This window comes from Taudactylus pleione, unplaced genomic scaffold (genome assembly GCF_031769625.1).
Source record: "Taudactylus pleione unplaced genomic scaffold, aTauple2 ptg000114l, whole genome shotgun sequence".
Lineage (NCBI taxonomy): Eukaryota > Metazoa > Chordata > Amphibia > Anura > Myobatrachidae > Taudactylus > Taudactylus pleione.
This window is the reverse complement of record NW_028284516.1, coordinates 20,935,924-21,080,102: the sequence shown is the minus strand read 5'-3', so window position 1 is coordinate 21,080,102 and position 144,179 is coordinate 20,935,924. Positions and strand designations below refer to the sequence as shown.

General features: G+C 45.8%; 1 protein-coding gene across 2 annotated transcripts; it reads right to left on the bottom strand.

Moving 5' to 3' along the window:
* Positions 1-53,854: 53,854 nt before the first annotated feature.
* On the bottom strand, positions 53,855-116,292 carry PKIA (cAMP-dependent protein kinase inhibitor alpha). Of its 2 annotated transcripts, none has more exons than XM_088471564.1 (3): positions 116,123-116,292; positions 65,230-65,407; positions 53,855-54,963 (listed from the first exon to the last, which is right to left on the bottom strand). In XM_088471564.1, exons 2-3 carry the CDS (start codon positions 65,378-65,380, stop codon positions 54,884-54,886), a joined length of 231 nt encoding a protein of 76 aa, XP_088327690.1. In that variant the 5' UTR covers positions 65,381-65,407; positions 116,123-116,292; the 3' UTR covers positions 53,855-54,883. The 2 variants fall into 2 exon arrangements, with proteins under 2 accessions (XP_088327690.1, XP_088327689.1); XM_088471563.1 differs by lacking the exon at positions 116,123-116,292 and adding an exon at positions 78,849-78,935.
* Between the last annotated feature and the right edge of the window lie 27,887 nt (positions 116,293-144,179).

The following is a 144,179-nucleotide window of genomic DNA, read 5'->3' as shown; positions in this document are numbered from 1 at the left end:
AGGGCTGGGACACTCATTGGGGGTTACAGGGGGGGTGGGGGCTGGGACACTGATTGGGGGTTACAGGGAGGGTGGTGGCTGGGACACTGAGGGGGTTACAGGGAGGGTGAGGGCTGGGACACTGAGGGGGGTTACAGGGAAGGTGGGGGCAGGGACACTGAGGGAGAGATACAGGGAGGGTGGGGGCTGGGACACTGAAGGGGGGTTACAGGGAGCGTGAGGGTTGGGACACTGAGGGTGTTACAGTGAGGGTGGGGGCTGGGACACTGAGGGGGGTTACAGGGAGGGTGGGGGCTGGGACACTGTGGGGGGTTACAGGGAGGGTGGGGGTTGGGACACTGATTGGGGTTACAGGAAGGGTTGGGGCTGGGACACTGATTGGGGTTACAGGGAGGGTGGGGGCTGGGACACTGATTGGGGGTTACAGGGAGGGTGGGGGCTGGGACACTGACGGGGAGATACAGGGAAGGTGGGGGCTGGGACACTGATTGGGGTTACATGAAGGGTGGAGGCTGGGACACTGAGGGGGGGTTACAGGGAGAGTGGGGGCTGGGACACTAATTGGGGGTTACAGGGAGGATGAGGCCTGGGATACTGAGGGGGAGATACAGTGATTATACATATAAAGTTGTCTGTCAAAGAGCAACAGATTTAAAAAGTAAATAAGGTGCACACATTTATCTGATAGTGTTTGGTAGTGCTCCGTCTCCTCTCCACTTCAGGGTCCAGGAGATGCAGCTGTCACATTGGGTCTCCTTCTGCGCTGCTGCTCCTCTTCCGCACTTCCAGTCCTTCACACAGCAGACAGGGGGGGGGGGTGTCAGACAGTACCTGTTACTAGAGGTCCCGCTGGTCCTCTAGTGTCCTGGCAGACATGTCCAGTGGACACTAGAGGACTAGCAGGACCTCTAGTATAATTACAGTTCTTTATGTGAAATGTCTTCTTTTAGGCGGCGGACATTTTGGGAAAGACATTTTGTATAGCATCCAAACGGATGGCCAGACCGGCCCACTTGACCATCGGCCCTTCTGGCATTTGCCAGAAGTGCCCAATGTCCAGTCCGGCCCTGCACTTACCTGTCCACAAGGAGGATCTGTCTCTTTGAGTGACGGGCCTGGCTCCAGGGGCAAACACAGGATTTGGCGGTGGGCAGAGCCGTAACTAGACTTTTTGGTGCCCTGTGCCAGAAAGAGCATTGGCGCCCACCCACGCATCCAAAAAAGGGCCATGGCCTCATGGGGAAGGGCCATGGAAGAGATAGGAGAGGCCAGGAAATGCTGGGGATAAAAGAAGAGGAAGCTACAAGTGAGACTGATAATAACAGAAAATTGACAGGCCCAAACAGTACCCCCTGCCCTACTATGCCCTGTGTCATGGCACTGGTCACACTACCCTAGTTACGGCCCTGGCGGTGGGTGTATAGGTATATCATGATGAAGTCTTCTGAATAAGACGAAACGTGTTGGGACTACTGGTATACCTGGACTTTCCTCCGTAGACAGATAAGCTCTATTTTATATACTTTCTTGTATGTGTGCTACTTATTATTGGCTTTTGTGTTATTTACTGTATAGTAAAACGTTTTATGAAAATAATTTTAGTGGAGCCTGATCCACTATATTTGGGACTATTGATTCCTAATTTATTAGCAAATTAATATTGCTTTATGCTCCTTGTGCAATATATATATATATATATATATATATATATATATATATATAGTAAACACTATGCCATATTTGTATTTATCTATTTTATATATCCTGGTTCTTATAGTGGTCATGTGAAGGCACACATCCACTAGACGACAGGCAAAAGACTGCACGATTACGACATTGTAATCGCGCAGTCGTTTGTCTGTCTGTGATGAGCCTACACTGAACGAGTAGTTGTTCAGTGAAGGCACATCAATCATCTGCAAACATGTTGAACCTGGCGTTATCGTCAGGTTGTACAACATATTTGTACGATGATAGATGTCTAAACGACCAATGATTTTCAAACGATTATCGCATGATCGAGCGATAACGATATCGTTCAATCGCTCAGTTTAATCGTCTAGTGGATGTATGCCTGGTCTGAAGAAATATCTACCAAGATAAGTTGTGTATCCATTTATTCATCATTCTATTGCAGTTCACATGGTGTGTTTATTAATTTATATAAACTATTAGTTAATCCTTCATTGTATATATATCAATTTCTTTCTGATGCAGCTGCTGCAGGCTGCTGACAGGAGCTGCCGCTCGCTGAATAAACCTGCGATTTTTGTGGAAACGAGAAAGGGGCGAAGCTAGCCATATTTTCCCTGTGTGGGTAGGACTCACTTGGTCATGAGTCACTTTGGGTTACCCTTACAAGTATGTATTTCAAAGAAGCGAGGCAGAAGTGGAATGAAACAGTAGTTGGTTTATAATTAGGGGTGTGCACCGGCCACTTTTCGTGTTTTGTGTTTTGGTTTTGTATCTAGATCTTTCTTCGTGTTTTGGATCTGGATTGGTTTTGCCAAAACCACCCTTCCGTGTTTTGGGTTCTGGGTTTTGTGTTTTGGATCTGTATTTTTTTGAAAAAAAGCATAAAAACAGCTAAAATCACAGAATTTGTAGGTTTTTCTGCTCCTATGCTATTATTAACCTTAATAAAATTAATTTCCACTAATTTCCAGTCTATTCTGAACACCTCACACCTCACAATAGTGTTTTTATGTCCAAAAGGTTGCACCGAGGTAGCTGGATGACTATGCTAAGCGACACGAGTGGGCGGCACAAACACGTGACCCATCTAGGCGTGATACTGCAGTGGCAGACAGGATGGCAGTTTGAAAAACTAGGCCCCAAACTGTACATAATGCAAAGAAAAAAAAGAGGTGCAAGATGGAATTGTCCTTGGGCCCTCCCACCCACCCTTATGTTGTATAAACAGGACATGCACACTTTAACAAACCAATCATTTCAGCGCCAGGGTCTGCCACACAACTGTGGCTGAAATGATTGGTTCGTTTGGGCCCCCACAAAACAAGCTGGCAATTAATGTGTCCCTGCACAAACTGGCTCTACGGAGGCAAGATGTCATCCTCATCCTCCTCATCCACCGATTCCTCACCCTCTTCAGTGTGTACATCCTCATCCTCACAGAGTATCAACTCGTCCCCACTGGAATCCACCACCACAGGTCCCTCTGTACGTTCTGGAGGCTGGTCTCCCTGGAAGAGCTGATAATTAATTTTGATGAACATCATCTTCTCCACATTCTGTGGAAGCAACCTCCTATGCCTTTCGCTGACAAGGTTCCCGGCTGCACTAAACACTGTTTCGGAGTACACACTGGAGGGGGGGCAACTCAGGTAAAATAGAGCCAGTTTGTACAGGGGCCTCCAAATTGCCTCTTTTTCCTGCCAGTACAGGTATGGACTGTCTGACATGCCTACTTGGATGCTGTCACCGATGTAATCCTCCACCATTCTGTCAATGGTGACAGTATCATATGCAGTGATAGTAGACATGTCAGAAATTGTTGCCAGGTCCTTCAGTCCGGACCAGATGTCCAAACTTGGTCCTGCCTGCCCTGCATCACCGCCAGCGGGTTGCTTAGGATACCTAAGTTTTTTCCTGGCAGCCCCAGTTGTGGGAGAAAATGAAGAAGGAGCTGTTGACGTGTCACGTTCCGCTTCAGCTGACAGTGTGTTCACCAGCAGGTCTTTGCACCTCTGCAGGCTTGTGTCAGCCGGAAAGAGAGACACCACATAGGCCTTAAACCTAGGATCGAGCACGGTGGCCAAAATGTAGTGGTCTGATTTAAACAGATTGACCACCCTGGAATCCTGGCAAAGCGAATGAAGGGCTTCATCCACAAGTCCCACATGCCGAGCGGAATCGCTCCGTCTTAGCTCCTCCTTCACTTTCTCCAGCTGCTTCTGCAAAAGCCTGATGAGGGGAATGACCTGACTCAAGCTGGCAGTGTCTGAACTGACTTCACGTGTGGCATGTTCGAAGGGCTGGAGAACCTTGCACAACACGGAAATCATTCTCCACTGCGCTTGAGTCAGGTGCATACCCCCTCCTTTGCCTATGTCATAGGTGGATGTATAGGCTTGTATAGCCTTTTGCTGCTCCTCCATCCTCTGAAGCATATAGAGGGTTGAGTTCCACCGCGTCACAACCTCTTGCTTCAGGTGATGGTGGGGCAGGTTCAAGAGTGTTTGCTGGCGCTCCAGTCTTCGGCACGCAGTCGCTGAATGGCGAAAGTGGGCAGAAATTTTTCGGGCCACCCAAAGCGTCTCCTGCACGCCCCTGTCGCTTTTCAGAAAATTCTGCACCACCAAGTTTATTGTGTGAGCAAAACATGGGACGTGCTGGAATTTGCCCAGATGTAATGCCCGCACAATATTGGTGGCGTCAGATATCACAAATCCCCAGGAGAGTCTAAGTGGGGTAAGCCACTGGGCGATGATTTCCCTCAGTTTCTCTAAGAGGTTGTCGGCGGTGTGCTTCTTACTGAAACCGGTGATACACAGCGTAGCCTGCCTTGGAACGAGCTGGCGTTTCTGAGATGCTGCTACTGGTGACGCTGCTGCTGTTGCTGCGTAAGGTGATACATCTACCCAGTGGGCTGTCACAGTCATATAGTCCTTAGTCTGCCCTGTTCCACTTGTCCACATATCCGTGGTTAAGTGGATATTGGGTACAACGGCATTTTTCAGGACACTGAGGACACTTTTTCTGACGTTTCTGTACAGTCTCGGTATCGCCTGCCTAGTGAAGTGGAATCTAGACGGGATTTGGAACCGGGGACACACTATCTCCATCAATTGTCTAAATCCCACTGCACTAATGGCGGATACCGGACGCACGTCTAACACCAACATAGCAGTCAAGGCCTCAGTTATACGTTTTGCTTCAGGATGACTGCTGTCGTACTTCATCCTCCTCGCTAAGGACTGTTGGAGGGTCAATTGTTTAGTAAAAGTAGTGGTGTTCCTACTTCCTCTCTGGGATGATGAACGACTCCCAGCAGCAGCAGGAGGCGTAGCAATGCAGGATCCTCCGGAGGAATCCCGGATAGGAGAGTCAGTCATGCCAGTGACATGGCCTGCAGGACTACTTCCGATCCTGACTAAGGAGGAAATTGACGAGGAGGGAGTTGACGATGTGGTTTGCAGGCGCTTGGATACAACAGGACAACGGGATTTAGGTGTCCCTGGACTGCTTACGGTCTTAGCCAAAGGTTCTGAACTTGACAGTAACTTATTATGAACACGCTGCAGGTGCCGTATAAGGGAGGATGTTCCTAGGTGGTTAACGTCCCTACCCCTACTTATTCCACCTTTACATATGGTACATATGGCAAGACAGTTGTTGTCCGGATTTGGATAGAAATATTGCCAGACCAAAGAGGTGGAATGTTTGGTCTTCTGCCCAGGCATGACCGTGATGGGCTTTTTCATCCCACGGACAACAACTGTCTCCCCCTGGAGCCTGATTTAAACAAACCACATCACCATCAGAATCCTCCTCGCCAACTTCCTCCTCAGCGCCAGCTACACCAGTATCCTCATCCTGTTGTACTTCAACAGTGACATCTTCAATTTGCATATCAGCAAGTGGACTGTGGGTGCTCCTTTCAGCAGTTGCAGGGGGTGTGCAAATGGTGGAAAGAGCCACCTCTTCCCGTCCAGTGCTGGGAAGGTCAGGCATCGCAACCACCACCACACTTGGACTCTCCTTGGGGATTTGTGATATCTTCTTAGAAAGCACAGTTCTTCGCTGTGCTTTTGCCAGCTTAACTCTTTTGATTTTTTTAGTGGGAGGAGGGCTTCCATCGTCATGTGAAGCTGAACCACTAGTCATGAACATACTAGGGATCGACCTTAGCCGTTCCTTGCCACTCCGTGTCGTAAATGGCATATTGGCAAGTTTACGTTTCTCTTCAGATGATTTAAATGTTTTTTTCAAGGTCATTTTCCTGAACTTTGTCATTTGGGATTGTATGTGCCCTCTACTATGACATTGGGCATCGGCCTTGGCAGACGACGTTGATGGCATGTTATCGTCTATGTCATGACTAGTGGCAGCAGCTTCAGCACCAGGAGGAAGTGGTTCTTGATCTTTCTCTATTTTATTTTTATCGCAGAAAGTTTGGTCCTCCATTTATGTTATATCGATTTGATATATACGTGCGGCTAAACACAGAAAATATTTTTTTATTTTTGCTGGAGAGTAGTGCACTTTGTGGGTTACACCACCCTTTAAGAAATGAGCCAGCCGGCTCTTTACTTATGGGACACAGGCGCACGCTTGGTGCTGCTCCTTTGTTGATGCACGTGCGGCTACTGCGCACACAATTCACATACACAGAAAAAATATTTTGTTATTTGGTTTGGAGTGTACTTTGGGGGTTACAGCACCCTTTGACGGTCAAGCCAGTCGGCCCTTTACTTATGACACAGGCGCACGCTTGGCACTACTTTGTTGATGCACGTGCGTCTACTGCGCACACAATTCACAAACACAGAAAATATATTTTTTTTGGTTTGGACTGGAGTGTTCTTTGGGGGTTACAGCACCCTTTAACGGTCAAGCCAGCCGGCCCTTTACTTATGACACAGGCGCACGCTTGGCACTACTTTGTTGATGCACGTGCGGCTACTGCGCACACAATTCACAAACACAGAAAATATTTTTTTTTGGTTTGGACTGGAGTGTACTTTGGGGGTTACAGCACCCTTTAACGGTCAAGCCAGCCGGCCCTTTACTTATGACACAGGCGCACGCTTGGCACTACTTTGTTGATGCACGTGCGTCTACTGCGCACACAATTCACAAACACAGAAAAAATATTTTGTTATTTGGTTTGGAGTGTACTTTGGGGGTTACAGCACCCTTTGACGGTCAAGCCAGCCGGCCCTTTACTTATGACACAGGCGCACGCTTGGCACTACTTTGTTGATGCACTTGCGGCTACTGCGCACACAATTCACAAACACAGAAAATCTTTTTTTTTTGGGTTTGGACTGGAGTGTACTTTGGGGGTTACAGCAACCTTTAACGGTCAAGCCAGCCGGCCCTTTACTTATGACACAGGCGCACGCTTGGCACTACTTTGTTGATGCACGTGCGTCTACTGCGCACACAATTCACAAACACAGAAAAAATATTTTGTTATTTGGTTTGGAGTGTACTTTGGGGGTTACAGCAACCTTTAACGGTCAAGCCAGCCGGCCCTTTACTTATGACACAGGCGCACGCTTGGCACTACTTTGTTGATGCACTTGCGGCTACTGCGCACACAATTCACAAACACAGAAAATCTTTTTTTTTTGGGTTTGGACTGGAGTGTACTTTGGGGGTTACAGCAACCTTTAACGGTCAAGCCAGCCGGCCCTTTACTTATGACACAGGCGCACGCTTGGCACTACTTTGTTGATGCACGTGCGGCTACTGCGCACACAATTCACAAACACAGAAAAAATATTATTTTTTTAGCACTTGGGGGGAGCACCCCTGATGGACAGAGCACCCCCTGGACAACACTACAGCACCCCTTTAGGACTGGGACACTGCACAGGACTTTGGAGTGGACACAGCCCCTATGGAGAACTGACTGCACAACACAGTCCAGCCAGCCCCTATGGACTTTGAAGTAGTGGACACAGCCCCAATTAACAACAGCAGCACAGCACAACACAGCCAGCCCCTATGGACTTTGAAGTAGTGGACAACAGCAGCACAGCGCAGCACAGCACAACACAACACTACTCTGCACTACACTACACTACACTACACAGCCCAGCCAGCCCTAACTCCCACCCTCCCTCTTCACTGTCCACAGCCGAGTGAGAAAATGGCGCCGACGCGGGTACCTTATATAGGATCCAAAACCCGCGAGACCCGGAAGGCGGGATGATGACGTTTTGCCTCAATTTCAGATCCGAGTCAGGCGGGAAAAGTCGAGCCTGACTCGGATCTGACTCGGATCGGGGGGGCTCGGGGGGGTTCGGATTTCAGAAATCCGAACCCGCTCACCCCTATTTATAATACACTTGTGGGTAAGACAGAGACCAGGGTTTACACAAGATAATGATAACACAAGACTGCATGCAGGGGTTAATAGCTGAGCAGGAATAACTTGTAATGCAGGATAACAGGTTAGCAGACTTGCAATATAATATAACAGGATAGCTTGCAATATAATAAACCAGGCAGCAGATTGGACTCACAACGTAGTAGACAGGATAAAGGCATGCCGACATTCGGGCAGGCCCCTCCGGCAGAGGGAAGCCAAGGATGACAAGCAGGGGGGCATGGTGTGGTAGAGGGGCATGGCTGGGAATACTACCCAGCAATGGGGGTGGATCGGGGGCTTGGACACAAAATTGCATCATTTTGACCCCTCCCCCGATACACAATGCCAAGATTTTCAGCATTGTGAAGCAGGGGGCTGGGCCATGATGATGCGATTCAGCGGGGGCAGGGAGCGGCACCCATTTTTCAGGAGGCTCCAGGCCGAATCAGGAGGGTAGGCAAGTATGACGATAGCAGACATGAATTTCAAAACAGTGGAAATAAGGCAAAGTCCTGAAATATGAAAAGCACTTGAGGTGCTAGTGAAAATAGCCACAGTTACTCACTTCTGGGAGTATGGATTTTAAGGGTGCAGACTGGTTTGAGAGATAGCGTGGATCTGTAATGGACTGCAGGCTTTTAGCAGGAAGGAAGCTGTATAGGAGCTTGATACTGAGCAGCCTAGGAGCTGAACTGGACACCAGGAACATGACAGACACAACTAGGAGCTTAACTGCAGAGAGCCTCCACTAGCAGCATGAGCTAGATCAATTGTCTCCAACCCATATCTTGCAAGCTACCCGTAGCTCGCAGCCGTAATTTGGGTAGCTCGCCTAGCTGCAGTCAACTAGGAGGAAGTGACCTCTGACAAAGCCGTGGGTGGAGCAACAGGGAAGCGCGTCAAGTGGTTGCCATAGAGCTACACGTGACGGACACCATCTGAACATTACAGGAGTCTACTGCATTTGGGGCGAGTAACTCCTGTCCAGCCCTGCCGAAAAAATCACACAGCTGCCCTGCCTATATCTTTTGCTCCTCTACTGCACTTACCTCCTTGGAGCCGGTAATTAAAAGTGAAATGTGCAACAATATCACTGTATTAATTAAATGTATTGTTGTTTTCTATTAAGCATTTTTTCATTTTCATTAAATGATCTTACATTTTTGTGTTATAGCCAGATTTTTTTACATGTTAGTAGCTCTTCAGGAGGTTTCATGTTTCTTGAATAGCTCACATCCCAATTAAGGTTGGCGAACTCTGAGCTAGATAGTCTCAGGTAACATGAACTGATGGTCTGGCACACAGTGCTTAGAGTAGCTCGGTATCAAGCAGAAGAAACAGGTGCAGCTCATAAGCCAATTGCGTCCAGCTGCAGAGAGACAAACCATGGAGTGCTAGCAGCAGTAGCAAAAGTGCAGCACCACTGGGGAGAAATTATACTGCAAGAATCAACGCAAGGAGGGCACCACCACTGAAGGAAGAGTGGTACTGCCATGGATCATAACAGTGCCCCCTTTTAAAGAGCGGACTCCAGACGCTCACAAGAATACAAACTCTGGAGACTCATATGGCAGTAGCACCAGGCATATCTCAAAGATCACCTCCATCCAGATTTTTTTCTTTTGTGTTTCTTTTTTTTGGAGGAAGAAGATCTAGAGGTACTGGGACTATATCTTGGGAAGGGACATCGGGAGTAAACATGGGACCCTCTATATAATAGTTTGATTCATTTACAATTTTGCTTTCGGAATCTGAGTCTTAGTCCAGTCTTAAAATTGGGCACTTGATCTCTGAGAAAGCCTCGTGACCAAGTAGAACCACCCAATAATTCAAAGTAAGAGCCTAAGGAGTTCCCTACTGGGATGGCACGACTTGAGTCCCCCACTGAGATGGCATGACTGGAGTCCTCCACTGGGACTGGCGCACTAGAGACCCCTCCTGGGGCTATGGCTCTAGCAACCCCTACTGTGACTGTGGCACACTTGTGAGGCCACTTGGGTTGGGCAGCACTGTGAGGCATCTCAGGCTGGGCAGAACTGTGAGGCATCTCAGGCTGGGCAGCACTGTGAGACCTCTTGGCAGGGTTGCACTGTGAATCCTCTCGGGCTGGGCAGCACTGTGAGGCCTCTTGAGCTTTGCAGCACCTTGAGGCATCTAGGGCTGGGCAGCAGTGTGAGACATCTCAGGCTTGGCAGCACTCAGAACCTGGAGTGGCAGACTCAGAACCCCTTCCTGGGGTAAAACTTAAGAGTCCACTCTTGGGGCTGAAAACTCTGTGCCCCCTCCTGTAATAAGCAGGGGAAACAGGTGCAGTTCATGAGCCAATTGCGTCCAGCTGCAGAGAGATAAATCATGGAGTGCTAAGCGCACCAGCAGAAGTTCAGCACTACTGGGGAGAAATGATACTGCAAGAATCAACACTAGGATAGCACCACCACTGGAGGAAGAATGGTACTGCAGTGGATTTTAACACATCTCCTGCATGCGGGCAGCGTAGAGGGGAAAAAAACGTGTGTCAGGGAGACGTTCTTCTTTGGCTGCAGGGAGCCCTGAGCACCTGAAGAAACTTGCCTCCTCCTCCAATGATGTCAACGCTGATTCCAGAAAATGGAATCAGTGTTGCTTTTGATGGATACACACAGATGGAGTTTGCCACCTACACCTGCCATCGCTGGGTCAGTCAACAGCTGACTGCCCGGCAAGCAGCTGCACTGTTCCTGGCAAGCCAGGGGCAAAGTGCGGGGGTAGTGGCAGCTGCAGGCACTTATTGTTAGGGGCAGAGGAAGCTGAATGGGACAATGGAGGAGAGGTGCCCCCTTCAGGGCTGGCAGCTGGAGGGAAAACATCGCCATTGTCTCCAGTAGTTTCGCTCCTGCACCCTACTGTAAATGAAGAATGTTAGAATTCTGTTTGGAATTCTGAGATCTGTGTAAAAGCTCTCAGCTTAAAACTTTGTGCTTTTATATGGGCACATAGGTAACTAGAGCTGTACAATAAGGTCAGGAGCTCTGGGTTGACTGAAATTATTTTTTATTTAATTAAAATACAATTGAAGGCTTGGGGGCGTCAAACTTCCTTCCTGCCTCAGGCAGTAGAATTTCTTGTTAACGGCTCTAGTCACATGACTCTACTGTAACACCTAATAGCCAAATAATTTACAGTAGGGATTAATTATTTTATATATTTAAATAAAATCACTTGATATTTGGAGGTGGAATAGAACATCTTTTTTTGTTGATCGTGTTATCGGCAACGCTGACTCCTGCATGTCACCAGGATGTCATTATTATTATTATGTAGATAGCAATAGTTAACAAAACTTGTGATTTTAGGATTTTTAACTAAATGCCTGGCCTGTATTTGTATATATTATGTGAAAAAGGGATGCCTTTCAAATTTTCTGATTTCAGTTTATATAAATAAATCATTTAAAACCAATTTACATTTACAAACATCACATTTAATGTGTCCATTCAAGTAGCTTTTTTTGGCAACATGTTTTAATTATGACATTGCATTCAAAACTGAATTTTGGGTGTTTTATGGATATACAGTATGTACTGTATTAACTGAATTCTGTACATTTTATATCCTCCAAACTCAACTCGCATAGTTATATGCCTTATTTTGCTTTATTGTAGGCACACCCAAGTGTCATATAGTGTGGTCTAAGTGACAGTAAGTTCATTTTATTTCACAAATAGATAAAAACATTGCAATGTTGATTTTCTTGTATTTCAACTGATTGTTTATAGCCCTGTAGGATTAGAATGTTAGTGTTGTAATGTTTTGAATGGTTGGCAAGTGTCTGATCATACACATACACAGTACATTTCTCTTGTGTGCATTGGTACATTAGCCTGCATACATAACATTCAATTAGCCACAGTAATTTACCATGGGCTAAATCAGTGGTTCCCAAACTGGGTGCCGTGGCGCCCTGGGGTGCCTCGTTTTGGTGGTCCAGTACCAAAAGAAATTATTTATAGTCAGTGTGATAGGCAAAACCGTGGCTAATGGCTACCAATCGAAAAATATGTGAACAAAAGAAGCCCAGCCCTGTCAGCCACCACATAACTGAACGTAAGGGAGACATAGAAGCACAATTTACTTCATTTCATTTTTTTGCTGAATTTCTCAATAAGAAACTTTTAGCCCAGGGTTGCCGTGGAACAAATGCTGATACTTTAGGGCGCCGCGATTTTAAAAAGTTTGGGAACCACTGCGCTAATAGATCACCGTGGGCTATTCAGTTAACCCCACTTAAGGGGGATTTTTTTGGGTCTCATGAGACGCAAAAAGAAGTCCCCAGTAACTGTGCTGTTATTGGGTGATAACCAGTTAACGCACAAATCCGTGATCTTTTCACGGATTAAGGTGTCTACTTACTAAGCAGTGTTAGGAGAAGTGAAGAGTGAAAAGTGATAAGGTGCTAGCCAATCAGCTCCCAACTGTCATTTTTCAAACACAGCCTGTGAGATGACAGTTGGGAGCTGATTGGCTGGCACCTTATCACTCTTCAATTTTCACTTCGCCTAACACTGCTTAGTAAATAGACCCCTCAGTGTGTTAACTCCTGATAAACAGTGTTAATGGCCGTTAACACGTTCATTTAACGGGCGTTAACACAGGTATCAGGAGAAAAAAGGAGCCCTATTGAATAGCCTCAGGCAATAAAGCCAGAGTCTACCTCCCTTTTTCACCCCCTAATTTATTGGAGCTAACTGAATCTCCCCCAAATTCAAAATGGCTCCACAGTGAACCACCAGATAGCAACGTAATTTATTGGAGCTAACTGAATCTCCCCCAAACTTCAAAATGGCTCCACAGTGAACCACCAGATAGCAACGTAAAACCGTCTCTTTTCCACAAATGTAAAAATAAATATAATATAAAGATGATGCTGTGTGCTCATGACCTGATTCAGAGTTAGGACAAATAAAAGAGAAAAATTGCAAAAGGTTTGCAGTTGGGAACAGGTTTTCTAGCTTAAATGTAAATTTCAGTGTAAAAACAAAGCTGCCCAGTATATGTTTGCTACATGCAAAGCAGCCAGTGTTTTTCTTGAAGGAGGAGTTCCCTGTGCAGGCTCAGGAGTTGGGAGTTAGGCAACAGAATGACAAAATTGGGGAGGTCGAATATAAGGTCTTCTCATAGAACGTATACACACAGGGTATAAAATACCCCGGATCCTGGCGCTAGTTTATTTTTATATTATAAATATATACTCTGTAGTTCTAATCAGTCGCATCATAAGGGGGTCTGGGCCACATCCAGGTGTCACCTGCCGAGCGTGCTGTACTTTAGCATTACGTGCAGCATTCATCTCCTGACACAGAGAGTGAGCCGGCGCTGCACACAGAGTGGTCCCCGGGGGCAGTCCGCACCTTCGGGACCCCCGAAGTGATTACAACGGGGGTTCGAGGTCACACCCCTACCGGCAAGGCCACACCCCCTCCCCCCAATGCCACGCCCTTTTCTTGCTGATGCTTAGCTACACCTTGGGTGTTGGAGCTCAACACCGCTTTGCTGCATAAAGTTGTTCCTGCAAGGGGAGAACAGCGTGTCGGACCCGGACCACCGCTGTTGCTCCCGCAACTGTCAAGTCCGTTGGTAGCCTTGCCGTGTAACTCAGCGTGAGGGTGCACACCCTTCCCTGGATTGAGGGCCACTGTATATTAAATCCCCACTGTCCTTTCTGTATGCACACAGGACGGGTGCAGCGGTCGGTGAGTATTGGATAAAAAAAAACAGTTTACTACTAACAGGATAAAGTCAGCGTCCTAAGTAAATTAGGATACAGATTACATCTGTAACAATACACCACAAGTACCTCTGGATTATATTTAAAAGTAATAATTGAGATACAAAAGAGACTCAATTCTGAAACATCGATACTTTAAAGTGATTGCTATCATCTGGACACTGCTATTGATAATTATAGAAGTTCACGGTTTTTATACATATGTACACATTCATTGTCGTTGAACCCTTCTTTTTATTGTTTTTATTACCTTATTATACTGTGAGTTATATGTGAGTGTATATGTTTTTAGAAAATTGGTATCTGTGTGTAGCCATTTCTCCATTAATGATTTTTGATAGAATATATATTTCTACGATATTACCCCCCACTGGCGCATTCTTAGTTAAATTTTAGCTTCTCATAGATAGATGCTAGAACTGAGCAAACTCAATAAGTAGAATTAACTTGAGATACTGATTTGTTGAGCTTGCGATGACAGGTACGGCTGGTTCTGGAAATAGTAACTCACCTGGACTTGGCGTTGGCTGAACCGGCTGATACAGGAGATATTGGCCTAGCTGGACTTCGCAATGGCAGAACCAGCTGGCCCCGGAGGTAGCACTGGACTTGGCAAATGACTGAACCGGCTGATATTGCAAATATTAGCCAAGCTGGACTTGGCGATGGTAGAAACGGCAGATACCGGAGATATTGGCTGAGCTGGACTTGCTGTGGATTGAACCGGCTGGTACCAGGGATAATAGCCAAGCTGGACTTGGCTGCCCATGGTGCCATTTGGTCGCAGGTCGTGCCTCGTGTACAGCAGAGCAGACTGTACCAAAGCGCGGCACTACTGCAAACTACACCAGCAACCAGCAGCAAGCAGATACTCATATAACAGTTATTACTGTCGCTTAGTAAGATATTGGCGGAGCTTGTGATTACACAAACACACTTAAGAAAAGCAACTGATAACATGTTGGAGTGATTGTGTATGTGCAATATAAACGTGCATAGACTATCTTTCGTAAATAAAACATGCTGCTTAAACTATAGTATATTGTTGCTAGAGAGGCAAAGTGGATAAAACTATTGTATGAGAAGCACTCATTCATAATTATTGTTTAGGTAATACGCAATCTTTACAAACGTCCCAGAGATCGGTTTTGGACTGGTCTCATCTATGGTTACTGTAGCTAGTAAATGGGACATAAAACAATACAAATGATGATGTAATGTATGAGCTCATTGCAGTTGGACATTATTTGTCACGCACACAGTCACAAGATAATACCATTACTCACAGTTAGTGAATTTTAGAAAATTTCTATATTGTAAAAACCAGATTAAAGTTTCAGATATAGGGGGAGATTTATCAAGCATCCTAAAGAAGACAAGTCATACTTACTGACTTTGTAGAAGTGCCTTCCCGGAGCAGCCCAGAGAGCTGATGCAGCAGGCCGGTTTGGGGAGCGGGACCAGACTTTTGCCGTAATTAGGCCCTGCACCTTTCCTGGAAAAGTCCGTGATACGCATGTTCGCAATGACGTCTAAATGACGTAAATCGCCCTCCTTGCGGACCCGCAAATTCCCCTTTAAAACTTCCCATCCTGCCCGCTTCACATTTGTAGAATATACATTTTTTTAAGATAAGGGAAACAATACTTTATTTTAGTAATAAAGACCTTTTTTCCTTTTCATACTCACTGTCACCATCCTGAGATGACGATTAAAGGACAGCGGCAGTACTTGTAGCACTGTTGGCCTTCTTAAATAGTCAATAGCTTCCTCATACAAAACAGCCATTTTCGCTGGAGATAGCGCTTTTTGAGGCTTCATAAATACCCATACTCACATGTTTGAGATGGTCAAAGAAGTTTGCCATCCCCTGCTGACTTTCATTTATTGGCTACTATGCATAAGGTTACAAACCAAAGCAGGGCAATCCCAGACGGGCAGTGTCTGGGAATCACAGCCCTCCCTGCTGCTCAGCCCCCTATGACAATAATAATGCTAGGGATGGCCATCAACCATTGATGGTTTATGGCAAGTGTTGTTACCATTGATGACATGACACCGTTGCCGCACCATCGATGTTGCCCACCCTAGGTTTTTTGGGAAAACAACAGAGTTAGTGCAGCAAACAACAACAGAACTGCACCTGCAGGATAGCAATATGACTGTAAACAGAGCACGGTTGCGCTTCACTCAGTAAGGACTGAGATTGACATTGTACTGGCAATGACTGAAAGCCAGCAGCTGGAATGTATACCAGCCAGGTGTGCAGTCAGGAAGCCGGCGGACCTAATCCCGACAGCCGGCTTCCCGACTGTCATATCCCGGCAAGGGTCTGAAGACAGGCGTCGATATGCCGACGTCTGTCATTAGACATACACCGAGAGACCGACGTGGATAGCCGCGAGGGGAGAGGGTTAGGTTTAGGGTTCCCGGGGGGATTTAGGGTTAGGCGGCGGGGAAGGGGGGGTTAGGTTTAGGCACTTAGAGGGGGGATTAGGGTTAGGCACTGGGGGAAAGGTTAGGGTTAGGCACCCCTAAGGGAGGGTTAGGGGGTAGAAATAGGTTAGTATATACTTACCTGGAGACGATCGGGATTTCCTCCTCTGCTGGGATGCCGTTGTCGGGATTCCAACCGCCGGGCATGGGTCCGGTGGTAAATCATACCGATTCCACCAGCCAGGATTGGATGAGCAGAGTCAGATGGTCCCAGCGGATTCAGACAGGAAATTGGCCGGTTTGATCAGGTGATCGGCACATCAGTACTCCGGGGCTGGCTGGATGTGAGCTGTGGCCTAGCAGACCAGAAACAATGAAGCCTGCGTCTCACTGGGATGACAGTGGACGCATGAACTGAGTTCAGGGAGCGAGCCGGCTGGCCACAGGAGCGGTAAGAGACCCAGCGGCAGGGGTAACAAGCACGGGTTGCGACAGTCTCGTCCCAGGTGCACACAGAAGGCCATTTTCCTGGTGTTTTCCCTACTGCTCATGCGCAAAACACCAGGAAAATGGCCGCGGCTGACATTTTCCAGTCGATTTTGACAGCACTGATACCGGCGTCGATGTAGGACTCCGGCGGTGGAGTGGTAAGTATTAAAAAATATGGGTGTAGGGTGTGCACCCATTATAGAAACACCCCTAGTAATGTGGAACCTTTTATAAATTGAGGCGTGGAGCTGTATTCCCATCCACCCCATTGTTAATCTGGCCTCGATCACCAGAACTTTGTACCTCAGCCAGGACAAGCCCCAGGTCTACTAGCACCCTGTGCAAGAAATTTTAGAGCGCCCCCTACCCAACTATAACCATAATTAATACTTTAATTATTATTATTTTTATTGGCCCCCACAGTAAAAAAAAAAAAACACAATGGCTTTTCAACAGAAAAAAACAAACACATTGGTCCCAACAGGAAAAAAATAAAACACACATTAGCTGCTCTAGCCCCACACAGAAGACTGATCTGTCAGTAGCACTATAGGGGAGCAGAGATCCCAGTCTCTCCCTCACCTGTGGGCGGCACCGGCAGCTGCTGCAGTAGTACAGAAGTAAGTCACTGCATGCAGAGCACTGTGCGGGTAGGACAGCATCTGGTTGTGTGACCTATGATGTCAAGACACCGCGTCACAGCCCTCGAGGCAGCCCTTGAGCTCAGCTAATTGGCCTGTTTTGCTACAAAGATCAATTTGTGTGACATTTCTACAATTTTTTTATAGTACCTTTATAGTAGAGCTGTTGGTAAGTAAATATAGAGGGTATAATAGTTTCAAAGTGCAGTGCAAATGCTGTTTTGTGATGTCGTACAACGACATTTGTATAACTGTAATGGGTAGGTGCATGAATTTGTGGCCCAAGAAAGTAGCAGGCACTTAACATTTATGGTTCCTGTCTGGGGTCTGGTATCACATGTCGGTGTTCAGAATGTCAACATTATTTATGTCGACACCATAATGTACACACTTCTATTTTAGCCTAACCCTAATTAATGTGTCGACATCAACATTTTCAATGTGTCTACATTATGTCAGTGTTAAATGTCTACATTATGAACATGTCAATATTGCAGTGCCCATATTTTGAATGTTGCAGTTCTGATTATTGACATTCTGACTACATCCTCCTGTTAGATAGGTCTAAAACTATTGCCATTTCACAGTGTGATGTAGTTATACTTTGCTTTACAGTGTTTTATATGTGATTTGTGCACTGCATCAGTCAGCTCTAGGTCATTTAGGAAGTGCAGCTGACAGGCACCACACACGCCTAGTGTTTACAACAGGACACGTGTGCGACGTCTAGGTATGCAGAAAGGTGATCATTTTGAAGAGGTTCACTGTGTAAAACTTTATAATACACACCAAAGTCCACTCTCCTGCAACTTTATTAACTCTTCATAATAAAATAAGCTCTTCGATTTACTAATAGATGAAGGTATTTGTTTAAATGACTTTACATTGTATTAGCACCATTAATATTCTTCAATATTGCAGATGACTACTTGATGAGGGGGGAGATGCACTAAAGCATACACACTAGATATGGACAATAACGGTATTGTTCAGCGATATATCGTTCATATTGTTCAGTGTGTATGCAGCTCCTGCATTGAACAGCTGACCGGGTCACAGTGCAGGATGGGAGACCAGCTGACCGGGGCCCTGGAGGGAGGACATCACCGGAGCAGCGATGACCTGGCCGGAGGTAAGTAAAAGTAAGGGGGGGTTGCGGAAGGGGGAGGGGGGCGGCCGCGAGGGGGGGTCACGGGGAAGAATGGGGGGGTATAGCGCAAGCTCTGTCCCTGCAATGGATTTTCAATAAATCCTTGTGATATTGCCGGAAAATATCACACTACAATCTGCATTTTAATACGGATTGTAGTAAAAAGAGCTCTAAGGCTTAGTACATCTACCCCTTGGTCTTTTATTTGCCATTCTGCATTGAGCAGGACCACTGTGAACTGTTATTTTATGTACTATCAACAATGGTTAGTATTTTTATTTTAATTATAACATGATTCAGTCTATTCAGATTTATTTTCATATCCACCACTAGAATGCAGTGCTGAGTTAGTTTGGACTTAGACACGTTTCTATTTACAAGCCATATAGTTTTTGATGAATTTGCAATAGAGGGCAGATATATGGGTTAGAGCCACGGTCAACAGAAATGTAGGCCTGAAGTGTATTGGCAATGTGGGGACTGGAGTTTAGAGTTTATCTAGAGCAGGGGTTGCAGGGGCGTATCTATAATGGGTGCAGGGTGCGCGGGGAACACGGGCCCCTGGGTCCAGGGGGGCCCCGCACCGCACACTCTACACCCATAGAATTACTTACCTCTCAGGAGTACCACGTCGGTGCGGGTGTCCGGCGCTGTAAAAACGACTGGAAAATGTCCGCCACGGCTATTTTCCCATTGTTTGCGCATGCGCAGTACAGGGGAAATGGCCGAGGTGGCCATTTTTTTGGTGACCAGCGCATCCTCTATAGACCCTGGGCGCACTCTAGTGCCCAGAGTCTATAACTCCGGCGCCTGAGGATGCTCCGGGGAGCTGAAGGGCAGCATCGTGACCGTCTGAAGCATCCTAAGGACACTCCTGGCGGCACTGCTGCATAGATTCTGGCTGCAGGGTGCCATTCTAGCCAGATGAGGCTAGCAGAGAAAAGCTCTCAGGGCCAGACTCCACAGCCTCATACGGCCCCCTGACCTGAGGTTCCCATCCCTGATCTAGAGTTTATCTGTTTCTCATGACATCATTAGATTCCAGGGGCACTAAAAGCTGCGCCGGGCCCGGATAGAAGAGGGTGTGACCTAATCGCAGGAGGTGTGGCCAAGCCCCCTTAGGATAAAAAAAAGAAAAAACATTTTATAGCGCCGCCTAGGGAGGGGGGCACGTGAGCCCGTCAGCCCGGCGCAAAGCTAGGAGGGGCACGTTCAGTGTGATTGCTCCCCACCACTGGCATAGGAGACTGCTGCGGCTGCTGTGAAGGGAGGGGGGGGGGGCGGTGCCACTCCCAGGCCCCTACAGCAAGCCCGGGCCCGAGTAATTGATATGCGCTCCCCCCCTCTCGGCACCCCTGCTTGATTCTGATCCGGATGCAGCACCGGCTGTGGACCTTTTTTTGCTATTACTAGTAAACTGCGCATGTGCCACAAAATTGCAGGCTGTGCATACGCTGCACCATGCATACACACCTTGGTGGAGGATATGAGAGCAGCTGGTTCATGTCCGTGCAGGGCCGGCCCGAGCCTAATTTTTTGGGTAAGCGGATATAGATTTCGGCGCCCCCTGTTGAAAGAATCCCGATTTTCCGGCGCGAGAAAAAGGATATTTTTGATGGTGATTAGTCACGGGGGAAACCCTGCGGCTAATTGAATACCCCCCCCCCATAGGCTACCCATAAAGAAATAAAAAAAAAACACATTAGCCCCCACGTGAAAATAATTATGTTTCTATGCTCGCAAAAAAACCAGGCCCCACATGAAAATAATTAAACACACACATAGGACCCACATGAATATGTATGAAGTCCTTATACAGCAGGACCACCCTGGGTGCTAAGATACAGTTATACCCAAAGATATATATTCAGGGAGATGGTACCGGCACTGGGTGACGGGGAGAGGGTAACAGCACTGGGTGACGACAGGGAAAGGGTGACAGCAATAGGTGACAGGGAGAGGGTGACAGCTGGGAGAGAGTGGGTGACGGGGAGGGGGTGACATCAGTGGGTGACAGGGAGAGGGTGATGACGGAGAGGGTGACGACAGGGAGAGGGTCTCGAGGAAAGAGGTGATGACAGGGAAAGGGTGATAGCACTGAGTAACACGGAGAGGGTGATAGCACTGGGTGAGGGTGACAGCAATGATTGACTAAAGGAAGAGGATGACAGCAATTGGTGACAGGGAGAGGGTGAGTGACAGCAGTGGGTGACAGGGAGAGGGTGACAGCAGTGGGTGACAGGGAGAGGGTGAGTGACAGCAGTGGGTGACAGGGAGAGGGTGACAGCAGTGAGTGACAGGGAGAGGGTGACAATAGGGAGACGTTGAGAGCGACAGCAGTTGGTAACAGAAAGAGGGTGACAGCAATGGATGACAGGGAGAGGGTGACAGGGAGAGGGTCTCGAGGAAAGAGGTGATGACAGGGAAAGGGTGATAGCACTGAGTAACACGGAGAGGGTGATAGCACTGGGTGAGGGTGACAGCAATGATTGACTAAAGGAAGAGGATGACAGCAATTGGTGACAGGGAGAGGGTGAGTGACAGCAGTGGGTGACAGGGAGAGGGTGACAGCAGTGGGTGACAGGGAGAGGGTGAGGATAGGGAGACGTTGAGAGGGACAGCAGTTGGTAACAGGAAGAGGGTGACAGCAATGGATGACAGGGAGAGGGTGACAGGGAGAGGGTGACAGCAGTGGATGACAGGGAGAGGGTGACAGCAGTGGGTGACAGGGAGAGGGTGACGATAGGGAGACGTTGAGAGGGACAGCAGTTGGTAACAGGAAGAGGGTGACAGCAATGGATGACAGGGAGAGGGTGACAGGGAGAGGGTGACAGCAGTGGATGACAGGGAGAGGGTGACAGCAGTGGGTGACAGGGAGAGGGTGACGATAGGGAGACGTTGAGAGCGACAGCAGTTGGTAACAGGAAGAGGGTGACAGCAATGGATGGCAGGGAGAGGGTGACAGGGAGAGGGTGACAGCAGTGGATGACAGGGAGAGGGTGACAGCAGTGGGTGACAGGGAGAGGGTGACGATAGGGAGACGTTGAGAGCGACAGCAGTTGGTAACAGGGAGAGGGTGACAGCAATGGATGACAGGGAGAGGGTGACAGGGAAAGGGTGACAGGGAGAGGATGACAGCAGTCGGTGTCAGGGAGAGGATGGGCACAGCGCTCACATGACACATGTATGTCATTACACATGCAATACAGCACCAGGCAGCAGCACAAGGCGGGCTCTCTGCGTGGCTCTGACTCTGACACTGGCATCTAATGCCCGACATACAAAAAATAGTTTCCCTGTTCTTCCACAGACAGCCCTGCACTTAGTCAGGTGGTACATGGGCTGTCTGTGGGAGGGTGGGGTTGGGACAAAATGATAAAAAAAAGTTGCCGGCCGACAGACGTGACGGCCCCAAGAGCATATCGGCCCACAGGTAATCTTCCCGGTGGCTTAAACGTAAAATCACCCCCTGCCTAGGGGTAATGATGGGAGGGGACTGCCTCCTCCCCCTTTGTTATTGCCTGTGACTCCACATGGCCCCATGAAAATACCGCAAAGGGGCTCCATAAATAATGTATATATAAATACATACAGCATAAAAATTCTCACATAGCGCTCCCCCCTGACATAGCTCTCCTCCCCTCAAACACACAATCCTCCCCCCTCACGCAGTACTCCTTCCCCCCAGCTTTCCCCCTCAGCTAGGCCCGGCGACAGGGGGGGACAAAGGGGACACATGTACCAGGCTCCGAGATTGCAAAGGGCCCTGGCTCCACAGGATTCTCAGGAGCCCAGTTCATGTGTCCCCCTAGCTCTGATGTATTCAGCAGGGCACAGAGACAAAGGAGAGGGAGGCCATCTGCCGGCTGCCTGGAAAAATAAAGTTTTGTTTTGACCCGGAGCAGCGCACATGACGTTACGCTGCTGGGTAACTCAGAGAAGAGCCGGGTCCGAGCCAACAGGGAACAGGAGCAGGTTGCAGGTGAGTGGTGCTCGGGCGGTGGTTGTAGGGGCTAGGGAGACACAGTTCAGGTGGTGGTTGGGGAAGTGGGAGATGAATTGGCAGGCGGGATGGAGATGAAAGCATAGGGCTGGAGAGGCACTGGGGCTGTGAGACACAGGCTGGAGTTGTGAGACACTGACACTGGGGCTGTAAGACTGGTGCAGGGGCTGGGAGGCTGGATCTGTGAGACACTGGGGCTGTGAGACACACAGGCTGGGTGGCCAACCTGCATGTACTGTACTTACTGGAAGGTGATGAGGGGGGCCCAAAAACATGAGAGGACCGGGCCCTGAGATTTCTGTTGTTGGCCCTGCCCTCAGCTCATCTGCCCTTTAAACTACTCTCCCCTCTTACACATACACAGATCTCACTCTCACCCATAGCTCTCCCCTTCCCCACTCAGCCACCCCCTCACACACAACTTTCCACACTCAGCCACCCCCACACACACAGCTTTCCACACTCAGCCACCCCCACACACACAGCTTTCCGCACTCAGCCACCCCCACACACACAGCTTTCCACACTCAGCCACCCCCACACACAGCTTTCCTCACTCAGCCACCCCCTCACACACAGCTTTCCTCACTCAGCCACCCCCTCACACACACACAGCTTTCCTCACTCAGCCACCCCCTCACACACACACAGCTTTCCTCACTCAGCCACCCCCTCACACACAGGTTTCCTCACTCAACCACCCCCTCACACACACACACAACCTTTCCTCACTCAGCCACCCCCTCACACACAGCTTTCCTCACTCAGCCACCCCCTCACACACACACACACACACACACACACACACACACACACACACACACACACACACACACACAACCATTCCTCACTCAGCCACCCCCTCACACACACAGCTTTCCTCACTCAGCCACCCCCTCACACACAGCTTTCCTCACTCAGCCACCCCCTCACACACAGCTTTCCTCACTCAGCCACCCCCTCACACACACAGCTTTCCTCACTCAGCCACCCCCTCACACACACAGCTTTCCTCACTCAGCCACCCCCTCACACACAGCTTTCCTCACTCAGCCACCCCCACACACACAGCTTTCCTCACTCACTAAAATTTCCCCAACACAACTTTCTCCCCCCTTACTCAGATCCCCCACTTCACACACACAGATCTCCCCTCCTTATACATACCCATCCCCACACACACAGCTCCTTCCCTAAACAGAGCTCCCCTCCCTTCACACACATAGATCACCCCCCTTACTCAGATCCCCACCACCTCACCTTACCTTAGCAGGGTGCAGTGCTGCTGAGCTGAGAAAAGGGTTGCTGCTATTTCCAAGTTGGAGAAAGAACCTCTGTGACGTAGACACCAGACCGCTGCAGGAGGCTGGACCGCTCCTGCGTTACCATCCACTAGGGCATAGAGGGGGAATAAATATCTGTGGCGAGCGCAGCGAGCCACCGTGCCCGAAGCGTGGCGAGCGTAGCGAGCCCACGAGGGAACACTTTTGGCCCCCCGTTAGCATCCCCGCCCCTCCACCTTTCAGGCCAAGTCACGTGGGTGTGACGTCACAGGGCCATCAGCCCTGTACAGTCTAGACATAACCCTGAGAAAAGATCAGAGTGCTTCCATACTGGGGGTGTGTTGTGGGTGGAGCCACAAGCACCACTCTGCTTGCACCTTCAGGCTTAGCTCAGTAGAATACGCTCTGCTTCCCTAGTCGGATGTCTGTATTCATGCAGAGCTGACTGCTGTGCATGAAAGCTGTCTGTGGGGACTGGAGGAGGCAGGAACTCGTAGCTCAGTGCTCCTCTCCGGACGGGCCGCTGACCGGCAGGCGGCTTCTCTTATGAGGATGACACGCTACTGGGGGCGGGGCCATGTACATCAGACGGCCGCTCTGCCTGACCCTGCCTCTGCCCATCATTCAATATGACAGGTCAGGTGGTGCAACACTGTGGGGAGGGGGGAGGAAGCGGGGACCCAGTGGCAAGAGCTTCCCTGCAGTATGCGGCTGCCTGTCGTACAGCCGGCAGCAGCAACAATTGTCTCAGCAGTAGGTGCGGGGAGAGCGCCTCTCCAGTCTGGTGCCTCCCTGCAATGCTGAGTGGGTTGGCCGGCCCTGACGGCGCCCTTAGAGCTTGGCGCCGTACGCGGCTGCGCACTTCGCGTAACGGGCCGGCCCGCCCTGTGTCCGTGACATGGTAGTTTCTGGGTGGCTTCCTTGCGAGTGCATTGCAAAGTTTTGTGGAAGTGTCATGGGAGTGTACTGGGTGTGTAGCCAGACTTTCCGTGCAGATTTGAGGCGTGCATACGAAGAAGGAACTCCTGTTTCTGACGGATCTTATCCACCGAGTATCGGACTGGGTCATTAAGAGCCCACCAGGAAAATGCAGCAGCAGGTTCCCGCTGAAGGGGTGTGACCATCCACTGAAAAGGTGTGGCTATTAATAGGATGTGCGTGACCATCCTGCAGAGGACATGGCATAATATTACACATTCTGCAATTCCCAGATACAGCATAGTGTCCAATTTAGTCTAATACATTTTATCTGTGCCTCCTTAAGGGGTCTATTTACTAAGCATTGTTAGAAGACAGAGTGAAAAGTGATAAGAAAGTGATAAGGTGCCAGCCAATCAGCTCCCAACTGTCATCTCACAGGCTGTGTTTGAAATATGACAGTTGGGAGCTGATTGGCTGGCACCTTATCACTTTCTTATCACTTTTCACTCTGTCTCCTAACACTGCTTAGTAAATAGACCCCTAACTCTAATAATAACAATCAGTGGCAGCATTAGTAGAATAATAATATTAACAATAATAATATGCACCACCTTAAACATAATTGGTGTCCCTTTAGTCTAATAATAATCTGTGGCCCCTTTAGTCTAATAATAACCTGTGCCCACTCTAGTTTAATGATATGTACCCTCCGCGCATCTCACAGTTACTGACGCACACTCTGTGCCTCTCTCACACACGTTGATTCTTACACACCGCCGCGGGCTGTAACAACAGACGATGCCTTTATGGTAAGAATAAACAAAAGCTTAACTTCAGGCTTTATTGTCTTCAGACCTCTCATAGGTCCACAAGATGATATTAGATCGGCAGAAGATGGGAATAAAAGAAAAATCATCATGACATTATGAGTATTTCTTAAAACCATGTACAGGTATATTGATTAAAACATGAGTTCAACATATCGTGGTATTGATACCAAGGGTTTGTATAGGGACTGTGTCCCAATATATTATACCCACTACAAAGATACTTTAGGTTTAAAGATAAAATGCATTTAATACACAAGGAATTAAAAAAACAGACTTCCAGTAAGTAGCAATAAGCACAACAAATAGCGCTTATCTGTCCATTTATTGGTGTCCAGGTAATAGGATAGTCCCAATGCGTGTCGTCCATGTAGCAGACTTTATCAAGGGGTCCGGATCCACAGACGGCAGAAAGAAGACAAGAAGCCTACCCCACTTTACCACCTACGCTGGACATTCCCTATCATTCACCCACACTGAACGTGCATCCCCCTGTGTACCCATTCCCCCCTCCTACTCTCCCTCCATTCACATATTACTGTAACCTTTCCCAGAGCGTTGTGACTCAATAAAGAGTTTGTATTTCTACGCCATTTTGTCTTCTCTCTTCTCCACACAAGTTAGTCACACCAGAACCTAATAGATCTCACGACACCCATTATGCATTTACTAGGTCTAGCATCGACCATAATCCTGAGGCGCAGACCACTTTATATATATATATATATATATATAATTATATATATATATATATATATATATATACAGTATAATTGCATGTAGACGGGCACTCCAGATACACAATTAAATGCCGAGGTGCCTTCCTATGTGCAGAATGCAACAGACCAGTCTTCCAAGTACAGAAGGAGGTGGCACTCATCCGGACTTATTCAAGAAATAAGGTGCATGTTTTAATCAGCCGACGTTTCAAAGCCGGAACGGCTTTGTCATCAGGGTGCAGAAGTGTAACCCGTCATTTCTTGAATAAGACCGGATGAGTGCCGCCTCCTTCTGTACTTGGAAGACTGGTCTGTTTTATTTATATATATATATATATATATATATATATATATATATATATTAGGGATGTGCAGGCTCGGATAGGTTCGAGTTTGCACGTGGAGTTCGGATTTTTCCCTCCAAAAAAACGGAACTCAGAACGAGGCAAAACGTCATCTTAAATGGACGAACATCATCATTCCTGGTCTTTTGTCCAGGAATGATGATGTTCGTCCATGTAAGATGACGTTTTGCCTCGTTCTGAGTTCCGTTTTTTTGGAGGGAAAAATCCGAACTCCACGTGCAAACTCGAACCTATCCGAGCCTGCACATCCCTAATATATATATATATATATATACATATATATAATTATATATAGCCATGGCCAAAAGTTATGAGATGACACAAGTATTGGTTTTTACAAAGTTTGTTGCTTCTGTGTTTTTAGACCTTTTCATCAGATGTTACTATGGTATACTGAAGTAAAATTACAAACATTTCAGAAGTGTCAGAGGCTTTTATTGACAATTACATTAAGTTTATGCAGAGAGTCAATATTTGCAGTGTTGACCTTTCTTTTTCAAGACCTCTGCAATTCGCCCTGGCATACTGTCAATCAACATCTGGGCCACTTACTGACTGATGGCCGCCCATTCTTGCCTAATCAATGCTTGGAGTATGTCAGAATGTGTGGGTTTTTGTTTGCCCACCCGCCTCTTGAGGATTGACCACAAGTTCTAAATGGGATTAAGGTCCGGGGAGTTTCCTGACCATGGACCCAAAATTTTGATGTTTTGTTCCCCGAGCCATTTAGTTATCACTTTTGCCTAATGGCAAGATGCTCCATCATGCTGGAAAAGGCATTGTTCGTCACCAAACTGTTCTTGGATGGTTGGGAAAAATTGCTCTTGGAGGATGTTTTGGTACCATTCTTTATATATGGCTGTGTTCTTAGGAAAAATTGTCAGTGATCCCACTCCCTTGTCTGAGAAGCAACCCCACACATGAATGGTCTCAGGATGCTTTACTGTTGTAGAACATTTCCCTTCTGGATAGTAGGTTAGCTATATCAACTCCTCTTTATCCCGTTGCTACATTTTCTAATGCTTTAAACGTTAGGTGTCCCATGGCAGGGCCAAAACTAGGATATTGTTCACCCGGGGCAAGGCAGTAATTTTGCGCCCCCTCCCTTCCCGTACCTGGATTTAGTCCTTGCTCCTCCATAAGGCAGTGCACTAGTCAGACGTCCCTGGTATAATGACTTATATTATTCCACATTTCTGTGCATGCACAGTAGACTCTGGGCACTAGAGTCTGCCTGGAGTCTACTGCGCATGTGGAGAATGCAAGAAAAATGGCCGCAGTGGCCATTTTCCAGCGTTCTGCGCATGCGCAATAAACTCCGGGCACACTCTATTGCCCGGAGTCTACTAAGGCTCCGGTGGCTGACTAGCCGCATCAGTCGGCTGCCGGCCACTGGGGAGAGAGGAAGGGGCCCCGCACAGGGAGTGCACACGGGCCCCCTCCTCTCTTAAGACACCCCTGCACACACCATAATGCCCATTACACATTATGCCACACACTGTAATGTCTATTACCAAAGTGCCACTTACATATTGCCCCTGACTCTTTTATGCCCCACAGGAAGGTTTCTAATTACTTTTAAATTACCTGCTCGTTGTCAGGGGTTTTATGCTCATTACCAGGGGTTTTATGTTAGTTGCCCGGGGTTTCAAGCTCATTGCCAGGGGTCTCATGCTTGTTGCCAGGGGTCTCATGCTCTAGGTTTCATGCTCGTTGCCAGTAGGACCTCTAGCATCTGTCTCCTCCTAGGCGGTGGCCATGTTTGGAGGGCCGTCTTCAGCAGATTCCATGCGGACGGCTAGTCCGCATGGAATCTGCAGCCACCGCGCCCCACAAGATCCAGTGCACGTGCACCTCTAGCCCCCCCATAGTTGCGGCATTGCCGAGGGTTAGAGTTATGGTGATCTAAAAATATGTCTAGAGACAGTGTGGCTTACAATTTTATTTTTAATATTCCTCCTAATATGTTCCTGAATAGAAATTCTCGTCAGCACTAGTCCATGTCACGCTTTGGAAAGGGGCTGCCATGTAAACAGCAGTGGTTTATTTAGGAACGTAACTAAATTATCTGTATACATGAAGTACCTATCGATCTTTTAAGTCAGAAGTTTATTAATGTCACTAAACGCAGACTTAATATACAGGGAATGGTCTCATTGGTGGATATGCACCAGTACAGACAGGAATTCTTTTTCTACAGGTGGTATAAAGGTTCTTCACAGCAGGATCATAGCATCAAGCAATTGTCTGTGAGACTTGGCAGAGTAAGGAGGCATCTTGTGAGTGGATATTGGCCAGTTATGTGATATGTGATGCGCTCATGTGTCTCATTCTTCTGTGGGTACACCCCAATGCTGCCCAGCTTTATGGATGATGCCATTAAATAATACAACTTGGATGTGATAGCCTTTAAAACCTTAAAAACCAGCTTAAATATTTTCCTTTTAAAGGGACTGTAACATTTCCAATTTTCCTCACTTAATTTTGTCCAGCACGGGAGCCAACAGGATGGTCCTTAGAACACCACCTATTACCAGCGGGCAGCACAAGCTCTGGTATTAGGCCAGCACAAGGCGGAATTTTGCCAAGCTATGACCCTGACACAGACTGTAAGAAAACGTAAGGTGCTGTGTCTGCTAGTCCTTACCTGCTCTCTGTCAAATTTTTGTGTCTTTTTTTGGACTTGACCACACCCATCAGTGACATAATTTCTTCCTCTATATCCCACACATTGCCATTAGCCCACACCCATAGACTTCTGTATAGTGAGATTATCAATACTTAGTTATACTGACAGGAGAGTACTGGGAGGCGTTACAGATTCTGGGGTAGAGAAAGCAGAACAATGGAAGTGTAGTAATAGTGAGCTCGGCAAGCAGCCTTAGTAGCACCGTCATAGGAATTGCATAAAGTAATGTAACAATAATCTACGAATGCATTTATCCCATAATAGTTATATTAGATAAATACAAAAGGAAAAAAATACATTGTTGAAGTCCGTTTAAAATCTTGACCCTAGATACAAGATTGGAACCCTTACCACGGCCCAAAGTTATCAGTAAAGGTGTCAGTAATCTTTGTGGGCACATACAAATATTATATGCAAAACAGCATTCAATGAGTGTAACATCTTCTGAAATTCACAGAAGTAATATATATTTTTTTATTTATGGTTTATTCTTATTTAATCGGTCAGATTTTTTAAAGTAAATTTTTCTGAAATGTGACTGGATCCTCTTTTGATATTTTCCCCTCAACTCACTTTAAAATTGTTGTAAAGGAGAAAAGTGGATAAAAGCAATTACAGAGTAAAGTGCCCCATACATCAGGTGGCTATTCCACCGATTCTCCAATCTGACCAGAACTGCTGATCTGCTGGTCAGAAATGCCAATCGGCGGCCATCGATCATCGCCGATCTGAGGGAATCTGTGAAGTTCTTCATGTTAAAAATCCCCGATTTTCTGATCACGATCATATTTTGATCATGATTGGCAAATCAGGGAAATTCAACATGTTGGATTTCACTGATGCCCTGACCCCTGCGTCTGAGGATCAGGGTATTGGCCCAAATCATCGCTGATATACACTATGGGGCCCTTTAGACCATATTCCTGATTCTGTAAGCATCAGATCTACTTCAGGACTTTTCATCTACTCTCAAAATTTCTCCATAAACCCTCCTCATTTGTCTCGTCATCTCCATCTCTAGGTTCTCGTATTACAGAACTCTCAACTTTACTTATGCTTTATCTAAGCTAAACTTTCATCCTCTTCACCTTTTGAGGGAATTAATTAAAAAATAAAGACAATGACAAAATATATTTAAAAACCCCCCATTTATTTATAGTTTTTATCACAAGTAAAATGTAACTTTTTTTCTCTGTATTATAAAATAGGGAATTCTTACAAACTTGTCCTATAAGAGAAACAAGATGGTGGAGGCCTCATGACTCACAAAGAATCATCCTTCAGCACTCAGGAGAGGAAAAACCCCCTGTGGAGGAAACCTCTGGGGACCCATGGCTGAAGGACTGCCCGTCCCTCTGGGCATTAGGAGGATATGCAGAGTTTGCCCAGGCCCCCGTGTAGTGCTCTTCCGTATCGTGGGGTAACATTGTCTGGTGCTCATTAATGATTCCCAGTGTGATCACCAGACAATAGCTTTTAGGTGGGTAACTCCATCTGTCTACGTTATATAGTGGGGGAGATAAAGTTCCTCCCTTCACCATTTTCATTCATGTTTTTCCCAATAGAGCTGCTGGTGCGCATGTATGTGCCTCCGTAATTCCAGATCCAGCAGTGGCAGGGGGTGTTCTACCGTCCACTGAAGAGGAGTGGGGCTCATCCTCTGCAATGTGGCTGTATATGATAAGATGAGCCCCACTCCTCCGTAGTGAAGGGGTTAAATGAAGCCCAAAGTATGAGATATAGGGCCCGATTCAGACCCGGATGCTAAGCCGTGTTCACTTGCTATGGGCAATTGTCGCCCGTCTGCGCATGCAGCAAAATATGCATGCGCGAAGGCCGCGAACCAGTCTGTGCAATGGAGAAGTGCTCGCTCGAAACACGCAGACGGGCCGCTCCTTTGAGTGACAGATAGTGCCGTTTGTGGGTGGTAACAGGGGAAGGTCCAGGAGAACAGGGGGAGTGGATGTGCGAACGCAGGCATGTCTGAGCATCAAAACGGCATTCTTTGGGGGTGCATAATTAGCGTGTCAGCGTCATTGCACATGTCACCTGGTTGTATTTCAGCCTGCAGTGATCGCAGTACTTGCAGCGGGGTAGGGTCTACCTTAAGGGCTGCGAGCAGCTCCGATGGCTCTCGATGTTACTGAATAATCATACACTTCCAGGAGATGACGTGTGCTAAGAAAGAAAAGTGGGCGTCATTACACCGGCGAGCGTTCACTCTGCTGTCGCTCTCTAAGACATAGATGGCGTCCTTTAGTCTGGCTCTGCGATCACCTCATTTGCGTATCCTCCCCCTGATGGCTGCGAGAGAGCGCAGATTAGCGTTCGGGTCTGAATCGCCCCCCATAGTTATTAAAATTATTAATGATAGTGGGAGGGGTGTACTAAAGGGAAAATGTGTCTAAAAATATAAAAACTAATTTTCTGAGTTTTGCCTGCATTTCTCAGCTCTGGAATGTATTACTTTTGGGAGCATGAACCCGGTAGGCAATGCCATCTATACATGGCATTGCCCAGTAGAAGCCTATGAGCTTTTCGCATTGTGCACCAAGATGGATCCAATCATGTCCCTCCCAGTGTCCCCCGTGGCACGTGCGCAATACGATGCATGCGCAGAAGGACTCCCTGGTCATAAACTGGGAAGTCCAATCATCACAAAGAAAAGATCTTTTCAAAAAAGCTGTTCTTTGCTATTTCTATTGCTATTTCGCAATTCTAGGTACAAACCAGCATTATTACCGCCGGTATGTACCCGATAAGTAGCGGGACGCAGCTGCTGTGTTGGAATATGCTAATGCTGCAGAAGGCGCCTTGTGTAAATAGAGGTTTCCTGCAAGCTTGTGATCTGCTGCTGTGTCTGAGAACGCAGCATTGGATCATCTACAAAAGCATCTGAATAATCCTCAGGTTACACAGGATGGTCGGTGTTTTCACTATGAAGGGGCCAGTGAAGCTGCGTTGGAAGATGCAGCCACTAAACTCAACACTTAACGCACCTTGAAAATGGGGCCAACACGTCCTCATTTTCAAGAAAGCTGGTCATTAGCACCCCTTTCCCCTTCCCCAAGGTCATTAGATCATGGGCAGGATGCATCCACACTAAAAATGAGGTCAAACCTCCAAAAATGCAGTTTTCAGTGGTTTGACAGCGCTCCTGTATGCATCATGCTCCAGAATGCGAAGATGGTGTTGCCTAATAGAAGCCTATGGGCTTTTCATTCGAGTCTTCCCCGGCTTGTGCATGCACTGCCAGACAGCCTTGCATGCGCAGAAGGACTCCTAGGTTAACCCTGAAGCCCTCACAACGCAAAGGACAGCTCTTATTGGGAGAGCTGCCCATTGCTCAAATCTTCATGCATACAATGTTATTAAACGCTGGTATACATGTTATCAGTGGTGATATACATCACATCCAAAATGCAATGTTTGATGCATCCCACCCCATGTATTATAGTAGTCATGCTCCAAACCTGCAGACACATGAACTGAGCTGCCCTTGGGGCATATTTATTATTATCAGGTTTTAGACCCCATAATTATAAAATCTTATTGCTGCTATTTGTTTCAATAAGAAATGATGTTCCGCCCGGATGTATTAAGAAACCCATGTGCAGGTGTACACCAAACAAATCTGCCTTTGAAAATTATTATGGGGCATATTTATCAACAATATTTTTACTAATATAATGTGAAAACGGGGGTTTTCATACCCTTTTCACATTATTTTAGTATCACATAAGTGTATTAAGGGGCAGTTGGAGCAGTTTTCGTTAAAAAAAACTACTCCAATCCCTCCAATTCACATATTTGTAGTAAGCAGATCGCATTTCCCATAAATCTTGTAATGGGAAATGTGATCTGCTTGAAATCTACTAAAAATACATTGATAATAATAATAACACCATCTTCAAATGACGTTATTATGGCTTCCCCCCCCGTTCCCAGACTCCTGCTCCACTCTGACAGACAGCCCCTGTGATCAGCATACATAGCTAAAAAATAACAAAAAACACTTACATGCACTGGGACCGGCAATCGGTGACCGTCAGATCAGCTGATGACTTCAGCTAAGGTGCAGTAAGGTGCCGACCAGTCAGAAGAGACCACCGCTCAGCCCCTGGTTTAGGTAAGTGTTATCTTCTTTATTCACACCAGGGGCTAGGACAGCAGCAGGGGGTAAGGCAGTGGTGGCAGGGGGGGCCACACAGTGTCAGTGGCGGTGGGGTACAGTTTCGGCTGCAGTGGGGGATGAGAGCAGCAAAGCCAGGCAGCAGCAGGGGGGCCAGGGCAGGTACTAGTAGAGACAGGAGAGGAGGCAGCCGGGAAGACAGGCAGCAGCTGCTGGAGACGCATCTGCAGACACCTTCTCACTGTATTTTTTCTGAAAACTACAGGGAGATGTGTGCGGAGGGGATTCGCCGGGGCAGAGATTTATCGTAAGCACTGTCCTGCCGCAGAGTCAGAGCTTTATCACAAGCTCTGTAATAATGTAAATTATCACTATGTGATAATGATCATTGTTTTCACTTGAAATCCTCAGTTAAATTGCAGATTTTAATAAATAGGGCCCTATATATTTTTATTTATTTTTTTAAAATGTTTCCTTTCTCAATTTAAACTCGTAGGAATAATATGGTAGCTCAACAAGGCCTACCATTTTATCAAAATACACAATCTACTGCATTAAATGAGGGCAGCCTGTTTTTATTTGGCACATGATGGGGGGGGGGGGGATCTGGCTTAAGAGCCCTCTATCTGTGGAAAATTAGATTTTGTGTGTACTTTTTTAGTTATTGTCTGGTACCACCAGACAATAACTACTGAGAGGGCGCATTGATTGATAGAGGAGACTCCCCTCTATCAAAGCAGTTTACCCCCATGTGTGTGTGTGGTCATTATGGGGGAGATAGGGCACAATGTGCTCTTCACCCATCTAAGGAAAACTTTTTTTTTTTTTTGTCGTAGCGTTGAGTGATATTGTCTGGTGATTACAGGTGATTACCAGACAATGGGGTCTATGTACTAAGCAGTGTTAGGAGACAGAGTGAAAAGTGATGTCAGTGATAAGGTGCCAGCCAGTCAGCTCCCAACTGTCATCTCATAGGCTGTGTTTGAAAAATGACAGTTGGGAGCTGATTGGCTGGCACCTTATCACTGACTTATCACTTTTCACTCTGTCTCCTAACCCTGCTTAGTAACTAGACCCCAATAGCTGCTAAGGGGGCCACATAATTTGATAGAGTAACTCCCCTCTTTCATAAGTGGGTGGCTCCACAATTACAAAAAACGGAAAATGTACTGCTGGCTGGTGATCACCATCCAATAGCTACTAGAGCCACATAATTTGAAAGCGGGGACTCATCTCTTTCAAATATGTGGGCCCCACACAGTAGCAGCTGTTATTATGTAAATGTTAGGACACATTGTACCCTTCTCCCATATATGGAAAATTATTGTTTTCAATATTGTAGGGTAATATTATTGGGTGGATCCCTAGACAAAAAGTAATAAGGGGCACAAATATTTGAAAAATGGGTGCCCCTTAATTATTTATAGCCAGGTTGTTGGAGATATTCACCCAGGTCTGGACTATATTATTTTTCTGTAGTACAAGAGATTGATGTATGGTGATCGTCAGACATCAGCTTTGATGTGAGCATACTGTTTTAAAGAGGGGACACCCCTCTTTCAAATGAGGATTACCCCCCAGCTGGCTACATTATATGGCGGTGGAAATAATGGGACTTAAATTCCCTCCCCCCATTTTACTTCATTTTAATTTTTTTTCCAATAGTACTGCTGGGGTGCATGCTAGTGCCGCTGGCACTTTTAGATGTTACAGCAGTAGGGGGCGCTATACCTGCCGCTGCAGAGGAGTGGTGCTCGTCTTTCACTCTGCGGGTGCATATGACAAGACAAGAAGGGGTTCAATGGATTCCAAAGAAATATAGATATAGTTTTAACATTTATTAATGATAGTATCGAATAAAAATTGCTAACGCACAATATAATTCTCTCACAACTACGCACATGAGTCAAAGTGGAACATTCCACAATATCAGTATACTGGGATTTAGGAGATGGAGTCTAATGTATTTAATTAGGAACACAGGGCCTGATTCAGACCCGCTCACAAGCGCTATGCACTCGCAAGCAGGTCGATGGCCAGGCAGCCTCGGAGCAAGCGAGAAATCACTCGCTCCAGGGCTCGTAACAAAACGGGGCGGCTGTCGATGTTGATCAACAGCTCGGCCCGTTTTGTAGGCGGGGAGGTGGGGTTGCTGGCCAAACTGAGGCGTTCCCGAAGGAACACCTGCAGTTTGAGGGTGGCCCTACTGACATCACGAGTGATGTCTGTAGTTGAGCTTCCTGCTCTATTAGAACAGGAATCTCACTGGGGCTTGCGGGAACGAGACCCTACCACAAGGGTCTCGTCGCAAGCCCAATGGTCATAAGGTCATACATTATAGTTGTTATAGTTGTCATGCTCCAAGCCTGGAGAGGCGTCTAACAGCGCTGTCCTTAGGGCATATTTATTAATTATCAGGCTTTTAGACCCAATGAGTATAATTTCTTATTGCAGCTTTTTGCATCAATAAGAAATGATGTTCTGCCCGGATGTATTAAGAAGCACATCCAGGGACAGGGGGTCTGACAGGAGCCCATCCTGGCATTGTACAAAGTACAGTGATTGCTGATGTGATCACTTTACTTTCTGCTAAGAACCCCCAGAACGCTCTACTGCACATGTGCGGTCATCAGACTGCGTTTGTGCGAGTGGCTATTACCGGGGACAGACCCTATGGATCCCTCTCCTTGTAAATCATGGGATATATAGCTACAATGGCCACCTAAAGATGGCGTAAGCTACCGTGGCTAAGCAATTCTGGAGCCTGGTCAATTTCACAATATAGCAGCCCTCATAGAGGGGGGCTCCTACTGCGATCAGAAACTGTTAAACGACCGCAGAATTTTCTGATATCTGCTGCAGAACTCCTGTCATATTTTCTGATGATGCTCTTACATTTTGTGGGTATCCTCCAAAAATGGCCATTGTTGTGGGGATTTCCAGCAACATGTGTTTAAAAAATATGCCCCCATGTCTTTGTGGAGTTTCTAACTTTATGCCAGTAACTCTGTCAGTGAGCTGTGCATTGTCAGTGTCCTGGGTGTGTATGAGAGAGGCAGCAACAGCAAAGCTCTGAAACAGGCAGTTACCATTATGACATCACAATACTGCCTCACTCACCTCACCAGACTGACCAAGACTGGTTATATCTGGTCTGGGGTTGGTCTTCTGCATGACTGACATAAGGGAAATATTGGGGCAATTTCAAGAAATTTTGTTCCACCCAGATGCATTAAGAAGCACATTTAGGGACAGGGGCTCTGATAAGTGCCCTTTCCTACAATGTGCAAAGTAAAGTGATCGCTGATACAGTCATTTTCCTTTCTGCTACAGGACTCTCTGGCGAACTACTAAGCATGATCGGTCATCAGACTGCGCTTCTGTAAGCGGCTATTACTGGGGAGGGACCCTATGGATCCCTCTCCCTGTCAATCGTGGGATATGTAGCTACAATGGCCATGTACAGATGGCGTAAGCTCCCCGGGACAAGCAATTCTGGAGCTTGCTAAATGTTACTATATAACAGCCCTCATAGTGGGGGGCTCCTACTGCGATCAGAAACGATTAAACGACCGCAGAATTTTCTGATATCTGCTGCAGAACTCCTGTTATATATTCTGATGATACTCTTATATTTTGTGGGTATCCTCCAAAAATGGCCATTTTTGTAGGGATTTGCAGCAAAATGTGTTTAAAAAATATACCCCCATGTCTTTGTGGAGTTACTAACCTTATGCCAGTATCTCTGTCAGTGAGCTGTGCATTGTCAGTGTCCTGGATGTGTATGAGAGAGGCAGCAACAGCAAAGCTCTGATACAGGCAGTTACCATTATGACATCACAGTACGGCCTCACTCACCTCACCAGAATGACCAAGACTGGTTATTTCTGGTCTGAGGTTGGTCATCTGCATGACTGACATAAGGGAAATGTTGGGGCAATTTCAATAAATTTTGTTCCACCCAGATGTATTAAGAAGCACATTTAGGGACAAGGGCTCTGATAAGTGCCTTAAAGTGATCACTGATACAGTCATTTTACTTTCTGCTACAGGACCCTCCAGCGAACGACTAAGCATGAGCTGTTATCAGACTGCGCTTGTGTGAGTGGCTATTACCGGTGAAGGACCCTACAGATCCCTCAGGGCCATAGCTAGGGTAGTGCGGCCAGTGCCATCGCACAGGGCACCACAGGTTAGGGGGCGCTGTTTGGGCCTGTCAAATTTCTGTTTGTTATCATTCTTGATTGTAGATTCCTCTTATTTCATCCCCAGCATCTCCTGCCCTCTCCTATCTCTTCCTTGGCACTTCCTCATGAAGCCATGGCCATTTTTTGGGTGCATTATGTCCCTTTCAAAAATGAAGGGGGCGCCAATGCTCTTTCTGGCACAGGGCACCAAAAAGTCTAGTTACGGCTCTGAGATCCGTCTCCTGATAAATTGTGGAATATGTAGCCTATGACCATTTAAAGATAGCGTTAGCTACCAGGGTCAAACTATTCTGGAGCTTGATCCATTTCACAATACAGCAGTCCCGATAGAGCCTTATGGGAGCTCCTATTGCGTTTGGAAATGGAGAAACCACTGCAGATAGCTCTGATTCAGGGGCCTATTCATCAACACTAAAATAACGTTTTTAAGGACATTTTCCTTAATTACCATTATTTTAATATTCATGAAGACACTTAACACAGGAGATATCACTGATATCTCCTGGTTAAGTCCGCCTGCGTTAATTTCCACACTCCCCATACATTAGTACATTAGTATGGGGATATGGAATTAGGCTATTCCTCAAATTCCGAAAATTATGTATTTTCGGAAATTGATGGTGTTACTATATGCCACTGTCAGGTGGCTTACAGCGGGTTACCCTTACTTGCTGTCAGCTGGGCAAGTCCTCCGCCGGCTCCCTCCTTCACTCTAGTCACTTCTCAGGCTCCGTTTGCTGCTCTGACAATATGTTCTCACGGAACATATTGCCAGAATCTTTTTTTTTTTCTTTCTGAACTTCACTGTGTTCTGCCGGGAGAACATATTGTCAGAGCAGCAGCCAGGGCTGTAGGTGACTGCAGCGGTCAGGTAAGTAGGGCACAGGGAGGTCAGCGGAGGGGTGGAGGGGGGTTGGGGGGACAGACAATTACCGCAGCTGTAGGCAGTGCTGCCCATGCACTGCTTTTACGGATGTAGCGGCACATGCGCAGCACTGATTACAGCTGTGGTAAGGTAGATTAGGTAGGAAAAAGTATCTATTTCCCGAAAAGCTGTCATCGCAAAAATGATGTTGTAAGACAACTTGTGACAGAAGGGAAGTATTTATTTATTATTTTTATTTTGCACATATTATTTGTTCACATTATTCCCTAAGCGCTAGAGGTTTTGTTCACTAATCATATTTCTTATCAATCATCTTTCACGGCCTTTAGAGTGGCCAAGGTTTACATTACCTCAGGCAGCTGCTCCCCATTTGTGCCAGTGTCTATTTGCAATATCTTTTGTTCCTATATTCATGTACAATTACCTGTCGAGGCGTCTTCGGGCGGTGTCCGGCCCCTCCGCGATCACTGTACACAGTGAGAAGACAGACATATTGGGAACCTGATATGCCTGCTCCTGACTGCGCATGCACCCACATCTGAGAGCAGCAGGTCAGGTCAGATCTGCTGCAATGGACGCTGGGATAAAGGGGCGGAGCCAGTGCCGGGCAGACAGCAGGGAAGTATGCAGATACCCTGCTCTGTTTGGCTTGCGGTACAGATAACGCCATCCTCAGATGGCAAATCTGTACCGCAGGATGGTGATGTGATACAGGCATGGAGCGGGGGTGCTACTGGAGAAGTAATACACTTCTCCACAGTAAACTTGCTCCACGAATAGCACAAAGCTTCATGAACCCATAGTTTGTTAATATTACAGTGTATCAGTTATCACCTCAATTATGATCAAAACACTGTTTTTGGCACTGACCTCCCTCAGAAGTATTGGCATACTTGTAACTACACATCATATTCAGGGCTGACCCGATAAGCTCAGCTGGCCCTGCACCATACCTCCCAACTTTTGGAGATGGGAAGGAGGGACAGGGCGCGCGCCGAAGGCGCGTGCGTCCGAAAAGGGGTGGGGCTTCCAGAAAAGGGGCGTAGCCACATGAAAACGGGGCGGCGCCTCGCGGCTTCCCCCCGTTTTCGTCACTATAGGGGGTGTGCCCGGCACTCTCTGAGATGCTGGGCAGCCCCCCAGGCTCTCCCTACGCTAGTGAACAGATGCCATGCGATGCGCACGGCATTTGTTCATCTTCTGCACACCCGCTGCTAGGCAGAGCAGTGGGTGTGCTCTCCCCAACTTCCCCCCCCACCGCGGGACACTGCGGCCCGCGGGCGGGACAGCGGGACAGTCCCAGAAAAACGGGACTGTCCCGCTGAAAGCGGGACAGTTGGGAGGTATGCTGCACTGCAGGGAGGCGCCGGACGACATTGTGCTTAATCGTTTAAGTTGGAGTCCATACTCTGATGGAAATTCTGCACTTAGCATGGGGCAGGTGCAAGTTTTGATGGTGTGTCTCATGGTAGTGCCTAAAATGCACCAAGCAGGATTGTTGCATCTAAAGGCACAAAGTAGGCATCCTAGTACTCGCACATTCAACCGTGTACACTCTTGTACACCAGGTGAAGGGCTTTTACTTAGCATAAAGTCACAGAATCATGCTTAACTACTCTCCCAGAAGGCGCGGGAGACTCAAGATTATTTGGGAAGTACCCTGCACCCCCAGAAGAGTGGGTGAATGGGGAGATTTATCCCAGAATCACAATTTTTTATGGAGGCCGTACTAAAATGATGAATTGCAACATTTTAACCCTTCCCTATGGACCCACAAATCGCAGCATTTCGCCTAATGATGTGATAGTCCGGCCCCCTACCCCCAGAGCAGTCAGCGCATCTCCTTTCCGGTTTTCTCCTAGAGAAGATCACTTCATGTCAGGAAGTATGCACAATATGTGACTATGCAGGGGCGTGACTAGAAATTTGTGGGCCCCATACCAACATTTTGAAGGTCACCTCCCCCCGGCACAATGCTTCAATAGAGACACCTCTCTTCCCAGCGGTTATTCATTTTATGCCCCATAGTAGTGCCCTAGTTCATTTTATGCCCCATAGTAGTGTCCTAGTTCATTTTATTCCCCATAATAGTGTCCTAGTTCATTTCATGCCCCATAGTAGTGACCTAGTTCATTTTATGTCCCATAGTAGTGCCCTAGTTCATTTTATGTCCCATAGTAGTGCCCTAATTCATTTTATGCCCCATAGTAGTGACTTAGTTAATTTTATGCCCCATAGTAGTGCCCTAGTTCATTTTATGCCCCATAGTAGTGCCCTAGTTCATTTTATGCCCCATAGTAGTGACCTAGTTCATTTTATGTCCCACAGTAGTGCCTTAGTGCATTTTATGTCCCACAGTAGTGACCTAATTCATTTTATGCCCCATAGTGGTGACCTAGTTCATTTTATGGCCTTAGTACATTTTATGTCCCACAGTAGTGACCTAGTTCATTTTATGCCCCATAGTAGTGACCTAGTTAATTTTATGCCTCATAGTAGTGACCTAGTTCAGTTTATTCCCCATAGTAGTGCCCTAGTAAATTGTATGCCCCATAGTAGTTCCCTAGTTCATTGTATGTCCCATAGTAGTGCCCTAGTTCATTGTATGCCTCATAGTAGTGACCTAGTTCATTTTATGCCCCATAGTAGTGACTTAGTTCAGTTTATTCCCCATAGTAGTGCCCTAGTTCATTTTATGTCCCATAGTAGTGCCCTAGTTCATTTTATGCCCCATAGTAGTGACCTAGTTCATTTTATGCCCCACAGTAGTGACTTAGTTCATTTTATGCCCCATAGTAGTGACCTAGTTCATTTTATGCCCCATAGTAGTGACCTAGTTCATTTTATCTCCCATAGTAGCACCCTAGTTCATTTTATGTCCCATAGTAGTGCCCTAGTTCATTGTACGCCTCATAGTAGTGACCTAGTTAATTTTATGCCCCATAGTAGTGACCTAGTTCAGTTTATTCCCCATAGTATTGCCCTAGTTCATTTTATGTCCCATAGTAGTGCCCTAGTTCATTTTATGCCTCATAGTAGTGACCTAGTTCATTTTATGCCTCATAATAGTGACCTAGTTCATTGTATGCCCAATAGTAGTGACCTAGTTCATTTTATGTCCCATAGTAGTGACCTAGTTCATTTTATGCCCCATAGTAGTACCCTAGTTCATTGTATGCCTCATAGTAGTGATATAGTTCATTTTATGCCCCATAGTAGTGACCAGGTTCATTTTATGCCCCATTGTAGTGACCTAGTTCATTGTATGCCCCATAGTAGTGCCCTAGTTCATTTTATGACCCATAGTAGTGCCCTAGTTAATTGTATGCCTCATCATAGTGACATAGTTCATTTTATGCCCCATAGTAGTGACCTAGTTCAGTTTATGTCCCATAGTAGTGCCCTAGTTCATTTTATGTCCCACAGTATTGCCCTAGTTCATTTTATGCCCCATAGTAGTGCCCTAGTTCATTTTATACCTCATAGTAGTGACCTAGTTCATTGTATGCCCCATTGTAGTGACCTAGTTCATTTTATGCCCCATAGTAGTGACCTAGTTCATTTTATGCCCCATAGTAGTGACCTAGTTCATTTTATGCCCCATAGTAGTGACCTAGTTCATTTTATGCCCCATAGTAGTGACCTAGTTCATATGCAGCCTACTAGTTTGGTGTCCCTGTGTGTGTATGCATAGGGTGTGTGTATAAACAGCGTGCTCCATCTCACCTCAAACTTCCAGGGTGTTGCCTTGCAGTAGCTTCTTGGCCTTATCAGCACTCTGCTTTTGCAGCTATAATGATGAAACTACTGTATGCCAGAGAACATTTGCCCTAAGAGCTGATATTCAGGACATAGGGCCTGATTCAGATAATGATGCAGTGCTGATATTTACACAGGTGAGTGATTATTGGCTGACTACGCATACACCGCGATCGCACTGCGCATGCACCAAGGTACCTTAGCAATGGATTTCTTTGCAAAGTGATTGACATTCATGGACCGTTTGGGGGCGGTTACAGGGAATATCGCAGATGCAGGTTTGGGTCTACCTGCATCTGCGATCCCCTACGCAGAAAATATGGACCCAGCATCTCAGTTCACCATTCTGTGCGATCAAAGGGTTACCCAGTTGGTCGATAATCGTAGGGTGTGCGACCACCACTGCGTATTTGTACACAGTTGCTTGGATCTTCAAGTCGCCAGTGGGCATCTCAATATATTAATGGATGCTGTGAAAATGTATTAACAATAGTAATAATACATTCCTGTGGCTTCCCCAGTTGTTATAAGGTTTGTCCCTGGATACAGTATGTCCATATTTCCTTTATGTAATGGCTGCATTGTAATATGATTACTCCAGAAAAGGAGGTTCTGTTACACACTAATAAAGTCTTATTTGAAATGCTCTTATTCCCATAATTGGAAGTAGTTCTAAACTAATAGCACCATGAGTTGTTGGTGTTACTAAAACAGGTCTAACTTTCAAACACATTGCTACCTCCAGAGCAGTTTGTTGATTGTTATTGAAGAGGCACATTTTTACAGAGAGATATGGGAGTGTGCAATGAGCAATCTCTGGATAATTTTCTTAATCATGGCTTTTCTAATATTAATGGTTACCCTCTGCCTCCCCTTTCTCTATCGGATACCAAGTATGCAGGGACGTAACTAGGGGTGTGCGACCAGTACAGCCACACGGAGCACAGGGCTCTGTGGGTGGAACCATTGCCACCCCACTGCCCTTGCTTCTGGCTAGCAGGGCACCTGGAACGGCACCCTGCAGCCAGTACCATTGCGGCAGTGCCGCTTCTATTGTCCTTTGGACGCTACAGACAGGCACCCTGCCGTAATTACAGCTGCCCGGGGGCATCTTCAAGACTCTCCGGGCACTGCTGCAGTTTCGGGCACCGGCAGATCTGCCCCTATACGCAATATCATGTGCAAAGGGAGGCCGGGCCGGCACAGGGCACTCAGAGCCCTTTTTACGGCTCTGCAGGTATGCACCGGTTAAACACACAATCACAACGGCTGTAATCTACACAGGTCTCCCCACCAGCCAGAGAGTCCACTGTATGCACACAAGCTCTATGAGCCATGCTCTCCCTCACTTTCTGCCCAATGAACCTGAACCTGACCAGATCCACAAAGTAAGTCCACTCTGACTTCCGCCAGGTATTGTACTTGATGGGAAGCACATCAGGGTCCTCCCTGTGGATACTGCCCCTGGAGTATAACACTAGCTTGTGTGACGCAGTAGTCTTGGCAATGGGGGCAGCATTACAGTAACCAAATGGGACAGTATCCAGTGATGAGTCCCTTGCCACCATGATATTGCACTTAAGGGCAATCACTGCCTGTTATGTTCCTTCTCTCGTTTTTCTTCTGTTCAGCGGCATGAAGGGATGGTGGGCCCCAGTGGCAGTCCGGGCCCCATAGCAGTGGCATACTGTAACCACAGCCCTATGACCACGGAAAAAGACGCTAAGCGGACGCAGCAGCCTGCAATTCACAAACAGGCTCATAGTACATACTGGGCCTGATACAGCAAGGATCACAGTTGCTAATACACACGCAATCTGCTGATTGTTGCGTTCTGTGCATGCGTATGCATCACAGTGCATATGCGCGAGCCGGCCACTGCGATCGGGACTGTGATCGCAGTGACTACGCAGACCCTTCGCAGAGTGAATGACAGGAAGTGCCGTTTGTGGGTGGTGACAATCATTATTTTTTACAAGAATGTGGGCGGGATGCATGACGCAGCGCATTTTGAATGCTATGCGTCCTGCCACTCATCTCAAGCAAAAAGGTGATCACTAATGCCGTATGCTTGAAAAAAAGTTCTCGCGGTAAGAGCTGTACTTTGCGATAGAAGGATCTCTGGGTTTATTACCCAGGAGTCCTTCTGCACATGTGTCGAGTGCCGCACATGCCGCATGGTATGCTGGGAGGGATCTGATTTAATCGATCTGATTGTATGTAAATAGAAGCCCATATGCTTCTATCAGGCAATGCCATCTAAAGATGGCGTTGCCCACTGCATCTAAGCCCCGAAATCTATCACATTCCAGGGCTTGGTGCATATGCGGTAAGCGGCCAAACCTTTTTGATCGCAAAATCTGCTTTGATGCATCCCGCCCTGTATCATCTTGTGCCGGGACAGAACATCAGAGAAAGCCCTATCCTGGCGAATAATACAGCCTGCTTTTCCATACTTGTGTGTCTCTCAGGGACCCAGAGCTGCTGGAGATCTGCTGAACTGTCCTGAGGGCACCAGGAGGGGAGCATGCGGCTACTGTCGGGGATTCGAGGGGCTGTCCTGGGGCCGCAGGAGGGAAGCCTGTGGCTGTTCTGGTCCATGGGGCTATCAGGGGCTGCAGGAGGGGTGCCTGTGGCTGTTCTGGGGGCAGCAGGCGTGGAGCCAGGGGATGCTGCCAGAGATCTGTGGGGCTGTCCTGGCACTGCAGTGGAGGAGACAGCAGCTGCTGACAAAGACCTTCAGGGCTGTACTGGGGCAGTTGTAAGGGAGCCAGCGGCTGCTGCCAGCGACCTGCAGGACTATCTTGGGGGCAGCAGGAAGGGAGCCAGATGTTGCTGCCAGTTTGTTGCTGCCAGTTTGTTAACAGTTGCTATTCAAATGCAAAATAGCAACACTAATGAGAATGATGCTGACATGTGCCATGGAAATGTGAATTATGCTGACGCCTGTATTTTGAATGCTAATACTGCCTGCATGCAACTTTGCAATTGCGATCCTAACTGAATAACCACCTATATCCTGATATTTATACCAATTGTATATAGGTCTACTTATGTTTGATATGTCGCTTATAAGATCCAGCAGATCACCCTGTGGGCCTAATTCAGACCCGGTCACTCCGACAGAGCGCTCGCTCTGAATCAGGGCCGGGGTTTTTTTTTAGAACGGCCTCCTGGCCGCTCACATAGCTGTGGGTGACCACCCACAGCTACAGCGAGCGGCCATGATGATGGTTGCGATGGTCAAGACCATCGTGACCATCGGACTTGCGACGAGACCTTTGTGGTAGGGTCTCGTGGCCGCAAGACGCAGAGAGATTTTGGCTCTAACAGAGCCGGAATCTCTCCAATGACATCACTTGCGATGTCAGTGGGCCGCCCCCAAACGACAGGCGTTCTCATGGGAACGCCTCCAATTGTGCAGCCACCCCCCACAGCCTGCCCACCAAAGGGGGCGAGCTGTCACTCAACATCGACAGCTCGCCCCCTTTGTTGCGAGACCCGGAGCGACATAGTGCCTGTCACTAGCCGGCTCTCGCGCATGCGCATGACGGAGCCGGCTGCTGTGCGCATGTGCTGTGGGCCACTATCGACCTGGTTGCGAGCGCTCAGCGCTTGCGACCAGGTCTGAATCAGGCCTAGTGTCTGCTGAGGTCCAGCTATGTTCTCCTAGCTTATGCAGAGGCAGCTTTTTCTATCAGGGGCAGAACTATGGGAGACAATGGAGGCGCCTGCCGCCGGGCTCCAGCTCTGAAGGGGCACCTCCTCAATTGTCCACAACATATTCATCCCACTTAGGGCTGTATTTATATAACCGGAGTGTACCATCACGGCCGTCCAATACATGGCACTCCTTCCTGGCACCTGAGAAGCCACCATACACTAGTGGAGAGCTCCATGTCAGACCATCAGCTGCCGTCTTCTTCTTTCTGTAGCCTGTCTGCATGCAAATTGCTACATTACAGTGTCAACGGCTGCCTCAGGGCATCTTGGATGAACTTACGCCACTGTTTTCTACAGATGTGTCCTCATACACCTAGCCTCAATAAGCCATGCAGCGCGAGACGCCTGCCAGGTCCTTTGCAACTTGTCTTGTGCTCAGCATCTTTTTCACCCAAAACTGGTGTTAGTTGCAATTGGATGTGACAAACAGCTTCACGAAAACTGATTAATTTGATACGCAACACTTATATATCTGTGTGCGTCTGAGTCTGGATACAAAACTCAACGGTACTTGGCATGAAAAAAAGCTTCAGCTGCTGTATGGTAGCGCATCGTATACAGATTCAGGGGCCTATTCATCAACACTGAAATAATGTTTTTAAGGACATTTTCCTTAATTACCGTTATTTTAGTATTCATGAAGAGGCTTAACACAGCATATATCACAGATATCTCCTGGTTAAGTCCCCCTGTGTTAATTTCAACACTCCCCATACATTAGTACATTAGTATGGGGATATGGAAATTATGGTATTCATCAAATTCCGAAAATTATGTATTTTCGGAATTTAATGGAGTTACTATCCACCACTGTGAGGTGGCGAATAGCAGGTGACACTTGCCTGCTGTCAGCTGGGCAGGTCCCCCGGCGTCTTCCTCCGTCACTCTGGTCCCTCCTCTGGCTCTGGTGTCTGCCCAGACACTGTGTTCTCCCAGCAGAACACAATAAAGTTTAGGGAAAAAAAAAGTTTTTTTTTTTTCTAAACTGTACTGTGATATGCTGGGAGAACACGGGTCAGAACAGCCACCGGAGCCAGAGGCGTTGCAGCAGGCAGGTAAGTTGGGGACGGGGGGGGGGTATGCGGAGGGGGACACACAGAAAATGACTGCAGCTGTAGGCAGTGCTGCGCATGCGCTGGTTTTACGAATGTAACAGCGCACACGCAGCACAGATTCCAGCTTCGGTAAGTTAGTGTAGAGAGGGAAAACTATATCCCAGAAAGCTGTCATCGCAAAAATTACAGCTTTTCTAAATAGATAGTTATGAAGAGGAGGAATGATGAATTCCTCCGGTAATTAGGTAGAACTCCATGCGAGTTCTAAACCTAATTACCTCCACTGAATTTTAAGTTATGATGAATAGGCCCCATAGACTCAGTCGCACACAGATATACAATTGTTGCATGTCAAATGAATCAGTGCAGTCTCATGAATGGGGTTGTCGCATCTAATTGCTTCTAGAAAAAAAAGAGGACTGTTTGGTGTGACTGCAGCAATTGTGTATGAGGATCACCCCACCCACACGGAACACAAGCTCCTCCTCAGCTGTGGTCTGATTGACAGCTGTCAAACTCACGGCTGCTTCCCCTGAATTTGACACCTCCCGTGGACAGTAGTGATCAGAACAGGTGCTTGTACCATTAAGAAATGGGTAGCCGGTAGGCTGTACCCCTCAACCCCCTGGCCGCCACCATTAGCTGCATGTCTGTGCTGCCAAGGGTGTCACAGTGGTCGACGGCGAGATGGACCCCAGGCCAGCCCATGAGTAACCAGGGACAGTGTCAGGTTACGGCCTAGGATTGGCCGTTACTCATCCCGGCGCCAACTTCCCCTGACTTCTCGAGTGGTCAGACATCAGGAGCAGCGGCGAGTGACGCGCTGAGGATTATTCCTTGGGACCGCTTGGACATCCATGTGCTGCCCCGTGACTTGGTTACTGCGGTTGCCGTCATGGGTGCAGCCATGACAGTCTTCATCACTTGACTGACCCTTTACCCAATGGTAGCGTGGTTGCTGTCAGCTGATGCTGTCCTCCAATGGACTGCTAACTTAGGGCCTGATTCAGAGCCGCTCGTAAGTGGCCGCTCGTTCGCACTGAGCGATGTTCGCACAACTGCGCATGCGTACGGATTGTAATACGAATGCGCAAACCAGTCAGTGCGGCCGAAAATCGTTTGTTCGCTATATAGCGAATGCCTGCTACTTTGAGTGACAGGAGGAGGCGTATGTGGGTGGTAACAGGGGAAGGTGCTTGAAAACGGGAGTGGAATTCAGAACGCAGGCGTGCTTAAAGGTCAAAACGGGCGTTTTAAGGGTGTGCATAATTAAAACAGCAGCGTCATTGACCACGTCACTTGGTTGTTTTATAGTCAGAACTGCTCGCAATATAGTGGTAGGAAAAACCAATCACAAGAATAGCGAGCAGTTCATACGCTGTTCGATGTACTCGATTAATCTAATAAATAGCGGACATGACGTATGGTGCGAGCGGCCAGGGGGCGTATTTTTCAAAATTACGACCGCAAGTTTTGCTCGCTCGTTCAGACTTAGAGGCGTGAACAGACCGCAATGAGCGAACGGTTCATTTGAATAGCCACCCCTTGTTTTTGAACAAACGACCGCAAATAGCGAGTGGCTCTGAATGAGGTGCTTAGGGTACATAACTGGGCTCTGGACAGCAGGAAGTTGCCTGTGCAACGTCGTTTCTTCTGGTGTATGCTTGCCATTACTACATTCTAGGTTCAATGCTCCTCTCTTGTCAGAGATACTTCTAGTGTTTATTCGCAGCTAGTGTACTATGCTCTCGCAAGCGGGTCGATGTTGAGGCCGCGTGCGCAAGCCCCGTAGCGAGAGAGAAATTCTCTCGCTCCGGGACTCACTACAAAAGGGGCGGCTGTCGATGGTGATTGACAGCTCTATTAGAGCCGAAAGCTCACTTGGGCTTGCGGCAGACGAGACCCTACCACAAGGGTCTCGTCGCAAGCCCCAATGGTCGCGATGATCTCGACCATCATGACCATCAACCTGGTCGCTCGCTAAAGCTGTGGGTGGTCACCCACAGCTTAGCGAGCGGCCAGGAGGCCGGATTTTAAATGTGAAGCGGCCGCCCTCATTTAGAGCGAGCGCTTGCATTTTGCGAGCGGCTCTGAATGAGGTCCTCTATACGCAGCTGAGTTCTACTAGTGCTATTCCACTGTGTCTGTCCTGTGATCACGTCCTCTATTCCCACTGGTACCGGATACCTGACCAAAGGGCCGCGACCTGCCTGCTGGGTGCAGCTAAAACTCAAATCCCAATTGGAGGGGTCACTGGTGAACACCTCCCGGCAGGTTAGACCGCGTCTTTGGTCAGGTCTAGCCAACATCCGGTACTTGTGGATGAGGAGGACGTATATCCAGGCCCTCATCTCCGATTCATTTCCCAACCCAGGACCTTGACTTCCAGCTCCTCAGTAGGAGATCTCCTTAACACGAACGTGACAGACAGCTCATCGGCTCCCACAACACTGTGTATTCCCCAGAGATTTATTGCATTTGTACCACTGGTCCTATTGGATCTCCTGGACTTCTTGGTAAATACAGGTACTGTACTTACCCTTCTTGCTGCTTCCCTTGCAGCCCGTGTCTCCTGTTAAGTGCTACTCTCTGAACTTTTGCTTCATAGCTGGACTATGGTTCTCTTGGATTATTCTGTGCCTATTTGGATTGCAATGTACTGTGCCTCTCCCTGGTCTCCTGTGAAGTGCTACCCTCCTGGACTTTTATTTTATTGCTGATATATACTGTACCTCCTGTTACTGCTCCTTCCTGTTATGGACGAACCTTCTCTGGACATCATGGAATGACTCTTTCAAGCCTTTATTGCTTCGGGGCGGAGGGTGGCGGATGAGGTGGAGGCACTGCATGCTGACTCCTATACGCCAGGCTATGTGATTTACATAAGATTGGTTTGCTGAAACCTACAGTAGATTTATATTTCCTCCCTTGCGGCTTGTGTAATGCTTTACCAGTGCTCAGATGACCCTCTTGGAATCTCAGAGAGGAACAAGAGCAGAAATGTCTGCATGATTGCCAGCTCTCCTCCACCATGTTGTTTCTTATTCACCTATGAGTGGTTTCTGTGACCTTTCCCTGGAAGTTGCGGCCTCACTTGGACTGTGGCCGGGCCTCAGACTGGGAGGTTCCTCCTTAACGATTTCAATTCGCCTCAGTTACTACCCGTTGGTTCTGTCTGCTTGTTTCATTAATACTTATTTAATGATTCATTATCCCTGTCTGTTTTTAAATTCTGTTTGAATTTTTAGCTACGAATATCCTTGTATTTTTCTTTTCTTTATCCGCTAGTATTTAATTACCTCCAGGGTTTAATCTGTGATTCCATTCTCCTGTTTTCTCTTTATTTTCTATTTGGTCGTGCTTCTTTTGATTGTTACATTTGGGAGTCTCCTTGTTGGCCCTTTAATCCTGGACTGGATGTTTCATGACCTTAGAGTGCACGGGTTTAGTTCCCTCATTTTCTTTGAGGGGATAGGCAGTGTAGAGTAGTTGGGGAGTTGTTCTATTTGGGGATCCAAGTGTGCCGTATGTTGGGGATATGGTATACAGGGTGGTGGGAATTGGGGGTGGTGGTTTTTATATTTTATTGTCCATGATTTGGTCATAATGACTAGTGTATGTTTATTCATATTGATCTAATCTTTGTTACATGCGTGCCTTTTGTAGACAGGCCGACATCAGTGCGACTATTGTTAGGTGCAGGGGTATAAATGCATTACACCTTTGGGTCACGACCATTTCAGAATGGGGTCGCGACTCGCATGGGGTCAGGATGATGACTCCTCGGATCTCTCAGCCAGTCATCTGAGGAGTTTGAAATAAATTGAACTGTCTGTTACTTCAGACTCCTCAGATCATTGGCCTAAAGCTGGGTACCCACTGTCAGACATATTGCCTGTTCAATTGAATCTGTAGTGCATCGGTAGGTGTGTCCACATGATATGTCTGTTAACTACTTCATTTACAGACATTTTGAATCTACCCTGCAATGCAGCCGATATATCGGCATGTCTGGCTCTGTGTACCCAGCTTTAGAGTTCTGACGAGTCATCAGGCAGCCCACCCCCACACCAGTGCTCAGCCTCTCCGGTCCCGCCCAGCAGCAGTCATACACAGATGCAGGGCCGGCTCCAGGGTTAGACGCTTCCTGTGCAGGATGGGTATTATTCACCCCCGCGAACCTGAAAATGGGTGCATGGCCTAATTACCGCAGGCCATGCCCCCTAAATGATGTTATTTGGGGGCGTGGCATGCCCCCCGTGTAATGTCAGGCTGGGGGTGAGCCAAGCACTCCGTCACTAGCTGGGCTTCCCCCAGCCCTCTCCTGCACTGAATGGATGCTGCGCGCATGCGCGTGACATCCATTCAGCTACTCCGGGGTCTGGCATCGCCGCACAGTTGCGGCGGGGGGGGGTGCCCAACCTACCGACCACCCGCGGGACACTTCAGCCCACTGATGGAACAGCGGGACAGTGACCGAAAAGTGGGACAGTCGGGCATGATGGGAGGGGTGCGCCCACTATGTTGTGGCGCCCCTGTTCGACCACACTGCTCAAACATGCCTCGAGCCAACTCTGCACAGTTGAGCCAGATGACAGTGAGCAGGACTATCTCTCAGTCTGTGAAGCTGCACCCTGGGCGAATGAGTGGCGGGGAACATAAAATGTGGGATGATTGATGTGCAGGAGGGGGAAGAAGCAGCAAGGGAGCATGAGGGGAGTACTGAGCACAGACACTACGAGATGTGTATATGGGAACAGGGGAGCACACAGTATGGGAAGTGGTGTGGAGGAGGAACAGAGGAGCACAGTGTAGGATGTGGAGGGGGAACACACACTAATTAAACACCCACTGCCTATCCCTGGCACCTTCTGCATCCCCATCATCTGCTGCCTCCCACTGCCTCTCCCAGCCACTCTCTGCCTCACCCCTGCAACCCTATGCTCTCATCACCCTTTGCTTATCTCTGCCACCCTCTGCCTCTCCCTACCACTCTTTGCCTCTCCCTGTCACCCTCTGCCCCCAGCCACCCTCTGCTTTCCCCAGGTCACCCACTGCCTCCCACTGTAACCCTCTGCCTTTCACTGCCTCTCCATTCCCTCTGGTCACTCCCTGCCACCCTCTGCCTCCCCGCTTCCACCTTCTGCCTCGCCCCTGCCACTCTCTGCCTCCCCCTGCCCTAATCTGCATCCTCCTGTCAGCCTCTGTTCATATTATCCACTGCCTCTCCCTTGTCACCCACTGCCTCTCCCTGTAACCCTCTGTCTCCCACTGCCTCTCCAGTCCCCCTCTAGTCTCCCCTTGCCAACCTCTGCCTCCCCTGTCACCATCTGCCTGCCCCCTGCCACCCTCTTCCTCCCCTGCCTCCTCCTGTCACCTTCTGCCTCTCCCTACCACCTTCTGCCTCCCCTTGTCACTCTCTTCCCCATCACTCACTGACTGCCCAGCCACCCTCTGCCTCCCCCAGGTTACCAACTGCCTCCCCCTGTAATCCTCTGCCTCCCCAGTCACCCTCTGCCTCTCCCTGCCACCTTCCTGTAACCCTCTGCCTCCCCTTGTCACCATCTGCCCCCTGTCACCCACTGCCTCACCAGCCACCCCCTGCTGCCCCCGTCACTCGCTGTCTCCACCAAGTCACCCACTGCATCCCCTGTAACCATCTTTGTCCCAAGTCACAAACTGCCTCCCCTTGAAACCTATTGCCTCCCCAATCTACAACTTTCTCTCCCTGCCACCATCTGCCTCCCTTCTGTCACCCTTTGCCTCCCTGTCACCCACTGCCTTCTCCTGTCATCCACTGCCTCACCAGCCACCAACTGTCTCCCCTGACACCCTCTGCCCCCGTCACCTACTGCCACCCTCTACCTCCCCGTCACACTCTGCCCTCCTGTCTCCCTCTGCCTCCCCGTATCACCTTCTGCCTCCCTCGGCCATCCACTGCCTCCCTCTGTCATCCTATTGCCTCTCCAGTCTCCCACTGCCTCCCCCTTTCATCCTCTGCCTCCCCCAGTCACTCGCTCTGCCTTCACGTCATCCACTGCCTCTCCAGTCACCCTCTGCCTCCCTGTCATCAACAGCCTTCCCCTGTCACCCTCTGGCTCCCCCTTTCATCCACTGCCTTCGCCTGTCATTTACTGCCTCCCCCTGTCAATCACTGCCTCCCCAGTCTCTCACTGCCTCGCCTGTTACCCTCTGCTTCCCCTTGTCACCAACTGCCTCTGCCTGCCACTCACTATTTCTCCCCATCTCCAACGGCCTCTCCCTTGTCACTCTCTGCCTCCGCAATCACCCACTATCTCCCCAGATATCCTCTGCCTCTCCCTGCTACCCCCAAAGCTTTCACAGGGGTATTAATTTAACATTTGCATGAATGTATTAAAAAGACACATGCAGGGACAAGGGTTCCGAAAGGAGGTGGTCCCTGCGATGTTTAAGACATGAAGTGATAGCATTAGCAGTCAATTCACTTCTGTTTTGTGCAGTGATACTACGCATGCACGGTCTGTTGACAACGCATGTGTGGCAGCCATTCTGCAGTAACTTGCTGGGAACCTGTAATAATTTTTATTTTCAGATGGGGTCGCAGAGCAAATAGTTTGAGAACCCCAGATCCATTTTCTAGAGCCGTATTTTCATTCATCACACTGATACCCAGTAGGGTGAAAGCTTTCAACTTCATAAATTAACACAATTAAAAAGAAAGTGATAACCTAGAGTCTGTAAAGTTAAGATATTTGGTTAACTTTATTGGTTATTATAAATGATAAACAACCACACTATTAATTTGTAAAATGTACAAACATTAAAAAGTGCACTATTACATTTGTAAGAAGTACAGTGTTAGAAATCGATACTAATTTTGGAAGGAATTGCTGTGCGCAGATAATGACACCCTCCTCCTAAGTGCATTCCAAGCCTCCAACTGTAATGGTAGTGAATCACTATTTAGTATTATATCTACTATTCAAGTGAAAACAAACAAGAAAACATTTCACATGGATTCATGGAATATAAAAAAAAGTAACAAAAAAGTGAACGAAACCTGTATTTTTCACTGTAGTGACTATAATAACATCCAAGCCAGTGTGAATTTAACCTGACAAATATCACATAACACAGTGAATTTAATTGCTACAAAATACAGTGCCTCGTTATATACTAACCTCTTATTAATAGAGCTAATGTACTGATTGAATATTTTTTTTCTCTGTGATTAAATGATCAGTTTGCAAGCAAACGCTCCCAAAAATAAAAATACCAGCCCTTTATTTGTGTGATAACCAGTTATACATGTGCATATTTGTAATAGGTTAAGTGTAGAATATTAAAACATACCGTACAAAACATTTGTAAACAACAAAGCTATTAAAATACGGATACAATGTTCTTGATTCATTATTTTTTTTTTGTTCAACTACGATTGTGATGTCTTTCTGGATAATTAGTAGAACTGTAGAAATTATGGAAGCCAACAGCAAAGAATTAAATCCTTTGAGGGTTTCAAAACCACAATAATGATTTCTGTGGCTACCCACTGGTGTTTCATTAACATCTCATGTGATTAAATGACACCTGTCCTGTACATCTCAGCCATTGCTTATGATACAATTGAGAGAGAATCCTTCAGACATCTTCACGGATTGAAATGTCTTAGATATGATCCAGTCATTTCTAATTTCCCAGATGCCTATTTTCTTTTCCACACTAGTAATCTTCATATTGCTTTGTACACTTCAAATGCAAGCCCCCAAATGTGTATTACACAGAGTTGTTAGCTTTCCTGTTTTGCTGCTTGATTTTGTTCATCTGTAGTTTTCTCACTAGGATTTGTTTGTTCATTTTCATCACCCTCTATAATGAAACAGAATGGAATCGTTACAATCATTAATTTAGGCCACATACAGTATTGACGCACAATCTTGAAAACACACACTACAAGCATGATGTACACTATTGTAGGCAAGACAATTTTTGCATATGTGCAATATATATGGCACAATTATACTGTAAATCGCTGAGGATTTCTGTGACCATGTAAAGGTACAAGGTATCAGACTATTATTTTATGCAGTCACTGAACTTTGAGATGTCTTTAGATGCCTGTAACATAATATGGTAGTGGCTGCCTAATTCATTATAATACACATGTTTTAATGGATTATAAATGATGGCATTGCACAGTGCTTAATCAACCATTATGCAGACTGCAGTCTTGGATGCCTGGACTTGGGGCGGGGGGGGGCTTTGGCTGTCGGGCAATAAAATTAGACCTGTGGTAAGCAGCAGGGCTGTAACTAGGGTGGTGCGAGATGTATCACTGCACAGAGCGCAGCTGTTCGCCGGCGACTGTCAATTTTCTGTTTTAATCATTGACACTTGCGGTGCTTCTGGTAGTTTCCTCCTCTTTGAGTCTGATCACACCCAACTGTAAGGGGGATGTAGTAATAATCGCCACAGTTGGAATGCTGTTGCCGACATCCCGACGGTAAGTACTGGGGTTAGGCACTAGGGGGAGGGTTAGGCACTAAGGGGGAAGGGTTACGGTTAGGCACTAGGGGGGAGGTTAAGTATAGGCACTAGGGGGGAGGGCTAGGTTTAGGCAGCGGGGAGGGAGGGTTAGGAGTATGGAGAGTGGGAGGGATAGTATACTGACCGGCAGGTGTCAGTATTCTAACCCTGTCGGGATGCCAGCGTTGGAATTCTGACCATCTGGATCGAGAGTGCTGGCATCCCGTACACAACCCCTGTAAGGCATCTTACTGCAGTGTGAGGGTTGATGGGTTAGAGTCCCGGGTATGACAGTATTGGGAAGTGTGCGTATTAAATAAAGGAGTTTGTAGCTGAAGGTGCACATATTCTCCTGTACTTACAAGGGGAAACAGTCGGGAAGCCGGCGGACGCAATGCCGACTGCTGGCTTCCCAACTGCTTAATCCCGGCAAGGGTTAAATGACAGGCGTCGAAATCTCGACATCTGTCATTTTACCTACGCAGGGAGACCGGCGCCCGGCATCCCGATCTAAAGGATACTGGGCGTGGACAGCCGCGGTGATGGGGGGGTGGGCTTTTGGTTAGGTTTAGGGCTCCTGGGGGGACTTTGGGTTAGGCACTCCTCGGGAGATTAGGGTCAGGCTAGGGGAAGGGGGGGGTTAGGGTTAGGCACCCCCGGGGGGAGGTTAGGGTTTGGCACCCCCCCGGGGGACTTAGATTTAGGTGGCGGGGAAGGGGGGGGTTAGGTTTTAGGTTTAGGCACTTAGAGGGGGGATTAGGGTTAGGCACTTGAGAAGGGAAGTTAGGGTTAGGCACCCCTAAGGGAGGGTTAGGGGGTAGAACAGGTTACTTTATACTTACCTTCCGACGTTCGGGATTTCCACCTGTGTCGGGTTGCCGCTGCCAGGATTTGAACCGGCCATGATTCCCTTACAAGAACCTCCCTGTCTGCCAATGTGAGAGGTGCTGGGTCCAGAAAAGTTCTGGGTATGACTGCTCTAAATGTGTGATTTAAAATAAAGGACAAATGTAACTACAAAAATCTCTCAAGTTAAGTGCATGAATGTGGTATAAGAGGATAGGTGTCCAAACTCATCTTGGAGCGTTCTGAATGACAGTATAGGTGTTCTATATATGTATATACAGTCAGGTGCATAAATATTGGGACATTGACAACATTTTCATATTTTGGCCTCTATTCACAACCACAATGGCTTTGAAATGAAACAAACAAGATGTGCTTTAACTGCAGACTTTCAGATTTAATTTGAGGGTAATTACATCCAAATCAGGTGAACGGTGTAGGAATTACAACGGTTTCTATATGTGCCTCCCACTTTTTAAGGGGTCAAAAGTAATGGGACAAACTAAACAATCCTAAATCTAACTTTCACTTTTTAATACTTTGTTGCAAATCCTTTGCAGGCAATTACAGCTTGAAGTCTGGAATGCATAGACATCACCAGACGCTGGGTTTCATCCCTGGTGATGTTCTGCCAGGCCTCTACTGCAAATGTCTTCAGTTCCTGCTTGTTCTTGGGGCATTTTCCCTTCAGTTTTGTCTTCATCAAGTGAAATGCATGCTCAATCGGATTCAGGTCAGGGGATTGACTTGGCCATTGCATAACATTCCACTTTTTAGCCTTAAAAAACTCTTTGGTTGCTTTTGCAGTATGCTTCGGGTCACTGTCCATCTGCACTGTGAAGCGCCGTCCAATGAGTTCTGAAGCATTTGACTGAATATGAGCATATAATATTGCCCGAAACACTTCAGAATTCATTCTGCTGCTTTTGTCAGCAGTCACATCATCAATAAAAACAAGGGAACCAGTTCCATTGGCAGCCATACATGCCCACGCCATGACACTACCACCACCATGCTTCACTGATGAGGTGGTATGTTTTGGATCATGAGCAGTTCCTTTCCTTCTCCATACTCTTCTCTTCCCATCACTCTGGTACAAGTTGATCTTTGTCTCATCTGTCCATAGGATGTTGTTCCAGAACTGTAATGGCTTTTTTAGATGTTGTTTGGCAAACTCTAATCTGGTCTTTTTAAGGCTCACCAATGGTTTACATCTTGTGGTGAACCCTCTATATTCACTCTTGTGAAGTCTTCTCTTGATTGTTGACTTTGACACATATACACCTACCTCCTGGAGAGTGTTCTTGATTTGGCCAACTGTTGTGAAGGGGTTTTTCTTCACCAGGGAAATAATTCTTCTGTCATCCACCACAGTTGTTTTCCATGGTCTTTCGAGTCTTTTGGTGTTGCTGAGCTCTCCGGTGCGTTCTTTCTTTTTAAGAATGTTCCAAACAGTTGATTTGGCCACACCTAATGTTTTTGCTATCTATCTGATGGGTTTGTTTTGATTTTTCAGCCTAATGATGGCTTGCTTCACTGATAGTGACAGCTCTTTGGATCTCATATTGAGAGTCGACAGCAACTGATTCCAAATGCACATGTCACACCTAGAATCAACTCCAGACATTTTACCTGCTTAATTGATAAATAATGAGGGAATAGCCCACACCTGTCCATGAAATAGCTTTTGAGTTGATAGTCCCATTACTTTTGGCCCTTTAAAAACTGGGAGGCACATATAGAAACCGTTGTAATTCCTACACCGTTCACCTGATTTGGATGTAATTACCCTCAAATTAAATCTGAAAGTCTGCAGTTAAAGCACATCTTGTTTGTTTCTTTCAAAGCCATAGTGGTGGTGAATAGAGGCCAAAATACGAAAATACTGTCAATATCCCAATATTTATGCACCTGACTGTATATACATAATATAATATCTCAGGGTGCAGGGCTCGCTCAAAGGGTGAGGGAGACTAAGGGGACCCAGTCTGTCTGTTACCTGTGTACTGAGTCGCACAATTTCTGATAGCAGCCCTGAACACAGCCACCGATTTCCAACCCAGGTGTTACTAGTATACCTCAAGTACCAATTGCCAGTGAGTTCAGCTGCTGGCGCAGGGTACATACACTGATCTCCCCACCGCTGATATTTGCTGCATATACACTACAAGTAGCTTTCTATACCTTCAGTCTGTGATCTGCACTGCTGGCTCCAAGCTGTTCTGATGGACAAATCCTGCTGCAGGTGCAGCTTCACCAGTGCTATTATACATCTAGAGCTGGTGGTGCATAATTATTGTGTATCATCACTGCAGCCATTGGATTCACACTGTATTTAGCAGTGACTCCTGGATAACAGTGGTGCTATACAAAGGGATCGTTACCCCTTCATCATCGTATGGGACAAATAAGATTTGTTTCACACTCTCCCTACAAGGCCATTTCTCTTTTTTGGGAGGCGTGCACCTCATGTCCCTATTTAAAAAATGTGTGTGTGTGTGATTGATGGTGGGGGGAAGTAGGTTGCTAATGTTCTGTCTGGCCCAAGGCACCAAAAATAATAGTTATGGCTCTGATAAGCGGTACTGAGAAAGAGCATTGGCGTCCCCCTCATACCCTAGCTATGCCCCTGAGTGCTATCTTCAGATGGTGTTAGCCCATAGTAGCCTATGGCAGGGCCGCAACTAGTGGGGGGTAAGGGGGCACGTGTCCCTGGTGCCGGATCTGAAGGGGTGTCAAGATGAAAGAGGGGAGTGGCGGAGTCTCTGCAGACCAGGAAGCAGTGCAGCGTGCGCAGGACACAGACAGACAGAGCGGTATGACGGCCGCTGCTGTGACCGGGGATGATGAGCGCTCTGAGGGCTGTTGCTGGCTATGGCTCAGCAGCACGAAGGGGGTGTGCGGGATGTGAGCGGGTGTTGTGTGGCCTCAAGCACACGGGCAGTGCTGCATCTCTGCTTACAGCGACACTGCTCCTAAAGCCCATTCATTACCAGCGCATCACACAGCACACGTAATGGTTAGTCATGTTACACTGCAAGTGACACCAAGTCATCAAAAAGAAAGTTGTAAATGCAATGTGCATGTTAGACATGACGTACCAGTATACAGTATATAAAAATACAGATATAAAATGGACACTAAACCTAAAGTACAAGTTTATCGCATAAACTGGATTTAACAAATCTCTATGTGAAAGTTTCAGTATATATAATTTTCCCCAAATAGGTAGGTGCCAGCTGCCCTAAGACATTCTATAGATCATCACCCGAGAGGGAGGGGGGGGGCTCCAAATTACCGTCTTGCCCCGGGTGACAAAAATCCCAGTTTCGGCCCCGCCTATGGGTTACTGTACTGCATTTTTTTTTTTAGAGAATGACCCTCCAGATCCCTTCCCGAGCAGAGATTCCATCCGTATTATACTGGCGCTTGTGCAGCACGCTGTTCGCACATGCGTATTAGGCTTGCCAGGCCAGTACCTGGAAGTAAAGAGATAGCATAATCCCAGACAGGCTGTTATCAGCGCCCGTGTCCTGACAAGAGACAGGAGACTATTTTTATAGTTTCTTATTACTGTGATATGCGGCGATGAGTAATAATAATTTCATGGGGCAAAATTCAGGATATTGGTAAATATGCCCCTGAGAGAGTTTGTTATATAACCTGACACTTTTATTTTTTTAAAAGGACAGGTGACAGATGCTTTTTAAACAATGCGAGAACTCATTACAAAACTGGATAAAAGTGAAGTAACAAATAAAATATAATAAAACATACTATAGTCAAGGACACACATTTATAAAGAAACCTAGACTGCTGTTGATACAGTATGAGAAAACCAAATGCTCCATTTCATAGTAGTTCCCCTTCAAAACCACTTTTTTGTCTGTTTTTTTTTTTAGCTTATTCATTGTAAACAATCTAAATAAGACTGCGTGCGACTAGCGACACAAGACACAAGCGAGCCGAGATTCCATCTGTACTATGCTGTCAGTCTCCATAACATCCTTCACACTGTCGCAGCTGCTTCACCTCTACTACTGTGACTTTCTCTTCATCTGTGTCTGCCCCACCCAAGGTTAATATGATATTTAACAGATCCATGACTAACAGTCATCTAGTACTACTGATTAATTTGTGTTTCCTGATGTAATTGCCTTGATACCAATGAACTTGTCCAACACCTGTTACTGTACTTTTCTCAAAGGTTGTCCTCATATTGCTGGCTTGCTGCTAGTACTACACATATGCTATATAGATTACTGGACATGTTGGTACCTGAGTTATCCTGCTGAAAAGAGTTGTGTTACTCCTGCGTTAGAAAAGTTGGTTGTGTTATTTAATACCGTAGATCATGGAGATATTGTAGAGACTGATACTATGGGGTGTTCTAGGCTCAAGAGGGCGGCAAGTGGTTGTATGTGAGCTGAATGTTCTGGCTCATCTTATTGTGATCTTATTCCTGCACAGCGTCATTGTGTCAGAATTTCTAGTGTCCTGATCGCATGAAAAATTTAATAATTGTTTTTATTAGAGCGGGGGGAGGGGGGACTGAAAGTCTTTAGCAATTAATTGTTTGATAGGTCAGACTTCACCGATCGTTCTTACCACCAGGATCCTTTTGTATAATTGGGCTTCTATTTCTTAGACAATAATATGATGTATAATTATCCACTAGCGCTAGTGCTAGAGTAGCATATTGAATTCACTGGTTCATGCTCCTCGCTCACTGGGTAAACTTTACTAAGTGACGGGATCTAAACCCCTGCGGTTTGGTGGCGGGTTCCAAATGGCACCAAAACTGCGGCTTAGTAATTTTATCCCTAGCCCTGTTCTATTCTATTCTAAAATGTGTTTTGACGGTGGTTTTGCAGCAGATTTGACCTTAGTAAATTTGCGGATAGCAAAATCGCTGCCAAACCGCCAGGGTTTAGAACCCGCCACTTAGTAAATATTGCCCACTGTCTCTCCCCTGTGTCACCGGTGACTGTCTGCCCTCCCCCCATAGACTGTAAGATCTAACAAGCAGGGCCCTCATCCCTCACGTACTTTGCCGCCCATCACTTTACCATCGTCTGCTCCCCACTGCCTACAACGGCACCTTTCCCCTGTGTATTATGACTGCTGATGCATCAGTGTTTATAAACCATGTCCATGTCCTGCTATGTTCTGTATTGTAAGTGATTTTGTTCTTGTTTTGTTTATATTGTTTCTGTCTATGTACCTTGTTAGGCGCTGCAGAACCCTCGAGGCACCATAACAATAAAGGATAAAGTATAAAAATAATACGTACTGTACCTGCTGCAGAAATGAAAGTGGTTTTAAATCAAAGAAATGGTAGATAGAGAGATGTGAGAATTGGGCACGCCAACACATGACTTATGAGCCAGAGGTTTGATATACATACAGGGGGCAATTCACTGCTCTGTACCCTACTGCTATGCTCTCCATGTCCCCTATGTATACCCCCATTGCCTTTTTAGTATGTAAGCTTTTGCTCCAAACATAGGTGTAAATGCGATTATTCTGCATGCTGGGAAAATACCCGCTGCTTTTGCACGCAGCACACAAATACGCAACTGCAAAATAGAGTAGAGATGATGGCTGGGCTTTGGATCTGTTTTTCATACTAAGTTCGGATTTGGAAATGATGTAAAACGTGCTTTTCCCGGAAAACTAAGATCTCGGGTGGTATGGAAGAAGGCATGCAAGATCTGAGCTTTCCGGGAAAATGACATTTTGACTCAATTTCAGAATCTAACTTATTTAGAGCTGAGATAGGACTTACCTTGCCCCAGCCCTAAATCTGTCTGCACATTTTGGATTTTCCCCCTCTCATCTCACGTGCAACATTGTTTTGCCAAGTTGCTAAATTGCACCTTCTACCTGGATTTACTATTAACTGTGACTGAGGCCCATAGAGGATAATTGAGAACTACAGTATCTATACTAATATAATAAGAACGTTGTGTCTGTCTGTTTGTTCCAAGTTGGTGCAAAAACTACTGAACAGATTTTAATGAAATCATTTTATAGTGGAAACTCCTAGAAATAACCTGTAGTTTGTTTCATCTCAAGCCATCAAGTTAAAGCTGAGCAATAACAAAAGCAGAATTTATTGACATCATCAGTACATGAGATAGGTGTGGCACCAAGGCGTGTGGCCGGTAAGAGGTGCTTTGGGCCCACGTTCACTTGAATAGGATAGGCTACATAGCAGTCTGTGCACAGGGCACACAGTGACATTGGTGTGAGTGGTGGGTGAATAGGATAGGCTACATAGCAGTCTGTGCACAGGGCACACAGTGACATTGGTGTGAGTGGTGGGTGAATAGGATAGACTACATAGCAGTCTGTGCACAGGGCACACAGTGACATTGGTGTGAGTGGTGGGTGAATAGGATAGACTACATAGCAGTCTGTGCACAGGGCACACAGTGACATTGGTGTGAGTGGTGGGTGAGGGTGCTGTTGCTAACAGTCTGTATAGCGCTGCTGGTCACATGGGCCACTCCCGCAACAGAGCCCCCATGCAAAGCAAAACAACTACGACAACTAAAATAAAAAAAAATATTGGCAGAAGCAATTTCATCGTGGGTGAAGCCGCAGGCAACAACTAGTATTAAATATAACTGCAAACCAGGTGACCTTGAACTGTCTTTTACTTCTCTCAAGATTTGTTTGTGTACACAGAGTTAGCACTCACTAGTACCAGAATGAAAGGAAAGAGGAATATACAACCCTATATTCCTAACAGTTAAAAATCCTAACCTGACACACTTGGTGCAGTGTGGGTTGGGAGAAGATGCCTATCTGACTCTCTTATGCTGGCGTTGGTCATGGGCTAGGAAGTGAATTTCCTAATCCTAATCCTATGTCTGCCTAAGGTCTTGCAGTGGTAAGGGAACTCCTAGCCACCCCTCAGTGGTAAACTGTGTGGCAGCACCATGAAATTACCTTGAGCTTAGTTGTGTATCACCCGTACCAGCTAGACACAATACAGTGTTGCACAACTTAATGTACAATAACAACTAAACAAAGCTGTTACACTGCACACCTTGGGCTTGCCTAATTTTGTTGGTTCCACATTGCTCTAAGTATATTTTCTGGGATTTGCTTTAGTAATAGATTGAATGATTTTTGATCAAAACAGTATCAAGAACTTCAACCAAATATTGGCTACACACCCTGAAGACAGAGACCCGTGCTGCAATTAGGTGAGGGTCAGTCAGTGCTAAAGTGTTAAGGCCAACTCGTTAAGGGATACAGGGCCTGATTCAGAGCCGCTCGTAAGCGGCCGCTCGTTCGCTCCAAGCGATGTTTGCCCAACTGCGCATGCGTACGGATCGTTATATGCATGCGCGAACCAGTCACTGCGGTCGAAATTCATGTGCTCGCAAAATAGCGAATGACTGATAATTTGAGTGACAGAATGAGGTGTATGTGGGTGGTAACAGGGGAAGGTGCTTGAAAACGGGGAGTGGAGATCCGAACGCAGGCGTGCTTAAAGGTCAAAACGGGCGTTTTATGGGTGTGCATAATTAAAACAGCAGCGTCCTTGAGCACGTCACTGGGTTATTTTATAGCCAGAACTGCTCGCAAGATTGTGGTAGCAAAAACCAACCACAAGAATAGCGAGCAGTTCATACCCTGGTCGATGTACTCGATTAATCTAATAAATAGCGGACATGACGTAGGATGCGAGCGGCCAGGGGGCGTAATTATCCAAAAAACGACCGCAAGTTTTGTTCGCTCGTTCAGACCTAGAGGCGTGAACAGACCGCAAAGAGCGAACGGTTCATTTGAATAGCCACCCCTATTTTCTGGACGAGCGAGCGCTAATTGCGTCCGGCTCTGAATCAGGCCCACAGTCCGCTCCAGAATCCCGACCACTGACATCCCCACGGTAAGTATTAGGCTTGGTGATAGGGTAGGGGTTAGAGCACTAGGGGTAAGGTTAGGGTTAGGCTGCAGGGAGGAGGGGGAGGGTTAGACTGCAGTAAAGGTGAGTTAGGGGGAGGGTTGGGATACTTACCTGCAGGTGTTGGGATTCTGATTGTTGGTATGCCGCTATCGATATTCTCACCACCGGCATCTCGACCACCGGGACCCCATACCCAACCCAGTGTTAATAAAAATTTTGACAGTGTTTATTAAAACACAGTTCTTATTAATCCCATACTTTCCCTCCTGTTTGGTACTTTAATTATTTCTATAAATCATAAAAACAACTCAAAAGAAACTTATTATTTAAAGATATGATGGTGGGGGGACCGAGCACTCGCCTCTAGTGTGATGTCTAAGTGTACTATGATCAACTGTAATTACTGTCCGTGGCATGAAATGTAAATGTGTGATGTTGTAGTGTAGCACATGCTACATAAAAACAACCACAAACCGTTACATAATTCACTGATTTAATTATAAATCTAAATTTTAGTTGCTCCCTAATCTGATAATATTTGTCCGGCCAGAGATTCGTTATTATAAAAGCAATTACCCTTAATCATTGTACACTTAGAGGTCACACAGGTAGTGAGCGCTAGGTCCCCCCATCTATTTAAAAAACTGAAGGGCTAGTCTCCCTCAGACCCAATCAGCTCCAAAGCTACAAGGAAGTATTAGACGACGATGAAGCATCCCTTCCACCCTCATTATATAAGTATATGACCAATTTAAGAAACTTTAAATGTGTGAATAATACTTAATAAAAAGAATGTCAGATAAAAATACATTTGTACAAACGAAGTCCAATTCATTTACCTGGCTTGTTGATGTCGAGCTCTGATAACTTTAGAGCCAGATCACTTGTGTTCCCGCTTGCAGAGGAGACAAGTATATCATGCACAGCATTCCTTCTTCCTGTCCTCCCAGATGCTATGAAATCTGCATATGTAGATTCCACATCAGTCATCGCTACCGAGTATCCACATAGCAGGGCCTAAATAAAAACACATAATTTTATGGAACAATTCAGGCAAACTTTAGACAACTAAAATGTATATATACCTGGACTCTTAAGCTGGGTACACACCGTACAACCCAACAATGCGGCAACTGATGTAAAGATACATTTTGCGCGGCTTACCCACTGCACAGTCCAGCGTACGATGACGCAATGTATCATTACATGCATGTAACAGCACCGCGTCGTTCATTGCATTGTCCCATCTGCTGTGCCGGCAAATGGGGCGATGAGATGAACGACTGCTGGAAACGACGGATCGGAGGTGCATACTATACAATGTATACAATATATCGTTCTGATCTGCGTCGGAACATAATATCGTAAGATGCATCGTATAGTGTGTATCCAGCTTTACATAATGAAAGGTATTTTTAAATATATGTATTATTATATGTTAATCCAACAACCTAGATTATACTGCATCTTTATTAATATCCGTATTAGCAGATTCATTGGACCTCAGGAGCTGATTCAAACCGGGACGCTAAGAAGCGGTCGCTCGTAGCTGCCGATGGTTCGCATGCATCGCAATGCGCCTGCGCGAACCACTGCGACAGATCGGGAAGCGCTTGCTCCCCCAGCATAGACAGCCCAGCTGAATGAGCGTCAGGAGAGGCCGTTTGTGGGTGGTAACAGGAGCAGGCCACTAGAAATAGGGGAGTGGAGGTGCAAACGCAGACGTGTCTGACCGTCTTAACACCGTTTCAAAGGCGTGCATAATTAACAGGCAGTGTCATAGCACACGTCACCTGGTTGTATTTCACACTGAAGTGATCGCAGTGCTTGCGGCAGGGTATAGTCAACCTCAAGCGCTGCGATCGCATCCGATGGTCCTCGATGTACCGATGGTTACATACACTTCCTGGAGATGACATGTGCAAGTGGGCGTCTTAAGACAGGCTGGTGGGCGTCTGCATACACAAAGTGATCGCACGCCAAGGCATAGTGGGCGTACTAATGCCTTGGCCTGCGATCGCCTGCCTTGCTGGGCGTGCGCTGGATTTGCATACGCTGGGTGCGAGCGAACACATCTAGCAAGCGGGTCTGAATGAGTCCCATTTATGGTTTTAGTATTTATCATTAGCATTACTGTATGACTAATAGCATTAACAACATTTAGATAATATTCTATTATTGGACATATTACTAAGAGTAAGAGACAGTTACTGTTACTCTGATACGTTTTCAGCTGTGACTAAGTTATGTAAAAATCACAGATGAAAATTAGTGGAAAAATGTTTCCATATACAGTATCTGTAAGGTCTAAGGAAAAAAATGGGTGTAAATGCTGTTTTACCAGTGATGACGGTTACTCTCATGCTACAGGCTGGGGGCGGGGCGATCACAAAGATACGTTTACCACAGGATATGGCCAGCTAGTCACATAGGACTTGCAATTGCTCTAATTATACAAGGGGGTATATTTACTAAAGTGCGGGTATTAGAAGTGGTGACATTTATTCATCTCTTTCCACCTCTCTCCTTATCAATGGTCTTAGGGGCAACAGACTTCTCTTGGGCCGCGGGACTTGGCAGGAATGTCCCAAGGCAGCTCTTTATTTAATTGGACTTTCTATCTTATATTTTGCATTGGTTTGTTCTGTTTGGGAAGATATTTGGATTTTTTATTAACCCTAGTAAGATTGTCGTAATGTTATTTGATGTACGGCAACATTGGGGAAAGTCCCTCCCTCTCCAATGGGAACCTACTAGTTTAACTTATCTCGGTATTAAACTGCTGAATAATATTGCAAACCTTTACCGATTGATTGTTACTCCAGTTAATCTGTCAGATGAATTTAGGGACTGGAATAATCTCATGTTATCCTATCTGGGCAGGGCTAATTTAATAAAAATGATTTCCTTTCCCAAACGACTTTGGGGGGTATCCAATTAGCCCCGAACATTGTTTGTTTGTTTTTTGCCGATTATCCCCGTTTTTCGACAATTTTTTTTTCACCCTATCGAATGAAATAATAGTATATATCTCACGAAAACACATAGGGTCCGCTATAAGCTCGCATACCTATGTGTTTTCACCTTTTTTGGGGTGAAAAAACGGCACTTATCGTGGATTATTTTCGGGGCACATCAGGTCCTGAAAAAAAGCCCCGGTAACTGCCAACGTTGGGCTTACTTCGGGGCTAATTGGATAGTCCCATTAGCGCCTGAACAATGTTTGGGGCTAATTGGATACCCCCCTTTATATGTTTCAGTCACTCCAAATTCAATTAACTCATAGAGCTGTTCAACGTATTACATTTTGGCGAGCACTTTACCCAGTGTAAAAAGAAGCTTCTTATTACATGGGGTGGTTTTAAAGTGGTATGAGGTTGGATTGTTGTAACATTGATGGAGCTGTACACATTGTGAGGCTGATTTAGAGTTAGAAGCAATCCATTAATTGGTGCAAAAATCTGTACTGCAGGAGGGGAATATAAAATGATTTAAAGGTGTCGGGGAGAGTGTTAAAAAAGTGCTGTACAGTTAAGTATGTGTAAGCAACATGTAAGAGTGTGCAGTATTTGCTTGGGTGCACAGTCTGCACCAATGCAATTTACACCCAGCTCTTAATCAGCCCTGGCAACCCTGTAGATTTTCATGCCCCACTCAAAACCTAGGTGCCCTTCTAGTCTGTGGAGGTGTCTCCTTAGACCAGACTATAGACATTCAACTTGAAATGCGCAGGTTGGATAATATAGGGCATAGGCGCTCTGAAACAAAACTAAAGCAATTTGAGGTACAGTACTAAACCAGTGTGTTCTGTAAATGAGCTCCATAAGTGTGCATTTGGTCTTACTTTTAATAAAGTTAGAATTTAGTACAATAATGGGCATTTCTGATAACTGATAACTCAAAAAGTGCTGCAACCTGCAGCAATCAATTAGATTTGTATTTTTCTGCACATTTTCCTGTGCATCAGTTCTCATGTATATAGATCAATATGTATTTGACAGTTAACTAAAACCTTAATATAAATATATATATATATATATATATATATATATATATGAGTAGTAATAGAAACCAAGTTGACAACAAGTGTACCGTTCTAAAAATAATGGATTAAACAAATTGCTAAGTAATTAGATACTTTCTCTGATACTCTTTTGTACACTAATTGAAAGAGATCTGCTACTTTTTATTCAGCTTAATCTGTATCCTTAGTATAAAATACATCAAAGACAAAGTATAATTCCACTGAAAACGGTAACTTACCTGTGTTCCAACAATCGGGGTATTACTCTTTGAAGGTTCTCTCTATGGGGTATATTTTCTCAAAGTGTGGGTTTATAGAAGTTGAGATTTTGCCTATAGCAACCAATCAGTTTCTACTTATCATTTATCTAGCACCTTCTAGAAAATTATAGCTAGAATCTGATTGGTTGCTATGGGCAACATCTACACTTTTGTAAACCCGGGCCTTAGTAAATATACCCCTATGAGTTTAACAGTCCTAAGCAGAAGATCCTCTCTCTTTCTTGGCGGATCCTGTTCACACTAACACCGGGGCTGTCAAGTCCAGTCCCCAGTGATATTCTAACTCATGTGAACTAGATTATTATGTGAGAGGGCTCTGACATAATTGAACACGTCCTGCCAAAGGAGCAGAGAGTATTTTCTGCTTAAAACTATTATGTGCATCAGGAGACATTTAAAATGTTATATTATCACTTCCACCCAAAAATTTACTTTTAATTTATGTAAACCTTAATATGAAAGCATGTATTTCATACAGTGGGCGGAGCGGGGGAGTGTCAGCGTGATTGCATCATGGCGGCCCAGCCCCCCGCCTTATAATGCTGATATTACCGGCATTGTAAAGCAGGGGGTGGGGCTATGATGACTCGATACAGCGAGAATCGCGTCATCGTCTATCCGAACTGCCCACTTTCACGTGCGGGTGCAGGGGGGTGCGGCGGCCATTCCGGAGGACTTGCCTACTCTTGCGGGGTGCCGGCACCAGATTTTCGGGAGGCTCCCGGCAGTCCTGGGAGAGTAGGCAAGTATGAAGTATTTACATATGCCACGTAGCATCTTTACACTAAAGGAATAATACAGGAGCCCTTTTCCTCTCCAGTTCATGAGAGCTACACAGAGGAGTCTCCCTCTATTGTAGAATCAGTAAGTGTGTTAGAAGGGTTATTATTAATATTATCTTTATGGCGCCACAAGGGGTCTGCAGCACCTTACAAGGTACACAGACAGAAGAGGAATGAACCAAACAAGAAAAAAGTGACTTGCAGTACAGAACATTGCAGGACATGGACATTGTACTGGGTGTTTCACTCGCTATTGGCCCCAAAGTTTTTCTTATAACTTTTAAAGTAATTGACATAACTTAGTGAAATGTGACCCAGACATATCTTGATCTATGAGAAACATGAGGAAGTCATAGAAAGTGTTCGCCATTAGCATCCAGGCCAGCTTGAACGCGTCCCTCCCTGTTATGGAAGGTTTTAGCCAACATATTGTGAGTCACAGTCCCAATTTCCAGTTGAATGTTTTCTCTCGATGGTCCTCGATGTACCGATGGTTACATACACTTCCTGGAGATGACATGTGCAAGTGGGCGTCTTAAGACAGGCTGGTGGGCGTCTGCATACACAAAGTGATCGCACGCCAAGGCATAGTGGGCGTACTAATGCCTTGGCCTGCGATCGCCTGCCTTGCTGGGCGTGCGCTGGATTTGCATACGCTGGGTGCGAGCGAACACATCTAGCAAGCGGGTCTGAATGAGTCCCATTTATGGTTTTAGTATTTATCATTAGCATTACTGTATGACTAATAGCATTAACAACATTTAGATAATATTCTATTATTGGACATATTACTAAGAGTAAGAGACAGTTACTGTTACTCTGATACGTTTTCAGCTGTGACTAAGTTATGTAAAAATCACAGATGAAAATTAGTGGAAAAATGTTTCCATATACAGTATCTGTAAGGTCTAAGGAAAAAAATGGGTGTAAATGCTGTTTTACCAGTGATGACGGTTACTCTCATGCTACAGGCTGGGGGCGGGGCGATCACAAAGATACGTTTACCACAGGATATGGCCAGCTAGTCACATAGGACTTGCAATTGCTCTAATTATACAAGGGGGTATATTTACTAAAGTGCGGGTATTAGAAGTGGTGACATTTATTCATCTCTTTCCACCTCTCTCCTTATCAATGGTCTTAGGGGCAACAGACTTCTCTTGGGCCGCGGGACTTGGCAGGAATGTCCCAAGGCAGCTCTTTATTTAATTGGACTTTCTATCTTATATTTTGCATTGGTTTGTTCTGTTTGGGAAGATATTTGGATTTTTTATTAACCCTAGTAAGATTGTCGTAATGTTATTTGATGTACGGCAACATTGGGGAAAGTCCCTCCCTCTCCAATGGGAACCTACTAGTTTAACTTATCTCGGTATTAAACTGCTGAATAATATTGCAAACCTTTACCGATTGATTGTTACTCCAGTTAATCTGTCAGATGAATTTAGGGACTGGAATAATCTCATGTTATCCTATCTGGGCAGGGCTAATTTAATAAAAATGATTTCCTTTCCCAAACGACTTTGGGGGGTATCCAATTAGCCCCGAACATTGTTTGTTTGTTTTTTGCCGATTATCCCCGTTTTTCGACAATTTTTTTTTCACCCTATCGAATGAAATAATAGTATATATCTCACGAAAACACATAGGGTCCGCTATAAGCTCGCATACCTATGTGTTTTCACCTTTTTTGGGGTGAAAAAACGGCACTTATCGTGGATTATTTTCGGGGCACATCAGGTCCTGAAAAAAAGCCCCGGTAACTGCCAACGTTGGGCTTACTTCGGGGCTAATTGGATAGTCCCATTAGCGCCTGAACAATGTTTGGGGCTAATTGGATACCCCCCTTTATATGTTTCAGTCACTCCAAATTCAATTAACTCATAGAGCTGTTCAACGTATTACATTTTGGCGAGCACTTTACCCAGTGTAAAAAGAAGCTTCTTATTACATGGGGTGGTTTTAAAGTGGTATGAGGTTGGATTGTTGTAACATTGATGGAGCTGTACACATTGTGAGGCTGATTTAGAGTTAGAAGCAATCCATTAATTGGTGCAAAAATCTGTACTGCAGGAGGGGAATATAAAATGATTTAAAGGTGTCGGGGAGAGTGTTAAAAAAGTGCTGTACAGTTAAGTATGTGTAAGCAACATGTAAGAGTGTGCAGTATTTGCTTGGGTGCACAGTCTGCACCAATGCAATTTACACCCAGCTCTTAATCAGCCCTGGCAACCCTGTAGATTTTCATGCCCCACTCAAAACCTAGGTGCCCTTCTAGTCTGTGGAGGTGTCTCCTTAGACCAGACTATAGACATTCAACTTGAAATGCGCAGGTTGGATAATATAGGGCATAGGCGCTCTGAAACAAAACTAAAGCAATTTGAGGTACAGTACTAAACCAGTGTGTTCTGTAAATGAGCTCCATAAGTGTGCATTTGGTCTTACTTTTAATAAAGTTAGAATTTAGTACAATAATGGGCATTTCTGATAACTGATAACTCAAAAAGTGCTGCAACCTGCAGCAATCAATTAGATTTGTATTTTTCTGCACATTTTCCTGTGCATCAGTTCTCATGTATATAGATCAATATGTATTTGACAGTTAACTAAAACCTTAATATAAATATATATATATATATATATATATATATATATATGAGTAGTAATAGAAACCAAGTTGACAACAAGTGTACCGTTCTAAAAATAATGGATTAAACAAATTGCTAAGTAATTAGATACTTTCTCTGATACTCTTTTGTACACTAATTGAAAGAGATCTGCTACTTTTTATTCAGCTTAATCTGTATCCTTAGTATAAAATACATCAAAGACAAAGTATAATTCCACTGAAAACGGTAACTTACCTGTGTTCCAACAATCGGGGTATTACTCTTTGAAGGTTCTCTCTATGGGGTATATTTTCTCAAAGTGTGGGTTTATAGAAGTTGAGATTTTGCCTATAGCAACCAATCAGTTTCTACTTATCATTTATCTAGCACCTTCTAGAAAATTATAGCTAGAATCTGATTGGTTGCTATGGGCAACATCTACACTTTTGTAAACCCGGGCCTTAGTAAATATACCCCTATGAGTTTAACAGTCCTAAGCAGAAGATCCTCTCTCTTTCTTGGCGGATCCTGTTCACACTAACACCGGGGCTGTCAAGTCCAGTCCCCAGTGATATTCTAACTCATGTGAACTAGATTATTATGTGAGAGGGCTCTGACATAATTGAACACGTCCTGCCAAAGGAGCAGAGAGTATTTTCTGCTTAAAACTATTATGTGCATCAGGAGACATTTAAAATGTTATATTATCACTTCCACCCAAAAATTTACTTTTAATTTATGTAAACCTTAATATGAAAGCATGTATTTCATACAGTGGGCGGAGCGGGGGAGTGTCAGCGTGATTGCATCATGGCGGCCCAGCCCCCCGCCTTATAATGCTGATATTACCGGCATTGTAAAGCAGGGGGTGGGGCTATGATGACTCGATACAGCGAGAATCGCGTCATCGTCTATCCGAACTGCCCACTTTCACGTGCGGGTGCAGGGGGGTGCGGCGGCCATTCCGGAGGACTTGCCTACTCTTGCGGGGTGCCGGCACCAGATTTTCGGGAGGCTCCCGGCAGTCCTGGGAGAGTAGGCAAGTATGAAGTATTTACATATGCCACGTAGCATCTTTACACTAAAGGAATAATACAGGAGCCCTTTTCCTCTCCAGTTCATGAGAGCTACACAGAGGAGTCTCCCTCTATTGTAGAATCAGTAAGTGTGTTAGAAGGGTTATTATTAATATTATCTTTATGGCGCCACAAGGGGTCTGCAGCACCTTACAAGGTACACAGACAGAAGAGGAATGAACCAAACAAGAAAAAAGTGACTTGCAGTACAGAACATTGCAGGACATGGACATTGTACTGGGTGTTTCACTCGCTATTGGCCCCAAAGTTTTTCTTATAACTTTTAAAGTAATTGACATAACTTAGTGAAATGTGACCCAGACATATCTTGATCTATGAGAAACATGAGGAAGTCATAGAAAGTGTTCGCCATTAGCATCCAGGCCAGCTTGAACGCGTCCCTCCCTGTTATGGAAGGTTTTAGCCAACATATTGTGAGTCACAGTCCCAATTTCCAGTTGAATGTTTTCTCTCAGTGCCATGAGAGCCCGTGTCATGACAGACCACTGTCAGAAGCAGAAATACCTACTGACTAGCAGTGGATGCTCCAGAAGTGGGTTTGCAGTTTAGTCCAAAATTCAAATAGGGGAACCACACCAACTGCCCTCCTCACTGGTTATATCCTCACTGCCAGTTGGTGTGGCTCCCCTATTTGAATTTTTGGACTGCGCTACTGACTAGGGTGGTGAACAGCTGGCCACCCCTGCATGAATGCTAATGGTGAAAACTTCAACACATGCTATGACTTCCTCATGTTTCTCATATGGAGAGTGAGAGAGTTCCATAGGTAGGGAGCAGCACAGACAAAATCTTGGAGGCTGGAGTGGGAGGAGGTAATCAATTGGGAGGAGAGGTGGCATTGTTTGTGGAACAAAGTGGGCGGGCGGGAGTGTAAAAGGAGATAAGGTCAGAGATGTAAATAGTGGATTAGGTGAGGACTAAGTGAGTGTGAGAAGTTGGGTTCTGAAGGGGAATGGGAGATACTGCAGGGCCTGTAGAAGGGGAAGCAGATGTATGTTTGGAGAGGAAGATGAGCCAGGCAGCAGCATTGAGGACAGATTGGAGTGGAGAGAAATGGAAGGCAGAGGGGCCAGAAAGTAGGAGGTTACAGTAGTCCAATCTGGAGATGACCAGTGAGTGGATGAGGGTCTTAGTTGCCGCCAGGGTGAGAAAGGGTCTGATCCTGGAGATATTTCTGAGATGGAGACAGCAGGACTGCGAGAGTTACTGAATGTGTGGTTTGAAGGAGCAGGAGGAGTCAAGAAGAACTCCAAGGCAGAGCACTTGTGGGCTAGATGAGATGGTTGTGCTGTCACTTGATAATGAAAATGTGGGAGGTGAGGATATTGGTGAGAGAGGGAAGATGATTGGCTAAGTCTTTGACATGTTAAGTTAAAGAAAGCGCTGGGATATCTAGAAAGAAATAGCAGAGAAACAGTTGGAGATACAAGTGCAAAAAGAGGGGGAGCGGTCATAGGAGGAGAGGCAGATCTAAGTATCGTCAGCATAGAATTTATATTGGAGGCCAAAAGAGCTGATCAGCTCACCTAAAGGGGATGTATAGAGGGAGAATAGGAGAGGTTCAAGAACAGAATCTTAGGGGACACCTACCGGTAGTGGAAGTGGGAGGGGGGGGACATGGAATCATGAGAGAAGACTGAGAAAGAACAGTCAGAGAGGTAGGACAGCCAGGAGGGGTCAGTATCACGCAGACCAAGAGAATGAAGGATTTGGAGGAGGAGAGGGTGTTCCACGGCGTAAAAAACATCAGAGAGGTTGAAGAGAATAAGCAGAGAGTAGAGGCCTTTGGATTTGGCAGAAATGAAGTAATTGCTCACTTTCTTGAGGACAGTTTCTGTGGAGGGGAGAGGACGAAAGCCAGACTTAAATGGGTCAACCAGGGAGTGGGAGGAGAGAAAGGCAGTAAGGTGGTTGTGTACAATACGCTCAAGGAGTTTGGAGGCAAATGGGAGGAGAGAGATGGGGCGGTAGTTGGAGAGAGTGTTAGGACAAGGGTGGGTTTTTTAAGAATAGGGGAGACAAGGGCATGTGTGAATGCAGAGGGGACAGTGCCTGAAGAGGGCCAATCCATTAAATGTCCCATATGTAACACTGTAAAAAAAATCTGTAGCTGTGTATCTTTTGATTTAAATTAAAGCACTTTCTCATAGGTTTTCTTAAAAAAAATAACACAGGCTATTAATATAAAGATCAAGTAGAAGAGGGAGGGATTGTAAAGATGGGAACAGGCAACAAGAGAGAGGTTGCGGAGTAAGGGGTTGGCTGGAAAAGGAAGGGATGGGGTGCTGGGGGTCTGGCGGGATGTGATGTCCTGACGCATGGAGTCAATTTTAAATGTGAAGTGGGTGGCAAAGTCAAGGGCAGAGGGGAGGCGAGGAGGGGGGGCAGAGAAGGGAGTTGATAGTGGCGAATAGAAGATGGGGGTTGGAGAAAGGTAGGAGATAAGGGTCTTAAAGTATGACTGTTTAGAGAGGGAGAGTGCAGCATTGTAGCTTAAGAGTATAAATTAAAAATGGAGGAAATCTGCATTGGCACGCGATTTCCTTGAATATCGCTCTGCGGTTCTTGAGCACTTTTGCAGATATCTGGTACATTTGGAATGCCACGATTGAGGTGTGGAGCTGCGAGGGCGACTAGTGACCACCGTAGCAAGAGAGTCAAGAGCAGAAGTAAGAGAGACATTGTATTGGGAAACAGCTTGGTCAGGGCAGGAGAGAGAGACAATGGAGGAGAGAAGCGGGAATGGGTATGATATACCGCCAGCCGCACGGCCAGCGGTTCGATTCCCTTCAGCTGCAGCCCGACAGGAGCAGAGTGCGAAGCAGCGGAAGCCCGACAGCACTGGAAATCCCGATCGTGGATAGGTAAGTATAGACTAACCTAACCTAACCCCACTAACCCTAACCCTCCTTAGGGGTGCCTAACCCTAACTTCCCCCCGTGCCTAACCCTAATCCCCCCTCTAAGTGCCTAACCTTAACCACCCCCTTCCCCGCTGCCTAAACCTAAGTCCCCCGGGGGGTGCCTAACCCTAAGTCCCCCCCGGGGGTGCCTAACCCTAACCCTCCCTCCCCCTAGCCTAACCCTAACCCTCCCGGGGGGTTGCCTAACCCTAAGTCCCCCCCGGGAGCCCTAAACCTAACCCTCCCCCCCCGCGGCTGTCCGTCCGTGATGTCGGGCGCCGGTCTCCCGGCGTCGGGGAAATGCGGGCGTCTACATCTAGATGCCCGGCATTTCACCCATGCCGGAATAAGACAGTCGGGAAGCCGGCTGCCGGTATTTAGGCAGTCGGCTTTCCGATTGCTTCCCGAGAAGCGAGCCAAGCAGTGAGGATAAGGATATGGTGTCAATAACCTAAAGGTTATGCTTAGTGATGGTGTCCTTGGGAGGCAGGGGTGGATATGATGTGAGGGATAGGTTAAAAGAGAGGAGGTGATGTCAGAGAGGGGAATGGGAAATTGGTAAAATCAGAGATATCACAATGGTGAGTGAAGACCAGATCAAGTGAGTGTCCACTCACATGGGAGGGTGAGAAGGTCCATTGGGAGAGAACAAATGATGATGTGGGGACATATTGAAGTCACCTAAAATGAGGGAGGCAAGGTTGGAAGAGAGGAAGTGGGGGAGCCAGGAAGCAAAGTTATCAGTGAATTTGGAGCTAGAGCCTGGAGGATTTTAAATGACAGCTACTCAAAGGTGAACAGGTTGGAAGAGGCGAATAGCATGAACCTTGAGTGTAGAGAATGAAAGGGAATGAGTTGAAAGGAGTGACCAGAGGATAGCAGGACCCCAACACAACTACCATGATGACCCCCAGGCCGGGAGGTATGAGAGAATGTGAGGCCCCAGAGGAGAGAGCTGCTGTAGAAGTGGTCTCATAGGGGGAGAACAAGGATCTGGTGATAGCTAGGAGGTTCAGGGAGTTGGAGATGAAGAGGTCATGGATGGGGACCAGTTTATTACAAACAGATCTGGCATTCCAGAGGGCACAGGAGAGATGGACATATTTAAGAGGAGAGGTGCGAACAAGATTAACCGGGTTGCTGTAGTGTGAAGCTGAGATTGATGTAGAGCAGGGGGATGAAGAGAGTGTGGAGATGGGGCGGGCTTCTGAAGGGTGACAGCAGATGGTGGGAAATGTGGATGCTTAGTGTGGCGTGGGTGGAGGAGAGATAATAAAGAGAGGGGGGTGCAGGGCTTAGTGTTAGGGCTGTCATTAATATAAGGTGGTGAGACAGGTGAGACTGTACTGATTTTATGTGAAGACAGGTGTGGGTAGTAATACTAAATGGGTGGTGGCTGGTGGGTTGGGTGTATTACTGCTATGTAGTCTCAGCATGGTAGCACCACTTTTAAGGTTTACGGTTAGGGTGCAAAGTCCACTCTAACAGAGGAAGATGTGCACATGCGATGTACTAAATCGTGCCCATAAAGTACACTTGAAGGGTGAGACGATCTGTCCTTAGGTGATTTTAATCAGCACAGGTTCCTGCATTGCTATCTATATATTAGAATGGGCACTATTATGGTAAGTACTTGACACATTCATATAATTCCTTCCACTGTCACCCACTGCCCCTCCCTGTCACCTACTGCCTCTCCATCTCCCTCTGCCACCCATTGCCTCTCCCTCCTGTCACTCTCTGCATCTTCCGCCACCCATTGCCTCTCCCTGCCACCTTCTCCCTGTCTCCCTCTGCCTTCCACTCTCTCCCTCTGCCTTCCGCTGTCTCCCTCTATCTTCCTCTCTTCCTCTGTCGCCCACTGCCTCTCCCTGTCACCCTCTGCATCTTCCTATCACCCACTGACCACCCAGTCACTCACTACCTCTCCCCTGCCACCCATTGCCTCTCCCTGTCACCCTCTGCCTCTATCATCCTCATTTCCTCTGTCACCCTCTGCATCTTCCTATCACCCACTGACTACCCAGTCACTCATTACCTCTCCCCTGTCACCCATTGCCTCTCCCTGTCATCCTCTACCTCTCTGTATGGCATGCCCCCTAGAGAGATGAACAGGGGACGTGTCATAAAACCACTCCCCCTTTTTCGGGAGCGCACGCAGAAGAGAGTCCTCTTTAGGGTTTTTGGGGGGAGTGGGAGGAGGGGACTTTCACCCCTAGCTCCACAAGGTCTACAAACGTCCCTGTGTATACAATGCACATTTATACTTTTTTCCCCCAATGTGATAACAATAACAGTGTGCTAAAGGCAATGATCCACTTTCAATATGCAACCAGGAAAACAACAATTGCTCAATGACAATATGAAGAAAATAATTATTCCTGGATCAAAAGACATATCACAAAGCAGGAACTAAAGTGTAGTAAATATAATTTATGACAGATTAATTATGTAGCATTTTCCCGATGCAGTGTATTTATTACTGCAAATAAGACCAGAGAAATCAACTTCCTCTAAAATGCAGAAAAATATGATATTGTTTCTCTGTATATTTTGAAGACCTAATAGTTGCAGTAATTATAACAAAAGTACAAAATGAAATATTCATTACAGAAAGACAATTCTAACATGCCCAATCAAATCAGTATGTGATCCAGTTAATTTTCACCGTGCCAAAGCCTGAACTATATATAGCCATAATACTGTGCAAGTACAGGACATGAGTGAACAGATCAACCGTGCAAAATAGCAAAGATTACTCACTTTTAGATTTCTTGCTTAGAAAATCCTCGTGGAGGAGGCCGTACAGGTGATATTTACATCTCAGGCTTCCAGTTTGCTGCACTGATTGCTGTCAGTCTATTTATGGATTGCTATGTCATCACCTTGCTAAAGACTGTGACAGCTGCCCCCATAAGTGGCGTTTTAACCAACTACAAAGTGCTATGCAGAAACTCTCACTGTAGCCACATAATTCAATCCTTCACTTTTCAGAACCATGCAAATACACTCATGCAGTGTATACTGTATTGTATAGACATTGTTATAAGTTTATAAAATTATGTGACCCTCTGTAAGATCAATGCCAATATATTCTTCTTTAACGTTATCACCTAAACACATTGTTTTTATGCATTTATTTTCCCCACAGTAGTTGAAAAAACAGACTGACACTAGATTTCCTATCTTTGTGCTGCTAGTTTAGATAGTAGTTCTTCTGCAGTCTTGCTTCCACATTGTTGTAGTGTTTTTACTAGTATTCCTGATTGTATGACCAATCTGTACATACAGATGTGTCTACACACATATTATATATATATACAGTCAGGTGCATAAATATTGGGACATTGACATATTTTTCATATTTTGGCCTCTATTCACCACCACAATGGCTTTGAAATGAAACAAACAAGATGTACTTTAACTGCAGACCTTCAGATTTAATTTGAGGGTAATTACATCCAAATCAGGTGAACGGTGTAGGAATTACAACGGTTTCTATATGTGCCTCCCACTTTTTAAGGGGCCAAAAGTAATGGGACTATCAACTCAAAAGCTATTTCATGGACAGGTGTGGGCTATTCCCTCGTTATTTCATTATCAATTAAACAGGTAAAAGGTCTGGAGTTGATTCTAGGTGTGACATTTGCATTTGGAATCAGTTGCTGTCGACTCTCAATATGAGATCCAAAGAGCTGTCACTATCAGTGAAGCAAGCCATCATTAGGCTGAAAAATCAAAACAAATCCATCAGAGAGATAGCAAACATTAGGTGTGGCCAAATCAACTGTTTGGAACATTCTTAAAAATAAAGAACACACTGGAGAGCTCAGCAACACCAAAAGACCCGGAAGACCACGGAAAACAATTGTGGTGGATGACAGAAGAATTATTTCCCTGGTGAAGACAAACCCCTTCACAACAGTTGGCCAAATCAACACTCTCCAGGAGGTAGGTGTATATGTGTCAAAGTCAACAATCAAGAGAAGACTTCACAAGAGTGAATATAGAGGGTTCACCACGAGATGTAAACCATTGGTGAGCCACAAAATCAGGAAGACCAGATTAGAGTTTGCCAAACAACATCTAAATAAGCCATTACAGTTCTGGAACAACATCCTATGGACAGATGAGACAAAGATCAACTTGTACCAGAGTGATGGGAAGAGAAGAGTATGGAGAAGGAAAGGAACTGCTCATGATCCAAAACATACCACCTCATCAGTGAAGCATGGTGGTGGTAGTGTCATGGCGTGAGCATGTATGGCTACCAATGGAACTGGTTCCCTTGTATTTATTGATGATGTGACTGCTGACAAAAGCAGCAGAATGAATTCTGAAGTGTTTCGGGCAATATTACATGCTCATATTCAGTCAAATGCTTCAGAACTCATTGGACGCGCTTCACAATGCAGATGAACAATGACCCGAAGCATACTGCAAAAGCAAACAAAGAGTTTTTTAAGGCTAAACAGTGGAATGTTATGCAATGGCCAAATCAATCCCCTGACCTGAATCCGATTGAGCATGCATTTCACATGATGAAGACAAAACTGAAGGGAAAATGCCCCAAGAACAAGCAGGAACTGAAGACAATTGCAGTAGAGGCCTGGCAGAGCATCACCAGGGATGAAACCCAGCGTCTGGTGATGTCTATGCGTTCCAGACTTCAGGCTGTAATTGCCTGCAAAGGATTTGCAACAAAGTATTAAAAAGTGAAAGTTAGATTTAGGATTGTTTAGTTTGTTCCATTACTTTTGGCCCCTTAAAAAGTGGGAGGCACATATAGAAACCGTTGTAATTCCTACACCGTTGACCTGATTTGGTTGTAATTACCCTCAAATGAAATCTGAAAGTCTGCAGTCAAAGTACATCTTGTTTGTTTCATTTCAAAGCCATTGTGGTGGTGAATAGAGGCCAAAATATTAAAATTCTGTCAATGTCCCAATATTTATGCACCTGACTGTATATACATACACACACACACAGGTTGAGTCTCCCATATCCAAATATTCCGAAATACGGAATTTTTTTGGCAAGACTGAGATAATGAAACCTGTGATTTTGGATAGGTCAATGTACACAAACTTTGTCTAAGGCAGAAATTATTCAAAATATTGTATAAAATTACCTTCAGGCTGTGTGTATAAAGTGTATATGAAACATAAATTAATTTCATTTCTGTACACAAACTTTGTTTGAGCCACAATAGTATTGAAAATATTGTATAAAATTACCTGCAGGCTGTGTGTATAAGGTGTATATAACACATAAATGCATTCTGTGTGTATATTTGGGTCCTATTCCCAAGATGTTTCATTATAGTATGCAATTATTCCAAAATACGGAATATTCGGTTATCCAAAATACCCCTGGTCCCGAGCATTTTGGATATGGGAGACTCAACCTGTGTGTGTGTGTGTGTGTGTGTGTGTGTATATATATATATATATATATGTATATATATATAGTGGCAGTAACACCAGAAATGACGCTGGTGAGGAGCAGATTCTGTGTGGGGTTGGAGAGATCCTCCCACACAGGGTAGAAATACTGAGTTGTGACACACCTTTGGGCTGCCTTGTGGAGAGAGCTCAGGTGTGGGCTGATGAGAAGGCAGACCATTCAGGTTGCCATTGGAGACAGTCTAAGTGGGACGGTTGCAGACAGAGAGCCCAGTGAAGCTAAGCCAAGCCATTGGGGGCCAGGGGATCTGAGTCTGGACCTGCAGGAGGCAGGGGGGACCATAAACCTCTCATACCCCTTTCAGATATACAACCTGGGAAATTTCCTGCTCAGACCCGGGAATTTCTCCTGTGCAAATTCCTGGGTATTTGGTTGAGACCCCTCTTTCACACTACAGCTTCTACCCGGAAAATTCCCGGGTAGCACCATTCAGACATAAGCCGGGTTTTTCAGTTTTTAAGAATACCTGCCTCTCCTCTGCCCTTCCTAGCCTATCCCCTCTCCGACTGCCGCTGATGATGTCATCATCATGCAGCGGGCAGCCGACCAATCACAACACAGTCATTTTATTTATTTTATTATTATTAAAGTATTTATTTTATTACCTATCTGTCCTGGTGGTCCAGTGTGGGTGGCCCGCTGTGGCAGAGACCCACCAGCAGTCTCCAGCGGCGGTGAGTGTCCCTGACATCGAGCTGGGGTTCTCTGTGCCTGAGGACCCGGCCGAGGTTGCTGACTCGGTGGACAGCACTACAGCCACCGGCGAGGGGGCGGTGAGCGGCAGCGCTGAGCATCTTATAAGACGCTGTGTGCTGCCCACTCAATGTAAAAGCTGCTTGGTGCAGCCCGGGAGTAAATTACCAGGTAGCACCTTTCAGATATGAGCAGGGTAATTTCCTGGGACTTAACTCCCGGGAAAGTCCCTGGTCAATTGGAGGGTCGGCTACACGGGAACGTGTTCCCGAGTAGGTACCTTCCAGACATACATGAGATCCCAGGAATTTGGCCGAGGCAGGCCAAATTCCCGGAAATCTCAGTATGTCTGAAAAGGGTATCAGACAGTGTGACATAACAGCAGCTAAGCTGCAGGCTGGGGAAGCCAGAGCCTATACCTGGTGGAGACAGGGAAGGCCACCAAGACTGACTATGTTTTATATAGCTGTGGCAGCCAAGCCAAGCCAGGCTGGAGCCGGCAATAGACCTGCATAGAAGCAGGCAGAGACTTTATTGGCAGACTAGCAGCACCATGATAGTCAGGTTTATATGTTAGACGCCCTAAATAAGGGCTAGGCTGTTTATTATTTTCTATTTCAGTTTCCTTGCTGGAAAGTAAAGCACCATTCCATTTGAAAGCTGTGTGTGGACCCTCATAAAAGCACCTAAACACTGCACCAATCCATCCTCTACTGAGCTAATTACCCCAAGTTATCTCACAATATAAATAAATATATATATATATATATATATATTGTGACACAGTTAGGTTAGGGGGTCTCTCTCCTGGGTAGAGTACTCCTTCCTTACACACACACACAGCAGCAGGGAAGCAGCACACCAGTCTGGATGCAAGTACAAGCTGGTCGGCGCCTGTCTTTATTGTACAATGACAGAAATATAAATCCTAGCCCTGTCGGGGCACTAACTTCACAGGTAGTTCCCTCACTACCAGAACCTGGCAGGGCCTAATGCCCTCGCCAGCAACAAAGCACAGCACAGTACTCACAGATAGGTTTTCCAAGTGTCTCTGAGCAAACTCCCTGTCTGCTCTCCCAGGTGAGACAATCAGCCCTCAACGCACTAGGCTTATATTGGCCACTCTCAGGTGGAAAACTAACAAGCCTGTTACCAGGCTGCGAGAATCAAAACCTGGAGTGGCCGTGGGTGGGCCCTCTCCTCTCACCCACAACCCCCAGGTCCCAAACCGGCTTTTCAAAAAGCCGAAACTCAAGCCTTCTACACTGCAGACTTTCTCCTGGGGGTTTAAAACACAAAAGACAGGAATCTGGGACAAATGTACCTGCCACAGACCACTTTACCAGTGATCCTATCACATATCCCCCCCTTTGTTTCGACCTGTGGGGCTGAACAACTGAAGCCCCCAAACAATGAACGCATGACAACGCGTCAGCATTGGCCAGCTGGCTTCCTGGCCTGTGTTCCACTGAAAATGTAAAAGTTTGTAACGCCAAGAACCATCTTGTAATTCTCGCATTACTGTCCTTATTTTCAGACATCCACTTCAGAGGGGCATGGTCAGTGATCAATTTGAACTTTCTTCTGACCAAGTAGTACCTGAGAGCCTCTAATGCCCACTTTATGGCCAACGCCTCCTCCACTGTGGCATAGTTTCTCTCATGTATATTCAACTTTCTGCTAAGATAGAAAATAGGGTGTTCCTCACCCTCCTTGTTCTGGGACAGGACCGCTCCTATACCTACTTCTGATGCATCGGTTTGTACTATGAATTCCCTTTCAAAATTAGGAGTCATCAGGACTGGTTGGGAACACAATGCTACTTTCAACTCCTGAAAAGCTTTCTCTGCCTCAGGACTCCATTCTACCATGACTTTTTGTTTGCCTTTGGTCAGGTCAGTCAGTGGGACTGCCATGGTGGCAAAGTTGGGTATAAACCTCCTGTAGTACCCCGTAATTCCCAAGAAGGCTGTCACCTGCTTCTTATTCAGAGGCCGTGGCCAGTTTTGTATGGCATCAACTTTATTGAGCTGAGGCTTTATCAGGCCTCTGCCAGTGGTGTATCCCAGATATTTTACTTCCTCCATGCCTAGACAACACTTTTTTGGGTTGGCTGTCAAACCTGCCTTATAGATGGAGTCCAACACTGCTTGTACCCTGGGTAAGTGAGTTTGCCAATCAGGACTATGAACGACCACGTCATCCAGATAAGCAGCCGCATACCGTCTATGGGGCCTTAGAATCCTGTCCATCATTCTTTGGAAGGTAGCAGGTGCCCCATGTAGCCCGAAGGGCAACATTTTGTACTGAAACAAGCCCTCTGGCGCTGAAAAAGCTGTCTTTTGTTTGGCGCTCTCGGTTAACGGTACTTGCCAATACCCTTTGGTTAGGTCAAGAGTGGTTAAATACCTTGCCATCCCAAGTCTCTCAATCAGTTCATCCACTCTTGGCATCGGGTAGGCATCAAATTTTGAAACACTGTTCAACTTTCGGAAGTCATTGCAGAAACGCACACTCCCGTCGGGCTTTGGAATCAACACAATGGGACTTGACCATTCACTATGTGATTCTTCAATAACCCCTAACTCTAGCATATTTTTAATTTCTTTCGACACCGATTCTCTTTGTGCTTCTGGTAACCTATAGGGCTTTAGATTAACTTTAACCCCTGGGTCAGTGATGATGTCATGTTTAATGACCGAGGTTTTCCCAGGTACGTCAGAGAACAGCACCCTATTTCTAATCAGAAACTCCTTGACCTCTTCTTGTTGAATTGGCGACAGGGTTTTTGCCACTGTCACTTCGGGAACTAAAGGCCCTGGACTTACTGGAGGGTCTCGGACGGCCGACAGTACCGTTCTATCTTTCCAGGGCTTTAACAGATTTATATGGTATATCTGTTCCGGCTTTCTTTTCCCCGGCTGGTAAACTTTGTAATTGACCTGCCCCACTCTTTCTAAGATTTCAAAGGGCCCTTGCCATTTTGCCAAAAGTTTATTTTCCACAGTGGGAACCAATACTAACACTCTGTCCCCAGGAGCAAAGCTGCGTAACCGAGCATTGCGGTTGTATACCCTCTGCTGTGCCTGTTGAGCCTGTTCCAGGTGCTCTCTCACTTTCGGCACTACCGCAGCAATTCTCTCCTGCATTTGAGAAACATACTCAATCACCGTTTTGTAAGGACTAGACTGCCCCTCCCATGTCTCTTTGGCAATGTCTAGTAACCCCCTTGGGTGTCTCCCATACAACAAGTCGAAGGGTGAAAACCCGGTGGAGGACTGGGGAACTTCTCTTATGGCCAACAATAAATACGGCAATAAGTAGTCCCAATCCCTACCATCCTTGTCGACCACTTTCCTAAGCATGTGTTTTAACGTCTTGTTAAACCTCTCGACCAGCCCATCGGTTTGGGGGTGATAAACCGAAGTTCTTAACTGTTCGATTTTGAACAGGCGGCATAACTCTTTCATGACTTTGGACATAAACGGTGTACCCTGGTCAGTTAGTATCTCCTTAGGTATACCCAGCCTGCTAAAGACATGAACTAGCTCTCTGGCAATGGTCTTGGTTGACGTATTGCGCAACGGGATCGCTTCCGGGTACCTGGTAGCGTAATCCATTATGACCAGAATATACTGGTGTCCCCTGGCAGACTTCATTAAGGGTCCAACCAAATCCATCGCTATTCTTTCAAACGGCACCTCTATGATAGGCAATGGAACTAGTGGACCCTTAAAATGTGGCCTGGGAGCATGATACTGACACTCAGGGCAGGATGCGCAAAAGTCAGATACCTCTTTATGAAGCCCGGGCCAGAAAAACTTCTGCATTATTCGCTCAGTGGTTTTCTCTACCCCTAGATGGCCTGCCGTTATATGACCATGGGCCAGATCCAACACTGTTCTTCTGTAGGCTTTGGGAACTATTAGTTGTTCCACAACATCTTCCCCCTTCTTAGTCATCTGATATAACAAATCCTGACACATTGCCATGTGGGGATAGGACAAAAAACTATCAGGGTCTATGGGTTTACCATCAACTACTTTTACATTCTCCCTGGCTTTTACCAATGTAGGGTCATTCAACTGCTCCACGGCAAAGACCTCTCTTCTGACCTCTAAATCAGGCAGACGATCACCTGGCCCAACAACACTTCCCACCTCAATGGGAGGCACATCAGTTGGCGGGCCACCGTCACGTTCCGCATTCTCTAGTTCGCCAACCATAGTAGAAAAAGGGAATAACTCTGACTCAGAAGAAACTCCCTCCTCCACTACATCGACAACCTTCTCAAATGGATCGGAGTTGTTCACCTCTGGAACAAAACGGCTTTCCCACAACTTCCAGAAGTGAGCAAAGTTTTTCCCCAATATTGCATCGTACACCAGACCATGCACCAAACCCACAGAAACTATAGCAGAGCCACATGGTGTCTCGATGTTCACCTCGGCCGTAACATAATATCGAGTATCCCCATGTATGCAGGTCACACCAACAGTTTTCCCTGTATGCCTCAAGGGGTTCACCAGCTCAGCTTTTATAAGTGTCACCAAGCTACCAGAGTCTAACAGTGCCTCTACTCGGTTGCCATCTACAATGAGTACACACATGTGCTTATCAGTCTCAGCCTGCCGGTCAGCCGTACAGGCTATCTGTGCAAAGAAAGACCCCCTGCGGTAGACATGAGCAGTATCACATTGCATAGGTTCAGTTGTAAGTGCACAATTAGTGGCAATATGGCCGAAGCCACCACATCGGAAACACTGAGTCATATTAATGTCTAGTCGTTTACGGGGCAAGAACCTTCCCGGCCTGGCAGGCCTGTCTCCAGGTTCTACACCCTCAGTCTTAGGTACATTCCACTGCCCAGCACCCTTCTCCCCTGGAACAGTCTTACCAGTGTCTCTGGGAGTTCGCCGGTGCGCCATCGGGGCTCGGTGGGGCATACTCATCAGCTCCTCAGCCGCCACATACCTCTCCACCAGCTCGACCAACTGGTCCGCGGACTTAGGGTCTGCATGGCTCACCCACTTGCGCAGAGTCACAGGTAATGATCGCAGGTACCGGTCCATCACGACCCTTTCCACGATCTGTGGTCCCGTCAGCGTCTCGGGCTGTAGCCATTTTGAGGACAGATGGACGAGGTCATGCATCTGTGAACGTGGAGGCTTGTCCTTATGGAACTCCCAGCGGTGGACCCGTTGGGCACGAACAAAGGTGGTGACTCCCAAGCGAGTTAGGATCTCCTGTTTTAGTTTTTTATAGTCCTTGGCATCAGCCAGGCATAAGTCAAAATATGCTTTTTGTGGCTCCCCAGACACAAAAGGTGCCACCGGACTTGCCCACTGCTCCTTGGGCCAACTCTCCCTTTCGGCCGTTCTTTCAAATGCGGCGAGATAGGCCTCCACATCATCGCCCGAAGTCATCTTTTGGAGGAAGTGACTGGCTCGTACGGAGTGAGTGGTGGTGGTGGGAGGACCAGTATTAACATCTCTGGGCCGGGCGACCAGGTGCTGTACCACCTCTCTTATGGCCTGGCTGTTTTCCACTAAGGCCTGGTGGGTTTCCTCGATGGCGACCTGTTGTTGCCTCTGGGCTGTCTCCAAGGCCAACAGTTGCACCCTGGTGGATTCCTGCTGAGCTGCTGTAGCTTCCTGCTGAAGTTTGTTTGTCTCCTGCTGAGCTGCTGTAGCTTGGAGCAAGGCCTTAATAATTTCCTCCATTTTGTTCTGGGGTGTAGGTTGGAAGCTGAACCTTGCCTCTCTGAGCATTGGCTGACGCCTCCTCTATGGGACTTCAAGGACACAGTGTTATTTCCACACTCACAAATTGGGTGTCTGTCCCTTTAATTGTTAAACGGAAAGTTTTCCTCTCGCTGCAACTTCAGTGTGTGTGGTTGCTCGCATTCTCCACCATATTGTGACACAGTTAGGTTAGGGGGTCCTCTCCTGGGTAGAGGACTCCTTCCTTACACACACACACACACAGCAGCAGGGAAGCAGCACACCAGTCTGGATGCAAGTACAAGCTGGTCGGCGCCAGTCTTTATTGTACAATGACAGAAATATAAAGAAAACATAAATGTAAATCCTAGCCCTGTCGGGGCACTAACTTCACTGGTAGTTCCCTCACTACCAGAACCTGGCAGGGCCTAATGCCCTCGCCAGCAACAAAGCACAGCACAGTACTCACAGATAGGTTTTCCAAGTGTCTCTGAGCAAATTCCCTGTCTGCTCTCCCAGGTGAGACAATCAGCCCTCAACACATTAGGCTTATATTGGACACTCTCAGGTGGAAAACTAACAAGCCTGTTACCAGGCTGCCAGAACCAAAACCTGGAGTGGCCGTGGGTGGAGCCCTCCCTCTCCTCTCACCCACAACCCCCAGGTCCCAAACCGGCTTTTCAAAAAGCCGAAACTCAAGCCTGCTACATTGCAGACTTTCTACTGGGGGTTTAAAACACAAAAGACAGGAATCTGGGACAAATGTACCTGCCACAGACCACTTTACCAGTGATCCTATCACAATATATATATCTCAGATACGGTGAACGGCAGCACTCACGGATAAATCAAAAGGATATATAAACATAGAATTTGACGGCAGATAAGAACCACTTGGCCCATCTAGTCTTCCCCATTTTGAAACATATTTTTCCCTCAACCCCCTTATTGATCCTTACTTCTTCAGAAGGATATCCTTATGTCTATCCCATGCATGTTTAAATTGCTCTACTGTCTTAGCTTCTACCACCTCTGATGGGAGGCTATTCCACTTGTCCAGTACCCTTTCTGTGAAGTAATTTTTCCTCAAATTTCCCCTGAACCTACCACCCTCCAGTTTTAGAACATGTCCTCTTGTTCTAATACTACTCTTTCTTTGAAGATTGTCTCCTTCCTTTACCTTGTTAAAACCCTTTATATATTTGAACGTTTCCATCATGTCCCCCCCTTTCCCTTCTCTGCTCCAAACTATACATATTAAGATTTTGTAGTCTTTCCTGGTACATTTTGTGGTGTAGACCTTGCACCATTTTAGTTGCCCTTCTTTGTACAGTCTCTAATGTATTAATATCCTTCTGGAGATATGACCTCCAGAACTGAACACAGTATTCGAGATGAGGACATACCAATGACCTATACATATCACTTCTTTCTTTCTGCTACTGATTCCTCTCCCTGTGCAACCAAGCATCTGACTTGCCTTCCTCATTGCTTTGTTACAATGTTTGCTTGCCTGTAAGTCACCTGAAATAGTGACTCCTAGATCCCTTTCCTCTTCAGTAGTTTCCAGTATAGTGCCATTAATATATATATATATATATATATATATATATATATATATATTCAGGAGAAGTAGCAGGCGGCACTCAAACCATATAACAAAAGAAATGACACGGAAACTCCGTAGAATAAGTCAAGTCAACGTTTCAATTCCATTCAAAGAATTTTCATCAGGAATGTCCTGATGAAAATTCTTTGCATGGAATTGAAATGTTGACTCTACTTATTCTATGGAGTTTCCGTGTCATTTCTTTTGTTATATGGGTGAGTGCCGCCTGCTACTTCTCCTGAATACATTTGTTATATTGAGGAAGGCACCTTACAACGATTAAGGATTTAGGTGATAGTGCCGAGCATGTGGAATTGACTATATATATATATATATATATATATACACCGTAAAGTTTTTTTTGTGTGCTTTATTAACTATGGCCCTGATTCAGAGCCGGATGCTCTGACCAGAGCGCTCGCTCTGAATCAGGGCCCTCCTCCATTAAAATGGAGCATCCTCCTGGACGATCGTATAGCTGTGGGTCACCACCCACAGCATATACGAGCGTCCAACAAGATGGTCGCGATGGTCTTGACCATCGCGACCATCCGACTTGCGAAGGAAACCCTGCGGTCGGGTTTCCCAGCCACAAGCCCTGGAGTGATTTTGGCTCTATCAGAGCCAAAATCACTCCCACTGACATCACTAGTGATGTCAGTGGGGCCGGCTTCAGACGGTAGGCGTTCCCATGGGAACGCCTCCGTCTGGCAGGCACGCCCCCGGCACGCCCACCAAAGGGGGCGTGCTGTCAATCAACATCGACAGCACGCCCCCTTTGGTGCGAGACCCGGAGCGATGGGAAGCCCGTCGCTCGCCGGGTCTCGCGCATGCGCACGACGGAGCTCCCTCCGTTGTGCGCATGCGCAGTGGGGAACATCGCGAGTGGGTCTGAATGACCCCCTATATTTGCAAATCTGCTTACTTGTTACTACCGTTATACCGAATCTGGTTTAAATAGGTAATATGTACATAAGCTGCTACCTAAAAATAATAACAGTTTTGGGGACATTTTTGGAATAAATAATAGCCAGTTAAGTCGCGAAAGGTTTTCTAGAGATATAACTTATCTCTCTAGTCCCACAGTATACCTATAGTATAGTAAATATTTTGAAAATGAATTAACATATACTGGCCTACATGTCTCAAGAAAGTACTTAACACAGTAGGATATTCTTAATATCATAGAAGTACAGTATCTATAGGGGGAAATAAATATAACAGTATAGCATTCCCGCCAGGCTGTTATAGTAGGATATACCGCCCCTTTTGTTTTAGTAGGATGCCGCACCCGCCCCTTTTCGAGGCGCCCTACGAAAACAGCCTGCTATCCCCAGCCACGGGTCACAGTGTCCAACGGGTGGGGAAAACTGCGATGAGGCAGTAACCACGTGTGGACTACTGGACAGTATTGCTTGAAGGGAGGAGGGTAGAAATCTGGAAAATCTCCCACTAATACTCACTTTAAGCACCTAGCCAGGTGCCTGACACACTACGGTTCCATTTATTATCAATTCATGACAAGCATGGATTATTAAGCATGTGCTATTTGGAACACTACACCGATTTATAGTGGCTTTGATAACAGCCTTATGCATATCCTGTGTGTTTGATATACTGTACTACACTATTTTTGCCCCTCTTTTTTTGAGTGACATTAAATTTATGAACAGCTGGAATACTTCGCTGAATACAGGAGAGTACAGGCTTCCACTAGGAGAACGTTTATTTTGTCTGGAATATTAAGACTGATCTTTACAAACGGAGATTTCTACAGCAGAACTACTTTATTTTATCAGGAAAGACATTTCAAATTTACTAGTAGCGTCGCATGTGTATTACATTGTTTTGATTTCTTGGTTATATTTTGTTTATGGTGGGAACAACTTGTTGTACACAGCCTTAGCTCCATGTGTGCTGCTGTTTTTTCTCTCTATTTTTAGTTTATTACCAGATTACAATATGGCTATGCCCCATTTTGTGCACGTGCCACCCCTGTCTCAGTATGCTCCAATTCCTTAACTACCAAAGCTAGTAAGTACTATATGATACAAGTACTTTTATTCTGTATATAAGATGCCATTCTCATTTACTATTCCTATTCTGTTTTGTTTATTGAAGGCAATAAAAATGCAAAATAATCGAATAGTATTTGTCCTGATGCAGGTTCTAGCGCACCAGTATCTGCCCAGAGTGACTCATCATCATTTGATGGCTTTATTTGAACCTGCTCAGTTGCAAAGTGTCCCTGGATATTATATTCAAATGTTGGCAAGGATGGAATTTCTATCTGCTACATACAGAAACAGCTGCTGTTTTGTGCATAGCAGGAGGGAGAAGGATTACTGGATAGGGTTATCAACAGTTATGGAAAAAAAACTTCCACTGAACCTTAAGAACACTAACAGTCCATACACAAACGTAGGGTGGCACAAAGTGGCACAGATTTAATCTAAGATAGATATTATTATCCTTTATTTAAATGGCGCCACAAGTGTTCCGCAGCGCCTTACACAGTACATAAACAGATAAGCAAACAAGAAAACAGCGACTTACAGCACAAAACAATGCAGGACAAGGGGCTCTATTTATTAACATTATTTTTACTAAAATAAAGTGAAAAGGGTGTTTTCACACCCTTTTCACATTATTTTAGTTTCACCTGTAGTTATTACAGGGCAATTGGAGTAGAATTAGTAAAATTCTACTCCAACCCCTAGTATCACTTATTTTTAGTAAGCAGATCGCATTTCCCATAATTGTAATGGGAAATGTGATCCGACCAGAGTTACTAAAATTAATTTGTAAAAAAATACCGGGGGAAGCCCTGTGATAATAACGCCACCTGGAGGTGGCGTTATCCAGGGTCTCCCCCGGTTACCGGGCTCCCACTCTGCTCTAACGGGGAGAGCAGAGGCGGGAGCCGGTACCAGTAATCAGCTATGTGGTCTAAACAGACCGCAAGCTGATTGCTGTAAAAAAAAAAAAATGGAAACATTTTTTTTTTACTTACCTGAATCCACGTACCGGTGATCGGGCCTCCGTTGATGGCTCCTCTCCGGTCCGCTGGTCTCCCATAGTGCACTGCGGCCCGGTCATCAGGTGATCGGATCCCAGTGCAGTATGGGAGATCACCTGATCGGGAAGCCCGGAGAAGATCACCGGAGGACAGGAGGATGCAGGTAAGTGTAATGAAGGGAGTGGGGGGTCGCGGGGGTCCGCGATTGTGGGGGGCGGGGCTTAGCGTCGGTGGGGGTAGCAGCGACGGTGGGTCGGCGCATGCGCGGGCTCTTAGTCGCGGTATTTTTTCCGAAAATACCGCGACTAGAGTGCGGATGGGATCTGCAGGGACAGAGCTTTATCACAAGCTCTGTCCCTGCAAGGGATTTATAGTAAATCCCAGTGATATTGCCTGAATTCGCAATGCGAATTCACTCGGTAATATCACACTACAATCCGCATTCAATATGCGGATTGTAGTAAATAGAGCCCAAGGACATAGTTTATAAACATTGCTACAATAGCGATCATAACACTCAAATAGGCAGCAGGGCGTTAGGTTAGTTGGTTAGGTGCCCTTGTAGGGAGCTAGGAGTAGACGATCGTATGAGTAAGGGAAAGAGAAGCACACGAGGGAAGAGTGGTGGGGCAGACAGATAGGTGTGACACAGATGGGCTAGGGTGGGGAACCTTTTTTCTGCCGAGGGCCATTTTGATATATATAACATTTTTTGCGGGCCTGGTGCAGGCCACGCCCCCTCTGTGTAAAGTCACACGGGGGCTAGGCCACAATCACCAGTGGTTACAGCAATGCCCGGATCATCCTGAAGATGCTCCAGGAAGCTGTAAGGTCAGCGGTGTGACTGTCTGAAGCATCCTGAGAGTGCTCCAGGCGGCACTGCTGCATATATTCTGGCTGCAGGGTGCCACTCTAGCAGAAAAAATCTCAGAAAGGCCAGGCCAAATGGTTCTGTGGGCCTTATATAGCTCCTGGGCCTGAGGTTCCCCATCCCTGGGCTAGACAGTGAGGAAGGAGCATGGAGCAGCAGGTTAGGATGGGAGTTGGAAGGTTTTGATGAAGTACAATAGTGGGTTTTGAGAGCTGGGTCTGTTGGAGGTAATGTGACATACACAGTATAACGTCACTGACCTTTTAACTGGCTGCCTGATTCAGAGATGGACGCAATGGCGTTGTTTGCGCAGTTGGCCAATGTTCTTTGTATTGCGCAAGCGTCGGAATCGATTTTTTCAACTTTAAAGGTTTGATCACATATCAGACCTGAAGTGCATTATGTATGTAGTGAGGTTTTGTCTTGCTGGTTGCAGGCAAGGTAAACTGTGTTATATTAAAGTTCCTCAGATGCCAAAATAACAGTCAGTGATTCTCAAACTCGGTCCTCAGGACCCCACACAGGTCATGTTTTCCAGGTCACCCAGCAGGTGCACAGGTGTAATCATTACTCACTAACACATTTTAAAAGATTCACAGATGGATCTTTTACACAAATGAAATATAATTATTTCATTTGTGATTCTTTGAGGAGACATGGAAAACATGCACTGTTTGGGGTCCTGAGGACCAAGTTTGATAACCTGTGCTCTAAGTAGAACATAAGAAGGTCAGCCTATTATCTGAACTTAGGGGATGCTTTATGTGAGTGGTAGCCAACACTGGTCCTCAAGAGCTACCAACGGTGCATGTTTTCCAGGTCTCCTCACAGAATCACAAGTGATATAATTAGCTCCACCTGTGGATCTTTTCTAATGTGTTAGTAAAGCTGGGCATACACGTGCAGATAAAATGCCTGCGCATCGCTGGTCGTTTCCGACATTAAAGTGGCCGATTTATGCACGATTCATGAGCGCTTGAACGATAATGATATTGTTTTCGTTCAATCACACATAGAAATCGGCAAGTGGATGTGCGCCCTTAGATGTGGGAGGGATGTGTCCAAACGGACATCTAAATCGCAGTGTAAAATAAAGGTGTGCAGTATTGTGGGCTACATGCACAAGCAGCCAGTATTTACCCTACATGCAAAATAAAGTGTATGTATTTGCACCCCTTGTATTGCAACATGGCTTGTCCTGGTTCACAGTTACTTGCTATATCTTACTCTATTCCCAAAGCTGAATCAGGCCCTCTGTCCCTATGACATACTTTCTACGTTACCCATAATGACATTTTTCTGTAATGGCGTTTTCAATAGCAATTCTAAGTAAATATTTTATATGTTATTCTCTGTCTGTGCAAATCTATTTTTTAATTATCTACATAACTATTCTACGCCGCAGTGTGCCCACTCCAACATACTGTCTAGCGTTGTCATGTTTGCCAACGGATGAGCCAGCCAGTAGTGTTTAGACTGAAGAAAGTACCATGTCTTCCAACATTGTGTTACTTGTTTCCAACAAGTCAAATAACAAATGTTTTCCAAAACAATAAGGCCTCCATATCCAAACACTGACTAACAGCTAAACATATGCAATAGAAATATTCACAGATGTAACAATGCATGGGGCTCTATTTATCAACATTATTTTTACTAAAATAATGTGAAAAAGGGTGTTTTCACACCCTTTTCACATTATTTTAGTATCACCTATAGTTATTACAGGGCAATTGGAGTAGAATTCGTAAAATTCTACTCCAACCCCTAGTATCACTTATTTTTAGTAAGCAGATCGCATTTCCCATAACTGTAATGGGAAATGTGATCTGACCATAGTTACTAAAAATAAATGTGAAAAAAATACCGTGGAAAGCCCTGTGATAATAACGCCACCTGGAGGTGGCATTATCCAGGGTCTCGCCTCCTGCCCTGCTCTAACGGGGAGAGCAGAGCCGGGAGTCGGTCCCAGTAATCAGCTGTGTGGTCTAAACAGACCGCAAGCTGATTACTGTAAAAAAAAAGAAAAAAAAATATTAAAAAAGAAAATTACTTACCTGACTCCAGGGACCGGTGATCGGGCCTCCGGGGATGACTCCCCTCCGGTCAGCTGGTCTCCCACAGTGCACTGCTGCCCGGTCATCAGGTGATCGGGCCCCAGTGCAGTATGGGAGATCACCTGACCGGAGGAATGGAGAACATCACCAGAGGCCTGGAGCATGCAGGTAAGTGTAAGTAAGGTAGGGGGGGAGGGGGGGTCGCGGGGGGTCCGCGATCGCAGGGGACGGGGCTTAGCGCAGGGGTGCAGGGCTTAGCGCCGGAGGGGGGGTAGCTGCGGCGAACGGTCGGCGCATGCGTGGGCACTTAATCACGGTATTTTTTGCGAAGATACCGTGATAAGGCTCCGAAGGGGATTAGCAGGGACAGAGCTTTATCGCAAGCTCTGTCCCTACAGGGGATTTGTAGTAAATCCCTGTTATATTGCCTGAATTCGCAATGCGAATTCACTCGGTAATATCACACTACAATCTGCATTACCAATGCGGATTGTAGTAAATAGAGCCCATGGTGAGATCTTCTGTGCTGAACCTCTTCTGGGCCTGGATCATGTAGAAATATATTTCATTCATGTGAGTGGTTTGCCTCCTATTCTTTTGTCATACAATACAGGGGTGTATCCAGACTTTTTAGGATAGTGGAAGACAGTGGCGTCATAAGGGGGGTGCGGGCCGCACCCGGGTGACACCCGCCGAGGGGTGACACCAAGGTGCAGACTCCCCATCAGTGACAGGAGCCGGGTGCTGCACTGTAGTATTAAGTGCAGCACTCGGCTCCTGACACCGTGAGGGAGCCAGCACTGCACACAGGACAAGGCAGTCCGGACCTCCTGCAGATACTAAAAGTATGTGTAATTCTCATCGTGCATGACATATACTGTAGCAGGGGTTCCCAACCACGGCCCTCAAGACACACTAACAGTCCAAGGTTTAAGAATAGCCATACTTGAGCACAGGTGAATTAATTAGTACCTCAATTATTTTGATTTAACCATCTGTGATCAAGCATGGATATCACTAAAACCTGGACTGTTAGTGTGCCTTGAGGACGGAGGTTGGGAATCACTGAAATATAGGGCCTGATTCAGCATGGATCGCTATTGTGATAGCGTATGCAGGCGGCCAATTGTTGCTTACTGCGCATGCATCGCAGTGCGCATACACGAGTTAGCATTGCGATCACTCTGCGTTCACCTATGGAGATACAAAGCCATCGCAGAGCGAGTGACGTCAGGTCAGCGTTTACGGGTGGTGAGAGGGGGATGGTCGGATAAACACAGGTGTGCCTGTCTGTTTGAATGCCATTACATGCATGCATAAATTAGATACTGTGACGGCATACGCAGCTTTTGTACTACTCACTGCGTGCGACGAGGTTATCAATTTCTGAGTAAGGTCAGACCTGCTGTAATTCTGTGTGAGGAGCCGATGTTACCTGATGTTACAGATGTATACGCAGGATTGCAAGGTATTACGGATGTGAGATAGCGGTAGTGGGCGTTTCTATGCTGGCTGTGTGACGGCTTTGCGATTGCAGTCATTACCATATTTTCGCTGCGTGTGTAATCACAGCTGTGATTGCAATAACGATCCTTAATGAATCCGGCCCATAGTATGGATCTAGTAGATCTAGGGTTTTATTTTTATCACTGAAGTAAATCACTTATCCCTGCAATTTGCCAAGAACATTTTGCCAAGAATTGCTGCTTTAAAGTCAGTATGAATCTCAATAAATTACTTCTATCTCAATTATGTTTTGGTTCTTAAACTCAGTCCTCAGAACCCCACACAGGTAACATTTTTCAGGTCACCTAGCAGGTTCACAGTTGTAGTCATTACTCCAGAGGTTCCCAAACTCGGTCCTCAAAGCACCCTAACGGTCCAGATTTTAAGGATATCCATGCATGTGGGGAGGGGGCCCAAATTGAGGCTGCACACGGGCCCCCTCCTCTCTTAAAACGCCCCTGCATCACTGTTACATGATTACCGGCATTGTATAGTGGGGGGCAGGGTTACGATGAGATAATTCAGTGAAAAACGTATCATCAATCCGTCTGTAGCGCCCACTCTGTACGGCTCTGGCTCAATTTACAATGACTGCACTTGCATCCAACTAACCTCCCATGTTCCTCTTCTCCAAGTGCAAGTAATCTGCATATGGATGTAGGCCTATACTTTTCTCTGTGGGCATGCACAGTAGAAACGTGCATATTCTATACTATACAAATTGTTGTATGCCCAACTCCATCTCCAACATAAGATCCAGTGGGCGGGATGCAATAAACGGAAAATGCATAAAAATCCTGTTTACCGCATTTTCCATATGCATTATTCTCCTGGCCGGCGGGCTCCAATGCTGTGGGTAACGCCAGCTTCAGCTGGCGATACCCTATAGAAGCCTATGGGCTTCTATCGCATCGCGCTGCTATGAGGAATCCGATCGGCCACCGCGTCACTTCGATTGGCTGCTGCGTCACTCTGCGCATGCGCAGATGGACTCCCAGGTCATAAACCCGGAAGTCCACGGCGCAGGGCAGATCGCAAAGGACAGCTCTTATCGGAAGAGCTGTCCTTTGCTGTACTGATCGCATATGTTAGTGCATATGCGATCAGTAACAATGCGAAGCATGGCCGTAAGTTTTGCACTGTGTTAGTGCATCCCGCCCACTGTCTTTAAATACACTACTTTATCCATTAAGAAAAATTCATGAGGTAAAAACAATCACCCAGCAGAACTACATTTCAAACTTCAAAATCCCCCCCCCCCCCCCCCAAAAGTGCTCAATCTCTCTAATTTAGTCTGCTCATTCCTGCCCCACTGTAAACGCCTCTGTGTATGGATCTGGCAATCAGCAGAACAATACAACTTTAAACATGAAAATATTACTTTCTCTTGAATGAAGCACATGCATACAGTATGCGCTCAGGAATACCATTTGATGAATTAGTAAATTTAAACTGAATCTGGTAGTGCAGTGACCTACTTAGATGCATAAGAGGACAGTGCCTGGTCTACTGGAAAAAGTACAGACATGGCTAAACAACTGGTTGAAGTGTAAAAGACACAGGGGCCTATTCATCAAAACTAAAATATCGATGGAGATAATTAAGTTTAAAACTCGCATGGAGGAATTCATCGTTCCTCCTCTCCATAACTATTCCGAAAATCTGTCATTTTTGCGATGACAGCTTTTGGAGAAATAGATACTTTTCCCTGTCTACTCTAAGTTACCGCAGCTGTAATCAGTAACAAAGATAAACAGTCAGCGCTCACAGATAGAGGGATAGTGATTAGCCACTAGCTGCTCCCTCGGGAAGTGTCCCTACTTCCCTAACATAAATAGGTACAGATATAAAGGAGGAAAGCACTCTGTGGTACTTGACTATATTGATGGATATAACTAATAAGTAGTATATATGGTTGGATTAAATTATGGCCTCTAATGGTGTACTAGTTCAGTCGTGTTGCAATCTCTAATAGTCCATTTCGTATACTCATGCGTAAATAGCAGGGACAATCTCAGGTAGGCAATAACTTGAGGCTGGGAGTTGGAAGTTAATGTCCCAGAAATAAGTCTTCACTGTTCAGACAGGCAAAAAACCAGTTTGAACTGTGGGCCTGATTCAGACACGCTCGCGAGTGCTGAGGCTGCTCCGTCTTGCGCATGCGCGAGACCCGAATAACGACGGCCAAGCCTTTGGTGGGCGTGGCTGTCCAGACGGAGGCATTCCTATGGGAATGCCTACCGTCTGGGGCCGGCCCCACTGACATCACAAGTGATAGAGCCAAAAGCACTCCAGGGCTTGAGGCAGCGAGACCCTACCGCATGGTCTCGTCGCAAGCCCGATGGTCGCAATGGTCTTGACCATCGCGACCATCATTTTGACCGCTCGCTATAGCTGTGGGTGGACACCCACAGCTATGCGAGCTGCCAGGAGGATGCTCCAAAATGAAGGAGGGACGGCCCTGATTCAGAGCGAGCGCTCTGTCAGAGCGTCCGGCTCTGAATCAGGCCCTCTGTTGTCTACAATAGGTGTAGTAAGTCTCGTATGGGTTAGTCAATTTGCAGTAAATTGTTATCAGGTAGGCAAAAATTATAGGGAGAAATTTGTGTGGATGCAGTGCGGACCTTGCCCACAGGATGCTGCAGGTGCCAACAAGGAACGCAGCATCGGGGGATGTAGTTTGGAAGCCGACGGTCTAAATGCTGACCGCCGGCTTCCAGACTTTCTAATCCCGGTGTGGTACTAATGACAGGCGTCGAAAACCATTAACCAGTCGCCGGAAGACCGACGCCTGGCATACCAAACGAAGGTAAGCCGCGCGCGGGCAGCCGTGCCTGGGGTGAGGGTGGGTTAGGTTTAGGGCTCCCGGGGGGACAGGGTTAGGCACCCCCCCTGGGAGGGTTAGGTTTAGGCTAGGGGAAGGGGGGGTTAGGGTTAGGCACCCCCGGGGGAAGTTACGGTTAGGCACCCCCCCGGGGGAGTTAGGTTTAGGCAGCGGGGAAGGGGGGATTAGGGTTAGGCACTTGGGGGGGAGGTTAGGTTTAGGCACTTGGGGGGGAGGTTAGGGTTAGGCACCCCTAAGGGAGGGTTAGGGGGTAGAATTAGGTTAGCAATACTTACCTTAGAGACAATCGGGATTTTCACTCTTGCCGTGCTGCCGCTGTCGGGATTTGAACCACCGGCCATGCATCCGGTGGTAATACCTACTACACCCGGTATCAGGGTGCTTTGGACACTATGATGCAGTTACAGGTAAGGCTGAGTTTACTTACCAAGCCATGGTGTCTGCTGGTCCATCTCCTCCCTGCATCCTAGTTAACTGAGTGCACGTAAGTAAGGAGCCCAAAATGTGCAGCAAAATCACTGAATGTAGTTAGATTGCTTATACAAACGATTTAATATGCAAAAGGGATTAGTACACAAATTTTACCCATACACAAGGGTTGCAGGACAAATAACATAAAAACATATGCAGATAGGTATAGTGACAACGCGTTTCGTCCCTCCTTGGGAATCTTTCAAGGGCAGCTGTAATCAGTGCTGCTCATGCGCCAGAACATTCACAAAATCGGCACATGCGCAGCACTGCCTACAGCTACGGTAATTCTGTGTGTCCCCCCCCAACCATCCCCCCCTCCCCCCTCCTCTCACCTCCCTGTCCCCCACCTACCTGGCCGCTGCAGCCCCCAATCTCCTGTCTGAAGAGGAGAAAACAGAAGCAGGTAAGTGTAACACGCTATACACCACTTGAGAGTGGCATATAGTAACACCATTGATTTCCGAAAATACATAATTTTCGGAATTTGATGAATAGCCTAATTTCTACATCCCCATTCTAATGTATGGGGAGAGTGGAAATTAATGCAGGGCAAACATAGGGGCCTATTCATCAACACTAAAATAATGTTTTAAAGGACATTTTCCTTAAATAACGTTATTTTGGTATTCATGAACAGACTTAGCACAGGAGATATCACAGATATCTCCTTGCTAAGTTCCCCTGCGTTAATTTCCACACTCCCCATACATTAACGCATCTGTAGGCAGTGCTGCGCATGCGCTGGTTTTACAGATGTAACAGCGCATGCGCAGCACTGTTTCCAGATGCGATAAGGTAGTGTAGGCAGGGAAAAGTATCTATTTCCCGAAAAGCTGTCATTGCAAAAATGACAGCTTTTCGGAAAAGATACTTATGGAGAGGAGGAATGATGAATTCCACCTATAATTAGCTAGAACTCCATGAGAGTTCTAAAGCTAATTATCTCCATTGAATTTTTACGCTTAATGAATAGGCCCCTTAACCAGGAGATATCAGTGATATCTCCTGTGTTAAGTGTGTTAAGGAAAATGACCTATGGGCAACACCTCCACTTCTAAAAACTCTCACTTTAGTAAATATACCCCTGAGTTGGGAGTAAAACCAAAAAAGCAAAACACTTTGCACCTGGCTAAACCATGTTGCACTACAAAGGGTACAAACAGTTATTTTCTTCGCAAGCAGGGTAAATACTTTTACACGTGGATAACTTTATTTTTACACAGAGATTTAGATTTAAATCTGGATACACCCCTCCCAAAACTAATTCCCTCTGCACATTTTACATCTGTCCAACCAGCAGTGCAGAATGGTTTTACCAAGGTGAGAAATGGTTTGCGCTTTTTTGTTTTACTTCAGTCTCAGAATGAGGCCCATAGCTATTGGTGATGAAAATGTCACGATCACTATAGTTACTTTGTATGCAGCTTGAACTGATTTTTGATGTACACTCTGTTACTGTGATTGGGTGTGGTATAGATAGGGAGAGATGTACTAAGCTCTGAAAAGTGATAAACTGGAAAGTGATAAACCACCCGCCGCTCAGCTCCCAACTGTCATGTTACAGGCTGTGTTTGACAGTAATTAGATAGATAGACAATGTCTAGATAGACACCAAAAGTTAGACAGTGAATAGTTAGACAGGGACAAAAGTTCGACAGGCTCAAAAGTCAGACACACTAAAGTTTGACATGTAAAAAGGTCGACAGGGTCAAAAGTTCGACATGAAAATGGTTGACAATTTTTTTTTTTTTAGGACTAATCTTCACCCTAACCCTCCCCTTGGTGCCTAACCCTAACCCTCCCTCCTGGCGCTTAACCCTAACCTTCTGGGTGAGTGCCTAACCCTAACCGTGGGGGCAAGTGCCTAACCCTAAATTTTTTTTTATAATTGTGTCAATCATTTTTGTGTTGAACTTTTGACTCTGTCGACCTTTTGTACCTGTTGACCTTTAGTGTGTCTGACTTTTGACCCTGTCTAACTATTCACTGTCTAACATCTGGGGGTAAATTTACTAAAGTTCGATTTTGATTTTTGAGTGATTTGCATTCGATTTACATTAGATTTTGCATTTGGATATTTACTAAAGGCCAAATCGAATGTAAATCGAACTTGAAACCGAATTTTACTCAAATCGCACTCATCGGAAAAACATTAGTACTTTTACATAGACACACAAATCCCTTATTTACTATTATTCGATATGAAATCGAACACAAAATCGAACTTCAAATCCCCAAATGAGTAGACCTGCTTCATGCTTTTGATTTTAGCATGAGCAGGTCGGATTGACACAGATACATGCACACATCAGCGAGATGCATGCATGTATCTTACTGTAAAAAGCTCAGAAAGAGTTAAATTTAGAAAAAAAATGACGTGAGGTCCCCCCTAAAACAGAACCAGCCCCGGATTTTTCATAGCCAGTCCTGGATGTCTAAGTACAGAGGAAAAATTGCATAGAGTTCCATTGTACTTAGCACAACCAGCACTGGGCTCTGATCCTGTCCTGGTTCTGGAATTACAGGGAAAAAAATTGCATAGGGTCCACCTGTAATCGCCAGAACCAGCACCGGACCCTTTCTATTGGGGGGCTGATGCCACAGCCAGGGGAGCCGTATGACCGGGCCCGCCACCCGCAGCATCAGCCCTCTGGGCGGTGGGTGGCGGGTTGATAGTGTACGTGTAGTGTAAAAATAGATAAGTGTAAACATTGTCTTTACAGTAGAACTGCAGGTCCCAGCAAGCGTCCCCCACATGTTGGTACTTGGGGAACCACAAGTACCAGCATGCGGGGCATTAAGGGCCCGCTGATATCTGTTGTTCACCTATAAAGAAAAGTTTAAATAAACACAAGACACACACACCGTGAAATTAATGGTTTAATAACACTCACACATACTTACCTACATTACCTGGAGTGGTCCCTGTAGGCATCCATGGTCTTCTTAAAATAAAAAAAACGTTAACACACGAACCGCACACTAAGTAACAACCACGATGGTTGTTACTTCCCGAATGAAGCGCTCAGACGTGGCTTCTGCCTTGGTAGAGCTGTTTCTGAGCGTGCACTGCCTCTCTCAGCCAATGAATGGCTCTCTCTCTCCATGGTGGGAACCGCAAAATAAACTTTAGTTACCCTGATACATAATTAGGGTAAGTACCACTAACCTAATTCCCTACCCTGACCCTCCTTTCAGGATCCTTAACCCTAACCTCCCCCTAGTGCCTAACCCCCCTCTAAGAGCCTAAACCTAACCCCCCTTACCCGCAGCCTAAACCTAAGTCTCCCGGGGGGTGCCTAACCCCCCCTGGGGGTGCCTAACCCCCCCTTCCCGTAGCCTAAACCTAACCCTCCCGGGGGGGGTGTGCCTCACCCTAAGTGCCCCCGGGAGCCCTAAAACCTAACCCTGCACCCCGCGCCCGGCTTACCTTTGTCCGATATGCTGGGCATCGGGCTTCCGGCATAGGTCTAATGGCAGGCGTCGGGATTTCGACGCCTGTCATTAGTACCTTTCCGCAATTAGACCGTCGGCTTCCTGACTACACCCCCCAAGGCTACATCGATGTACTTGCGGGCTACACAGTTGTGTGTACTCAGATTTTTTTGTTGACGAATTTCTTATACCAGGGATAGGACCTGCGCAAGTGTACATGGATAATAAGGGCTATGAAAGCAACTGTGCTCTACATTTATCTCTCCATAAGCCCCATAATGCATAATTGCCTACCTTTTGCTTGTCCTCCCCGGGAGAAGCCTGGGGAGGAAAAGCAGATGGGCTGTGATGGGGCGGGGCCTAACGGGTCACATCATTTGCCGCGATTGGCTTAAATTTAAATAGGGGGTGGGGCTGAATGGCATGATTCATGGAGAATTGCGTAATTAAGCACGCCCCCTACACGGGTCCCGCAATCGCCGCTGAAATTCTCCTCATTCTCCCCACTTCACTAGGAAGTGGGAAGAATGCGGGAGAAATGCCTACCCTTCCGGGGGTGCGGTTGGGTTACCTGAAAAATCGGGAGCCTCCCGTGAAAATCTGGAGGGTAGGCATGTATGCCATAATGCGTGAGGATAATCACTACTGACGGCCATAATTGCTGAGCATTTTACTTTAGTAATGTGTAAATGACTCATGTCTTGCTAGGTACATTACAAAATGTTACACCATATTTTAATTCGTTTTCTGAAATTTTATATACTGTATATTTTTTATGTAAATTATTTTTGTTACTTGTTAGGTAAAACTTGAAGTGATATGTATTCTGTTCTTGTCTATACACAAACCTTTATAACAGACACAATAAATGTTTCATTCAAATCATAACTCTATAGAGTTATCCATTCAAGGAAGAGTGTGGGGGAGCTATTTATATGTTTGCACTGGAGCCCTCTGCTGCTTTATCTAAAGCCTCCCCTCTATCCAGCATTGCCAGGACGGTCAGGCCTCGCTCTACTTCACAAGGTCCTGACACTCACATAAAGCTGAGACTGCTGCTGGATATCTTTGTGCTGCTCACACTGTTGCAGGTGAGATCAGACACCGCAGAGACGGCTTTCAATTAGAGCCGCTGTGTCACATATTCTTGCTAAATAGAGCAAAATGTTGGGAGCTTCGGGAGAGGGACTCCCACCAAATTACTATTATTGGAAAGGGAGGGAATGTAGTTCACAGGTTATTTAAAGTAAAAAAATCTTACGGTATTCTCAGAAAAATAAGTGTTATATAGACTCTACACTGAGAACTGATTCACTGGTTGGATCTTTTACCCAGTGAAATGAGAATAAAGCTAGGTACACACCAGACAGGAACGGTCCATGATTTTGTTACTTTCTGTAACAGATGACGTGACTCTATGGACATCAGATTTCCTGTATACACACTACACAATTATCATTATTATCGGAACTATAAAATATATTTTTTAAATGCACTTTATTGGCCCGATCACATACGCACGTCGTCTGTGGCACAATATTGGCTCAGCAGGACCAATGAATTTCGTGCAACATTCCTGATGTTGGGAGCCAATCTGACGGGGTTCGTGTTGGACCTAAGTGCTGTGTACACACTGCCATACCTCAAAGCACTGGAGAGTACAGGGGGGGCATCTGAAAAATGGGCGTGGCCTTATGCAATGTGAGGACATGCCCACTATTACATGCACATTGGGTCATGACTGCACGTCAAACCCCTTTCTCATCAAGCCCCAGCCTCTCCCGGGGCAGTGTGGTCAACACGGGCATGCGCGCATCATCCATTCACCATTGCTCCAACTCCAAAACCCTCTTCCCTGGACAGCGGGACAGTACCCAAAAAGCGGGACGGTTGAGAGGTATGCACACGTGCAATGATTGGACCGATCAGCCTGGAATTGGCTGATCGTCCCGATTATTGCACTGTGTGTAGCTAGCTTAATTCTAAAATATATCCCACTTTTGTTCTATCTGAAGTTGAACTTTTATTTTAGGTCTACAGCATCGTTTTATCGTAAACAGGGTTAGGAGTCTGCTCGTTTGTTGTCCGTTTATAGTTTTTTTTTTTCCATGTGATTTTAACTTATTGATTGGATTGCTTAAAATTTTTTTGAGACCATTTATAAAACTGGAGTCAATGACAGACTTTTCATACACAGTGGTGTTAATGTTTTTTTTTGTATTTTTATTTTTTTTTACTATGTTTTATTACATTTGTTTATAAGCAACAGAGATTTAAAAATGGCATCTCTACAGCGGTTTCCTAAATAGCTAGAAAGTCAGTTTCTCTACACCTACCCCAATGGAAGTGAAGAACCAATATTCCAGTGTTCATAATTGTACAAACCACGGCCACCATGAAATATTGATTACTCCCATACCCCATATTATTTGGCTGGGTACACACTGGCTGATATATTGGCCGTTCAATTATACGGGCGATATATCGTGGGCACATCGGCGGGTGTGTACCAGCGATCTCTCAGTTCACAGACATATTGCATCGGCTGTGCAGCACAGCCGATGGACGATATCTCTGTGTGTACGGGCAGTCAGCCGACTGCCCGTACACTTGCTGCAGAAGCCGAGGGTGACCGATATCCCAACTGGACGGGCACATGTAAACGCCCACCCAGTTGCAGTTGTGATGTCAGGCCCGACGATTGGTAAGTGTGTATGCACTTACCAATCGTCTGATAGGACGGCGGTTTGGCCTGGCAGCTGATCTGTCGTCCTAGTGTGTACCCAGCTTTAGAGAAAATGGCTCACTAACTCTTCTGGAAATATGTTCTTAGCACTGAAGTCCCATTTGTTGTCATCTCTAAGCATGGAGCATTTAATAGTTGTGGCCAGAAACCACTCTCAGACAGCAAAGTATATTTTATTTACAGTGACCCCATACCTTGGTAGGTAGGAAATTTTATTCAGAGATGTTGTACTGTGCTGTCACAGGGATACACTACAGCAGGGCACTGCAGCTCTGGAAATGAGGGTTGCAATGTCAGCGCTTGTGGGGATGATATTGCACTTTTACTAAGAAGGGTAAAATAAATTTTTGCTGACATACAGTGTAAATCTGTGTCCTAGCCTAGTAAGAGGAAGGAGACATTCTGAAGGACTAAGCACTTCTAGTAACAAATGTTAAGAACGTAATACTTCCTGGATATACAGTACCTGTTAACATTCCCTATCGGGACAAATGAAAACTATCCTTTATCTATCAAAGTCACACTTACCTGAGTACTGCCAAAGGTAGAGTTAATGTGACAGTCATTCCTGGAAGTTAGGTAACGTTGTCAGGCCTGTATTTGCAGAAATGTCACACAGACCTCTGTCTGGATTGCCAGTTTTGCATTTTACTATTTTGTACTTTTTATTTGTAGTTGACCATTGGCTGTATTTCCATTTATTTCTGGTAGAGGTACAGTACGATCTGGCAGAGAAAACAGTGTCTTGGAGAAGGGGAGATCTTGAGTAGAGCAAATTAAGGTACACAGGTAGGAACACTATTACTTTGCAATGTGCTTGGTGAATTAGATTGAATCTGAGGCTAATTTACTGTACAAACTGCAAACCAATGAGTTTCAACTAGGGCAACGACTTCCCTGCCTACTGCACTATAAAGTGTATGCCCACTGCAGGGACTTTGGAACTGCCCTTGAAAAACAAACTTGCTTTCCAGGTTTGTGGATAGATCTGGACAGTGTTCTTTTTCTCATGGTACTAATACAGATGTATTCTCATACATCTAGCCTGAATAAGCCATGTGGCGCAAGATGCCTGTTACAAGTGAGCCACCAGGTCCTGTGTGACTCTCCTAGCACTGGGCCGCATTGCGATATACTAGGATGCACCAGGAGATTGTGCTGATTAATTTCATATGTGACACTTGTGTGAGGACCTGATTCAGAGAAGCTCGCTAGATGCGATCGCTCGCCCCCAGCGTACGCAAATTCGGCTAAGTGACAGCATGGCTCGCGCGGAAAGGCATAAGCAAGCCCACTTTGTATTTGCGAGTGACCACTTTGTGTATGCAGACGCCCATTAGCGTATGTAGAGACGCCCACTAGAGCATGTCATCTCCAGGAAGTGTATTAAAACATTGGTACATCGAGGACCATCGGAAGAGCTTGTAGCGCTTGTGGTTGCCTTACCTTACCGCAAACACTGCGTGGATTTCAGTGTAAAAAAAAGGCTGGTGACGTACTACTGCGACGCCGTCTGTTAATTATGCACGCCTTAGAAATGGCGTTGCAACACACAGGTACGCCTGCGTTTGCACCTCCACTCCCCCGTTACTGGTGTCCTGCCCCTGTTACCACCCACAAACGGCCTCTCCTGTCATTCATTACACTGGGCTGTGTCTGTTTAGCGAGCAAGCGGATTCTGATCGCTCTGAGTAGTTTGCGCATGCGCAGAACGAAGAGTGCGCATTCGCGGTCACTTAACTTCGGCCACGTACGAGCGAGCGGACGCTTGCAACCGGGTCTGAATGAGCTCCTGAGTCTGTAAATGAAGCACAACGGAACTTGGCATGATAAAAAGCCACGGCCACTACATTGTACTGTAGCACTTTGTATATAGATTCAGAGATTCAGTCGCACTCAGATATACAAGTGTCGCATATCAAATTAATCAGCATAGTCCTAGTCACATCACATTGAGGCTAAGAGGTAAATCTACTAATGCTGGGCATACACAGCCAGATAAAATGTCTGTCAGACCGACAGACATTTTATCTGGCCGGCTGCCAGCCGCAGATGTCGCCGGCATACACTGTGAGAGAAATCTCACAGTTTATAGCCCGACATACGCGCTCCGCCCCCAGGGGAGGAGACATTTCCCTGTTCCTTAAAAGGAACACAGGAAATGTCTGTCTGTCGGCCGCGCTGGGCATACACTGCCCGATGCGGCCGACAGTTACCGGGTAAATATCGCATCGGACGGGTATGCTGGACAATCCTGCATGCCCGACCGAGCAATATTTAACCCTCAGTCGCCCGCACACACGCTACAATTATCGGGGCGATCCGCCGATATCAGGCGGATCGCCCCGATAATTGTAACTTGTATGGCCAGCATAAGAATCGAGTTTGGTCGAGTTTTGTTTTTTTTATCTCGATTTGCATCGCCGAATCTTGGGTGATTTTACCATTTTTCATCTCTCAAATTTACTAAAAAGTGAGTTTAGGTGAAAGTGAGTTTTCCGATGCTGAAGCAGATCGAGATATATCCCCCGAGTAGCAAGTTTAGGTGAGATTACTCACCCGAGATTGCAGTGTTTTCTCACTGCAAAACTCTCCCGAGATAGCAGCCTGCACATGTCAGTGATATATGTGTAAGCTGCTTGTGTGTTGTACCTGTAAAACATGGGTTAAATGTAAAAAAAATAATGACATAGGGTCCCCCCCCAAAAGCATAACCAGCCCTGGACTGGTCAGCCAGTCCTGACTCCAAAAATTATGGGGAACAAAACGAGTAGGGTTCCACTGTAATTTAGGAACCAGCACCAGGCTGCAGGGCCAGTCCTGGTTCTAAATATAGTGGGAAAAAAAATTGCGTAGGGGACCCCTATATGTAAAAACAGCACCGGACCCAAACCGACCGGGGTGTAATGTCACAGCCAGGAGACCCTATCACCGGGACTGCATAGTCAAAGCATTAACACCCCAAGCTGGTCAGGCCAAGCTGGGGATCTCAGTGGAGGTGGGGACCTGCCAAGAAGGGGTCCTCCTTCTCCCGAAACCCCAGGCTTGTTCTGAACCCCGGGGCTCTTCTCCACACCCTATGGCTGTGGGTACGGGGGTAATAAAGTGTTAAATAGTCTTAAACTATTGTATTTTACAGTGGAACTACAGGTGCCAGCATGCCTGCCCTTTGGCACTTGTGGAACTGTTGTTTTTAGCTCCCGGGTTAAGTGCATGGAGCTATTCAATTATAAGGCATATAATCTGGAACTATGCAATTGCTGCATGCTGTAAGCCTGTTTAAGCCCCAAGGGTGCACTTAACGTGGATTTCACCCTCCAGAGGTGCACGTTGTGCACCCTTGGGGCTTACCGCCGGCAGTAATTGAATAGCTTCTTGCTCTTAATCTGGGAGCTAAACGCCAGCGGTAAGTCCCACAGCTAAATTAATTCTCACCTAGGTGTGTACTGCCAAAAAAAGATCATGGGAAGCCTGCAAAGGGTTAAACTAAAAAAGTGCACAACAAAGTCCAACCTAAATACAATTTAGAATTTTGTAGAACCAACCTTTTAATTGGAGCTTTTTTTTTTTTCTCTTAAAATAATGCATGACTTTAGCTTTACAGTACATCTTAAAGTGCAGTATTCACCCTCTACCTTACAATGACTGCTACAGCTTCAGGCAGTGTGGCCCTCATCCACTCATGCCCTAAACTTCCATGAGACCTATGCAGCACTGACAGTGTTTTAAAGAGGTATTCCAGTTGCAATCGGTATGTATCACTGCCGGACCTAAGCCCGGCGGATGAAATGAAGAGCCTAAACCTAACCTCCCCCCGGTGGTGCCTGACCCCAACCCCCCCTTCCCCTAGCCTAAACCCAACCCTCCCGGGGGGGTGCCTAACCCTAAGTCACCCCAGGAGTCCCTAATCCTAACCCTCCCCCCACAGCTAAGCACTCCCGATGCCTGGCTTACCTAAGATTGTATTGCCGGGCGTCGGGATTTTGACGGACTGATGATAGGCATCGGTATTTAGATGCCCATCATTAGTCCCATGCTGGGATTTCACAGTCGGGAAGCTGGTGATCGACATTTCGACCGCCTGCTTCCTAACTGCATCCCATCCAGTTTCCAATAAACAAACAGCAGTTTTAGTAAGGCATGGGCCTCTGTAATATTACACAATGGCATTGGTTCTCAAACTCTGGGCCTGATTCAGAGGCGCTCGTAAAAAGCGAGTTTTTTTAGTTGAGGCCTCCTGGCCGCTCGCATAGCTGTGGGTGACCACCCACAGCTATTGAGAGCGGCCAGGATGATGGTCAAGACCATCGCGACTATCAGGCTTGCGACGAGACCCTTGTGGTAGGGTCTCTTGGCCGCAAGCCCCAGAGAGCTTCTGGCTCTAATAGAGCCGGAAGCTCTCTCACTGACATCACTGGTGATGTCAGTGGGGCCGCCCACAAACGGCAGGCGTTCGCTTGGGAACGCCTCCGTTTGTGAAGCCACCCCCTGGCCAAGCCTACAAAACGGGGTGAGCTGTCGATCAACATCGACAGCCGCCCCTTTTGTAGTGAGCCACGGAGCGAGTGCTTTTTGCGCTTGCTCCGGGGCTCACGCATGCGCAGTGCACACACCGCGTGCACACTGGGCCACCATCGACCCGCTTATGAGCGGGTCTGAATCAGGCCCTCTGTCCTCAGGACCCCAAAGAGTTCAGGTTTTCCAGGTCACATAGCAGGTGCACAGGTGTATCCATTACTGGCTGACACATTTTAAACGATCCACAGGTGGAACTAATTATTTATTTCACTTGTGATTCTGTAAAACTGTTTGGGGTCCTGAAGACCGAGTTTGAGATTCACTTACTGTTATGGAGCATACACACGGTCAGATTTGTCAGATGAACGATTGAACAATTTGAAAGATTTTACCAAAGATTTGAACGATTTGAACGATTTTTGACTGCATTAAAATGAATGGAATCGTCCAAGTCTGACTGCAAACACATCAGATGACCATCGGGAACACGCATCGTTCAAATCGTTCATCTGACAGATATGTCAGATATGTCAGATTTTCCTTCAGATATGAACGATTGAACGATTTTCTAAATCGTTATCGTTCAGATCTGAAGAAGAATCTGACCGTGTGTATGCACCATAAGTTTTCTCAATGAATTTCTGATTTGTGAGTTACATTTTTAAAGGCAAATTAGAAATAAATCTATTATTGCTGTCACTTTTCTTTTATTCAAAATATTTGTGAATATTCCTCAAGTCTTCACATCCTACAATTCTATCTTCTGCAACCTGAGCACTCTGCTGCATGCCTCCCAACTGTCCCGATTTCAGCGAGACAGACTCGCTTTTCAGGCGTTGTCCCACACATGAGCCACAGTGTCCTGCAGGTGGGGGCACTATGTCATAGCTGCTCTGCATAGCATAGCAGCTGTGAATGGGTGATGTGTGCATGCGCGCCTCATCCAAGCTGTCCTGTGAGAGGGTGGGGGCTGCCCATTAGATGCCGGAGTGCTGAACTGTCCCCAAGTGTGATGCAAAACGGGCACGCCCCCCAAAAGGTCACACACCAGTGGGGGTTGCCTAGCGCCTATGAGTCCACGTCTTTTTTGCACAGAGTCCCGGGACCAAGTTTTAAAATGATGGGAGGTATGAGACTGTGTGAACCTGTGTCTGGCAGCCATACTTGCTTACCTCAACAGATTTTTAAGGAGCTAATGATGTTTGATGTATGCTTAAAAAGCATTTAACCTTCTATTTGAGAGGTTCCCAAACTCTGCCATTACAGTCCAGGTTTTAGGGGTATCCATACTTGAGCACACGTGACTTAATTAGTACCTCAGTCAGTTTGATGTAACCATCTGGACTGTAATGGTGGAGTTTGGGAAACTCTGTCCTATTTTAAGAGAAGAAGAAAAAAAACTTTGATGTGGGATTGCTGCTTTAAGATGACTCGAGTGTGGGGTCAGGCAGGTTTTCCTAATTAAATTAGGGTCCTATGCATGCAAGGATTTGCACAAACCACTACTTCCAACCTAAGTGTATAGTGAGACACTTCCCCAGGTAAACACTGCACAGTATTATGCTGCGATAAATGTGAAAATATGTACTATGAACAAAACCTAAATATTCTCCAATGGCAATCAGTATCAATATAATATAAGCCTGTTTGTCCTTTATGCACGGTCAGAGTTTTGGACCTAGCTCCACCAAATTTGGCATGGTGGTGTAAAAAAAAAGGGAAATGTTTAAATTACACAGGTTAGGGGCTGGCTCCAGTGGAAGTTGCCAGTGTGCCAAAAACCTGTAAGAAAACAACAAAAGTATCCTTTTAACTTCAGTCTTAGCAAACTTGATGTCTCTTGCAAGTTCATATTAAATCCAGAGCCTGTGTTTGCATGCAAGGGCATACAACTTAGTAACTACAACTTAGTGGGCCACATAGCAAGATCTTAAAAGCCCCTCCCCCTCCGAGGTAAAAAAACCCACATACATTTGCCCCCACACAGAGCCCATTCATGTTATGCAACACATACCCCATTCAGGTTATGCCACACAGACCCCAATCCGGTTATGCCACAGAGCCCATTCAGGTTATATTACACAGTAGTGCCCCTTATACACATTATGCCATGCAGAAGTAGTGCCTCTTATACATTATGCCACAAATTAATGCCGCTTACACTACACAGTAATGCCCCTTATACACATTATACCACATTATACCCTTTACAGATAATGCCAAATAGTAGTAGCACCCCATATAACACATTATTCCACACAATAGTAGTGCCCCTTACACATTATGCAGCCCCCCAGCAACTCACCTCCCCGTGGCCCTCCAGCAGCCTCTCGCCTCCCCTTGTGTGCCATCAGCAGCCAGCAGGTGTGGATTTGGGGCCGGGCCACTAGCTAATTACACCTAGCACACCGGCAGGCAGTGGCAGACATGTACAGACAGCGCTGGCGCAATTTGAATCTGGTGTTGGTCGGGAGCCAATCGTAGTTTGCGGACCAGCAGCCAATCAGGAGCCACCACTACTGATTGGCTGCGAGTTCTGATTTCCTCGCAACCGGCGATGCTGTCTCTCCGTGACTGCCTGCCAGTGCGCCAGCAGTAATCAGCTGGTGGGCTGGCACCAAATCCACACCCGGGGCCCCATCAACAGCCCTGACAGGACCGGCCCACCTTGACTGGGTGCAGGGGGAGCTGAGGTTAACAGAGGTGGCATGGGCACCATAGCAGCCACACCCCTTGCACCCACAGTAGTTACGCCACTGTTTGCATGCATATTAGCAACCAGTGGGGTCCTTTTCAGGATCAAAGTAATGGGGTTATAGGCGAGGACAATGTGAACAAATAAGGTCTGCAGGTGTACTTTAGGGTCCAGTCTTTAACATGGACAACGCCAGGTATCCCAGCTAGTTTATTACTATACATGTATATATTTACATACGGTATACAGTATCACGATCATTTTAATTTTCATTCAAGACAGTAATCACTTGAAGTGGCTGAAATAAAACATTATTACAGAGAATTTACTACAGGAAAAAAAGACATTTCTGCACTTATCCCAAACTTTCACATGGGATGCCGGCCGCCGAAATACCGACGCCAGCATTCCGCCACTGGAAGAAATTCCACCGCCGATATCCTGATGGACATCAGGATACTGGCGTTGGCATACCGAACGTAGTAATGCCGAACGTCCGGACACTGGTAAGTCAGGCTTGCCGACATTTAGCTCCCTCCTTATGGGAGGGAGCTGTCGGGCTTACAGGGCTGGGGGCGTGACGCGGCCAAAGGGGGCGGAGCCCAGCTCATGACGCGGTGTTGGGGGTGGAGCATGGGGTGTGACAGCGCGATTGCGTTATCGTGGCCCCGCCCCCTCTTCACAATGCCGTGATTAATGGCATTGTGCAGCATGGGGCGGAGCCACGATGACGCGATTCAGCGCGAATCGCGTCACCGCCCCCCCTGCTTCCAGGGTTTTTACTTAAAAGCGCGAGGGGGTGCGGACACATCGCCGGGGCCTGGGAGGATTGCCTGCCTTCCTGGGACCAAATCGGTAGGGTAGGCAAGTATGTGGTAAGTACAGCTCTGTCCCCGGGGATGGGGGAGGGGTTAGGTTTAGTCACCTCCGGGGGGAGGTTAGGGTTAGGCACCCCCCCGGAAGGGTTAGGTTTAGGGATCGGGAAGGGGGGGTTAGGGATCAGGAAGGGGGGGTTAGGATAAGGCACCAAACAGGGAGGGTTAGTGGGGGGAAGGGGTAGGAATAGCCTACTTACCTCCTCTGTCGGGATCTTCAGTCTTCGGGCTTCCATATATATACTGTACAGTATATATAATATTTTCTCATAATTTATTTTCTATTTTCAAACTTTTGTTTATTTTCTTCCAGTTCCACTGCGCATGTGTGAGTGGACTAGCCGATCACCGATGCGTATGTCTGTGGTCATGCACGCGTACGTCTGTGTAAACTTTACCGATGAAGCAGCATTAATTCTTACTCCTCGCATCAAGTATTGCCGTTGTAGCTGAGTATCGTTCAGCAACATTTTATTAATAAGTTGAGGCGATCGGATTTCTATCGCTGCGATCAGCGGACATAGAAAGACTGCCCCATTACCTATTGTTAATAAATAGGAGAACTTCACTGAACCTCTATTACAAGTATCATGCCTTTCAGATAACTTGATGTACTGTATGTCATTTTTTTTACAATTGTGATTTTATAAGGTTTGTAAACATTTTCCTAAATGAGCTAGAGAACCTTCCCAGTGTGTTGAGTGTATGATATGATTATAACGCCCGTGATAGCAAACTGCATTCCTTGTAGCATCTGTAATCTGGGCCATTAGATCCATTCATGTCCTGTAAATAAAGCTTTTGGAACACACACATTTACTGGCACAATACAGCTGGCAAGCACCTCATTTTTGGGGGTAAAAATTGCAGTATGTTGTCATTTGGTTTCTTTCGGCTGTATATGCACATTTGTTAGGCATCTGTAATTTAAGAGCAGGCAGATGCTGTTGCTTGGCAACAATGCATGGCCTATTTGGTACCCATCATATGAAGCAATGGCTGGCTGGATTTTTTTTTTGTACACATGCTACAAAAGAGGCCATTGTATGCCTTCAATAATTAATGATCTACAAGGAGGACTTAAGAATTTTTGCAGAGCATGACCCTGTCTGCTGCCGGCAAACCAACTGGCCCCCTTACTGTTTGATTGCAATTAATCACTGAGACATAGCCTGCAGAGATGTGATAGGTGTAACATCAGAGCATTGCTGTCATCTAACAGATATACAAACATTCTCAGCGAGCGCTATATGCATGGATCTGTCTGGTGAAGAACACATATTACACAAACACAGGCAGTAGTTGCATGACATTAATAATATCTTAGGTGCATTTATCTGTGCATAGGGTGAGAATACTAAGAATGATTGCAGCATGAGGAACCCACATCATTCTCAGCAGTTGCTCAATTGCATGTCCCTAGTATAGAAGCTTTCGCTAAGCAGGATACTTGTCACATATGACAGCAAGTGCAAATCAAAGCTATATAAAATATCAAACCTTACCTTTATGCGTCTTCTAAAAAAAAAAGAAAGAAAGTGCAAGCCTTGTGGGTCAGCTTCTCCAGCAGTGAGGTTATACAGCTTCTAGACCTGGCTGATTGGGTGATGTTAGCAGGCAGACATGAGCAGTGTGTTTCCCATTCAGACAACAGAACAGCTGCTGCTGCTTGACTGTGCTTCTCTTTTTTTTTTTGGGGAGGCTTTTGTCACGCCTGTGTATTGCTTTTTTTAAAATCTCAAATAACTTTATCAGTAGCAATAATGAACAGCAATCTTTGATATTGTTTTAATTGCATGGTGGAGTAGGAGCTCCTTGTGGGGTTAGTTGCTTGAAAAATAAAATGAATAAAAATAAAATAAAATACGTGTTTTCTAACAGTACGATATATGCAGTGAATTTTTACCTGTATGTAAAGTGTTGTTTTGGATGTAAAGTGACTGTGTATTGCGTGAAGATGCGGAAATAGGGTTGCCAAATCATTCCTTTAAAACTGGACACATGTGAATGACACATGTTCTGTAACTGATTATAACCAGGTGAAATAAAAACTTGGGGGTACTAAAGTGCGGGTTTTTAAAAGTTGATTGATTCTTATGGGCAACAGCTCCACTTCTAAAAACCCGCACTTTAATTAATATACCCCTTGAAGTCAGCCAGCGGCTGAATGTGTGTAATTTATATGTGTTTCAGTTTTAAATGGATGAGGTGGCAACCCTACGCAGAAGCCAAAGATAAGCTCACTATACAATTATTGGGCCGATTTGCCAATAATCAGGTGATCGGCCTCATTTATTGTAGTGTGTATGAACAATCGATTTAGCGTTTCATCGATTAAACGGTTAGCAAATATCCACAAACTCATTCCTTCATACTTGCCGACATCCAGGGCCAGCATTCCGGGAGGGGGGGGGTGTCGAGGGAGATGATGTGGTAGTGGGGGCGGAGCAAGGGCGTGACCGCACAATTGTGTCATTGTAGCCCCACCCCCTTTTCACAATGCCGAAATTAAGTGCATTGTAAAAACATGGGCTGGTGCCCCTCTGTGGAGGTTTCTATTGGAACTACAAGAGGGGGGTGCCGGACGGGTCGGCGGCTGCCGGGAGGCTTGCCTGCCTTTCCGGGGTGGCATCCAATTTTTGGGAGGCTCCCGGCCGAATCGGGAGGGTAGGCAAGTATGCATTCCTTAGATTATCCGATCTGTCGGTCAAGAACAAAAATCTCGACCTCAATTTCCCTATATCGAACAGTGGGCCTGATTTAGCATGGACTGCAAAGCTGTGTTAGCACGCACTCGCTTGCTGTGAAAGTAAGGTAATGAATGCGATCACATGGCAACCACAGAACTATACCAAAACGCCCACCACTGTATAAAGCCGCCCACTTCCCATTACATACATCTGCAAGTCAGTGAAAACATCGGTAAGATCGAGTAATATCGGACCCATACGCAGAGTTGTGGTTGAGCTTGACATGACTCACAACCTGTCGCCATGTAGACCTCTGGCTGCGTATGCCCTAGCTGGGGCTTAATTATGCATGCCCCTGTAACAGCATTCAAACCCACATGCGCGCCTGCGTTCCGCTGACCTCCCCCCGTCACCAACCCCAAACTGTCACTTCCTGTCAATCACTGTGCAATGGGACTGTGTGCTTTCTGCTATCGCTTCCCGATCGCAGTGGATGGTTCGCGCACGCGCACTGCGATTCAAACACATGCACAGAACGCAAACATCAACCGGGTGCATGCGAACGCATCCTTGCGATCCGTGCTGAATCAGGCCCAGTGTGTTTGCATTCTCAATAACCTGGGCATATTTCCTATGTTCTGCTATCACTAAGTCATCCTCCTTGTGGGTGGACATACTGGACCTGATTCAGACCCGCTCCCGAGCGGCTTGCCCAAATGCGCATGCGCACGACGGAGGCGGCTCCGTTGTGCGCATGCGCGAGACCCGAATAACGGCGGCCAAGCCGTCATTATGGGTCTCGCACCAAAGGGGGCATGCTGCCGATGGTGATTGACAGTACGCCCCCTTTGGTGGGCGTGCCAGACTGAGGCATTCCCATGAGAACGCCTACCGTCTGGGGCCGCCCCACTGACATCACTAGTGATGTCAGTGAGAGTGCTTTTGACAAGGGTCTCGTCGCAAGCCCGATGGTCGCGATGGTCTTGACCATCGCGACCATCATTTTGGCCACTCCAAAAGTAAGAGGGACGGCCCTGATTCAGAGCGAGCGCTCTGTCAGAGTGTCCGGCTCTGAATCAGGACCACTGTATGCAAAATGATTGTGGTGGAAAATCGGTAGCTTCTAAGAAAATATTGCATAATGTGTATTTCAATTCAGCTTTCAATTTGCCAAAAAATCACGATCAACAAAATCTAAAAGTGTGTAACTAGCTTTACTACCTCATGCTAATGCGAGCTTCCATAGGGCTTTTTTTATTATTCTTTTACCTTCACTTTAAATCTCACACTAGTGTGATGCCATGGGGCGGTCCTGCTGGGTTGGCCTGGGGGGTCCCCTGCCCTGTATTTGTTCCATAGGCGTGTTAGGGACCTGCCTGATGGAGGTCACCTGGATATGGTGGGCAGGCCCATAATTATGGTCATCATTATGCTAAGAACCTCTTTGATGCAATTTAGCAGTATTATTATTAAGTTCAGTATGGTTAGAGTGTGCACCTGGATTTGTTTCGTTTTCTGCTTGCAGCACTACAAGTCTCAGCAGGTAGCACCCCACATTATGCTTAGGGTGTGCAATCTAGGGTCCCTCTCCCTATGTATTCCATAGGGCTGATTCTAGCATCTATGCGGCTTCAAGCTGGAGGTCGCTCCGCCCACTGTATCTCCGTCTACAACCGCAACTGTCATCATTAGTATGGGCACTTGCCCCAGTCCCATAACTGTCATCATTAGTATGGGCACTTGCCCCAGTCCCATAACTGTCATCATTAGTATGGGCACTTGCCCGAGTCCCATAACTGTCATCATTAGTATTGGCACTTGCCCCAGTCCCATAACTGTCATCATTCGTACGGGCACTTGCCCCAGTCCCATAACTGTCATCATTAGTATTGGCACTTGCCCCAGTCCCATAACTGTCATCATTAGTATGGGCACTTGCCCCGGTCCCATACCTGACATCATTAGTATTGGCACTTGCACCAGTCCCATAACTGACATAATTAGTATTGGCACTTGCCCAGCCATTGTCATTAGTATGGGCACTTGCCCCAGTTCCATAACTGACACCATTAGTATGGGCACTTGCACTAGTCCCATAACTGTCATCATTAGTATTGGCAATTACACCAGTCCCATATCTGTCATCATTAGTATTGGCACTTGCACCAGTCCCATAACTGACATTATTAGTATTGGCAATTACACCAGTCCCATAACTGTGAATTAAAATTGTTTTTCTGACAGAATGAAGATTATTTTATGAAGGATATATTACATATTTATTTTATACTAGTGTTTGCCTGCAGCTTTGCTCACGTGGATGTCTGTTATTGCTCAGAGGAACTAATTATGCAAAGACAGTAGTGGCATCTAATATTGTAATGGATATTTTATAATGTAGACATTGATCACAAAATGTCTCTGTAAATAACATTTACAGTTTTTCCTTCAGGGATTAACACACAAAGATGCTTGGGGCTACTAACTCGTGAGCAAGCCACGTAAAGCTGCCCATGGGAGAAGCAGCTGGTCCTGAGATCTACGCCTACAGCCCTGAGTGTTTGTCTCTGAGACTTGGTGATCTTGGTGAAACTGCAGGTGTTTCAATTGAAAAGGAAAATTGTTGGGGATAAGGGGTATATGTCGTATTATTATTATTATTATTATTTTATTATTATTATCATCGTTTATTTATATGGCGTCACAAGTGTTCCGCAGCGCCTTACAAAGTACATAAACAAATTGATTTACAGTGACTTACAGTACAGACAATACATTACAGGATATGGATAATATACATTGCTACATTGGCGACCATAACACCCAGATAAAAAAATAGAGATATATACATTCAAATGAGATAATTAGTATAATTTCCCTGCATTGGTTATAAGGCACAGTGATCCCTATGGCTACATGCATTTTCTGAAAAGTATCAGTGTGTTTTCATGAACAAATAGATCTCACTAACTGCCTTTAGGCTCATTTACTTTTGGATGTTAATTAATTTTATGGCACGCCTCTCAGATGTAGCAGTATACGCCCACTTTAATGCGCGCTTAATGCTTTCACAATCTCCCTGAAATGCTTTTTCAAAAGTACCGTAGGCAAGTATGTAGTATTTGTCTTGGTGCGCCATCTACTGGATTGACATGTATAGATAAATTTTGAGATAGATATATCTATGTATTTCTCTATGCATACATATATAACTATTTGCGTTTGGGGTCTGCAATATATGTATATATTGTATATATCTATTTATATACATATAGTTATTTTGGACTTGAGGAGCCTGTGCAAATTACGATATTTTTTTTTTGTCTCCATAGTTTATAAACAATCTCTAAAAGTATATTTGTCCCCAAAAATTATATTTATATACATCTAGTTATTTTTGGCTTGAGGACCCTGCACACTGCACGCGCCGAGTGTCGAGCGTCTGATTTTTCCTTTATTGCTCCTCTCCCTAATGTCACATTGAGATAATACATACCTCAGTTCTCATAGGTGACTAAGCTATACAATATTGAAAACACAATCCAAATTCATCCTGTAGTTTCCCTGAACAGACAGACAAACGAAAATTCTGAAAAAAAATAGATTTGAGCCACCAGAACAGCCCTTCATACAAACATTTCTTCGCTGTCTATATCAGCACCCTCTACCTCTGCCCATATCATAATGAGGGAGATTTATCTAATCTTAGAGGGACATAAAGTTAAATGAGATGAAGTACTAATTTTACTGTTGCAGACTGTGACCGTTAGAAGCTGCTTGGTTGGCACTTTATCTCTCTATAAAATATAATAAATCTCCCCCTGTGTCTCCCATGGAATTGTACAATCTCTGTGTAATTAGGGCCGGATTCAGGGATGTGCGCTATTCCGATGTTTCTGCAGTTGAGGAATTTTTTTTTTGCTCGTGTACGTCTGCGAAAAGTCCAGAAATTCTTTACTGACCATGCGCGAACTCAAGTGTCTTATGCCGTTCGTAATTGTGTACGGAATCGCTAACACTTGATAAGGGGTTTGCGATCCCTGAGCATATCAGGGTAGAGGCTGAGAGGTGACCTAAAGTGATCAGAAAAAGGGTCTGTTTCAATGGCGTGTTAGGGGATTGTCACGTGTTTCTGGAAAAACTGTTGCGCTCCTAATCGCAAATTCACTGCTTCAGAGCATACTTGCCTACTTGTGAATAAGCACATCAGGTAGATTGTGAAAGCAACACCAATGAGCGCTGCGGTAAAGTGGGTGTGTACTGCTACATCAGAGAGGCGTGTCATAAAATTGCCTTACACCATACTTGCCTACCCTCCCGATTTGGTTGGGAGGCTCCCCAAAATCGGGTGCCGCTCCCGACCTCCCGGGAAGGCAGGCAAGTCTCCCGGCGGCTGCAAACCCCTCCTGCCCCCCACCGCAATTACACTAAAATCCTCGGCAGCGGGGGGCCTGTGACGCGATTCATGTTGAATCGCGTAATTTTGGCCCCGCCCCCTGCTTCACGCTGCCTGCATACTCTTTTAGTCTGGCCGGCCCCGCCCCGTTTGCTGGCCACGCCCCCCCAGTAAAGCCGATCTGGCTGCTCCCTCCCGGAAGGGGCAGCCGGATAGTCGGCAAGCATGCCTTACACCCACATGGAAATGACCATAAAGCAGTTAGTAAGATCTACTAGTTGATGAAAACGCACTGATACTTTTCAGAAAATGCAGGTAGCCATAGGGAACAGTGGGCCTGATTCAGAGCCGGACGCTATTTGCGCTCGCTCGTTCAGAAAAAGGGTCCATCTATTTAAATTGAGCGCTCGCTCTTTGCGGTCTGTTGACACCTCTATGTCTGAGCGAGCGAACAAAATATGCGCTCGCTATTTTGTAAAGACTCCTCCTGGCCGCTCGCATCCTACGTCATCTCCGCTATTGATTTGATTAATCGAGTACATCGAAAGGCATCTGAACTACTCGCAGTGCTTGTGGTAGGATTTCCCTACCGCAATCATGCGAACAGTTCAGGCTAAGAAACAACCAAGTGACGTGGTCGATGACGCTGCTTTGTTAATTATGCACACCCTTAAAACGCCCATTTTGACCTTTTGGCACGCCTGCGTTCGGATCACCACTCCCCGTTTTCAAGCACCTTCCCCTGTTACCACCCACAAACGCCTCATCCTGTCACTCAAATTAGCAGGCACTCGCTATTTTGCGAGTGCTCGATTTCCGACCGCACTGACTAGTTGGCGCATGCGCATTACGACCCATACGCATGCGCAGATGTGCGAACATCGCTCGGAGCGAACGAGCGGCCGCTTACGAGCGGCTCTGAATCAGGCCCATTGTTCCTTATAACCATGCAGGGAAATGGCATTGATTATTCCATTTAAATGTATATACCTCTGATTTATTTTTTTCTCTAAGTATATAACAGCTACATAATGGGGGTAAGGTGCAATCAGGGAGAGTGCTAGCCTCTTAAGGGAGTGGGGGGGATTGCTTCTAGTTCATGGAGTCTCCCTGACAATCAGGGAGAGTTGGCAAGTATGCTTCAGAGGTCATGTTTAGTTGGATTTGAGGAGTGCACAGTAGCTACTGTAGACCCTAGGCTATCGTGACCAATGTTGCGTCAATGTTGGTGTGTTTACAAACCTTATTGCAAATGCACAGACCACACAGCCTGAAACGTACACTCTGTTGTACCATGGAGCACAAAGGGGAAGTTGAGATTAGCAAAGAGGAGACATAATATTACTTTTGGCACAGGTCCCTATTACGAACTGCTTGGAGTTTTATATCGGACATTTGTCCTCAATTGATTGCAACATTTATCCACGCAGACTGAAAAACTTTTGTTATCATGCAAAGAAAGAACACTTTTCACAATTACCACATGATTTTTAGTCTGGGCACAGTGATCATTTGCTATTAATGTTTTTGTTTTTTATATATATCCACCTATTTTATCAATAATATTTGGATCCTGAGTTTATATTGTTTCTTCCAACATATTAGTTATTTTCCATATCATTGGGAGATTGATCTATATGTGCTATTTTAGTGTTAAACGTGTTGTTTGTTGACCGGTCAATGAAAAACATATTTTAATGTACATATGATAATAAATGTATAAAAAACAAAAAGTAAGAACAAGCGCCATATAGTGTAGTAAGTAGTGATATGCGTCACACTTTAAATATAAGTATGCGTACTGTATTATCCCAATTAGTTATGCATTTGGTTTAGGTGTCTTTTCCTGTGATTTGTCAGTAATCCTTTGCTTATATCATAATCGAAGGTGTCAGCTCCCAATTATAGATAACAAAGAAGGGAGAAAAACACTCTTAGTGTAGCATTTCAAAACATTTAATCATATAACACAGACAGTAACACACACATCAAGATGGAAAATTGCATTAATAACATTTTCAATAGGCTTATCTGCTCAAAGTAGCTGGTTATGAAACCAGAGGTTGCGGTTCTCCTGAACGCGTTTCGTCACTTATGCAGTTTGGCAGGACTTCTTCAGGAGGATCTCATAAGGAGATGAGTGGAAAATTGCTTTCAATACTCAGGACGGGTATTATGAATAATTTATTAATGCCATTCGGTCTGTGCAATGCCCCACAGTGTTTCAGAATTTTGAATATAAGATCTTCTGGGACCTGTTCTATGCCAACATAGTAGTCTATCTTGAGGACACCCTCATCTTCTCCACTGATATTTTGACTCACCGACAACATGTCAAAGAGGTCTCTCGATGACTCAGAGAGAATAAATTGTACTGCAAATTAGTTACATCATCTCATGCACAGGACTACGCATAGAGCCAGAGAAAGTCTAAGCAATTCTCAGTTGGCCTCAGCCCACTACCCTGAAGGCAATCCAACGATTCCTGGGATTTGTGAACTACTATCATAAATTCCTTTTAGGGTTATTCCATGTGACTCTCATCTATCAACCCACTTACTAAAAAAGTTTCTGATCCAGCCAATTGGTCTACAGAAGCTTAAGCCGCCTTTCAACAACTTCTCCCGTAAGTTCCTGCTAGCTGCGAAGTCCTAAGACATGGGGACAAAGAACTGCTGTCTATGAAGTTAGCACTTGTGGAATAGAGGCATTTGTTGGAGGAGTCACTGTATCATAGCACCATCTATACAGACCTCAAAAACCTGCTTTATTTTAAATCAGCTCAATGCATAAATCCACATCAGTCCTGGTGGACCTTATTCTTCTTGTGATTTGACATTCAAGTATCCATCTGCCCAGGTTCCAGAAACTGTAAGGCTGATGCCATATCATGCATCATGGCAGAGGATGATAGCTCCCTAACCGCTGAGAGGCATCCTATCCTTAACCCTCTCTGTATTGCAGCTGCCACTCAAGTCTCCATGTCTCCTCGGGGAAAGACATTAATTCTTGCTAATCTGCATAAAAAGGTATTGCAATAGGCCCATTGCAAAATGATAGGACACACACACACACACACACACACACACACCGATTGTTTTAACCCTTTATTAAATACACTCACACTCAGACTTCATACTTACTTACTCCTTGGATATGCTCAGTCTCCTTGTCCATGTAGTAGTCCAGGGCAGGGACGTATTTATAATGGGTGCAGGGTGTGCAGGGCACACGGGTCCCTGGGTCCAGGGGGGCCCGCACCGCACACCCTGCACCCATAAAACACCTCTCCGGAGTCCCACGTCGACTCCGGTGTCTGCGCCCATAAAAACGGCTGGAAAATGGCAGCTGCGGCCATTTTCTCGTCGTATGCGTAATACTCAGAAAATGGCTGCCGTGGCCATTTTCCCGGTGACCTGTGTATGCGGTATAGACTCTGTGGGCCTGTGTCGGAGACTGCACACTTGGTAAAACAAATAAAGTAGTGACCCGAGCCAGAACGGACATACTGTACACTATGCAGGGCACTAAATGCGATATGACAGTTCCCATGTGGGGCACTGCACTACACAATGGTAAAGAGCTGATTGGCTGAGAGTCAGACACTACCATAGAAACTGTCCGCTGATTGTCCGTTCTGGCTCAGGTCACTGCGTTTTTTGTTTTATCAAGACCGGTGGCCTCAATATCTGGGCATTCTGACACTTGTGGTTCCCAAAGAAGGCTTGCTGGGACCTGTAGTTCCACTGTAAAGAACAATCTATCTGGGAACGCCTACCGTCTGGGGCCAGCCCCACTGACATCACAAGTGATGTCATTGGGAGTGCTTTTGGCTCTGATAGAGCCAAAAGCACTCCAGGGCTTGCGGCAACGAGACCCTACCACAAGGGTCTTGTCGCAAGCCCAATGGTCACGATGGTCTTGACCCATCGCGACCATCTTCCTGGCCGCTCGCTACAGCTGTGGGTGGTAACCCACAGCTATGCGAGCGGCCAGGAGGCCGCTCTAAAAAAAGAGATTGAGGGCACTGATTCAGAGCGAGCGCTCTGAAAGAGCGACCGGCTCTGAATCAGGCCCTGAATACGGAGATAAATTTCCGACTGGCGAAAAGTCATGATCAGCTATACTTTTTCGTGGATGTCATCTTTTCTCGGCTAATTGAATACGGCATTAGAAAGGAAATGCAGTTAGTGCACCTTAAGCCAGGTGTTTAGGCGCGCTAACTGGTGGGCATTTTCAAAGTAAAGTGCCTGTTGCAATGTTGTCAGCGTCTCAGTCACTGAAAAACAGCATCATGGACGGCACTTTAGTTGGATTTCTACTCGCACCCTCAGGAGAGTGTAAGCATAAATCCTTTAGATAGGTTTAATAGCGCGGTCAATTGAATAGCTCTGGAGCCAAATTCCCAGCGCTATTCAACATCACACTTAATTGAATCGCCTGCAATAGCACCAATAGGAAAAGAAAAAAATACATAGGCTACAGGCTAGAAAAGAGGGAAAGGGATGCCAGCGTGAGGAAAACAGGAGTAGTGAGGCACACAGCAAGGGGTAGCCAGACACTATAACTGAAATCCTGTAGTACTCACCTGTTGCTGCTGTCACAGAGCTGAGGTGGAGGCTGTCTGAGGGATCCACCCAGAGGAGTGAAGTAGAGTAGTGCTGTGGCACCAACAGCTGTACTAGAGACAGAGGGGGTCTGCCCCCTGCAGCAGAAGTAATTCTACTGCAGGGGGCAGCCCCCCCTCTGTAATTTACACAATCATCTTCTTTTCAGAGATACATACAGGGATCGTTCAGCAAGCTTACAATCCCCCTCACCGTGGAGGCCAATATGAGGGGCTGTTAAGCTGTGACTCCTGTCTGGGCAGGCTGACACAGAAACCGGCAGGGGATAGGCACACACAGGCGGCCAATGCCGGTCTCTGCACATGCAGCGTGTAATGCTGCTGCAGAGACCTTCCGGCAAGGGTATGCACGTGGCAATGCGGGAGGACAGCCGGGCAGCAGTGGTATACCCGGGCAAGTGGGCAGAGGTTTGGCGCTACAAGCCTGTTGTACTCTGCAGCTTGGAGGCTGCAGAGTGGACATTCAGGAGGACAGCTGCCGGCATCCAGGACAGACACCCAGCAGAAACGGGCAAGTTCTGAGGAGATTCTTCCAGCAGGGGACGGACGACTCATAGCGGGGATAGGCGCGCGGATGGGCGGGCAGCAGCTTGGTGATTGACAGCCCAGGATATTCACTGAGCCAGCCGCATAAATACACACTGCGGTTGGCTAAGGGGGCTGTCCCAGGGTGCGGAGTTCCGCGCAGCCCTTTATCGTATAAATTAGAGAGAAAAAAAAATCCTAATTGCTTGAAGTGACGGTATGCCATACCGCTACATACCGTCACACTTCGAGCACTGATCTAAATGTAATGGTGGCCTAGCGTTTGCTGACATACAGGCCTTTTCACACGCAACCTTTTTCAGATACATATCAGACTGGCTACTATCTCCCTACACATATACGAACAAAAATTTAGAAGAAGCTGTGTTCCATCCTTAGGCCACTGCTGTGCTATTACATCTACATAGATCAGAAACAGGAAAAAAGCAGTCGGCGCTAATAGGGAGGGTGTGCATCCACTAGCTGCTCTCTCGGGAATTATCCAACATTCCTTAAACTAATAAAACAAAAATGGATAGAGCGCTCCGTGGTAATTTGTTCTAATATAATGTGATGGTAATGTCTAAATAGATCTAACTAACAGTCTAAATGATGTACTGGTGGGCAATATCTTTGGGCTGGATGTTCAGGACAAAAATCCTATTGTTGTGGAAATAGTCCGGTATCCAAATGTAAAGTCCCAAATGATAAGATGATGTATATTTGTCCCAAATGGGAATATTGTAGTCTAATCGTAATGCCTCACTGGTGTGCAATAACTTGAGGCTGGTTGTTGCCGGCAGATGATATATATAAATCAGGTTGGCAACATCTGTCGGCAGAATATTCGCACGTTTGAATATTTTTACGTGTATCAGTAAGGTCAGCAAAAACTGTAGGCAGATTGTTGCTCTAAACGAAGTCTGGGTATTTGTGAATGCAGTCTCCTTCTCCTCCACTTTCCTCACCACCTCAGAAGAGGAACGCAGTATCAGAGTGACAAGTATCACAGATAGCAGTATTATAAGGTAGGAAAAATGGTGACTTACCTGACCTTGTAGTCTGCTGGTCCTGTATCAATCTTTGTCCATAATCACTGCATGTGAGTGTATGGGAGGAGACTATGTAGTAAGGATGACTGAGTAATTAATAATAACTGTTTATTCAACAGTATAACAAAGGAAGAAATACCCTTCAAACAGGGATTGATAATTAAAAATCACAAATGGGTATAGGTGAATGTCCCAATGCGTTTCATCTCATTATGAGACTTTTTCAAGGGCAAAATGGTGCTTGTGCTCTGGAGCCATCTTATATATACATGCATATATCAACTCCTAATCGATAAAGCCCCCTGTCCACAGGCGCCTGACTTCCGGTATTGTACTTCCGGGTTACAAGCGCCACGTGTGTGAGGGGGAGAGAGATGGTGTAGTACAGTCCTATAACCTGAACTTCCTCCCCTGGTCGTCACGTGTGACGGCGCCGCACTTCCGGTACTGAACTGCCGGGAATGTGCGCGCCGCGTGTAGACATACTCCTGGCTGTCCAGGAGTATGTCATGTCACCTGACGCTCCTGTCCAATCCCTATATGGACAATAAACTCATTTGTATGTGTATCACGCCCTCCGGTTACATGAGATAGGGCTGAGGCTGAACTGAGCTGGCTTCTTTGTCCTTGGTAATGGCGGCGGCCATTTTTTGGTTAGATTTTTCCTATGTGAAATAACTATGGTACATATTAAAAGAATACGGGTTATGGAGTCGTCTAATGTAATTGTCCCCAAAGGTGGTGGTGGACATATTTGGTGTAATGGAATGTAATCCATAATATATAAATAGATTGTCAATAAAATGACTAATCTTATGCATCAGGTCAATAATCTGACAATTAGTAAAAGGTGTGAACTATGTGACTATGTGCTCCTAAATCTATAGGGCACTGAGGATCAGAAACATAAATATGAGATATTCAAACAGACAACTATTGAGTAGATATATAATAGAATAAATGGATAAATAATGTCTCCTAACCCTTGCCCCTAGACTACACTAAGTTTGGGACGTATCTAGAAAACCATAGGATGATATGTAAAAGAATAGTTTTTATAGTCCCAAAATGGGAAACAAAGTATCCAAATTTAGTTGATATTGAATGTTAAAAATGTGTCCATAATAGTATATCCCTGAAATATGTGACTGGTACATGGTTGCAGTAGCTCCATAGTCATATATATGAGAGAACTATATCCCATGTTCTTAATTTAGGGGTCTAAATTGAGACCTTCAGGGTGAAGGGTCTGTAGGTCATAGATCCATTTACTTTCTCTACGATTGATGGCATCTATCTTATTACCTCCCCTCCAGTTATAAATCACTTTGTCAAAACCCGTGAACTTAAGGCCTTTGGGGTTTGGGATATTGTTCTCTCATATATATGACTATGGAGCTACTGCAACCATGTACCAGTCACATATTTCAGGGATATACTATTATGGACACATTTTTAACATTCAATATCAACTAAATTTGGATACTTTGTTTCCCATTTTGGGACTATAAAAACTATTCTTTTACATATCATCCTATGGTTTTCTAGATACGTCCCAAACTTAGTGTAGTCTAGGGGCAAGGGTTAGGAGACATTATTTATCCATTTATTCTATTATATATCTACTCAATAGTTGTCTGTTTGAATATCTCATATTTATGTTTCTGATCCTCAGTGCCCTATAGATTTAGGAGCACATAGTCACATAGTTCACACCTTTTACTAATTGTCAGATTATTGACCTGATGCATAAGATTAGTCATTTTATTGACAATCTATTTATATGTTATGGATTACATTCCATTACACCAAATATGTCCACCACCACCTTTGGGGACAATTACATTAGACGACTCCATAACCCGTATTCTTTTAATATGTACCATAGTTATTTCACATAGGAAAAATCTAACCAAAAATGGCCGCCGCCATTACCAAGGACAAAGAAGCCAGCTCAGTTCAGCCTCAGCCCTATCTCATGTAACCGGAGGGCGTGATACACATACAAATGAGTTTATTGTCCATATAGGGATTGGACAGGAGCGTCAGGTGACATGACATACTCCTGGACAGCCAGGAGTATGTCTACACGCGGCGCACGCATTCCCGGCAGTTCAGTACCGGAAGTGCGGCGCCGTCACACGTGACGACCAGGGGAGGAAGTTCAGGTTATAGGACTGTACTACACCATCTCTCTCCCCCTCACACACGTGGCGCTTGTAACCCGGAAGTACAATACCGGAAGTCAGGCGCCTGTGGACAGGGGGCTTTATCGATTAGGAGTTGATATATGCATGTATATATAAGATGGCTCCAGAGCACAAGCACCATTTTGCCCTTGAAAAAGTCTCATAATGAGATGAAACGCATTGGGACATTCACCTATACCCATTTGTGATTTTTAATTATCAATCCCTGTTTGAAGGGTATTTCTTCCTTTGTTATACTGTTGAATAAACAGTTATTATTAATTACTCAGTCATCCTTACTACATAGTCTCCTCCCATACACTCACATGCAGTGATTATGGACAAAGATTGATACAGGACCAGCAGACTACAAGGTCAGGTAAGTCACCATTTTTCCTACCTTATAATACTGCTATCTGTGATACTTGTCACTCTGATACTGCGTTCCTCTTCTGAGGTGGTGAGGAAAGTGGAGGAGAAGGAGACTGCATTCACAAATACCCAGACTTCGTTTAGAGCAACAATCTGCCTACAGTTTTTGCTGACCTTACTGATACACGTAAAAATATTCAAACGTGCGAATATTCTGCCGACAGATGTTGCCAACCTGATTTATATATATCATCTGCCGGCAACAACCAGCCTCAAGTTATTGCACACCAGTGAGGCATTACGATTAGACTACAATATTCCCATTTGGGACAAATATACATCATCTTATCATTTGGGACTTTACATTTGGATACCGGACTATTTCCACAACAATAGGATTTTTGTCCTGAACATCCAGCCCAAAGATATTGCCCACCAGTACATCATTTAGACTGTTAGTTAGATCTATTTAGACATTACCATCACATTATATTAGAACGAATTACCACGGAGCGCTCTATCCATTTTTGTTTTATCTACATAGATCAGATATACCTCCACATTTACACAATCATCTTCTTTTCAGAGATACATACAATGCATGGAGAGCAATCACCAAAAGTATCTCGCTAGACTATACTTTGTCTCGTCATAGACCCATATGGAGCAACCCAGACTTCCCGCCCTCTCTCCACAATGCATGGTATCACACATGGAGACACAAAGGTATTAGAGCCATATGTGACATCTTTGATCCAGGAGGAACTCTTATGTCTTTTCAGCAACTTAGTACAAAATACTCCTTACCTCACAAACACTTTTTCATGTACCTCCAAGTTCGACATTATGTGAAATCTAAACTATCCCATACCTCAACTCCAATGCATGCTAACTCTAACCGATGAGAATCCCTCTTGCGTTTACTTAACACCACCTCATATCATATTACATACCTATATGCTGACGTGATTACCGGAGATCCTATGAAATTATGGTCTAATTTACAAAATAAATGGGAGAAAGAGTTTGATGGTTTAGAGAATTTCTTAACAATTGTCTCTACAAATAAAGTGATGAAAATACTCACCTCTGCACAGCTTCCAGAAATTCATTATAAAACTCTCCATAGAGCATATATTGCGCCAAATCGCAGAAAACGTATGGTTTGGGAGACACTGGTTGTTGTCCTAAATGTTCCATGGAACATGCTTCTTTTACACATGTTTTTTGGTCCTGTTCAAGGATCAAGAAATTTTGGTACAAAGTATTACATTTTATTTATGAAACTTTTCAGATACGACTCCACTTTCCACCTATTCCATTTTTTGTTCGCTCATTTTGATTTATTTAGGGCTCAAGTCTCTATTGAACATATAATACCATTACTAACTCTTATAGTGACCTGAGAAGAGACAGAGAAGGATCGGTCTGAGAGGTAGGACGACAGCCAGGAGAGAGCAGTGTCACGTAAACCAAGGGAGTGAAGGATTTGCAGCAGGAGAGGGTGGTCAACAGTGTCAAATGCAGCAGAGAGGTCAAGGAGAATAAGCAGAGAGTAGTGGCCCTTGGATTTGGCAGCAAGGAGGTCATTGCTGACTTTTGTGAGGGCAGTTTCAGTGGAGTGGAGAGAACGGAATCCAGATTAAAAAGGATCAAGGAGGGAGTGGGAGGAAAGAAAGGTGGTAAGGCATTTGTAAACAACACGTTCAAGGAGCTTGGAGGCAAAAGGGAGGAGAGAGATGGGACGGCAGTTTGAAAGAGTGTTGGGATCAAGGGTAGGTTTTTTAAGCATGTTTGAATGCAGAAGGGACAGTGCCAGATGAGAGGGAGAGATTGAGGAGGTGGGCAAGATGGGAACAGGCACAAGGAGAGAGGTAACGGAGGAGACGTGAAGGGATAGGGTCAAGGGGGGAGGTAGAAAGGGGGGAGGACTGGATGAGAGCCATGACCCTCTCCAGATACAGGGGAAAAGGCTGTCAGAGTCGGAGAAATGGATGGAGATGGGTGATCAGGGAAAGAAGGAGGTGTAGAACAGGGGGACTGGTGGGATGTGATGTCCTGATGTATGGAATCGATTTTGGATGTAAAGTAGGTAGCAAAGTCAATGGCAGTGTGTGAGGAGGGGAGGCAGGGAGGGGGTGGACAGAGGAGGGAGTTGAAGGTGGTGAAGAGACGCTGGGGATTTGAGGACTGGGAGGAAATGAGGTTCTTGAAATAGGACTGTTTAGATAGGGAAAGGGCAACACTGTAGGATGAGAGCATAAATTTGAAGTGGAGAAAATCTGCCTTAGAGCGTGATCTCCACTGTCGCTCGGCAGTTCTTGAATACCTTTGCCGATATCTGGTGCAATGCCAGGTTTGTAGTGTGGAACTGCGAGGGTGAGTAGTGATTGCCGGTGCAACAGAGTCCAGAGCAGAAGTAAGGGAGGCATTGTATAGGGAAGCAGCTTGTTCAGGGCAGGAGAGAGAGAGGATAGGGGAGAGAAGCGGGTCAAGCAGGGAAGATAAAGAAACGGCATTGATAGCCTCAATGTTACATTTAGTGATGGTGGCCTTCGGAGGTAGAGGAGAGGAGGGAGAGAGAGATAGGTTAAAAGAAAGAAGGTGATGATCAGAGAGGGGGAATGGGGAGTTGGAATAATTAGAAATATTACAGCTGTGAGTGAAGACAAAATCAAGTAAGTGCCCACTCACATGTGAGGGTGAGGAGGTCCATTGTGAGAGACCAAATGAAGATGTGAGGGTAAGGAGTTTGGAGGCAGAGGATTCTGTTGGGATATCAATTGGAATATTGAAGTCACCAAGGATAATGGAGGGGAGGTCAGAGGAGAGAAAGTGAGGGAGCCAGGAAGCAAAGTTGTCAAGGAACTTAGAGGGAGGGCCAAGGATGGTAAATGACAGCTACTCGCAGGTGTACTGGTTGGAAGAGGCGAATAGCATGAACCTCAAATGTAGAGAATGTAAGGGATGGTTCAGAGGGTAGGAGTTGGTAGGAGTAACCTGGGGATAGAAGGACCCCCACACCACCACCATGGTGACCCCCAGGGCGAGGGGTGTGAGAGAAGGTGAGGCCCCCAGAAGAGAGAGCTGCAGGGGAAGTGGTGTCAGAGGGTGAAATCCAGGTTTCAGTAATGGCTAGGAGATGCAAGTTTTTGGAAATGAAAAGGTCATGGGTGGGACCCAGTTTATTACAGACTGATCTGGCATTCCAGAGGGCACAAGATAGAGGGACAGTGTTTATGGGAGAGATGTGAATGAGATTATCAGGGTTACTGTGATGAGAAGGTGAGATTAATTTGGGTGACCGAGATGAATGTAGTGGAGAGATTGTGCAGGCACCAGTGTTGGGAAGGGAACCTGGAGGTGGTGGGCAGGGAGAGAGTTTAATGAGATGTGGGTGGAGGTGGGGTGGCAGGCCGTGGAGAGGAGGCTTGGAGGAAGGATTAGCAGTGGGGTAGTAGGACCCAGGTGGGGTAGAAGAGAACAAATGTGGAGTAATGGGAGAGGAGAGGGAGGAAGGCAGACAGAGGAGGGGAGATAAAGGAAGGAGGAGGTGGAGGAGATAAGGGGGAAATGATAAAGGTGGAAGAAGGGGGCAAAGCTGTGGATCGGGTATACACTGAGTGGAGGAGGAATTGGATGAAAACGGTCATGGTGTGGCTGGGTAGAGTTTGGGGAGGAAATCTAGATGTAGGAACAGAATATATATGTAAGAGAAAGTGCAGGAGATTTGCAGAGAATCAAGTAAAAGTGCAGTGGAAGAAGGTGTATGTGTATTGATAAAAGGTTATAATTGAGGGAAGGAAAAATGGAGATTTAGTGGGGAAGAAATGGATTATTAAAGTAAACTGTGTTAGAAGACAGATGACAGGCTTGGAAAATAATTAAGGTAGAGATAAACTGAAATTGGCACAGATACAGTACATTATGCTGTAAAATATTTGTGAAATCAGAGAGCTAGCCCAAATATTAGCAAGTAAAGTGTTAAGTTCTTAGAGTGAGTCCAGTGAGTAATGTCCAGGTTGAGCAGACAGCAGTTGCTTGTAGAGAAGAGATTGTGAATTTACATATCTTGTTTATACTTTGTCCAGATGGTCAGGTTTTTTGGATGGGTTGAGGTTAGAGTGGTCTCCTTCTGTTAGACTTCGGTTTAACGCCAGTATAACGCCAAAATATGGATACAGTGCACTTGTAAAATTATGCACTTATTAATATTATGCACCAGCAGCCTGCGGCCTCTCAATGACAGTTAAATAGTTGAATGCTGACATGTATATGCAATGATTGCAATCAACCCCCAAAACCCACCCACTAAAATGGCAAGTGATAAAATTCCTAACACAAACAAACAATGAATACCACAAAGCTAAGAGGAACTTGGTCTAGTTAGCAATACACTGTGCAGATAGTTTAGACAGAGAGATACTGCAGCAGTGATGGAATTTATATAGATATACCTAGTAATCAGTAGATAACTGCAAACATCAGAATATACTTCCAGCAATGTTTGGTTTTAGATATACCTAGTAATCAGTAGATAACTACAAACATCAGAATATACTTCCAGCAATGTTTGGTTTTAGATATACCTAGTAATCAGTAGATAACTGCAAACATCAGAATATACTTCCAGCAATGTTTGGTTTTAGATATACCTGCAGATGGAGGAGAAAGGCGGGGTCAGTTCACAATCGATAACAGCAGAAGATAAAATCTAATAAACGCCGGTATAACGCAAAATATGGATACAGTGCACTTGTAAAATTATGCACTTATTAATATTATGCACCAGCAGCCTGCGGCCTGCAGCCTCTCAATGAAAGTTAAATAGTGAATGCAGTGATTATTCACTGGCTCCATCCGCACTGTGGGCTTGATTCAGAGTTGGGAATAGAGGCCCTGATTCAGAGCCGGACGCTCTTACCAGAGCGCTCGCTCTGAATCAGGGCCGTCCTAGTTATATTTGGAGCGTCCTCCTGGACGCACGCATAGCTGTGGGTTACCACCCACAGCTTATGCGAGCGTCCATGATGATGGTATCGATGGTCAAGATCATCGCGACCATCGGGCTTGCGATGAGACCCTGCGGTAGGGTCTCGTGGCCGCAAGCCCTGGAGTAATTTTGGCTCTAGTGATGTCAGTGGGGCCGGCCGCCACACCCAAAGGGGGCGTGCTGTGAGTCACCATCGACAGCACGCCCCCTTTGGTGCGAGACACTGAGCAACAGAGCTTGGCTATCACTGTCCGGGTCTCGTGCATGCGCACGACGGAGCTCCCTCCGTCGTGCGCATGTGCATTTGGGTAACATCGACCCGCTTGCGAGCGTCCTGCGCTCGCAAGTGGGTCTGAATGAGACCCAGAGTAAGAAAGATAAAGTAACTGTGCATCTTGGTCAAAACCATGCTGCACTGCACATCATACTCAGGGCCGGCCCACCCGTTACGCTGAATACGCAGCTGCGTAGAGCGCCGGCCAGCAGAGGGCGCCATGATCAGCCTGCACAGCTTTTTTTTTAATACAGTGCATAAAATCCCCTTTCACCTCTCTCCGGGAGCCGTGACGCCGCGCAGCCATGCAGGCAGGTGGTGGGAGATGGGTGAGTAGCTGGTGATGTCTGGGTGGGGCCACGGGGAGTACATGTCATTTGTCCAAGAGGGCTGTCAGGTCCGGCACTAGGTGTCTCAGCACCCTGCGCCGTCCTGTGTTCACCCCGCCTCTTCCCCCACTGCGCTCTGCCCCTGTGCTTACATTGTGCACTACTGCCGGACACCGACGCCCCAGTGCAACCGAACATATCTGGATCCGGCCCTGAGGGCTGTGATGAGGGGATAGAGAGTTGTGATGAGGGGATAGAGAGCTGTGATGAGGGGGATATGAGGACTGTGATGAGGGGGTATGAGGATATGAGGGGGATATGAGGGCTGCGATGAGGGGATAGAGAGCTGTGATGAGGGGATAGAGAGCTATGATGAGGGGATATGAGGACTGTGATGAGGGGATATGAGAGCTGTGATGAGGGGGATATGAGGGCTGCGATGAGGGGGATATGAGAGCTGTGATGAGGGGGATATGAGGGCTGTGATGAGGGGGATATGAGATCAGTGTTGAGGGGGATATGAGAGCTGTGATGAGGGATATGAGGGCTGTGATGAGGGGATAGAGAGCTGTGATGAGGGGATAGAGAGCTGTGATGAGGGGGATATGAGAGCTGTGATGAGGGGGATATGAGAGCTGTGATGAGGGGGATCTGAGGGCTGTGATGAGGAGGATATGAGAGCTGTGATGAGGGGGATATGAGGGCTGTGATGAGGGGGATATGAGAGCTGTGATGAGGGGGATATGAGGGCTGTGATGAGGGGATATGAGAGCTGTGATGAGGGGATATGAGAGCTGTGATGAGGGGGATATGAGGGCTGTGATAAGGGGATATGAGGGCTGTGATGAGGGGGATATGAGGGCAGTGATGAGAGGGATATGAGAGCTGTGATGAGGGGATAGAGAGCTGTGATGAGGGGGATATGAGAGCTGCGATGAGGGGGATATGAGGGCTGCGATGAGGGGGATATGAGAGCTGCGATGAGGGGATATGAGGGCTGCGATGAGGGGGATATGAGAGCTGCGATGAGGGGGATATGAGAGCTGTGATGAGGGGGATATGAGGGCTGTGATGAGGGGATATGAGTGCTGTGATGAGGGGATAGAGAGCTGTGATGAGAGGGATATGAGGGCTGTGATGAGGGGGATATGAGAGCTGTGATGAGGGGGATATGAGGGCTGTGATGAGGGGGATATGAGGGCTGTGATGAGGGGGATATGAGGGCTGTGATGAAGGGATAGAGAGCTGTGATGAGGGGATAGAGAGCTGTGATGAGGGGGATATGAGAGCTGTGATGAGGGGGATATGAGAGCTGTGATGAGGGGGATATGAGAGCTGTGATGAGGGGATAGAGAGCTATGATGAGGGGATAGAGAGCTGTGATGAGGGGATAGAGAGCTGTGATGAGGGGGATATGAGGGCTGTGATGAGGGGGATATGAGGGCTGTGATGAGGGATAGAGAGCTGTGATGAGGGGATAGAGAGCTGTGATGAGGGGGATATGAGGGCTGTGATGAGGGGGATATGAGAGCTGTGATGAGGGGATATGAGGGCTGTGATGAGGGGGATATGAGAGCTGTGATGAGGGGATATGAGGGCTGTGATGAGAGGGATATGAGGGCTGTGATGAGGGGTATATGAGATCAGTGTTGAGGGGGATATGAGGGCTGTGATGAGGCGGATATGAGGGCTGTGATGAGGGGGATATGAGGGCTGTGATGAGGGGATAGAGAGCTGTGATGAGGGGATAGAGAGCTGTGATGAGGGGGATATGAGAGCTGTGATGAGGGGATATGAGAGCTGTGATGAGGGGGATATGAGAGCTGTGATGAGGGGATATGAGGGCTGTGATGAAGGGGTATGAGGGCTGTGATGAGGGGATAGAGAGCTGTGATGAGGGGGATATGAGAGCTGTGATGAGGGGATATGAGGGCTGTGATGAGGGGATATGAGGGCTGTGATGAGGGGATAGAGAGCTGTGATGAGGGGATAGAGAGCTGTGATGAGGGGGATATGAGGGCTGTGATGAGGGGGATATGAGGGCTGTGATGAGAGAGATATGAGAGCTGTGATGAGGGGATATGAGGGCTGTGATGAGGGGGATATGAGGGCTGTGATGAGGGGATAGAGAGCTGTGATGAGGGGATAGAGAGCTGTGATGAGGGGGATAGAGAGCTGTGATGAGGGGGATATGAGAGCTGTGATGAGGGGGATAGAGAGCTGTGATGAGGGGGATATGAGGGCTGTGATGAGGGGGATATGAGAGCTGTGATGAGGGGATATGAGAGCTGTGATGAGGGGATAGAGAGCTGTGATGAGGGGATATGAGGGCTGTGATGAGGGGGATATGAGGGCTGTGATGAGGGGCATATGAGGGCTGTGATGAGGGGATAGAGAACTGTGATGAGGGGGATAGAGAATTGTGATGAGGGGGATATGAGATCTGTGATGAGGGGATATGAGGGCTGTGATGAGGGGGATATGAGAGCTGTGATGAGGGGATAGAGAGCTGTGATGAGGGGATAGAGAGCTGTGATGAGGGGGATATGAGGGCTGTGATGAGGGGGATATGAGGGCTGTGATGAGTGGGATATGAGAGCTGTGATGAGGGGGATATGAGGGCTGTGATGAGGGGATAGAGAGCTGTGATAAGGGAATAGAGGACCTCATTCAGAGTCAGTCATTGCGGCCGCACGGTCGTACGGCCAACGACCGCAAAATCCGATCGTACGGCGGGGCGATCATAAACAAAGTGACGCCCATTCGTTAGCACTGCACCTCCTCTAGCTACCGACTGATCTGAACGAACAAACGAACGAGTCAATCGTAGTCAGGCTCTGTCAGTCGCTGTATGCTAATTATGTTCTGATGTTTGCGGCCGTATGTGCTGTTTTGATGGTCACATGTCATGTTTACATGGACTATCGATCAGCTTGTTATTAGCTTGTTGTCAATTATCTAATTAAGTGTTTATCTCTTGCTGTTCTTTAAAACGAGTTTTTTATCATGTGTCAATAAACTTTATTGTTCATTTCGTGGGTGTTTTCTCCTTTCTCTTTTTTTTCACACAATTTGAAAAACAAAGTAAGGTTTATTATCATTATTATCATTTGCACTCTTATGTTTGCAATTGCACACTGCGTGTTGTAGCCAATCAAATGTGACCTTATTTTTCGGGACACATGATTAAAGGATTAGCCAATAGTGTTTTTTTTGAGGAAAGTGTAAATATTTTAGCCAATCATATTTTTTGTACCCCATGTATATTTCATGTTTTCTGTAAAATCGGCCATTGTCATCATGAGAGCCGCGGCCTTTACCAGGAGAGAGTTGCTTGTCCTGGTAAATATCCTGGACAGGTGAATTACACACGCTGTGCCGCCCATTTCCAACCGCATAAAGCAGACGGCCTATACGGAGGTGAGCGGGTTACAGGCGCAAAATTGCGCAATTAGAGAGGTGCTGGTCTGACATGCGCCGCCGGTCACCTGCGCTCCTGACGAATTTGTGGGCGCAGCTACGCAGACGTAAGTATGCATTTGTTTAAAAGTAATAATTAGTGTACTGTTAAAAATGTATGTTCCTTTGCCAATTATTTTAGTCAATGTTAAAAAACCATCCTGTATGTTGTCCCTATTATCCAGAATGTGTAAAGTGTACTTGTATTGTGTAGCCGAAATTCAAAACTAATTTTTTTATTTTATGTTTACATTTTAGAAGCACAGCGGAGACAGAGAAGGGCAAGCAGAATGCAGACATGCTGGTGGCAACCTGCAGCCCTCACCTTCAGCATCTCCTCAACCCAGCCCTCCCTCCCCACCACCATACTCCCCCAGTAACCCTCCCTCCCTCTTCCAATCCTCCCCGAGTATTCCTCCCTCCCCTGCCCACTCATCCCAAATTTCACAAATCTCCCCTCCCTTGGATCTTTCCTACTCCATTTCCCCTTCCACCATTCCCCCAACTCCTGAATATTCGCCTTCTCCGCCGACATCTGTGGTTGTGTCCGACCACTCTGAGGGTATGTTTTTATTTATTTATTTATTTTTTTGGGGTGTTGTTGTTATCCATGTATTTGTACAAATTTATGACCTTTTTTTTGTTTAAAAAATTTAAGTATGGGGGTCCAAATCATTGCGCAGTAATGCTGTTTTTCACAATTACGACCTTAGGTTTTGTGCCTGGGCCTTTTTTTTTATTGTGGACCACAAAAATATAGATTTTGTGGTTTTTTAAAAATGTTTTGTATTTTTAGGAAATAATGATTACAATCGGATTAGTATTTTACAATGTAAAAAAACATGTCACACAACTTGGCAAGGTGCTAGGAACCAGACTACCCTTGTTGATGTTGTGTACACTGTGTTTAAAATGTACTAATGTACTTAGGAAAAGTGATGTTTGCCATAGCAAACTAACACATTGTATTTTAGGATAATCAAGAACATTGTAGAAGTGAATACGTGCATTGTGTTTTAAGGATATGGCCATCATGACTTAAGAATACACCTCCCATTATTTTTTACATCATCATAGTGGTTTTTGGCTTATGCCACATAGTAAGGGTTTCAAATTATTTCAACAACATAAAAGTATAAACCGATTAATAATGTTGTGTGGCTGATACTTTCAAACACACAGTAACATCATTATGTTTAACCACTTTTTGGTACATTGAATAATGTGTAATGTTCAAATGTTTGTAATTTTAATGAAGTATTTAATCCCAAAAATATTTTTTTTGTCCACAGATCTAACCCACATCCTGAGGGAAATAAGGGAGGAGCTTCGAGACACATCTGGATATTTAATGCAGGCCTACTGCTGCCTCCAAAGAATTGTGGGGCATTTGGAGGATGTTTAGTTATTGTGTTGTCATATTTTTGCATTTTTCTGACAAAAAAAAATTAAAGTTTTTATGTTTCAAACATTTGTCCTCTTTTTTGCCTCACATTAAAGGGTGTAATTCAGCACTTTAAAAACTTTGTGAACAAAGGTGGGTGCCTTTCCATAGTGTAAGAACTGCAAAAATGTATTAATAAACCTTAAGAACATTTGCAGTAATGTTGTATATTTTTTTATTTAGGGGTTGGCATACATTATCCACCTCAAAATGGCTTTCATTTAAAAAAAAAAAAAAAACCATTTGTATTTAATTGAAAACATTTATTAAATAACAAACATGTTGCCAACAGGCTTTTACTCGTAAAAATAATTTAATAACAGATTCACACATAACAAATGTCCTCAGGGTTTGGGCAAATAAAACATCTGGCTTAGTCAAACATGAACAACTATAGTAAAAAACAAACAGATTTTTGAATGGGAAACATACAAATTAATAAATCAAAAGGCAAATTAACTAAACATGTCGGGGTATATCCGTGCAAAATGTGTTAGTTGTCCAAAAACATACAGGGTATTGCCAATAGGTTCCATTATTTTTGCAGGTTTTGGAAAGTGTTGTGATTTGGTTGGTAGGAAAAGAAAAGAAAAGAAAAAGTTACACATTAAAATACATTTGCAAAAAGTGTTTTGTTTTTTAAAAAATTGAAAATATTCCTACCTAAAAAAAGGTGAAACAACATAATCACGTCTGGCCCCCCCCGACAGCATCACAACACCTTCCTCCGGGGGGCCATCCTCTGGCAAGTCCTCCTCTGGCTGCATGGGTACTGGACTCCTTATTGCAATGTTGTGTAAAATCCCACACAGGACCACAATGCGAGAAACCATTTCCGGCGAGTACATGAGTGCACCACCAGAGTGATGGAGACACCGGAACCGGCCCTTTAAAAGGCGGTTACAGCGCTCCACCACCTGCCTGGTGGCAGTAAACGTGGCATTATAGTGAGTTTGGGGCCCTGGTGTGGGAGTCAAATAAGGAGTCAGCAGCCAGGACGTGCAAGGATATCCACTGTTACCTGATGGAAATGGGATACCAAAAGATACATACATTTACCATGAAAACCTGTTTATACTATTACTAGAGATACATACTGGATTTTTACTTACCAAGAATCCACGCGTCACCAGCTTGCAGTGTGCTTAAATTTGGCCAAATCCCTGAATGCTGGATCACATACGCATCATGGCTGCAGCCTGGGAATTTGGCATTCAGGGAGAGGATCTGGAGGGAGGCATCACATAGCACCATTACATTTAGGGAATGGAAATGTTTTCGGTTCCTATAGATTTGTTCCCTGCATGCAAGGGGCTGAAGTGCTATGTGAGTGCCATCCATTCCCCCTATGATGTGTGGAAAGCCTGCAATTTCAAAAAACTTCTACTTTACCACATCAAGGGCTTCCGTATCCAAAGTCATACTAATAAAATGTGCTAGATGATTGAAAAATGCATCTAGCACACGCCTCAGGATCCGTGAAAATGAGGGCTGGGAGAGGTTACCCACCAGCCCTACAGTGGTTTGGAAGGACCCTGAGGCGCAGAAATGTAACACCGCCAACAACTGTGTAAGTGGTGAGATTGCTGTAGCAATGTTAATCTGACTTTCTAGATCATTCTTTATTATTGAAAGAGTGTCTAGGATAATATTTGGAGGCAGGCGATAAGTGGTTACAACCACATCATCAGGCATTCCAAAAAGGGTGTCATGTGTTCTATATATCTTGGCCCTTGCATGCCTCCTATGCCTACGCCCAGGAGGAGGCTGAGGAAGGTTGGTGGGGGGCAACATGGCCACTATTAGCTGTCCAACATCGCTCTGTAATGTTAAATTTATATTTAAAATTGGTTCTACAGAGTGTTTTTGGATTATTTGTTCAAAAATACTTAGTTTTATAATAATGGTGCATATTCTTACAGGGTCAGGCAGTGCCATCTTCACAAATCCCTACATGTGTATATGTTGTACGTTTTTTTTTATGGAAGAAAAAAATTAATTAGATTTTTTTAGTCCAAACCAATATTACTACTATTATTGTTAAAACAAAGCTTAACTTTTAAAATCGCCAATATGAATTGTTAAATGTACGAATTTACATTTACCAAATAGATCAAAAAACATTATTAAAAGTATTAATTTTAAATTTTTTAACAAAATAAAAAATAATTGTAGGTTTGAATAAATAGACACTTACCCGATTCAAGTACAAAATGGACTGTTAAACACTTTTAATAAATAAAAAAAAAAAAAAATTAGTTCCAAAAAATGTAAGTTTTTTAGGATTGTTGATCCAAAAAAAAAAAAAAAAAATGCAGTAGGCTGGCACACTTACTTGAGTCTTCGAAAAATGTTGTTTTTTGAAGGATACAAAAGCCCGGCCACCCAAACAGAACAAGTAACCGGCTCAAGCACAACAATTAACAGGGTTTGTTAAATGTCAGCACCAATCAAATTTGACAAACAAAAACCACCACCAAAAACAAAACACTAAAAAAAACACAACCCAAAATAAAGGAACACAAAAACCACAACCACCAAAAAATAAATAAAAAAACCACCCAAAATAAAGTAAACAAAAAAACCCCCACCAAAACTAAAGGAACACAAAAAACAACCACCAAAAAAAAGAAACACAAAAAACAACCACCAAAAAACCCCCCACAAAAAACAACCACCAAAAAAGAGAAACACAAAAAACAACCACCAAAAAAAACAAAAAAAAAAACAAACACCAAAAATAAAGGAACACAAAAAACAACCACCAAAAACCCCCCCACAAAAAACAACCACCAAAAAAGAGAAACACAAAAAACAACCACCAAAAAAAACAAAAAAAACCACAAACACCAAAAATAAAGGAACACAAAAAACAACAACAAAAATAAAGGAAAATAAAAGAAAAATTTATAAAAAAATAAAAAACCACAACCAAAATAAAAAAACAAAAACAAAACACACAAACAACTCACACAAGCACCTCTCAAACAACTCACACAAGCACCTCTCAAACAACTCACACAAGCACCTCTCAAACAACACACACAAGCACCTCTCAAACAACACACACAAGCACCTCTCAAACAACTTCAAACAATGTAACTACTATCAAACACCTCCTGCACCACAAAACACTCCAACTACAACCCACAAGTAAGGGAACATTTGGCTTTGCCTTAAATAAAGAAACCAAACCCCAATTATTGAAACAT

What these genes read in the sequence shown, in the direction of transcription:
- PKIA (XM_088471564.1), bottom strand. Translation starts at nt 65,380, where the DNA reads ATGACTGATGTGGAATCTACATATGCAGATTTCATAGCATCTGGGAGG. An exon ending in GCTCGACATCAACAAGCCAG is followed by an intron (nt 54,964 to 65,229) that starts GTAAATGAATTG and finishes GTTTCATTATAG; the next exon opens with AGGGTGATGAAAATGAACAA.